A 144179-nucleotide genomic window follows, 5' to 3' on the forward strand; every position below is an offset into this window, starting at 1 on the left:
AAACGGGGCATAACTGAGTACAAAATACATTGTCTATGCAGAACTAATAATAATACAAGGAACAAATGTTGACCTCATGTTTCAGACACCACAGGGAAAAATACTGGTGTCAATAGTGTCCAATCGATATTGTTTCAATCACTGCACCAGGGGGGTAAAAACAAATCCATTATATTTGCTTACAGCACAGTTAATCAGGATCCAAAGAATAATCACTTTCAACCTAAAAAGCCACATCATCTGTGACTGCAAAGACACACAGATGCAACTTAAAGGCTAGTGCTTTTGAGATATTGGGTAATTCCAAGAAAAATTCAGGAAGACTATCTGATACACAGGAATTTGGTTCATTTACCCAGTGAAGACACAGCTCATGTTGACAAAAGCACTTGATCAAATTTTCTCCCAGATTGGTCAGCTGTAAAAATATAATATAAAAATATATACAAATGGACCCTTATTGCATGCATATTTTGCCTCTCCATGTAGAGTTTTGCAGGAGATACTGCTATTTTATTTCGTATTATGATTCTTTCCTACTCTAGAGCAATACATCAAAGTCAGCAAATCTTTGTATTTTAGATCTGCCCTAACCTTGAAGTGCTGGGGAGCATGGAGACGCTTCTTGATGTGCTCAGATGCAAGCCACATGTAGTCTGACCCCAGCTTAGATGTGCTGGCTCTTCAGCCCTTCAGTTGCCAAAATCAGGGTATGGGAGGGTGGCTCTCAACTGACATTGAAATGTCACGTAAATCTGTGCTGACAATTTCTGATGGGGTTTTGCTGTGCTGTATGGATCCAGGATGCTGCTGGCTGAAGCCTGGATGGGTGATGCTCAATGTGATGCTCATCTGAGAGATGCAGATTTTCTCTGCCACAAAGGCTGCTGGGTGAGGGGATCCCTGAGCAAGGGATTGGGCTGTGTTTTCCTTGTGTTTAGAGGGTCAAATGGTTGTTTGTCCATTAAAAATAAACAAGGATATACCAAAGAAATAGCTGACTCCAGGCAATTTCTTTCCATATCAGAAGCAGAAATTGCAAGGCTCAAGCAGCCAATAAGTGACATGCAACAGGACATGAAGCGTTAGGAGATCATTGTTTTTATGCTTTTTAAAAGTCTACATGTTCGAACTTACCTCAGTTATCAGAACATATCTGGGAGAGGGACTGGAGCAACCCAGTGATCTGCACTAACCGGAAGACCAGCTCCTGCGCAGCAACCTCATGACTTGGACCCATTCACTCAAATCAATCTGTTACATGAGGCACCAATATGTAATTGTTTCTTTTGGAATTTGCTCCTCACACTGTTTATAATGAAGATTACAGAAAGCATATTGTTTTAGCCAGGCCACAAGGAGTCCGAGATGCTTATTTTTATCATAGTCCTCCCTACAAGCTTGCAATTATTTTTGTTGGCAAAAAGTGATTTAAATTTTCTTTTTATTAAAAGAAGGAAAAAGCCTCTTGCACTTCACATTTTTACTTGCAAAATGTCAAAATCCCACTATTCTTTTCTACCTTCCTGCTACATGCTGAGTGTTTACAGTAAAGAACAGTTGCAGCATATCAGATTTCTGGGAGAAAGTGAACTGGAACACTGGGACAGAACCTGAGCATCCTGACACACTGAACCAGCCTCCCAAAAGGATGCGCTCCGTAGATCCTAAAATATAAAATAGCCAAATAGTGGACGAAAGACTACCAAACCAATGAACTATAGTGTCAAGCACTCTGTTTTAAAGCAAGGAGTTGCCCACACTGTGGTTCTTGACAAGGCATAGGTTTGAAATGACACTGAGCCCCTTCTGAGCAAAAGATTAAGTGAGACAGCAGATACAACACAGAACGCGTGAAGTGCCACAAGTTCCATGTGTCTCCAGATGCAGAAAAGTAACCTTGAGCTTCTTTCAGCTCTTGGACTGTGGTTTCCCCTTGTGTTTATAATCAATAGATTGAAAGGACATCTAAGCTTTAAAAAACTTCAGTACCCACCCTCAGTTGTGGTTGCACAATCCTGGGGGCAGGCTTTTACTGTAGGTGAAATAGCTTTGCTAGCTGTAACCCTCCCCCCTTTTCAAAACAGTACCAAGAATGAACTGTTCGCGGCAGTTGAATCTATGTAATGAATAATCTGGTAAGTTAAAATCTGTGTAATGAATAACGGCTGTAAGTATACACTCAGCAAAATTTCACATAAAGGCAAAGGGCTTCACCTTTTCAAAGGCAGAGGCAGTGGGAGAGTTGTCATGTTGAAAGCTGTCACAGGGTCAGATGTTTTTCCTATACTCTGCTAAGGCGGCTGAGTTGGGAGAAGCGAGAGTAGCTGAGAATTGTCTCTCTTTTAGACCTCATCCTGTGTGATTTAGAAGCAGAATTCATCTCTGCTAGGAGGCACATCAGTCATTTGCAGGCAATGTAGAAGCGCCTATGCAAGATTATCCATCTCATCCTTAAAGGAGTGTCTAAGAGGAACTGAGTTGTCCTCCCATGTGTTTACTTTCTCTGCTGATTACAGAGGGAGAGTGTGAGATTAGTTTGCGTTACACATGACACATTTAGATAGGCAAAATGAGGTTATCCAATCCTTGAGATACCTTCTGTGAAATACAGGGAGAGATAATCTGAGCACCTTTTATGAGACCATATATTATAGTGAGACCTAGCAGCTGGCTTATAAGAGGTGTGTGGAACACCTTTGTCTGCTCTGGCTTTAAAAGTCTGAGCATCCCACATGGGGAGAGCAGAGTGGAGCCAACTAGGTTCTGGTCTGCATGTCCACAGTGAAGAACCACACTGTGCCAGCCAAAGGGTGCCATCCTTCAGCATTTTTGCCAGATCCTGGGCTGTGGCTGGGATTGTGAGGCTGACCTCAGTGCAAATTAAAAACCAGGATCCGATTAGCCATGAGTTCCAAGTATTTCACCAAGCAACCAAGCACCTCTTTCATAAAATCTGAAGAACAAAGAAAAGCCTTGGTGATGATATTAATGCTTGTCTGTGCCTGAATCACTGCTGCCAAGAAAAAACAGAATCTGCTTGAATGAAGCTGACAGTAGTTGGACTGGTTTGCCTTTTTGCAGCAGGGAGGTGTGCAGATTTTATGTGTCTCTGCATGGAAACTGAACTTCACTCTCAAAACCCTCCAGCCTATTTCAGTTGTTCTTCTAAGTGCAATACTACCCACCATTCAGGAAAAAGCAGATGAGCTTCTGTTTATCGACCATGGGATAAGTCTCCATGTAGCTGTTATGGAGGTGCTGGAGTTGCACCATTAGCTCACACCTACATGTGCCTCCAGGTACCAACCTCATGTGCCCATCTGAGCTTGTGGCTGCTGCAAGGCCAAGTGTCAGATGGGACCTAGGTGAGAAGGGCTGCCTGTGGTGCAGTACATCCTGGGAGGGGTCTGTTAGGGAAATCTCCTGCCACATCACATTGAATGTGACTGGAATTAGGCTGCCGAGAGTCCTTCAGAAACATTTTAATGTGCCTCTTTCTTTCAGGGAGTGCAGAATTCTCTTCCCCTCCCACTCTCACTCTATGGCATTTGCAGAGATGCTTGAGATGAGGGGTTTGTTAGATGCCACCCTTGTGAAAAAGCACCCAACAGCGCATATAAGCTCAGTAAAGTTTAAAAAAGAGAAAAAATAGTAAGCCTTTAACTACACAAAAACAGAGTAAGACATTCCTGTGTCTTATCTAAGGTTGTAAATAAACAAGAACATTCTTAATACTTTTAACAAAGCGAAGCAATTTGAACAATGGTTGTTTGATTCTTTGTAATGTGGAATGCTTTAGGAGCTACTTCCAAGCATCATAAAAAATACTTGTTTGGGGGTTTTTTTGACAGTAGATTTAGGTTCCAGGTACATTTTGTGTTAATAGATAATTTGCTTAATTTAAAGTTTATTAAATATAGGATTCTCCAGTCCACTAACAAAACCAACCAACCAAACAACAAAAGGAGTAAAATTAAAACATGGTAAGAATCCAAATGGCAACATTAACATTAAAGATGGACAGGAACTGAAATCTTATACGTAGTAAGATTTATAGTAAAACTATAAGTATTTTAACTCCTTTTTTTAGATTCATGGTAGAACTATAGGTATTTTAACTCCTTTTTTTCAATAGAAAAACATTAGAGCAAATATCCTGAAATTTGAATTCCTTGATCTAAAATGATTGGAAAAGCCCTCATACCCCAGACACTGTGAAGAAAATTTGGATTCAGAATCATAGAGCCATTTAGGCTGTAAAAGGCTAACCCTTAACCTAACACTGCTGAGTCCACCACTAAATGATGTCTCTAAGTGTCACATCTAGATGTCTTTTAAATACCTCCAAGGATGGTGACTCAACCATTTCCCTGATGAACACCAACATAATCAGTACAGCTTTTTATAAGGAGTGGCCCTACTTTGATTTTGAGAAGGGCCTGATTTTCCCAGGATGAAAATGGTCTTTCCTGACACAAAAAATGGAGCAGCACCCTCTGGAGACTGAGCTGGTAGCCAGCATAGCTCCAAAACTGAGTGAATGTGGGGCATGGGTACCTGATTACCTGAGCAGGGCAGCTGAGTGCATGTGCAGAAGCTTGTCAGTAGACTGATTAACTGAGTGGTGCTCAAGGGTTATTGAGCATCCACAATTACAGAAGTCCTGGTTTCTATTTCTTGATTCTTTTTGCCAAAGGGTCATGCAAAAAATGTAGGTGAGGCATTTTGAGTGTATCCTTGAAGCAGTCTGATCCTAAAAGGACAGTATGGCAGAGATTACGGATAGAATTAACTGGCCAGGATGTGCAAAAACATTTGAGTGTCTGAGAGCTCCACAAAGATACAGGGAGTAAACAATCTGCATTGAAGGATGAGGATGACCCAAGGCTCCAATAAATGCCTGACAAGATTAGATTTTTCTTTCCTGAGGTCAGGCTCTTCGTTGTTCTGGCAAATGTATTTAACAATACTAACTTCTAAGTACGCTTGCCATGCAATGCAGCTAAGCCCAGGTCATCCTTTAATACTGTATTGTGAATGGATACCTCCTTGTTTGACCAGTGAGTAACCTCCCACCCCACCCCAAATAAGTGTGAAGTTTTCACCTCTGTGGCAAGAGCTTTTACTATTATTAGGACCTTAGAAATATTGCTTTTGTTGTGTATTTATGTATATGTGCAGGCAGAAGGGTGTGAGCAGGTATGTGGATATCCTCATGTATGTGCATGCAAGAAAACTCTGGTAAAATTAATTGCCTTGGCTCACAGACCCTTCTGGATCTGTTTACATTCCTGAGGCAAATTCCTTAATATATCTGTAGTTAAACTGTTCCACAGGCTCCAAATGCATGGCTTTGCTATGCTACCTTCCCTGCACAGGGATTCACTGAGAACATTTAGTGCCTGCTGAGAATAAATGTGCCCCTGACACAAACACAACAGCAACGTGTTAACACTCTCTGCTAATGCTACTTAATCCTGAGGATAATGTATTGGATTTTCTGCATATAATCTTAATATAGCATGGATAAGGGGAATTGTTTGGCTTGGAGAGTGTAGAGGTAGGCAGGAGGAGGAGGAGGGGAGGGAGTGGAAAGTGTTTAAATAGCTTCAGTAATGGCCTCAGGGCTGATAGAGGACTCCCACTCACATGAGAAGTTATGCTGAGTGTTTGAATTGAGCAAGATTTGGCCCAATGTGTCAGATAATTTGTAGTGTTATGCGCTGGACAGAGCTCGTTCAAGATAGCCTAAAGAAGCTGCTATAGTCTTACAGATGAGGGGGTGGGAGATTCCTTCCCCAGCCCTTGGGGCTGTATCAGTACCATTCCCAGTGGCCTTTCAAGGCCAAAATTATTAGCTGAAATACAAAGGTTTGGAAAACAGTAACCTGCCTTGCTCATGCACCACCAGTTTTCTCCCAGCAACCTGAATACTGACCTCCTTCCATATGGGTTTGCAAATCAGGACAGGGCAACCCCATGAGGACCATGTTGTCCTGTGGCCTCAGGTAACTGGAACGTGGACATTGAATGGCTGGTAGGTGTGCAGCACAGGGAAAAGGTGCTTATGTGTCCTACCACTACATGCCCTTGTAAAAATCCCATCTCTGGCTTTCTTGTAGCTCCCTTTAGACACTGGAAGCTGCTCTAAGGCATCTCCAGAGCCTTCTCTTCTCCAGCGGGAACAAGCCCAGCTCTCTCAGCCTGTCTCCATAGCAGATGTGCTTCAGTCCCCTGATCATCTTCATGGCCCTCCTCTAGACTCACTCCAACAGGTCCATGTCCTTCTTAAGCCGGAGGCCCCAGAGCTCAATGCAGTACTCCTTTTATCTTGAGTATTTATAAGGCTAAACACTTTCTTACTTGGTGTTGATTACTGCAGGGAGGGCTCTACAGTATCTCCCCACTCATCATTGTGTTCGTAGCTACAACTCAAAGTACCTGTGCCATAGGAATATGAGTTGACTGAGATGACGAATGAAACTGTGGAGGAGTGTCATGATTCAACCCCAGCCCACAGCTAAGCCACTTGCTCCCTGCAGCCCCAGCAGGATGCAGGAGAGAATCGGAAGAGTAGAAGTGAGAAAGATCATGGGTTGAGGTAAAGACAGTTTAATGGGATGGAAAAGGAAGCAAATAATAATAATGGCAATAATAATGATAGAAGAATTAGAACATACAGAACAATTGATGCACAATGCAATTGCTCACCACTCGCCAAATGATGCCGAGCCAGCTCACGAGCCGCAGCCCCTGGCTATTTTTCCCTCCCAAGTTCATACACTGAGCACGGTGTCATATGTTATGGAATTATATATGGAATATATGTTTCAGCCAGTTTGGCTCACTGTCCTGGCTGTTTCCTATTCCAGCTTCTTGTGCACCTCCAACCTCCTTGGTGGCAGGACATGAGAGGCTGAAAAGTCCTTAACTTAGTGTAAGAACTGCTCAGCAACAACTGAAATATCGATGTGTTATCAACATTACTCTCATTCTAAATGCAAAACACAGCACTGTGCCAGCTACTAGGTATCCCAGCCAAAACCAGGACAAGGAGACAGTGCTAACTGCAGCCTTGAACCTCCTCCTTTTGTGACCAATGTCTACTGAACTTGCCTTGCACATCTCCAAAATTAGAGCTGTTGTCTTGATACCAAGCAGGAGACAAACTAATACAAACTACTGTTCCTGCTACTGTTCAGGAGACACTGTTTGCTAGCACACTTGGATGCCCTTTCTTGCACGTGTTTATTCAGAGCAGTCATGTGCTTGAGCAAAGATCAGTGGTGATTCATGGTTTCTTCTTAAACCCCCCTGAAAATCAGTTACTGATTAAATTCTCATGATCACTTGGCATAGATTGCTGTGCTGAGGGAGCTCCCACTTGATGAGATTTGCCTGGGAATATGGCAAAGCTTGGTCAACAGCATCCTGCAGTTAAGCACTGCTTTACTGTACTTTGCTTTATGCTCAGCAGGTGTTTATGAGAGTTCAGAATGTAAACATGACATTCTGACTTCAAATAAGACCTATCCAGAAGTACGTGGTAACTATTCAGCCATTTGTGTTCATCTGCCATCCTGTCCCTTTGTCACTTTGAAACATCTTTATCTCTCCTTTACATTTTAATAGTGGCCATAATAGTAACCACCCAGATTATTGCCCAGAGGTATGTGCAAGGAGTATGTTGTTCAGTGCTGAAACAGACAGGGTTGTGCAACTACAACACTGAGACAGATGAACAAGACAGCAGAAAAATGAAGCTTTATGATGGAGTTAAAATGCCACAACTCAGCAGCAACTTGGACCTGTCACCCCAGGACCTGAGCTGGGAATGGATGAGGGAGGAAACAAGGTCAGATGGACTCCAATCTGAGCAAAAGCCAGGTTCACATCAATCAGTGTCCCTACCACAATGCAAATACCAGCCCACATCACTTACCCAACCAAACTGCTCAGCTGCACCGTTTCTGGGGCAGCACTGTCCCCAAGGGCTCCATTGTCTGACCAAAGATAACTTTCCTGAAGGACACTAGTGTTTTGAAACCTTAGACAGCCACTGCGTCTGCCCACTGCCCTTTGCTGAGAGGCCTGCTGGGAGCAGACACACATTTATTGAGACCTTGCAGGGCATTTCTCAGAAGCTGAAATGTCCTGTAACATGGTTCACCATTCTTTAAAGAATCTGCCTCAGGCTGACTCAGTTAAGGGGAAGTTTTACTTCCTCCATGTTATTTTTAACCAAAGACAATGCACATTATTATACCCTGTGCTGGCGCTGGTAAGTGTGAGTAGGAGAAAGCAAGTCACAAGTTTTACTTACTAGGCTGATTGTTTGGTTGTTTGACACCCTTAAAGCTGGAACAGCAAAGCTGCAGCCACAGCTAACTTTAAGGTTTTGCATTCCAGAAGGGGAGTTATCACTTGCACTAATGGCGGGTGGATGGGTCACCACTGAGTCCCTGAGGATTACTCTGTTTGCTTTGTTTCTCACAAAGGCATAGGATAAGGAAGATGCTTTTTGTTTTGAAGTGTGCCTCTGCCATTTGATTTTTCAGGTGTATTTTAGAGTTTAGAAAAATACAAAGATGGAAAGAAGGATGGAAGGACAGACAGAAAGCAAGACAGAAAGACAAGCAGAAAGAGAGAGAAGGATGGAAGGATGGATGAACACAAGGAAGGAAGGAAGGAAACAAAGAAGGAAGGAAGGAATTTAAAGAATTTTCGGAAGCAAACAAACTAGCTGAAGACTTCACACGAGGCCATGCTGCAGTGTTCACCGGAGTTTCTGTGGCTTCTAATGTCGGTGTCATTTCAGAAGTGATAGGCCATCCATGTAGGTCTTCAAATATGAGTGAGACAAACCGTACCAACCTGCGAAAGGGTTTGCAGTGTGTTTGCAGTTCAGAAGCACCTTTTGCCTTTTCCAGCTGTGTCAACTAACCTGATAAATGCCATTCCCTCTTGCAGTCCTTGTCTCACAGTCTAGTTTTGTTGTTCTAGCATCCTTTAAACACAGCTGCAGGGTTGATCTTCTCTGTTTACTGATCCCTGCCCTTTCCCGCCATCCTTCACCCTATCTTTATGCTCCTGCTAGGCAGGGCGAGCTGAGACAGGACCTTACCATGATACTAATGGCAGTCCCATCTCTGATGCTCTTCCAGCTCCACACCAATTGCCTGTTCGCTCATGCTTCCTCTACACTAACAGTCTGCAAAATGCTTCTCTTCCTCTTCCTTCTAACACAGTTTCTACCCAGAGGTCTCCCAGGCTGGAAAGTCTCTGCTAAAGTCTCAGTGATGAGTAAGTGGCTAAAATTCAGCAGGGGAAAAGGTCCCTGTATCTCAGGAGATCTGGGTCTCTTGATCTTTGAGAGCTGCTTCCTGCCCAGCTGCTGCACAAAGCAACCCCAGCTCCACCAAGCAACTCTGAATCGTGAAAGAAAATGCCATTTAGAACTTGGAATCCTCATTTTGTCATTGTAAAAGACCTTTTGATTTGATGTTTAAGGTGGTCTTTTCTCTTGGCACTTCTGTCTGAAATCACAGGTTCTTTCCTAAGGTAAACTTTAAATTCATTTGCATGTGCATTTTCTCATGAACAACGATTTCTCAGAGGTTTATCACTGGGCTGTAATCACAACACAGGACCTGAGGTCTGCAGCACGTACACAGTACATGCAGACTTCCCACAACATGCATACTCATATACACACACTCCTCTCTACCCCACCATTCCTCCCCCATATTTCTCCTATACACTACAAAGAAAGATATTATTGATGTTAATTTTTTATTAATTAACAAAATTTAATATTTAATGCCATGTCCTTGTGGGGATGGGACTAACCTTAATAAAACCTTGGTAGACTGCTTGTGTTAGGCTGGATTAGGAGTCTGTGCTACTGGACACATCCCACTCCTATGAGATTCATGGGGAGGCACTGCCCTCAGTAATATAGTACAAACAGAATCTTCCTGGCTGCTCTCAAAGAGTAGGACATCCCAGGTAAGGTATGAGAGGAGAGCATAGGCCAGTACCTTACAGATACCATGTCAGATAACACTGGAATCCTTTTCATATTTAAGCAAGACTAGACTCTGGGATAGGTTTGATCCACCCAACAAGTATTTCAGGCATGCATTTGGGATCCTTCAGGGAACAGCCCAGCCCTCAACAGGTGAGGCCCAATCTGGTTTTAATGGGTAAACACCTGAGACAGAGTCCCTGGGTGGGAGGTGATGGAGCCTGAAGAAAACATTGCACTGAAATGCAAAGAATTGGTCTTGGTGAATAAATTCTGTGAGGTCTGATAGAAAATTATATACCTGAAAGGAATCACAGAATGGTTTGTGTTGCACAGGACCTTAAGATCATCCAGTTCCAACCACCTGCCATGGGCAGGGACACCTTCCACTAGACCAGGTTGCTCCACGCCTTATCAAACCTGGCTTTGAACACTGCCAGGAATGGCACAGTCACAGCTTCTCTGGACAACCTCTGCGAGCACCTCAGCACCCTCACAGTAAAGAATTTCTTCCTTATATCCAATCTAAACTTCCCCTGTTTAAGTTTGAACCTGTTACCCCTTGTCCTGTCACTACAGTCCCTAATGAAGAGTCCCCTCCCAGCATCCTTATAGGCCCCCTTCAGATACTGGAAGGCTGCTTTTATGAGGTCTCCACGCAGCCTCCTCTTCTCCAGGCTGAACAGCCCCTATTTTCTCAGCCTGTCTTCATATGGGAGGTGCTCCAGGCCCCTAGGTTTTGAAATATCTTCTAGGAATTTATCTTTTTATTGTATATTTCACAAAAAGCTGGATGAGATACTACAGTCTTGCCTCGCTGCAGAGAACCAAATTCTCTTGAAGTCCCTTGAAGCTTTTTCAGGGAGGAGGTCAAAAAGCCAGGACTTGGTATCACGGCATCATTTCCAGTGCACTACACAGTGTCCAAAGAAATTACTTGCTCTGGCACAGCTGGCCTTGGTAGGATGCTCCGTGCTAAGAGAGATGGTAGGACGTGCCTGCAGGTGTTGGGTAGGACTGAGATCAGTTTGCCTTCTATCCCGAGAGCCTGCATAGAACACAAACCTATAGAGGAGGATGGAGAAGAAGGATTTCTTCTCCTGCTGACACAGGTTTCAGTTGCTTTGGGCAGAGCTCTTTAGGAGGGATGAAAGCAGCATGGCTGCCAGAATACTGGAGAGAAAGCCTGCTGTAGGCTACCTTTATTTGCTGGGTAATATCTACTGCAGGCAACTTGCAGCCTTCCTTACACTTAAGTTTAAACATCTCCTTGCCTGTCACTGAAATTCAATTTACAGGAACATTAATTAATCCTAGCTGGGACTCTCAGTGCAAATTGAGAGACTTGGGGCTATATTTTATATCTTTTATTCTCACAGAGTGTATTTACATTGCAAAAAGGTCAGGCTTCCAACAACTAATACTGGGGAAGCTTTGCATTTCTGAAGTGTTTGAATAGTGCTATTCTAGCCCATTTGGTTCAGGTTTTGTTTCCACAAAAATGACATAATCATCATAAATAGCGTTTATTGTATGGCATTGTTCATGCCATGGATTCATATGGTAATTCCCTGAAGCATCTGTTCCTCCATATTTATAGGTCCTTTAAAGGATCCCAGTCTACATGTATAGATCTTTGCACCCTAATATTTCCTGAATTCTGCCATAGATGAAGAGTTTATTTCTCATATGCATGTCAGTGAAATATAGAATATATTAAAGACACCTCAGCTAGATATCCTCTGGGTGATCTTCCAAACTCTGTCCTCTTAAAGGATTTCTTGGAGGATGGAATAGAAGGAAGATGTAAAGTACTATGTGAGGGGCTAGGTGGTATTAAGTCTGCAGCTGTCTTGGGAAAATCTGGCATCCAGAAGCAGTGTTGGCAATGATAACACAGAGCAACACTCTCCAGAACCTGGTTAAGTGCTTTTGCTCTCCAACAAACCTTTTTCAGGCATAATTTAGACTGGAACTACTTGCTTATTTGAAAGAAATCGGACTGCTGCATAGCAGTGGCAGTTATGACACCAGCTTTCAGTGCAACTTCCAATTTATAACCTTTGGTAGGGTTTGTCTGGTCAGGAAGTTGGTCTGAGCTGGGCCCTGCAGTGCTTTGGTGAAGAAACAAAAGGAAATAAACCACTTGGCAACCGATAAACTCCTCAGACGTCAGTCGTTAAAATGAAAGTTTTATGCCAATAACTGAATAATACAATTAGTTGTCCTGGGATTTACGGAATTTAGCTCTTCTTCGATGGAGTTGGTGCTGTAGTTATGTGTTCGGGCACAAGAGGAAACTTGGATTTCAACCAGCGACTGCTATTCAGTTTTAGATTGTCGTTTGTGAATTACAATAACATCCAGTCACTCAACCAATCTGGTCACAAGGCCAAGACTTCCCATCCCAACTCACACAGGAGCTCTGCTTTTCAGTGTAAAAGATATTTAGTGCAGGCCAGCAGGAGTGGTAACAACATGAGTTTCACCCAGAGAACATCTGTTTTCCTTTCAACGTGCAAAGAAATAGAGCTGGGGATGTGAGAACAGACACATCCTCTTTCTCCGTGTCTGGAGCATCAATAGTTTTGTTATAATCTGTTTGGAGAAGGAGCATATTCAAGAACAGGAGAAGTGAAGAAAGTATTTTCTTAGTACAGGGTATCACAACAGATGTGCCCCAACTCAGAGAGCCTCACTCATTCTGAAATCAAATATACACTGTATTACTAACTCTTCAGGCTCTTCAGAAATCCCTTATTTCTCTGCCATACTCTGTCTCCCTACTGCTAAAGCAAGGCCCTTCTCCTAATAATGATCCATCAAGAAGCACTGTTTTCATGGGAGTTTCATGTCTTCACTCACCAATATCTTCTTTCTGCTGTTCTCTGAAGATGGTGCCAAACAGAACCTTTCACCTTATTCGGTTTTGCTCGATTGTTTTTGTACCAAGTGATCGACTGTAATTCTTTGCTCTGAACCCACAGCAGGGATTTCCCGTTCAAATCCTGGGCAGGTCCAAGCTTAGCTTCTAATAGCAGAAGTGTTCAGCCCATTAAAGGCAAGCTTTTCTTTCGTTTTGGGGGATATTATAAAGAGCAGCAAAAAAAGGAGTCGGTACTCCTATGTCTATGAGTAAAGGATGATGCTCTGTTTGCTGCTGGCACCTGTACAATCCCTATATGACTAAAAGGCCTATATCCTGGTCCACACTCATTCCCTTAAGAAGATCATCACCTCTGTTCCCCTTTGGCATGTGCTCAGACAGATTTATTTCTCTTCTCACCTGAGACCTGCAGCCTTCAAGGAAGGGATTTTCAGAAGTGACTCAGAAGAGTTCATGACTTGAATAATCCTAACTCTCCTATGAGTTGCACCATGCTGTACTGGTGTATCAGTATATGTGTACTGCATAGATTAGGCATGGCTCTGGTATGAGGAAGCTGATGTGTAAATCAAATTTGTCATAGCCACCCTTGATGACAAAAGAGTCTCACCTTGCCCAGAGGAGCAAGATGAGTCATCAGATGTGATGACTTCACTCTACCCACACATGAGGCAGTGTTAAGCAGTCACATGTCTTTTCCTTGTGTGCTGGATGGTAGTTCGGAAGGTGAAATACCTGCCATGTGAGTTCAGGGGAGTACAGGGAGTTTTGAAACAGAAGAGAGAAGAAACTGAAGGAGATTCATAGGAACCACTTAGCAGGAGGAGGAAGAGATGAACATTGTTTTATCAAGACAAAGAACCAATATTAAAGAAGCTGAAAGGCACATGAGAATTCAGAGAACTGTCATGGAAAACATGACCTGAAGGCCCCAGTTTTTTATTTCCTTTGGGCTTCAGTTTGTGGTTTTCATCATAGAATCACAGAATCATAGACTCAGTCAGGTTGGAAAAGACCTTTAAGATCATCAAGTCCCACTTCTACCCCAGCACTGCCAAGACCACCACTAACCTATGTCACTGAGGGCCTCACCTACACGGTTTCTGAACACTTCCAGGGACAGTGATTCCACTACTGCCTCTGGCAGTCAATCAGTAAGCACCTTCAGGTCCTTTTCCATGAGCAGCTTTCCAACCACTCTTCCCCAAGCCTGTAGCGTTGCATGGGGTTGTTGTGACCCAAGTGCAGGACTCTGCACTTTGCCTTGTTGAACCTCATACAATTGACCTCAGCCCATCAATCCTGCCTGTCCACATCCCTCTGTGGATGCTTTCCGACCCCACAGCAGAGGAGGGTATCATACCTATATGTGAGGAGAAATGATGAATTTAGAAACCTAGTGTGACATTCCTGTGTGTTGGTGCGTGTGCATGTGTGTGTTGCATACACCCCTTGTACACCTCCCAGAATGGCAATGGTGATAAAAGCTGTACTGAACATACAGAGCAATTGGAGGGCTCCTCACCAGGCACAGGAGGTGGTGTATGTACAAATACTAAGATTATATTAGACCTTTACAGGTGTCTCTGGAGTCCAAGGCAAGGGTAATGCTGAATTGCTGCTGAGAATCCACTTAAAACTGAGGCCTGATGACGCCTTGGGTCTGCTGAGTGTCTGATCTGGGGAATAGGATAAGAAAAATGGGACCTAGAAATGCCCTTCAGGTGGTTATCAGGAGCAGCCACCTCCAGACTGCTGTTCTTGGACTTCTAGTCCTTGTAGGTGTAAATGCACAGTAGGGAATGACATTACCAGGAACTGGAAACTTGTTGCCTGATGGATCAGTTCTCCCCGTGTCTGGTTTCAGCTTTCCAGAAATAAAGCGATGAAAAGAAGCAAGCAGGAAGGTGCAGGCAAAGTTGAAGGTTAGCAGATTATAAACCTTGCTGGGTTTGGTAAGCTCCAGGCTGAGCTGTGCAGTGTTAGGAAGGTGAAGTGAAATTTTAACCCAGCCAAAAAGCCCAGCAGTGAATCAGCAAACAATTCCCTAAAATCATGTCCCTGCAAGCACGTCCAGCTGCAACGTCCCTGCAAGCACGTCCACCATGTCCCAGAGGGCTGGGTGATACCTTTTCCTGGGACACACACCTTTCATGTGATATTTCTGAGTTCAAGTGCTAAAAGAAGAACAATGCTGCCTGGCGTGCTCCAACCTGTGTGAGCTCTGAGCATCTCGTTGCCTCTGATGAACTCTTCTCTTTCATCCTCCCTCTTCCCTTTTTGTCTGTGTTTGTTAATTAACGTCTGTGGCCATAGAAGGTGCTTCTGCTCATATCCATTGACTACAGGTAGGGGTGTGATTTGTTGCCATGTGAACATGTCGATATGTTCCTGGAAGAGAATGCCTTTTCTTGAAATGCATATAAAAAGAGAACCTGTCTTCAGGCAAGGCAAGCTATGAATGAACACTTCCCAGGCACAGCAAGTTAGATATGTGCCCATAATACCTGATTCTGCCAGGAACACTGTTTATCGGAGGATTTCAGGATAGGTTATAGTGTGAGGACATCTATTCAGGAAAACTTGGTGGGAAATCAGTGGGAAGTTAAGACACAGGGAATTTACAGTCCTGACCCTTGGCTATTGCAGCTATCCAGCCATTCTCCACTGACAGCAATGCAGTCTGTATGTGCTTATCTCACCTGCAATCACTTGACTGAAGGTTCCCACCAGAAGTAATTACAATTAGTTCAGCAACTAAGCACAAAAGGTGAATTGGTTGCACAAGCGTTAGCTGAATGCAGATAGAAATGTACAAAGTTGTTACTAGCTTATCAGCCATCACTGAATAGGGCAACACGTTGGTGGTTCAACCACTGGCTTTTACCAGCCACCAGGTTGATGCTACACACTCATTGTCCGGGCACCCAGAAGGTCCCCACAGTTACAATCTGGAGTTTCTCTGTGCCCTTGGGCCAGGTTCTACCCTCACTGCTGGTCCTCTCATTTCCTCCTGCAGTTTTTAATATGGGAAAGGAGAATGAGTGATCAGTTCTCCACCATCCCTGCACAGAAGTGTAGCCTCCCCTTCCACATCCAAGCCCCGAGGATCGAACAAGCTGCAGCAGTACAAGAGTGGCTTGTGCACCATCACCCTCTCTTCAGATGCTCTATAGATTTCCTTGCATCAGTGTCTAGCTTGGACAAAGAGGACAGACCTGGGAGCCCCCACAGTAGCCAGCAGCAGCAGCCACTTGGGATGAGAACTGGACACCTGAACAATACCTTGGCAGAGAATATGGTATTTTATAGTGGAGCATTTTGCACCTGCAGAAAGCTGGTTCTCTTGATTGCCTGAAGCCTCATGGAAAATGCTGAAGAAAACTTTGCATCAAGGGATGACTTTAGCTTTCTTATGAAGCTTGTTTTTTAATAAGACCAAGATCTTCAGTCTGACCAATGACTTTGTATGGCTTTTGGGTGTTCAACAGGAAGCTTTTGGGTACTATGGAAGAGCAATCTATGCAAGAAGACCTTTAGCTTCTCATTGCGGTTACAGGTTATCTTGGCACAGTCTGTGGAGGCTGATTTCTGTTCATACTACAGAGCATAGACCTCTGCTTTATTGTTCTGTTCTCTGAGGCTGAGTTAGAATCATAGAATGGTTTGGGGTGGAAATGACCTTAAGATCATCCAGTTCCAACCCCCTGCCATGGGCAGGGACACCTCACACTAAACCATGTCACCCAAGGCTCTGTCCAACCTGGCCTTGAACACCGCCAGGGATGGAGCATTCACAACTTCCTTGGGCAACCCATTCCAGTGCCTCACCACCCTTACAGTAAAAAACTTCCTCCTTATATCCAATCTAAACTTCTTCTGTTTAAGTTTTAACCGTTTACCCCTTGTCCTATCACTACGGTCACTACCCCCAAGTTACTACCCTCCAGTTACCACCTTACCTCTGCCAAATGGAAAGTGGAAAATTGTTGACCCCTTTTTTTGGTGACATCTTTCTCTCTTGCTTAGTCCTTTCTTTTGCGTCCTTCACCTCACTGCATAGAACTAGCAGAGTTAAAGAATTGGTAACATAAAAACGTTGTTCCCTCTTGTCTTACTAGAGAGATGGGGCTTTGCAGGCAGCTTAATAAATAGCACTATGAACCTAGGGCTGGTTTTGCAATAGGTGGCTTTAATTTAGTCTGGAAAGAGAGGGGAATTTCAGAGTCAATGCTAGGAAACTAATAACATCATTGCCAGGTCAAGAGAGTTTCTTCTCTCAAAAGCAATGGTAAAATTTGCCCTGCAGAGCTCCACATTTGTTGTTTCTGGCTGTCTGTGGTCAGACTCTTTCAGTTTACAGGAAGAATGTGTCCATCAAGCCATTCTTCCTTTCCCAGTACCACTCCTTTAAACTCTGCCTGGGCTGTTGGCATCCAGCTGTGTGCTTTCAGGTTCAGCCAACATCACCAGGAGTAAAGACTGTAGAAGCATTGCTGCCCTTTCCTGGCCCTGGCTTTTACTTTGAGTGTGCTCAGGGCCATGTTCACAGCCTAATTCTCTGCTGGAGGTGATGTAGGTGAGTGGGGGCTCTGGGGCAAAGACAGCCCTAAGCAGGAGGATGGAAGTCAGTTACAGGGAGCAGATGTATCATTGGTGCTGGGCAAAGAGGACTTAAACCTGGCAAAGCATGTCCTTATCAGTAGTGAGAAGAGGGGATTATGAATATGCACAAAGCTTTGACACCGTGAACTTTTTGAACAGTTCCTTTAGGAGCTGTATTTTGAACACACAGAGAAAAGCAACCAAACACAGTGAGAACCCGTGGGGAGAAATGAAACACAAGAATCAGTGATAGGTGATAAGGGGCATCGAGAGATCAGTACATCGCTTGTACAGGAAGACTTGCTTAAAAAGATAACAATGCTTTATATTACCTTAATAACACACTTTTATAGCTGTCTAAAATCTGCATACTCAGCTGATTTACCATTGCAGTGCTCAAAGACCACATTGCTTCAGGTTATATGTGAACAGGCACAGTTGACTTGCCCACATTCACACATGTAGCCATGACAAAACTGGGAAAAACAGCCCTGAATCCTCCCCTATAGAAAGTACCTAATCCAAAATTCCCTCTACAACAAGATTTGTTCACCTCCTTGCTCCTCTCCCAGTAAATGGAAGCACTTGCACAGAGCAGAGGGAAGATGTATAGACCACAAAAGTTCCAGAGATCCAGTTTTTCCTGTAGTTCCATGTGAACAGGTGGGATGGAAAGGAAACAGGAGATGTTTAGAGAGCTTACAAAGGGTAAAGTTATACCAGGGTGCCATGGAGATGCATGCCTGCAGAACAGCACTGAAGCTGTGAACATGCCAGACTACGTGGTGGGAGGGACTGGTCTGTACTGAAGGGGTTGAATACTTTTTTCCTCTAGAAACACCTGAATTTTCCTCTCCATGTGTCAACGAATGTGGGCTACGGCTGCTTATATCAGAATGGCCACAAACAAAAAGTCCTAATCATTTGAGAGAACAAGTGTATTGAATCCCCTTCCTGGTAGTTACTCATTAGATGAAAGTAAAAAGCCAAACCCAGGCAGGTATTGAGAGGGAGGAATAAATAGTTAAACAAGCAGAATGATAAACATCTGAGTTACTTATTAACTTCTGCCTTTTGTAACCCCAGCAGTCCTTAAGTTGGTTTACTAGGAGATCAAAACACAGGGCCGTGCCAAAAAGTCCTCAACCTTTAATAACACATGGTACACTTCATCTTCATTGCAACACGTGTCCCTGGGCTGAGACAGTGAGGACAGCACTGCCCTCTACTGATGGGTTCTCTGCTCTTTCAATGCCTGCAACGTTAAGAGTACAGGTGAGTCAAAGAGAAATCCACGTAGGACAGGGTGGATCGAAATATCACCTCTTCTTTGGTGTGTCAACTGTCACAAGTTGAGAGAGAAGAGGAAGAATAATCGACTTGCTCTGTGTGCACATCCTCAAGCATCTGCTCCAGGATGTTCATTACAGATGGGATGCTGGAGCAGCTGAGCCTTTGATCTGACACTCCACGGACACACTTATGGTCTCACGGCAAAATCTGGGCTGGAAGGAAAAGGCGGGACTTAAAAGTTCCAGGAGCAATCACAGTGAAAGCAATGCAGCATGCTTGTCAGGGTGGAAAACAGGCTGATGCTCATCTGCTCATCACCCTTTTCTTAAAGGGTGATTTCAGATGTCTTCTTCCATCTGGTGTGGCTTGTTTGCTTTCCTGCACCCAGCTCCATCCAGTCTGGAATGTTCCCTCAAGCAATATCTCTCCCTTGCTGTCATTCTTGATGTTGTCACTTGGTTTAACTCAGAACATGCTGGTTGCCATCTGCAGGAAAGACTGAGAAGTAAGGTGGCAATAATCACTGCAATTGGGGGGGGGGGTTCAGCTGAGCTGCCCTAGAAGCTGGTTCTTCTTTATGATGGCTGACTGGAGCATCCTGAGGGATGTGAGAAGACTCCTGAAGATGTGTGTCCTTGGAGAGGGACAGAGCTGTCTGAAGAGGAACAGCTCTGCCCTGTGGTACACAGGAGGCTCTTCCTAAGTTCAATACCTGTGTTTTTAACTAATATAGCTTATGCGTAAGGAAAGTTGCTCTGGCAAGGAACTCAACCTTCAACACCCCAATCTTTGCTTCAGTCAGAGGAGATAAATATGCAGGAATGAGCAGAAGCACTCAGCACCATCAGTACAGATGGACGCAGGCTCACAGGAGGAACAGGGTGTCCAGTCCTGGTGGAGGCCTGGCAGACGGGGAGTCGATGGTAGACCACAATAAGCTAAGCCAAGGAAAGCCTAGCTGTGCCTCTGGGGATAAAGGCTGCCCTGTGAGTAGAGCCTGAAAGGATGCAAGTCTGGTTTGTGTTCTGTCTTCTTTCTGCTCAGCCTCTAATAATACCCCTAGTTGCTAAGCCAAAACCAACAATAGCCATATAAAAATACCAACTCTTGTTCATCACCATCAGCTGTCACAGAAGTCAAAAAATGTCCATTTGCTCGGACTGGCTTGTTCTGCTGCTTGACCTGCCTTTGCTATGCTCAGCTTTAGTGTTTTTCCTTAACAATTCCACAGTAAGGCTTTATTTTCCAGGCCCCAAACAAACAGCAGGGCGCACACTGAACAATAGGAGACTTTGGCAGCACACAGGTTCCTCCTCTGTGCCAGAAAAGCTTCTCTGATGGCCCTGAGTTCCTCTTTACCCCCCTCTGCCAGGGGCTGACATCAGGGAAAGAGAAAATACAATCGAATGCCATCAAAAGTAATGTCCTGTTTATTTTCCTGCTAACAGAATTATTTTCAGGACATCTCAGAAATGGGAGCAAGGGGAGGGGTGGGAAGATCAGAACAAGCACAAGTTTGGATTTCATTAGTTGTTAGCAGAGAAGAACCTAGAATCAGCACCAAAATGCAGGTCAGGGGCAGGATAAATGAAGCTGTATATACGTCACGTGTCCTTGTTTACCCTTGTGGGAGAAGACCATAAAGAGCTGGAGAGGTTTCTGTTCCAGAAGCAGGACAACGTGATCTGTTAAATATGTTTGTGACCATACTCCAGTTTAGTTATTGCTGTGTGGGACAGCCTCTCCAGAGCAGCACAAGCACCAGCATGGATTTGCTAGGGGAGTAAAAGGAGATTTGGGCTCCACACAAACAGTTGCTGCTGATGTTTGCTCTTGTGCAAAATGATGTGGTTGTGCAGCGGCACAGCCTCTTCCTTGCTCTTCCTAGGGTTAAATTAAAGAAAATGGGAGAGCCAGGCTGGCATTGCTTGGTTTCTGAAAGGGACAGGTCTTACTGCATCTCTTTTCACCTCTCCTCCTTCCCTACCCATAGTTGAAGCAGTGAAAATGAGGTGGCCTCTGTCCAGGCATGAGTGGAAATCAGAGGCCAAGTATGATGCTCCTTACCATGGGATCTCTGGACCACTTCTGCCCACTGCTGCACGGGTGATGTGCCTCTTCTGGTAACCACTGCAGGTTACGCTGTTCCCACTGCTCTAATTGCAACTCCCATCTCTGCAATTACAACTGCTGTAAGTGACGTGGATCAATAATGAACTGATGAACCGAAGCCTTTCCCGAGGCTACTGCATGGAGCAGGGGATGAGGAATGGAACAGGGGGCTTTCCAGCTTTCAGTTCACCGCCTCCTGTCTAGCCAAGGTCAGTAACAACCCAAAATTAAGTGGTGCAAAGGGCTGATTCAGCCAGGACCTCTCACTGGGCTTGCTGCCTGCTCCCCACTGAGCCCTATAGGTCTGCCAGGCTGTGCTGAACACACTGGAGATGATAGGGAAGGGAAGATATGGGGAGGGGATGGTTGACCTGTCACTGCCTCCTGATATCTGGCTGATATCAGCCTTCACTGGGTTTGGGGTCGTGGGTAGGATGGGGAATTGACCTTTCTCTCCCTTCCCCAGGCCAGTTCAGGGGTGTCTTACAACAGCTAAATGTGCTATAAAATGAACAGACAATTTTCCAAGAGAAGTAGTCCTCTCCATAGGTCAGAGTGAATGAAGCCATGAAACATAATTTCTATCCTTTAATACAGCATTGAGACCTACACTTCAACTAACCTTTTAACCCAGACAAGCTACTTATCTGTGAACTGTCAACTCCCTTCCCTTACCTCTTCCCATTTTGGTAGGGACTGCATTCATAGTATTTTTTTCTCTCTACAATTATTTTCCAGCATAAATCGCTTTCCATTGTTCCAGTCCAACCACCTAGTAGAAAAGCAAACATGCATGAGCCTTGATTTCCATCTCTCTTACTAGTAAAGGAGAAATGCAAGACCTGGTTTCTGAGCCAAAGCTAACAGTAGATGACCAACACCTGCTCCACACTAGGGAAGAACAGTGATGGTGATGAGAAAGAACATGGGGCAGGCTCTACCTGCCTGCCCTTTCCCATTGCCCAGGAGTACCTTGGTGGGATTTGAGTTTGAGCTGCCTCAGGTTGAGTCCATACTGATAAATAGAACAAAGCACAGGCTGAAACCTTGTCTCACAGTTGTGTCTTCTGCTTAGTTTCTTATGCATGCCTGGTTTTGGAGGCCATTCCCATGAAGCAACATGGGTCTAAGTACAGCCAGATGGGTGGATGTGAGCTATGCTGCCTCATAGCACCAACACCAGGGAAGGTCCATAGAATCATAGAATGGTTTGGATTGGAAAGGGCCTTAAGAGCATCTTCTTCCAACCCCCCCTACCATGGGCAGGGATGTCTCACACTAGACCATGTCACCCAATGCTCTGTCTAACCTGGCAATGAGTGCTCTTCAGTGGTTTGGACATCACCTTCAGCCCTAATCCAACCCCACTAAGGAAAACAGAAAGGTCTCCTAGTGGCTTCAGAAGCCTCTGTGTCATGTCCTAAACTGAATCCAGGCCAACACGGGATCAGGCCAACTTCACATAAGCAGCTTTGGAGTGATGTCAGTGGAGCTGTTGATACCAATTTCAATGCCATCACAGGGTGAGGGCTGCTTGAAAGCCACGTCTGCAGTCCAGCCAAGGTAAGGTTTAGAAATGTGGCCCAGACAATGGTTAATGACTGACCTATAAAGTACAAATAAACTACTGCAGTGTGAAATCTGTTAACCCCATGCTTAAAGCAGCCTGGTTGTAGATTTCCTCCACAGATAAGGATCCTTTCAAAAGGGAATGAGACTTCATAAATCATTAATCTTTCCCAAGGAAAATGTTCACTTTGCTCTAGTGCTTTTTGCTATATTTTAAAAGCAGGTACTTTCTACTTTTTTTCCCACTGCCAAAATTCTTCCTCAACTCCCAAAAATTTGGAAGGAGGGAACCAAAGATTGAGATAACATGTGGAAAAGAAATCAAGCCCAAAAGGTAGGTGGTCATTGGTGTGTAAATACGTGTATATGTCTGTATGTCTCACTTCTTATGTACATAAATGTTAGGTGTAAAATAATTTGGAAAATTATCTTGTAATAAGTGCCACTTCTTGATTATTCTTGGTAGCACAGTGGGCATCTTTTGTCTTGGCTACAGGGCAGATCAAAACTCTCTGGTCAAGGCCCAGACCCTTCTGTGCTAAGCACTAGACAGAGGTCTGACAAAAGGGTTGAATGGAAAAGATGCCAGACTATGGTATACCTAGAAATGCCATATGGCATTTCTATAAATCCAGATGCAGAAAGTGCAGTTCACAGAGAGAGAGTTCAGGTGATGCAAAAAAATGCCATTTTTTTCCCCTATTCCTTTTCTTCTGGGATGTGATGGAAAATCCTACTGACCGGTGCAAACTGCTTCAGCCTCTGGGAAGAGGAGCTGGCCGTCCACTGAGAACACGACCAAGTAATAACGTGCTGCCTTTATCTCTGCACTGAGCAGGTTTGCAGAGCTGATGGGTTTGGTTTGTTTAGGGGACTGGTTTAGGTGTGCTGTATGATTGCACAGGAGATGAGGGTCTGAAGGGCACTGCAAATAGTAAGCACTATTACTATGTGCACTATGTGCACTGCACATAGTAAGCAAATACCTGAAACACAAGAAACTGAAGCTGTTCGGTACCAGCTGTGAGGCCAACCTTTGCTGTTGTAAACGCAGTAATATTTCTGTCCTTCCTGCAAAATGCAACTTCTCCCAAAACATCTGGATGCCAGAGGCTCTTTGCTGATGGGTCCTAAGAAATCTCTGCCTTCTGTTCAGAGCTCTGCATGGTGGTTCAGTTCAGCAGGGCCGTTCCCTTCCTACAGGCTGCCCAGCCATAACCCCAGCATTGCAAATCAACAGGAAAACGCTGCAGAGCTGCAGTTCACCAGAGATTCCTAAGAGCTTTGGCTGAAAGAACTCTCTGAAGGTGTCTAATCCAAGTGGGAATCCCCAGCGCTGTCTCGGACCAGCCATGGCTTTGTCTAGCCAAGTCTTGATGTCATCCAAGGACAGAGGTCCCATTTCTTTTCTTGGCTGACCTTCCCACCCTCCTAGAGAGACAGACATTTTCCCTAATGGCCTGTCTGAACCTCCCCAGCTGCAATGCATGGCCATTGTTGCTTCTGCTGCCAGTTGATACTACTGAAATGAACTTGTCTCAGCCATCTTTACCTCTCCTTAACGCACGGGCAAGGATATAAAAGCCAGACAGTACTTCTCAGCATTTTTACACATTGCTTGCTCTTATTGTAGAAAGGAAGGCACAGGGTATACATGCAGACTAGGGATTAACTAGGACCAAGCCATGTCCTGGTTTCAGTCCATAGTCCAGTCCCTGGCACTGTTTTAACTCATGGCTTCTGATCTCCTCCCAGAGAATGCTCATGCTCAGCATGAGCCAAGGACTGTTCCCAAAAGACAGTATAGATGAAGCCATCCAGTATCTTTAAGCCACAGAGGTTTAGCTGTACAAGCATACTCCATGACACATCCATGCCCTTGGTCACAGGAGTAGGACTTGACCTATTTTATCACATCCTATTTTGATGTGTATATATGTACATATATAAACATCTCCCAAAACATGCCTACTCTTCAGTGCCAGCTGCCACCTCATCCTTTGCACTCTCCAGCGTACCCTTCATGCCACCTCTGGGGACACAGCATAAACATCCAGGTTTGTGTCATAGGAATCCCACTCTGATGGTGCTGATGCAGTATTCCCACATTATTTCACATAATGTATGTAAGGTTTAGTAATAATTATCTTTTAGGTCACAGAGACAGTACTTGGAGCATACAACAGATGCCAGGTTAGGTGACAAGCAGCACAAATGTGGTCAGTCTGCTGGGAAGAACTAGTCCACAGCAGTGTGAGTGAGACCACCTCCAGTATGAGGTGTATGACTAGTGGTGATGTAGCTACAGGAATGAATAGCAGGTTATTCATGGAAGGATGTCCAGAACTGATGAGCTGAGCCTCAGTGTGCTTTCCATTACCATGAAGGAAGAATTGGACAAACAGCTCAGCATCTTTCAAATGCAGGCCAGCATGGCCACCATAATCATCCTAGCTGCCCCTGAATGCAGGTGAGCCAGGGCAGGTTTATTCTTAAGGAAGTATACACTCAAGAAGGAAAGTCCATTTACAAACCTCAGGGTATTCTTTCCCTGCCTGCCCTGTGATTTTCCCACTCATGGGTTATGAGTAAGGACAAGCTACCACACCACTGAAAACAACTGAAAGCTGAGGAAAGCAATAGCACCTAGAGCATCGGCTAGCCAGGCTGGTGCATTTCCCTCTGGGCTGCAATCCTGCATCACCTGTAGTCAGGAGATAGCAGTCACTGGGCTCAGTGAAGGACATCACACCCATCTCAGAGAGGGGAAAAGAAGAGCAAATAAAACCTCTTCAGCTTGAAATGAGTGGAAATGGAAGCATTTCCCTCAGTTATATGCTTTAGTGGTGGCAGTCCCGGGGTAATGGTTGGAATTGATGATTTTAAAGGTCTTTTCCAACCTAGTTGATTCTATGATTCTATGATTCATTCAGCAGAAGAGGTGAAGTAGACCAATTGTTAACTGTAGTGATACCTCAATATTTGAAACTTGGGCACCTAATGAAGTATTTGGATAGGAAATTTAAAACTGAGTGCAGTAGCTGGTCAAATAGCACAACTTTAAACAGTGGAGCCACAGGCCCTGGGGAGGGCCCAGCGTCACCATGGAGGTACCTCTTTCCTATGCGGGATGAGTGTGCTGCACTCTGACAGTCTCTTTTATTGGCCTTTTGGGCTTGGCACAAGCATCTCCTCCCATGAGCTGTGTGGGAGGCAGCTCTGCATCCATTTGGGGGAGTGATGGGGGATGTCATCATGCCCCAGCCAGAGCCCCAGGAGTGCCTGAGATGGATGTAGTTCCCTCTGCAGTGAACAGGTAATGGGCTTGGTGTGGCCACCCAGCAGGGCCTGAATCAGGCACCAGGACCCCAGCATCCCTGCTCAGCACTTTACCAAGTGGTACCCACTGATCCCCATGGGATGCTTGCCTGTGCCTTGGCTCTGGGGCATGGCCAAGGCATGAGCGTATGCACTGCTGGCAGTCAGCAGTCAGATAGGCTTTCTGCTCTCATTAAACCCAGCTAATTAATTTGCAGCATTGATTGCTTTCTACAATATATCTGCCCCTCATTTAACATTTGGGTACCACAACTGAGAGCAGATAAATCTGAAGCTATACAAGTTGATTATATTGGTAGCATAACATGTAAGTCCTGTTAGAAACAACCGAATTGCCTTTATGGTCCACAAAGGACATTCTGATCTGCTATAACTGAAGCTTTTTACATCCACAAGTAAAAAGATTCCAGCATTAGTGCAGAGCCAGAAGTCCCAAATGTTTGTACCTGGTTGGGAAATTAAGTTTTAAAGTTTCAAAATAATTGTTTTGTTTTCTTTGTTTGTTTTATATTTTTTCAAATACAAGCATTGTGAAAGAGTCAGTACAAGAGAAAACACACACATAGCTGGGACCCTTGTCCCTTCTAAAGCAGGTAAGGAAAACTGCACAGATAGCAGCACTGATGTAAATCCTCAGGGTGTGAAGCCTTGCAGGACTTCTCCCGTCTCGTGCTCCCCGTCACTTTCATGGCCAGTGGGCTCCTGCATTTAGATCTCATCCAGAGGCTAAAATAGATAGATTTAGCAAATAAATTCCAAGCCTTATAGTTGTGAAGATTGCAATGTCAAGAGGGAAGAAGATCTAACCTGTGATGTACACACAGTGCTATAAGACAGCTGTATGCTCCTGAAGCCACTGAATAACTCATGGGAACAGGAAAACAGCACGCTCTAGTGGGGAAATTATTAATATCTATTAGCAAACAAATCACTGCACTGAGTACGCCATGTGAAAACAGCTGTTGCTTTGTGTCTCTATCCGTGTTTATTCTCCCATCCTTATGCATCTCCAGTCACTTGTTGCCCCACGAGCCCATTAGCCTAGGGAGTGAGCTAGTACCTCCAAGGCTGTCCCATCTACTGTTAAACAACTTGGTCCAGTATCTCTTTCAGAAACCTTTCTCTCTGGCTTGCTGAGCTCATTTGGCATATTGTATGTTCACCCATGCCAGCGTGGCAGGGTACAGGGAGGACACTTGGGTCAGTGACAGCAATGGCGAGGTGCCACGTCAGAACATGAACTGAAGGGCTCCTTTCCTCTCTCCCTTTCTTTACTACCCAGTGGAAAACTCCCATCTCCATTAGCAATGAGAACTCATTATTGATGAAACGGATACACTAATCAGCCATTAGTTGTAACCATTAATGAAAAAACTAATGAGGTGCTGAGATCCCCAGCACTGACTGAAATGAGTTAATCACATCTCGCTGCTAAGAGACCCATTAATTTGCGTGCATGCTGATGTTTCCCATTCCTTTGCTTATTATAGGAAATAAAAACATTGTTCCAGCTTCATTTACTTGCATCTGCTGGATCTCTCTGCTCAGCTGTGAAGCCATGTAGCTGTGGGCCAGACTTGCAACTGGTGACAAGCAGTTAAGCTCCCTTGGCCTCCAAGAAGCCCCATAGAGGGAAGTGTCACTGGTGGAATGGCACAAACACCATGGGAAGCAAACATCATGCACACAACCACATAAAACAGTGATTTCTTATTGCCCCTGGCTGCTGGTTTAAAGTATTATTCCAGCTCCTACAATAGCAAGAATTGAAGTGCCTCCGATGCACCTCATTCCTTCTGAAGCAGGCCTTTCACTTTGGATCATGGCATTCCTACTAGTGGTGAACAGTAATCTCACCTGGTTCCAGCATGTTATCTGTGGGATGGACGAGTAATTGGGAGTAATAGTAACTGACATAGCTTGGTGTAAATTTGAGCTAAAGGTTTATCTCAGTCTGCTCTTAGACTTCTGGAAAGGCCTTAGCACCCCTTGAATCCATAGACTTGTTTAAGTCTATTTTAGTCTGGATGGAGTGGAGTTAACTTTCTTCATAGCAGCCCATATGGTGCTGTGTTTGGGATTGGTGGTAAAACACTGTGTTATCCAACACCAGAGTTTTGGCTGTTGCTGACAGCATTTGCGGTGTGAAGACCTTCTCTGTGCCTCACTCTGCCCATCCCAGCAACTCACCTGGGCTAAACAAGAGGTTGGGAGGGGACACAGCCAGGACAACTGACCCAAATTGCTCAGAGGGTTATTCCATCCCATATAACATCAACCTTGGCAATAAGATGGGATGGAGGGAGAAGGAGTCTTTCCAAGGTGAATGATGCTCAGACACTGGCCAAGCATTGGTCTGCTGGTGGGAGGTAGAGAGCAATTGATTGGCTTTACATAACTTGTTTTTTCTTCTTCTTTCACTGATTAAACTCTAGCTTGACCCATGAGTTTTCTTGCTTTTGCTCTTCCTGTTCTCTCCCCCATCCCACAGAGGGGAGAAGGGGAAGCGAGCAAGTGGCTGTGTGGGTGCTTGGCTGCAGGCCAGGGCTAAATCACAACCATATGTGCTCCTCAAAGCATCACCAGCCTAACTCACTCCTGGCTCACCTACTTTGATGGACTAAACACATGGTTAAAATGTTGTTTTTTCCCCCAAAGTTTTCTAGAAGCTCTATTGCCGTTATTTCTAGTTAGCTTGTCTTGACTTTTACTTCTATTTAGTTCTATTTCCTTACCTACCTATTCAAATCAAATCCTCAAACAACAGAGCCTGTCAGCTTGCAGGACTTCTCTCCACAACCAGCTCTTCAGTGTTCCCAGTGATGAACCATCATCTGCCTGTGTCTCCACTACTGCAGGCAGAAGCTTGGTGCCTCATCAGTGTCTTGGGGAACTTGCTCACACATACCCACCCTCTGACATCTGAACATAAGGATGTGTTATACAAAGTCCTCCAACACTCAAAGAAGAAATAGGAGTGGAAATCACTTTTTCCACTGTTTTCTACCACTCAGGCATGGTCGCAGGCTGAACACAGAATGTGGCTCCAAACTGGACGTGCTTCAAAGCACAGCTCAAGTGTGGCCAGTCCATTCAAACACCCAGCCTCAGGCTGCAGGTTTCGGCTGAGGCAGCGACGTGCAGCTTCCCTGGATGATGACCGATTTTTGGGACCGATCCCAGGAAGGCAAGGAGGGAAACACAAAATTCCACATGGGACGAAATACTGTAAGGCGTTTTGGAGGTTTGGTTGGGCATCTTTGGAGGATGCCTTTGTAGGCTTGGTTTGGACATCCTTGGAGGATGCCTTTGTAGGCTTGGTTTGGACATCCTTGGAGGATGCCTTTGTAGGCTTGGTTTGGACATCCTTGGAGGATGCCTTTGTAGGCTTGGTTTGGACATTGTTGGAGGATGCCTTTGTAGGCTTGGTTTGGACATCCTTGGAGGATGCCTTTGTAGGCTTGGTTTGGACATCCTTGGAGGATGCCTTTGTAGGCTTGGTTTGGACATCCTTGGAGGATGCCTTTGTAGGCTTGGTTTGGACATCCTTGGAGGAACATGACGGAGCTGCAGCACTAGTGGCATAGGACAGGATGCTTTTCTTACTGATTTAATGTCTCTGTGGACAGGGAGATGGCTTGTAGTTGCTGTGTAACTCTGGAGTCTGATTATGTGGGAAAAGCAACTATTCTGGGAGATGTCCTGTCTTAGTAGGAGTGTTAATGTCACAGACACAGACACATTCCCATATGGATATGTTTATATTCTGCCAGACAAAGGTTACCTTAGAAACTAAGGAGTAAAGCAACACAGTGAATTTCCTATATGAGAAAATTAAACTGAAAGCACTGAGCTTTACTTCTGCATAAAAGTACCTAACCTTGGAGAACTTTTCACATTTTATTTCACATTGCCTGGAGATAACAAGAGGTAATGAGATCTGCTCCCTGAAAGTCTGCAGGAAAGACAAGTGAAAACAGAGATTTTTAAAGGTGGCAAGGGACTCCCTTGCCTTTGCATTCATTGGATTTAATTACTATCCTGAATGTGAGCCGTCAAAGGAACCTATGCCATGAACTGAAGCCATATTGTTCCCCTGTGGGTACTTTGTTTCTTCGTTTGATGGTATAAGCAAAGTCTTTTGTCCAACTCCTGGTCGGTCCATCTGTCTGAATATTGCTGTTGTCACTGCATGTCTTAGTGGTCTCAGGGGGTCTTCAGATGGTAATTTTATGCAAATTACTTTTCTGATGAAAGCATTGCAGACCTGGAAGCTGCATTTCAGAGCACTCCTTGTGTGTAGACATGAAACAAAATGCAAAGTCTAAGAGCAAGCTGTTCCCTTTATATACACTTCCTTTTGCTTTGCTAAGGATGACAGAGAAGAGAAGGCTGGGTGGAGACCTCAGCAGCCTTTCAGTATCTGAAGGGGGCCTACAAGAATGCTGGAGATGAACTCTTCATTAGGGACTGTAGTGATAGGACAAAGGGTGATGGGCTCAAACTTAAACAGGGGAAGTTCAGGTTAGATATAAGGAAGAAGTTCTTTACTTGAGGGTGGTGAGGCTCTGGAATGGGTTGCCCAAAGAAGAGGTAAAATCTCCATCCCTGGCAGTGTTCAAGGCCAAGCTGGACAGAGCCTTGGGTGACATGGTCTAGTGTGAGATGTCCCTGCCCATGGCAAGGGATTGGAACTGGATGATCTTAAGGTCCTTTCCAACCCTACGTATTTTATGATTCTATGAAATTCTTTGCACCTCCTCTCCACAGTGGCAAGTAAGAAGGTACAGAGCCACTGTGAAAGTCCAGTTCAATAGCCACCTCAGGTTAATACTCCTGCTTTCTCTGTTTGGAACAACCCTGTGACCAGACTGGTTATGAAAGCTCTGGGCAGAAGCTAGGCTTTGGGACCTGGAATGACTGGGATAGCTTCTCAGACTTCTCTGCTTCTACTTTCCATTCATTTAGACTAGATATAAGGAGGAAGTTCTTTACTGTGAGGGTGGTAAGGCACTGGAATGGGTTGCCCAGGGAAGCTGTGAATGCTCCATCCCTGGCGGTGTTCAAGGCCAGGTTGGATGAGGCCTTGGGTGCCATGGTTTAGTGTGAGATGTCCCTGCCCATGGCAGGGGGGTTGGAACTGGATGATCTTAAGGTCCTTTACAACCCTAACTATTCTATGATTCTATGATTTTCAACAAGTGTGATGCTGGCTGGGCTGTATCCATTAATGGTGCTTAATATCTCACTGATGCAACATGTTTAGAGCCTGAGTTTAAAAGCAATGTGTGAAGCAGCTCCTGAGAACTTCGTCCTCTGAAGGCCCCTCTGGAAAGCAGCTCTTACGCTCTTACTGTGACCATCAGACCATTGCCTTACCTGAACAGGAGCTTCCTGAGCTCCTGAGCTCCTTACTGTGACCATTACACCATTGCCTGTATCTGAACAGGAGCTTCCCTGCAATGACTCCTGGAGTTTCTACTGCTTATCAGCCAGGTTTGTCACATTTCAACGGCCAACTTGCATCAATGCTAGGCCATCTATGTGACTCATGCGCTTAATGAATGGAAATAGAACACAAGAACAGCTTATGACACCCACAAGAAATAGCTAAGGTAGCATGTCCCCATGTAAAGCCATCATCATGCAGATGAGGTGGTGTGTCATGCTAAAGTGATACCTGATCAAAGATGTCCATCTCCTAGATGGATTCTTTTAATGGACAGCCTAGGCCATTCATGACTAAAGTGCTCGTGTGATAATAGCAGCTAAATTAGGCACTTGAAATAGGGACCTTGGGTGGATTCTCAGCATCTCTCCTATAAAGGGAGCCAGGTCTGTCAAGAGAACAGTGAGTTGACTCTCTTCTCAAGTTATGGCTTTTTGAGTCTGCCCTGGTTTCCCTTATACATATCACCTAAATAGAGCATGATCCGTCAGGAGACCACACATGTATAAAGCTTAAGTGTTTTCTCCAGAGAGTCCTAGAGCTGACATAAACTGAGCAGTGTAATGCCCCTGACCACAAGCTTTCCAGCAGGCTGAAGCATTCTGATGTGACTGAAAAGTTCATTACACTGTTATGTGACAGAGGAGGTCCTAGGAGCTCAAGTGAGTATTGTGGGAAGAAGTGTGCACAAACACCTTTGTTTTGATTACAATAAAAAATTTATTTTGATTCATATCATACTGAAATATGAAATAAATAAAAAGTCAAAGAATGATTGAATGAGACTCCCCATCATTGGAGAAAAAGAATTTCTTATCATAATCGATTGTGTAGTCAAAGAAAAATAGGAAGAAAATCTGGTCATGGGAGAAAAAAAGTGCTCAAGAGATTTGGCTTTGGTAAAAAACGTAACACATATTCCAGGAGTGCTTCAGAAACTTCGCAGTGGTGGCAAATACAGTACAAGAGTTTGAAACCTTGACACATTGCTAAATGTTTTCCATTGTAGTTCTCTTCGACAAAATAAACCCAAGAATTTTCCATCAGGAACAGAGTCTTCCACAGTGGCAGTGGGAATTAAGTCTTCCCTCAGCATCATCTGTTGGAATCGCCTTATTCTGAAGGCATTTGAAAGAGCAGCAAAACTGTGGAGGAACCGAGACAAATATCTGACAGAACAGTCAGTTGCCTAAGGGACTCTAGAGAATGTTCCTCTGGAATAGAAATGTGATGGCACCGACTATCCCTCATCCTGCAGCTGGAGAGGTCCACTCTCTGCTCTCCACATGCTCTGAAAAATGGGCATCAGTGGTATACAGCTACTGCTTGCTCTTGGCAAGAGAATTAGATGGGAATTGCAGCTTCTTCCATGATGAAGACACTAAATCTACCCATGATCGTACAAGCCATGATGTTTTATATGTGCTGTCAGAGGGAGAATATTCAGGGAAAACTGGAAATTTAATTTTGGACAGCAAAAGGAAACTTTCAGAACAACAAAGGCTAGAAAACAGCTGCTTATTTTACCACTGTCTTTGATCCCAAACTGTTACCTGTGATAAAAAAATCCAAATTCAATAGGATATGGGTACCAAACCACCATGAGAGATACCATTGGGATCTTCCATGGAGCCTTTTTCCTCTTATAGTTGCTTTGCTTGTATTACTGTGACATCTCACCAGAAGCACATTGATTAACAACAACTTAAACAGTGGGAATGCTTAAATCAAACAAACAAACATGGTTCAGGTAGAAATGTTTCACCCTTTCACAAAGGACATGTAGAAGACAGTAAGCCCATTAAGTTTGCTGCATCTGTGACATGCAGGTGAGTTCTGCTGGCCACCATACTGGGAAATGGCTTCTTGAGATGAGGATCATGAACTGGTCTCAGCACAAAGATGTGAAAATCCTGCCCTTTCCATATTGCAAAACTGAAGGGTTGTGTGTGTTTACAGCAAAGGAAACCCAGTTCTCTGTGCAGATGTCTGGCACCCTCGGCTCGTTATACATTGCGAGTCTAGTAATACTCATGTGGGTAAAGCAGCTCATGTTGGCAAGTAGTGCCCAAACCAGGGATATTCCAACTGACCATGTCATTGTGCCATGAATTCCTGCCTTGGAGGGGACCTCACTGCTAACAACTGGCATGGGAAAACAAGGGGATAAATCTTGGCCTGAAGCACATCATTGGCCGAAGGGCTGTGCTTTCGCTGAGCTCAAATACTTATCTGCTTGGTCATGCTGCCTCAACCGATAAATGAAAGAGAAGACATTTAGATCATGATTTCCAAATTGCCACAAACCCCAGTCACTGTAATACATTAAAAATGAAATATGCCATTTTATTCCAAGCCTGATTGAAAGTCCCTTGAAGTCTGTGGCAAGAACTCCCCTGGCTTCACCAGAGGTGAAAATGGATCAATAATCCATGAATCCTGTTTTTCATGATATCAAGAAGGATAAAAACCTGTTCTCCCTTCTTCACTACCTGAACTCTGTTCTTGGATTCGTACTTTATCTGTCCTTGAGGATTAAAAGTGTTGATTCCAGTGAAAATCAGGAGATACAAAATCTCTGCTGGTGGTTCCCTCCTCTCACTGCCTACAGGTACTGACATTAATACACTCCTTTCTCCAGAGATGCACATGATTTTGAAGCCTGGCTTACACTGTAGGATCAGCTTGTGTAGACTGTGTCCTTGTAGATGCTGCTACAGGGCAAAAGATACCTGGTGTATTAGTAGCTGATATCCCAACCCATGATATTTCTTCCACTTCAAATAGAGACTTTGTAAAGAGATATTACTTTCTAGAATTGTAAAAAAATAAGAAGAAAAAGTTTCCTTGGAACTTTTTGGATATATTCCTGTAAAAAAGGCAAAAGCTACCTTTAAAAATGAGTCTCATTTGTGTTTGCTCAAACACGACATAGGAGCTGTCGCTATTGGTTTTGACTACAAAAGTATACCACATGGAGGCTACACTTTGGTTAATTCCACCCCCCCTTATAAAAAAGTTTAAATTAGGGTCTCTCATCTTAAAAAAAGAAAATCACATCTGTTGCACAACTCGAAAAGGCACATATAAATGACTGAAAGAAAAAAGTCCACATTCCAACCTTCAATCGATTAAATAAAAATGAGCATTCCAGAGTATTTTCCACCAAATAAAAAAGAAATAAAGATTATATATAACCAAACAAGACAAACAAGTGGCTAAAAAGCCCATTTTTTTGCTGGAGTTTCCGGTATTGTTTTCTGTCTCATTATGGCTGTATAAGAAGCAACATTAAATAATATATGATCGGGCATGATTTGATCCATATTTATAAACACTATCAATGCAGAATGAGGCAATGGTTGAAATATTTACTACTCCAGGCAACTTCATCATATTTTTTCCTTAACACAGCATGAAACCAGAAGTAGTAACAGCAAACAGCAGAAACAGTTCAAAAAGAACATCAACAGCAGAAGTGAATTCATTTCTTTGAGGTAATCCTTACTATGATGTTCACAGCTGCCCTAGCAGGTCTCAAGTCCCAGAAGTCGTTTTCACTCTTCTTCAAGGATCTCCTGCCTTACTCGAGGAAAGAATGGACACACAACCAGCAGCTCCTGTGCCCTGGTTTCCCCTAATTGCAAAAGGCAGATCTTTCATCAGCCATTCAGGGATCAAGCTGCAGAGCCTAAGCAGAGATTCATTTATTCCCACAACTGATTGGTAGTTCCCAGCTATCTGTAGATAGGAGATCATGTGCAGCGTGAAAGCCAGTCCTCGGCCGGGCTCCCTGCAGTGAGCACTGCAGCAGTGAGATGCTCCGAATCCACCGCAGATTCACGCGTTCAAACCTGGTTGGAGCCCACATCATCTTCACCGAGCCTTGTTCTGCTGCATGTTGGAAATTGCAGCCCCCACTTCTCCCCGTGGCCAGGGTCATCTGCCCTTGAAAAAACTTATTTTTTCAATGGAGGCGAGAGTCAAAGTTAAATTGAACTCAAAATCCCCATCATGGACACCCGTCTTCCGGAAAGCCCCAGCTGAGGCGTTGTTTTCCCAGTAGTGATGCCAGTGTCCTTTGCTGTCTGCTCCAAAACCATACACATTTACCTAGGAAGTAAGAGGGAACTAGTGTTAGCCTGGGAAGCAATTGGTTTTCATCTGGAATGTTGAAGAAACTCTCTTGATTCTCAGTTTATCTATAGGACCAGGGTGGTGTGCCAAGCAATTCTGCTGCATGAGACGATGCAACCACAGAATAATGGCTCAAGGCCTACTCAAGGGACATTTCATCCTGAACTCGGACAGAAAAGGAAATTTCTATCTGTGAGTATTTGTTTAGCAATATAAAAAACACACTCCTGTCCCCTGAGTATGATGATTGACCTCAGGAGGTCAAAACAAAACATCATAATCCATCACCATCATTTGAGCATACATGCATGTTACTGAGGACTCTGCATCTGTTCAAGGAAGCGAAGGGCAGAGAAGATGGAGGGAGGGAAATAAAGGCTGAGTGAAGGGCAAGGGCATGTTCCTGGCACTTTAGTGTGAAATGTCCTGAGTTTTTGTCTATATATCCAAACACAGCCAGACTTTACCTCATCGCATACATGAAGTGCAAACACTAAAGACAGAAGGCCCGTGGACGGGTATCTTCCATGATGCTCGAGCCAGTTTTCATAGACATATTTCATAAAAGCTGGATTATAAACCAGGATCTAGGTGAAATTGGAGAGAAAGACTCATAAATAAATACCCTGGGAAAATAACAATGGTAGTATATCATCCCTAAAGGACATTGGGGTAGGGGAGTGCGGAAGAAAGGAGTAATAGTTATTCCTTGAGGGCAGGTGAAAGGGAAAAATAAAGTCCCATACTTAAAATGCATTCAAGAATACTTCCCATGTGCAATTACACACGGGAAATATGAATGAGCATGAATATTGAATTACACATGAATATTCCTTCCTTGGTCTTGATACTCTACCTGCCTACACCAGTGTAAATCCTGGGTGATTCCTACTGAAACCAATGGGTATGAAACGGAAAAAATAAGATGAAAATTAGGCATTTATCAATTCCTGCAGCATCCTATTGTAATGCAGGTGAGCTCTAGGGAGCTGGAGGCCTGAGCAAGGCAAGTGTAAGATGCCATACCAGATTTAATAGAATCATAGAATCATTTAGGTTGGAAAAGACCCTTAAGATCATTGAGTCCAACTATAACTTGGGTGGAAACGTAGGAGCAACTGCATCTTCTGCACAATATGTCAAATATGTCTTGGTACCTCTGTAGATACAGATCTAAGGAAACCAGGGGTCAGGTGTAAACTTTCAGGTTGTATAGCAGCATTTTTCCTGTTTTCCAAACACGCTGTTTTTCCACACATAAATTGCACTTGGTTATCCCCTGGGGAAATGATGAGATCAACTAATGAACAGAGAGCACTTAAGATCAGACCTGAGTGCACAATAAAATAAATCCAAGGACTGGTGGGAGCCCTTGGTTTCGACCCCCTTCCCTGAATGAGGCAAAGAGAGAAGGTTCTCTCCATGCTGCGTTTGTAATTAAAGTGATGGCTTTCAACGCCATCTCGTTAGCTGCAAGGCTTTTCCTTTTACAGAGTCAGAGGTTAATTGCTGATGCTGTATCTGTGTGTAATCGCTTCTCACAGGGTGTTCTGCATTACATAGTGTGGGAAGAAATACAAGGTTCTCATCTCCCTGCTCAGGAAGCTGCTGCATATCACCAGCCATACCCTGGGCTGGTGCTACTTGACCGTGACATGAGTTCAACAACCTGCCACAGTGCATCTCACACATGTTTTGCAGAGGTTACTGTGTTTCTCACAACAGCTAGGGATGTGCTAAGTGATTATTTAATGTCCTCTATAGGTCCACTGTTTGAAGCACAGGAATATGAACTGATACTGGTTAAAAGTCTCATTTGAAGCCTTTGGCAAAACCTGGCCTCCTGAATGGAGAACGTGTGCTTTAATCTGTAATTTCAATACTCTGGGGCTAATGACATACTCTGTCAGCCCTTGAGATATTAGGAGCCTGAGCTCCTTAGAAAATCAGCCTCTTCAAAGGCTGTGAGAATGAGATTTGTATTTTGCTGGAAGGTCTATGGAAGAAGAAGTGTTTTTCCTCTCCCTACATAGTCTGTCTTGGTTATGTCCTTAAATCATGCAGCTACAACAAAAGCCTTTGCTTGGGGGCTAATGGTCCAACATGATCATTCTGCCTCATGGGAAATCCTGCCTCCAACAGTAGGACATGTCTATTAAACCACAGCATAGTTTGGCACTGGGTCAGTATCCATGACATGGACTCTCTTCCGACTGCTGTAGTGTGGGCACAAGCTTTTTCCATCTTTCTTCAGCCTTCTCAGAGAAGTGAAATCCCCTCACTGATTACTTCTACATATCTACACGATGAAATTAAATGGGTCAGAAGTGTTTTGTTAGCCTTGAGGGAAGCGGCACGGCACAGATCATGTCCACATCGCTCAATTCTATCCCTGTGCAAAACAGGGAATATTCCCTGATCTATGCTGCTTGAACATTGCCTGGGAGAGTATTAATTCACCCGGGACAAAACCAGCATGGCCTTGGTCTAAGCAGTCTCCAACCTGTTTAACTCCGTACATGTAGTTATTACAAATGTGGGCTATGAGCCTTCCTCAAGAGCCATTGATACCACCATGAATTCTCTCTCCACTGACTTGAAAACACGGAACTTTGTTCAGAGTTCACTTTGCTTCTTGTTATAAAGAACTAGACAAGGAGTGTGAAACACCCTTAGTTTAGTCAAATTGCTTAAAAACTCCTCCAAAGGCTCTCTACTCATTAGTATATGAGCTCAAAGTGCCATTACATGAAGTGGGAACTGAGCAAATACTGAGGAAGGTGAGCACTGTTGGCCAGCAGTGCACCTTAAATGTCTTTGAGCAGTCCTAGAGGAAGCAATGCTACCTTCGGAACAGTGGTAATGCAACAGCATAGTCAGAGCATCAGTTTCTTTCCAACCTCAGTTATTTAGTGGTTGATCTATGGCCTGGATGCCACACAGGAGCTAAACCTTTAGCTTAGCTGAGCCTTGTAATGTGTGTGGATTTTGGCTGCAGTTTTTATGAGTGTCAAAGGGGTTCGTTGTATTCTTGCAATGTCCCAAAGAGGCAAAAGACCTACAAGTGGATTAGCAGAACAAAACCATAAAGCAGCATTGCTCACCTTTTCTTTTTTGACTTTGATTTTCCGTGGAACTGGAACATATGTACTGTTAAAAGAAAACACAAACACAAACCACCAAGATTAGTAAGAGCCCAACGTATTAATATCTTTATGCATTTCCAAAGAAAGAAAGAATATTCTTCATGCACAGCAATAAACTCAACTTATTTGAAGGTAACAAATACAAGAAGTTGTTGGAAAATGAGGCTGCAATTAATAAATGCAGCATGAGACCTGAGCTGTTGCTGAAGCAGGTTTATAGGAAGCCATTCCATTTTTAAATATTCAAGTGAATTATTGACAGGAGGGCATCAAAGATTTAGTTGCAACATACTGTAAAATCAATACTACTTAAAACCATGACTTCTAACTCTTGGATCACAACTTACACTTTACACTTTGATGAACAGAAGGGTTTTGCATTTGATTTCATGGCAGAAAAGCCTTTTCCCAGCAGGGGGAGACTTTTCCCCTCCTAATACCTGTAGCTCTTACATGATTTTCAGAGTAGGTGGTAGCAGAGCTCCTAATTTCTGTGGTTATGTGCAAGTCCGGCATTGCCAGTACACAGCCCCTCACCAGCAAGCTATTCCCTTTCTCCCCATGAGGACGCTGAAGGCTTTGTGCAGTTCCCAGCATAAAACTCCCAAGTCATACCTTGTGACTGGGTTGAAATCACAAGTCATGTCTTGGAAACAAAAAAAGTCTTTTCTTCCTCATATCATGCCCCGTGCATGCTGGCATTGCAGAGCTCATCACGAGTGCTGGAAAAAGAGAATCTCCCTGAATCTGTTTCAAGTGAAAATGTTCTGGTGAACTGGCCTTGTCATTGGAGTATATCTCAAAATATACTCTACATACTCTGTAGATGAGCTGTAGTAAGTTGCCAAAGCCTTCCATGAGTTCAGCCTAAATGTTTTCACTTGATTTTTTTAACAGCAAGGTAACTGTCATTAAGGTTTTATTTCTCTTTCAACCATGGACTATCAGCATTTTGAAACATTAGCCTAAGTCTTCCCAAACCAGTGGTGACCTGGCAATGTCCTCATCTGCTTAGGTACTTCTGAGCATCCCTGGCCTGCAATTGCTGCTCTGGGCTGGATGCAGTTTTAGAGGTGATGGGTGGGTTCCAGCTCTCCAGAGATGTGGCACAAGATGCTAATGGGGAAGACACTCATGCAGACTTCTTGATCTGCTCTAAGCAAATCTCCCTTGCATTTGCTTCCCACACCTGACCTTGATTAGCAAAGTCAGTAGGCTTGGTGATCCCACATCCTTATTGTAGTTATGAAGACAAAAAAAATGCTTCTTTGCTGGTAAAATCTCCTCATTACTATATAAATAAACAGCCTATCTTTTCTAAAAAGGTGATGTGAAGCAAACATTGGGTTCATATTTCATGGTCATCTGGCTAGGTACAATAGACAGTACTTGGACACAGCACTGATCCAACCAGGAGACTATTCCAGCTCTTGCCAGATGATGTTAGTCACTTTAATCATGGGGTATTTAATTTTCCAGAAGCAATATCCAAGTCCTGCTGTCACTTGGCTGGAGAATTTCATACAACCACACAGAAAGTAGTGGCACACTGGTTAAGACCAGTGGAGACCTGTGTAAAACCTGGGCTACATAGCAGCCAGGGAGTCAGTGACCCAGTAAGTACCACAGGAGCAGGGAAAAGACTGAAGCTTGTGATGAAGGTGGCTACAGGTGGGAAACATGGAAAGCACTTTGCAAGGCTCTAGTAAAGTCTGCCATCATTACTGGCCACTTTGTACAGGAGATTTACTGTTTTACCCAAGTGGAAGATGTAGAACATTCTAAAGAATACCCAAATTGCTCTTTTCCAAATCAAGCAGAGATACGTGGAACGTTTTTCACTGAGGAGATTCCTGAAAGACTTGCAGAAGGCAAGTTGAAGCAACTGCACTAAATATGACTGATGAGGGCCTGAAGGTTTTCTGTCCCAAGAGGTTTTTCTTGGTCTTTTCTAAGATAATGCTCAGTCTTAGAGAGCCACTTTGAAATGGGACATCCATCACTCAAATGGGACAGGCCTGAGAGAATCATTCAGCTACCAATTCAATCTCCTATTAAAGCTATCTGCAGTCTGGCTTTCATTTTGAACTGTAAAAATTGCTTGAATGATAATACTACTGGGAGGAGAATATGATTAATTCACAGGTTTTGAGTCTTAGGAAATTATTACTTCATTTGAATGGGATACAGAAAATCAAACATTGTGTAAAAGTCTAACCGATACAGGATGCTTATCTTGCTTATCTTGGGATAACTTAGGTTCTTCTTAACCTAACCTCACTCAGTTGATACTATGCAGCCTCTGCACAGGGCATAATGTCCACGGAGGTTGGGGTAAGGAGGTATTTCTTCTTTTCTAAAATACTGTATTTCAGATGGTTTTTATTTTTATTTCATGCCTTCTCCCCTTTGAAAATGGGCAATCAACAATTTCCTTATATACTGTATCTGACATTGTGTGCTTAATGTGTGTTCACAGGTTTCTTCTGCTAGCTTCAAATCATGTTACGTTTACTGTTATGATTTGTGTGTTTATGGTTTTCTGGTTTTATTATTCCAACGTATACCAGCCTATTCATTATGTAATTTCCTTGCCTTGAATATGGTATTTCTTTCATACGGTCAAATACTCACGCACTAATGGATACCAGATGCTTACCAAGCGCATGTATACAATCAAATTATAAATATATAATACATCCTGTAGTTTATTAAGCAAAGATGTTTTTCCTTTCCTGTGATGACTGCCTTGTGGTCAACCAGCTATATCTTCCTGACAGGCTAAGGTCTCACGCAACTTGCAGTGTAGACCTCAGGTTGCAGGAAGCACCCAGACCTTTCTCCTGGGACAGGGACAGGCAGCAGACCTGCTTGGAAGATGTGTGCCCGTGTAGGACACCCTCTACCCGACACAGGTATAGGTAGCAGCAGGTAGCCGAGCTGTAGCAGACAGTGAGGAGAATGCGGAGCATCAGGGAGGCTGAGAAGGAGCTCTATAGCTGGTTCTAAGTGCAGTCTGCAGTGGACCCATGGCCAAACAGATAAGAACCCCCCCACCAGCACACAAAGAAGTGTGTGTGAGGAGCAATAATGCAGAAGAAATGATGCTTGCAACGGCAAGGACCTGCAGGGGGAAGAGCCTTCCTCCAGAGCCCAGAGTGCCCTTGCAGAACCATTTCACTGCTCTGCAGACTGAAGAGGAAAGGTCTGTCACATCAAGAGCGACACTGGATATTGTTTTAGCCAGTTTTCTGAGTGGGCTTAGTTTTCTACAAGTTACAAGTGGATCCTGAAGATGGATGTTTTTCAAGACAGCTTATGACTGTATGTGCTAAGTGGCAAAAAAAAAAGGTAAGAAACCAATAAACCAGATTTGTTACAAGTTAAGAGAATAAGAACTAAAAAGAATCTGAAACACAAATGCAAAGAGAGAGAAGAATAAAAGAAGTAAAATTCCATTTGTTGTCCCATCAAAAAGTTTCCCTTAGAAATGTGAAGCAGGTCTTGTTCTCAGTCAACAGGGACTTACTTCCACAAGTTTTTAATCTTCTGAGACTCTGAAATTGGGAAAAAAGTTGAAATGTCTTGAAGTAGCTCTCTCTGGAATAAAGTAATGTGATCTGATGTGTAGCAGGGTGCCACCGAGCAATCCCGCAAGACTGTGGCTTTACATCCAACAGATAACCTCGTACACAGTACAAATGTCACGTTATTTCATTCTCTAGATTAGGAAAAGCCAGCTTACAGGAAGGGAGGGAATCTGCTAACAGGCGTTCAGAAGAAACATGCATTTTGTTCACATTATGTGCTGCCATAAAATGTATTAATGATGAACAGATGAACATTTACTTCTGAAAGCACTCATAAAGAAATAGAAAATAAATACCAATGTGGCCCATTACTGCCAGGTAGAACATGTGAATTTAAAGCTAAGACACACAAAACAACAGTCTCCTCTGCATGTCTCTCAATCACGTTCCATCAGGAAAGACAGAACAAATTTCTTTGCCTCAAATAGTGCACCATAACATTAAGCTGTTCCTAGAAAGCAAGTGTTCAGGACTAAACTCTGACCTTAGAGGGTCTGTAAAGCTCCCCTAGGCCTTATTAGAAGCAGGGATTTGCCCAGCGTTATCTCCTAGAGCAACACAAGGTGCTCCCACCCCTTCTGCCTGCCCTTACTCACAAGTTGATGGTGCCTGTGGTGAGAGCGGTGACAACCCAGTGCAGGTCCAGCGTTTTGAAGGGGATCAGGATCATGCTCACGTTTTCTGCCAGCTCTTTGTAGCTCTCAGGGTAAACGAAGTGGTGCGTGGTCTTGCTCCCAACATCCGATTCATAGCCAGCCGTGGGGGCACGGTTCATTCTGCAGCCCAAAAGTAAGAAGGGAAGAGAGTGAAGAAGCGGGACAGGAATTAGGTACAAACATGTGCGAATCTTCCCCAGATAATTTGCCTGAGAAAGGCAGGAATGTGCTCCCATAGCTAAGCAAAGTGCTGTATGCAGGCTCTTCAGACAGCCTTGACAGGGTGTAGGGGTCTTCAGTGACCATCACCCACGTGGATAAATTAACAGTAAACGAAAGCTCAGCTGTAGTGTGGTTTTCCTTGGACTGAATGGGAGTGTCTACCAAGCAGGCATATCTCTGAGCACTCCCCTGTGTTCCCTTTACAGTCAGCAGAGAGCTGATCAAAAAAGTGGTGACCATGAGAACTCATCTCCTTTCATCCTAAAGCTGCAGCCTCCAGTAGATAGGAAAAACATTGTCCTGAAGTCTATCAGCTTGCCTTTTTGCAGCTTCATCCCCTCCCCAATCTGGATGGGTGTATTTAGATGTCTAGGGTCAAGGTAACAAACCATGTAATGTGAAATGAGGAGCAGCAAATACTCATTATGGTTCTCCCATTAAAATGCACCAAAGCCACAGTGACAAATCCAGGACCTGCTGCTGACACTTCATCTACTCAAATCTTACTTTGTAGTACGTCCTCCAACTTCAATTCATCTACTTGGGGTGATTCTACATACATGCAGTGTGCTTTAGGTAACCCTAGGGTCACTGCATGGATATCTGCCCAGGACCCACCAGGGCTCAGTCAAAATGAATTGGCCGAACAGGGATATCTCATATTGGGTGTATCAGGGAAGAGTGTGTGTTTCTGAACTCAGGGCTGCAGAAATATCTCTATGCTTGTGTACACTTCTGAAAGCAAATCTGGGGACACATCAGCAGTTCCTTTCCCGATGCATTAGCTCCAGACAGGTAGAGATTTGCATGTTTCTCTGGGGCAGTGTAATGCAAATCAGAGATCTCTGACTAACCTTGCATGAATTCATGGTGCTGTTTAACACCATGGAGTAACCCCCAAGCTGGCTCAAACCAGAATGAGTTTCCCTGCAGCCCAGTGGGGTCTTCTGCAGAGACATTAGCACAAATCCTGACAGAAGTGCAGGGAGGACAAGGAAGATGTAGCTGACAAGGTGATGAGGAGCATCATACATTGCCAGACAACATGCAGATCTGGTCACTGATAATGGGAGAGGTAAAATATGATTACCAAATCTAAGCCAGGCTGTGTTATTGCAGTGTTCCCTCACATGAATTAGTTAAGTTTCTTCTAACTTCCACAAAAAGAATTACTAGCATAGGCAGAATAGCCTACCAGACTGCATGGACTTGTTATTGAGTTAGCCTCTTCCCTGTCAACTACCCACATTGTATTGTGTAGAAATACTAGTAAAGCAGGAGACATACTATGTTTTATCTTGAGATTAGTCAGTCTAAGGTTTACAATATGGGGTTTGCTTTCCATCAGGACAAAGCCAAGGGTGGCATCTAGGTCATCTTACTCACAACCTGCCCTCGGGTCTATGTACCTTTCCCACCAACTTCGGTAGATCTGCCTGCTTGACATGGTCTAAGGCACTGCTCACATCCAGTCTCAGCAGGAAAGAACGAGCTGGAACTTCTTTCTCTAATGAAAGTAGATAGTTAAAAAGGAGTGGGCTGGAACACAGTGTGTGGAAGGTAAGGTGTCCCTTCAGACTCGCTGGCTCTTCTCAGTGCTTGGCTTTATTGCCAGAGCATGTGGAAGTGAATATCAGGTCAGCAGAGATTTTGTCTGTTGGTTTAGCACACACAGGGGTCGCTTTCTCTGCACTAATTTCCACAGTGAATCCTAAAACCCTGTACCATCCCTTCAGATCTGGCTTGATATATCCAAAACTGGCAGCTTCAATTCCAAGTCACAGAGAGTTTCTCCCTTTCCAGGGATGTACAGCTATGGAAAGAACAAAGCCTTAGAGCAGAGATACCAAGCCTGTTACTCTTTAGTTACTACTTAAAAATATAGCTTTTTGAGTCTAGCAAAGCCTTTTCTGCATGAAACTGGAAACATAGGTCAGGTAAGATAAGAAAGTCTGCGTAGAAAAGGGGCTGCCTCCATAGCAAGAGTTAAGCATAAATGCCCCTCAGCTGCCTCACATTTGCAACCTGCAGGACTAATATCAAGGGCTCTTCACTTCCCTTCACAGACCCAAAGACCAGGTTGGCTGCCTCTGCCTTCAGCAGGTTCTTTGGTAGAGGACAAGGCATGCAACTGATGGAAGCAGATCCCGAAATGATTACTGTGAACATTTAAATGTCATCAGAAGACTCTACAATGCATCCAAGCCACATTGGAAGCCAAGTGGTGTAAGGTGGCCTAACAGTTCAAATAGTGTTATCTGCTGCTGCTTCACTCTTGATATCAATGCACAGCATTCTACTAAAGATTATGTTATTTCCCAGAGTATTTTCAATAGCAATAGCTCCCTTCCAGGCCTTTTGACCTGTACTGCATCGCTCCCCAAATTGCGCTGTATTCATAGCTGTGGTGTGAAAGCTGGACAACGCAGTGGAGATGAACTTAGCCCACACATCTTGGCTGTCCTCTGGGTGATTAGCTCTGTTCACCTAGCTCCTGCTTGTACTTCAGTGGGACAAAATAGCCAGCCTCCACTGCTTGGAAAAGAAGAGGTGACACAACCCTTCACAAAGTAACTGCAGCCAACCAGTTTTCTCCTGTCCACTGCACAGTGACTTTGTCTTTCTTTGCCAACATTGTCTGAGAATGAACCAGTGCGAGAGGTCCAATCTGGTACAATCAATAAGTATGTAAAAGAGCCCTTGTGAGTACCATCTGCAGTAACTTTCACTATATATTTTATGATTTTTTTCAACATAGGCAGTTATGGAGAGTGCAGAACAAGCTACAACATCTATTCATTGTTCTTTTGCAAGCTAAAACATGATGTTGTATCTCCAACACACATAGTTTACATCCGGGGAACTTAGATTGGACCTAAGTACCAGATTTCACTAGATAGCCCCTGAAGTCTCATTTGCTCACTTGTCCCCCAAATCACCAGTGATTCTTAAACAAAAGCCATGTGGAGCCGGGGTGGTGCCTACTCACCTGAGCACAAAGTCATGGGAGTCAATTTCTTGGCCATACTGTGACTGCCGCAGGTTCCCAGAGTTGCCCACGACAGCGCATCGCCTGCATGTGAAAGTGCCTCGCTCCTGCAGCGGGTCCCCATCCCCAGGAATGATCCCAAACAATTCCTTGAGGGTAGCATTAATATTCTTTGGAGTTTTCTCTCCTTGCAGCTTCTGTTGGGAATTAAAATCACTCCAGGTTACTAATACAGCTTTTCTGTGAGCAAGATGTAGCTTCAAATGTCTGCCCAAAGACCATTCTCACATCTACCTGCAGATACTGTCTCCTGTGTTCAGCTGGGAGCTGAAGTGTTAAAAAAAACCCAAAGCCCAACAGAAAAGTGGAAAATCCCTTCTCATTAACTTTTTAAACTTGGTTCCTCTTTTTCCCTCCTTCTCCTTTGATCCCTACACCTCCCCAATCTCTTTCTAGCCATGGTGGTAGAGATAATGAGTTCTCTCCAAGGCTGACCTCAGCAGAATAAATGTTAGTCTGGTGTCTATAAGCCTAATTCCACTTTGGGCCAGATATCTTTTATTAGGACAGGTATAAGGTTTCTTTTAACCCTCCTAGGAAGAACTGAAGAGTTTCATTGAACCTGATGGAGCACAGACACCCCTTCCTCAAATTTTGGCATATGCCAGAAGTGGAATTGGGATATCATATTGCTGCTGCTCTGTACTGTGGAGAAAGCAGCTGCTAGTGAATAGGAAATTATGGCAGAGTTAGCCCTGAGGGTTGGAGATGTAAAATCATCCCAAAAATGCATCCAGGATGAAGAAAACCACCCGGACCTTGGTCATTGTGCCTGTTGCCATGGAGGGAAACTCTTTTGTAAGCAGCTCTGTGATGCATGGTGGAAACAATGGCTAGGTCAGGAAGGTGTAGGCAAGGTGCAGGGCAGGTGATGGTCACACACTCCCTTTCTGGGGCTCTGCTCTCTGAGGGCTACTACAGAGGTTGGGAGTGCTGGCAGAGAGCATTGCCCACCCCTGTGGTTCCCACAAAGGGAGAACAGCTCCTAACACAAAACCTGCCAAAAGGCTCTGCCCTTGCTCTGCCAGCCCAGGGCAAGGAGAGGCAGGGAGGGAGAGAGGAGAAACACCTTTTCCCACGACTCCCAGCAAGGGCCTGGGGTAATTTGGCTTTAGTTTCCGATGCGCTTCCCTCAGCGGCACCAGGAACTGTTAATTTTTCCTGCTCTCTCTCTCACAAGCAAACACAAACAGCTGTATTGCTGTAATTTTTGTTTAAATCCCTGCTGTCTCTTTGCAGAACTATATAAAGCAGCCTTATTTGCACTGAATTCAACAACAGGTCTGCGAAGCTCTGAGCTACAAGGCAACATTGGGGCTGAGAACTTGAAATAAAGAAGACAAAGAATGTTGCATACACAGACTTCATCTTCCTGCTAATCCTTGCTAGCCTATATACTCATGTATGGACTGCACAAGATGATTGGGATGCAAAGTAATCAGGATGCCCAATCCATTGTTATGGCCATGCTATGGAGTCCTTAGAAAGAATTTCTCTGGAGAGACCTTGTGACAGTATTCCAACACCTAAAGGAGGCCTGCAAGAAATCTGGACAGGGAATTTTGACAAGGGCATATAGTGATAGGACAAGAGGGAATGGCTTCAAGCTGACAGAGGGGATTTAGATTAGATATTCGGAAGAAGTTCTTTACTGTGAGGGTGCTGAGGCACTGGCACAGGTTGCCCACAGAAGCTGTGGCTGCCCCATCCCTGGCAGTGTTCAAGGCCAGGTTGGATGGGGCTTGGAGCAACCTGCTCTAGTGGAAGGTGTCCCTGCCCACGGCAGGGGGTTGGAACTGGATGAGGTTTAAGGTCCCTTTTAACCTAAACCATTCTGTGATTATCACCACATTACTACACATGTGATTATTCATTTACCTAAAATCTTGTGCATTGATTACGAATCAAATCCAACCTGATTTTACGCTGAATATATAAAAAACACTTAATGTTAGAAAGTCTGCAGCCTTCAAAATAAAGTGGAGACTTCATAGATGTCACGGAGCATAGTATCAGGTGGATAATGTAGAAAAATCTGACCTTTTTTTAAATAGGAACTTATTTTGAGTTATTTGAACACGTGGGCAAACTCTGCCTCTGTAAAGGTGATCTGACTTTCTACTGCCTTTAAGAAATAAAAGGGAAAACAACCAAACATGTACCGAAGTATTAAGAGCATAGTTATTCTGCAGGTGGAAAAAGGGGGGACGGACTCACACACAAACAAAAGAACCAAACCAAAACCAAACCACCCAAAACCTTATTCTTGAACCGATTTTCTCTGAGAAAATTCAGATGAAGAAGGTAATTTTCAGAAAATCCTAAGTACTCGAGCCCCCTTTTTAAGTTAAATTGACTTTTGAGCCAGAATGATAGCATCAGGAATGGAAAGGATATGGCGTATTGACATGTTTAATGCATTAAAATGACAAGAAACGTTATAATGGATAGATACTCCATTTACACAGAACAGAGATCTGCCTTTTCTTTCTGTTATGCTGCTGTCAGTCTATAGTAACCGTGTAGCAACCAAGTTAAAACATGGGCACCAACACTAGCCTGAAAGCAGGACACCATCATCCTGTTGATTGTACACAACTTCCATAGCAAAGAGAATTATTACAGAGATTCCCTCAATGATTTCAAACAGGATGATGCCCTGTGCACTGTCGTGACCTTACTGCACTGTGCCCTTACTGCACAATAAGACATCTGTCCTTAACTCAGGAACGGAACAGACGCGCTCTGTTTTAATTTCCTCAATGATTATCTGATTGGACCACACCTTTCAGGCTTCATCTCCAGTCAGCACTGGTTCTAATCTTCAGTCTTTGACATCTCACCAAAACAAGAGCAGAGCAGACAATGAAGCTAGCTAACCCCAAGGCAAATACAGCTTTTAGAAGTACAGACTTACTGTGTGTCAGCTCCTTATTGCACAATGTTTACTTGACTTCCCGAAAAAGACCATCTTAACAGCATCACAATTACAAGCCAACTATAGTTCACTTTCCCACACCAAATTTTTGTCCTTTTTTGGAGTAATGTTGTCCATTTCTTTACTTTTTAACAAGCTCCCACCAGTCTGGCCTTTGCCATAAATCAACTAAAGCACTGGGTGAAAGTCTGTCCATGCTGAGCAAGGCAGAGCCACAGCAGTGCCACATGGCTCTTCTGGAACGCCATCCTCCCACCAAGTGCTTTAGATGTGTACCAGGGATATGTGTATGGATACAGCTGCTACGAGAGGGCTTAAATACACTGAAATACCTGAACCCTGTGTCCTCAGTGAAGTGGCTGCTCTTCTCAGAAACCTGTGCAAACAACAGCCATGTCTAAAGATGCGGTTTAACCTCTTGCTCGAATACAAAAGGTAGCTTAACCCGCCTTGTGTCCACATATAAAATACCATTAGATCACTTAACAACCCAGCTGCCCTCCATAAAATATTTGTCTGCCTCTTGGGAGTCAACTCTTCACCTTAGTCTGTTAAAAACTGTAATTCAAAGTCCAGATTGAGAAATTTCATAGAACCATAGAACCACAGAATGGTTTGGAGTGGAAAGGACCTTAAAGCTCATCCAGTTCCAACCACCTGCCATGGGCAGAGACACCCTCCACTAGACCAGGCTGCTCCAAGCCCCATCCATCCTGGCCTTGAACACTGCAAGTGATGGCGCATCCACAGCTTCACTGGGCAACCTGTGCCAGTGCCTCAGCACCCTCATAGTTAAGAATTTTATCCGAATATTTAATCTAAATCTTCCCTCTTTCAGCTTAAGTCCATTGCTCTTTGTCCTATCCTTACATGCCCTTGTCAAAAGTCCCTCTCCAGCTTTATTCTAGATCGTTTTAGGTACTGGTAAGCTGAACCCAGAACCTTTGAATTAGAAGTTATTATTAAATTAGAAGTGTCTTAATCATCTTCACAGGCAAACTACCCTGTCCTCCCAGCCTCACAATCTCCCCACTTCACATAGTGAAGTACCCTGTAAGTGTATGCGCTTCCTTTCTTTACCCATGAATGACTTTCCAAAGAATAGCCTGTTGCTCATTCTCTCATTCCTGTGTGCACACCTCCAATAAGGGGACTTTGAAGCTTTTATAAACTTTCCCGAACTCGCTGGTACCATCACATTAGAATCATAGAATCATAGAAGAGTTAGGGTTGGAAAGGACCTTAAGATCATCCAGTTCCAATCCCCCTGCCATGGGCAGGGACACCCCACACTAAACCATGTCACCCAAGGCCTCATCCAACCTGGCCTTGAACACCGCCAAGGACGGAGCATTCACAATTTCCCTGGGCAACCCATTCCAGTGCCTCACCACCCTCACAGTAAAGAATTTCTTCCTTAGATCCAATCTAAACTTCCCCTGTTTCAGTTTGAACCCATTACCTCTTGTCCTGTCACTACAGTCCCTGATGAAGAGTCCCTCCTCAGCATCCTTGTAGGCCCCCTTCAGATACTGGAAGGCTGCTCTGAGGTCTCCACGCAGCCTTCTCTTCTCCAGGCTGAACAGCCCCAACTTTCTCAGCCTGTCTCCATACGGGAGGTGCTCCAGTCCCCTGATCATCCTCGTGGCCCTTCTCTGGACTTGTTCCAACAGTTCCATGTCCTTTTTACATTGAGGACACCAGAACTGCACACAATACTCCAAGTGAGGTCTCACGAGAGCAGAGTAGAGGGGCAGGATCACCTCCTTTGACCTGCTGGTCACGCTCCTCTTGATGCAGCCCAGGATGCGGTTGCTTTCTGGGCTGTGAGCGCACACTGAAGCCGGCTCATGTTCATTTTCTCATCGACCAGTACCCCCAAGTCCTTCTCTGCAGGGCTGCTCTGAATCTCTTCTCTGCCCAACCTGTAGCTGTGCCTGGGATTGCTCCAACATTGCCAGTGATTGCCAAGAAGCAATACTCAAAACTCGGATAAGAGGATGCAAAGGGTGTGAATTCAGCCAAGACTGCTCAGAGCTAATTGCTTGGAGTGGTGAGTACACAGCTATAGTCAGGGGAGCCTCAGAGGAAATCTCTCCTGGTACCTGTGCATCCTGCATCTATGGACAAGTTTGGCAGTGTACTAAATACACCTTCAAAATCCCAATTTATGAACAGGTAGAAAATATCCTGCTTAACCTGTAATCATTGGTGTGATGTGGATGCAGATGTCTATTATATTATATTATATTATATTATATTGTATTATAATTATTAATTAATATTAATAATTAATTATTAATAATTAAACATTATATTATATATGAATAAATAATAATTAGTTAATAATTACTTGTTAATAATTATATTATTAATTATAATATAATAATATAAATTATATTATATTATATTATAGACAGATGTCCACTTTTGTAGTGGACAAGCAGGTATAACTTTGGGTCCTGCAGCTCTGTGAGCACACAGCCAGGCAGCCTGGCGAATTTGGTGTAGCAATACTGTTTTTCTTGTGCCTTTTCTATTTCTTTTAACTGTTTTTAAATGATAAAGAGGGAATAAAGCCCCATGAGAATCTCTTTTACATAGCTACTAATTGCCTCGCTGCAGCAGTTCGGAGGCATTAATACTGATGCAGCGCTTCGCAGCTATAAGGCATTGAACAAAGATTAATCCTAGCAACAGCCTGGTGGGGCAAATCCAGGTAATCTCCATTTTGCAGATGGAAGGAGAGGTTAAAAGGAAACCATCAATTTTAAACATGCCTCCTTGGTCTGGAAAATATGGCATTATTATTGTCATATTTAATGTCCTGCAATTACTATGCATCAAACAGATTAAACGGAAGGATATAGAGGCTTTCAAGAGTTTGGGGTTTGTTTAATCATGTGTCTGTCAAAAAATATGTATTCTCAAATATGAATGTAATGTGCATACTTTATGTAAATATCCTACAATGATATGCATATGCCAAATTGTATGAGTTCTGACTTCCATGGCTCATAGGTCACCTCCATGCCACTCTAAGGACCAAAGACCCTTCCTCTACCAGCTCTGTGTGCCTTTGTTTCTGGTTGCAGGATGTCTGCAGCTCTGCAGAGCACACTGCAGTGCTTAGAGGGTCCCATGAGTCTGGATCACCTCCAGATCCATCTGTCCTCATAGGCCCAAGGCTGGTGTAAATGCCCTGCTTGCACCCTAGCAGTACAACACCAGGTAGGACTGGGCATGTAGCAGGCTCTGGGACTAGTGCCTGGGACCTGGGCTGGATTTGGTACCACCTTCTGCTACCTTCAGTGTGCTGAGCCCTGTGTATTCCTTTCAAAGTGTGACAGAGAGCGTCCCAGTTTTAAAGACTTCTGGCGATCCAAGAAGTTGGGCAGATTTCCTACAAAGAGCATTCAAAATGCATGACTCAGGTGCCAGGTAGCTCTACTGCTGTCCTAAAAATCAGTGTAGCACATGTATTTGTAATGCCCTCTTTGTTTGCCATACGGTTTACAAGTCTTTTAAGCTGTATATTGCACTTTTTCTTACAAACACAATGAGTAAAAGCTAACATTTTGTTTTCAATAGGCTGATCACATGGCCCCATGAGCTGAGCTTTCTTCCTAAAAAAACCCAAAGCAAAATCCTCAAATATCATAAGACTCAAGATAAAAATTGTTGTAACGTTTATGAACAATGTGCTACAGATAAGATTGCCAGGGAACTGTGAGCCTGATTTTACTTATGAAAGCTTTAATCCATCAACCTCAACAGGCTTATTTTGGATTTAGAACATCAGGTTCTGATCTCATGTTTTTAATACCTTCTGACCACCAAAAACAATGCCAAAACCCCTGAGAATGAAACTAGAAAGCTATAAATAAGTGCTATGCTGTGTTAACGGCATAGTTTCTTTGTTTGCCCTCATTCCTTACATCCACAGCACTTGTGTCATGGAACAACAATGAAAAGCTTGCAGGTGAACCGGCTCAGGGAGGTGGGGATGATAACATAAACAGCAAGAAATGTGTCACATAACATAAGGTGTGACTTCCAAAGCCCTGAGACTTTCCCAGTTCCTGAGCATAAGATAAGGGAAGGCAGACACAAGAATAGACAGAAACAAGCAAGTAGAAGAGAAAAGAAAGAGAGAGAGGAGGAAGGAAGGAAAAGAAGGAAACGAAGCATCCTGGCAGCCATATGAAGAGATGTAAGCAAGTGAAACCACCCCATCCTTTAGCCCCAAATGTCACTTCACTTCAAACACTGGCTCTGAAATCAGTCCTCACTTTCCTACAAGTGGAGGGATACTAATGCTCCTTACTAATACTAATGTTCCTTATTCACATATAAAACAACAGGGTTAATGGGAAGGGAGGTCATCCTGAGCCTGGTGACAGACAGCTCTCTGGCAAGGACTCTGCCTGTGTTTAGTCCAAGCGTATCGCATGGGTCTCCCTGTGACAGGAAAGTCACAGCCTCATTGCAAACAGATCCAGTGCAGTCGCTGTCATCTCAGTTACAGCATAACAAAACCAGCACGCTGTCTGAAGTCAGTTCCTGAGAGCAAACACAGCCATTTCTCCCATGAAATGATGTTTAAGAAATCTCAGGTCTCCTCACGCCTCATCTTTTAAGTACAAATATAGTAAAAAGTCACAAATTACTGAGTTGGCAAAGCAAGCGAGAGTAACACATGGCCACGAGCAACGTTTCATTTAAGACCGGCTGAAATCTCAGTATCGCTTTGAAGACGAGCCTAAAAATGAACAATGAAAAAAGGAGTGCAAACAGGATGCACCTGGGAATTACTGTAGAAATGACACTGACTGTCTTTGAAAGGCTTACCCAAAGCAACATGCACATAGGAAACAGGCTGCAGTGAGGAGCTGGGTTTACCCAGAGGCATCTTTCAGAGGAGTCAGGGCACCTTCTCCATCTACCACAGACTAGGGCATGTATTTTCAGTAAGAAACTGACTGCCAATAGACAATGAAGTTTTGGGAGACACCAAAATATTTCACACAATCTGGCTGAAGATAAGTTCTGGCTGAAAAAAAATATGGTGGGAAAAGTATAGAAATCTCAGAAGTTTTATTTTTACCATCTAAGAAAAAAAGTGCTTTGATTTTGTGTTCTGAAGTGGTGCATTTCCTTTGAACTTGACCTGAATTCAAAAAAATAATTGAAAGCAATAAAAATAGGGTCCGACAGCCCTGAAAATTAAATGAAAAGCTTTTACTTGGGGGTGGGGAGAGAAAAGAAAATACTTTTGGCAGTTCTGAAAGTCACTATTTTTTAGTTCAGCTGAAAAAGAAACAACCCTCCCCCAAAAAAATCTGTTTCTGGTTGAGCTGAAGTGAGGTATTTGTGCCTTTCTGGTTTTTTCAGACTCACTACAAGGAGAATTAGAAATTCAAAGTTCTGTACTAGGAGTCCAAAGTTTGTTCTTCCTTTTTAATTTCTTTTAAGAGAGGATGCATTCAAACCTCATGTTTAAAACTGAGTGAGGTCTGAGTGCAGAATGCAGTGTGGTTTTGCCCAGGGGTGATGCGCTAGCCCTTGGGGACAGAGCAGAGGCACCATGCCCACCAGCACAGCCTCTGCACCGATGACAGGATTTAGGCTTGACTATCCCATCCTGTCCCCAGCACATCCTCAACGTGCTGAGTGCTCCCCATTTCTGCATTCAGAGGCACTATCAGGAGGCATTTCACAGCCAGCCTGAACACTCACGGTGTTCATGAACATCCTCATCCTCTGGAACTGGAGTATCACCTCATCCCCCAAAACTGCCAACTGCTAGATCAGCTCAGGTCCCTGGTAAAACCTCACCTCAGGGCAAGTGGAACTAGGACCTGAGCTTGCCATCTTCCCTTCTCATGGCTCCAGCGAAGCCCAGCTAAGATCTCATGGAATCATAGAATCAACTAGGTTGGGAAAGACCTTTAAGATCATCAGTCCAACCATTAGCTCAGGACTGCCAAGACCACCACTAAACCATGTCAAGTAAGGGCTTCATCTGCATAGTTTCTGAACACAGGAAAGGTGGGGACCAGAAGGAAAGGTGTCTGGGGCTGCAAGGAAAAACGCAAATGATGGGAAATCTGAGTCATGGTCAAGGAGATGGTGAAAGGATAACGCCTGGAGTATGTGAGACTCATAGCAAAAAGGAAGGTTTAATTTTAAAATGAGGGTATCATTTATGCAACAGATAAAGCTGTTGTTTAGTGGCATCTCTTTTTCTCTTCTGTAAATGCAACAGCCAGCAGAGTGAGAAGTGATCAGATACAGCCTCATTCCCACAGCACTCAACACCTCCTCCAAACCTAAATGCCCTCACTGCAAAAGCAGGTGACTGCGGAGGGGGTTCCCCAAAGTGCCTGGAAAGGGCTGAAAGCCCCAAATTCGGTTGCTGTGCTCATCGCTGGCTGTTGTGTGTTCAAAGAAGAGCACAGGGACACTGTTTTTCCAGAAGAAGGAGAAAGCAAGTCATAATGAAACTGTGATTTCAGTGGGGTCACTGCAGCCAAAACCTATGTGTTAGCAGCTCAGCAGCGCAGGCCATAAGGAATGAATTTAATCAATGTCTTGTTTCAAGAGGAAATAAAAGGGGCTTTGATTAGGCAAAACGTCGGGATACACCTTCTTCCCTTGTGTGCCTTTTGAAGAAGGTATCCACTAGCTGTCATGATACTCATTGGACCACCCTGCTCAAGGATAAGCTAGAGCTGCTCCTTCCCAGTGACCCGTGGCTACCCTGCAATAAACAGGGACATCTTCAACTAGATCAGGTTGCCCAGAACCACATCCAGCCTGGCCTTGAATGGCTCCAGGGATGGGGCATTCATCACCTCTCTCGGTAACTTGTGCCAGTATTTTACCAACCTCACTGTAAAGAATTTCTTCCTCACATCCAGCCTGAATCTTAGTTCTTTCAGTTTAAAAACTAAAAGAACTCTCTTTTAGTTTAAAACCATCACCCCTCGTCCTATCACAACAGGCCCTGCTAAAAAGTCTCTCCCCATCTTTCTTACAAGCCCATTTTATGTACTGAAAGGCTGCAATAAGGTGTCCCCAGAGCCTTCTCTTCCCCAGGCTGAATAATCCCAACTCTCAGCTTTTACTCATAGAAGAGGTGCTCCATCCTTCTGATCATGTTTGTGGCTCTCCTCTGGACCCTCTCCAACAGGTCCACGTCTTTACTATCCTGAGGACTCCAGCTGGATGTGGTACTCCACATCTTATGATAGGGAGAGCCCCAACAGAATTACACACTTCATGAGCTTGCTTTGCTACCTCGATGGATGGCAAAAGCCCTTTTTACCATCTGAAGACACACAGGGTGGCTTACAAAGTCCGGTCTTTCCAAGGGAAGGGAGAAAAAGGCAATATTAACATTTGCAAATTCTGGATTCACCGCCTAACTCTGCCAAGGACTTTTCTGTCTTTGAGCAAGTGAACATGTTTAGCCTACAAGCTAAACAGCAGCACAAACACCCACATTCTTCCACCTCTGCTTCCTTGTCAGCTTGAGATGGCAAAAGCTTTTGGCAGGAACCAGCTCTCACGATCTGCTCAGCATTGCTCGAAGCCTGACACCACAACCATCGCACAAACACCGGGCTGCATCCACACCTCCCACTTACCAGCCACCACCTGTAGCTGTCTTCTGGGATCAAGGCATTTTGTGAGGTCAGGAAAGGTTGCATAGTTGAATTAAATCTCTGATCGAACCAGAGGGAATGTCCCAGCTCTGAGATGCACGTGCGACAGCTGCAGGGTCTCTTGGGGTACTTGAAGAGCTTCTGGACTTGCTCTGAAAACTGCATGATGAGATGCCTCGGGTCCCACGTGTTGGTGGTCACCTGGTGTGTGTAGTTCAGCAGAAACGATGTTACCGTGATGAGCAGAAAGGCGAAGGTAAACACTTTCACGTTCTTCCTCCTTACGACGACCATCTTTCCCACTCAGGTTCTGCTGTCAAGCACAATGTAGGGTCCAGCGTAAGGCAAAAAGGAAAGGATGCTGCAGGCACCTGCTGGTTACCACCCCAGGCTTAGGCTGAACATACACACTCCATCCGTATGGGAAGAAGCTACATTTCTCCCAAAATAGGCTTCAAAAAGGCAAAGCTGGGTATTTCCTTTCACCTCCTCACAGTGATTCCAAGTCTCTTCCACTGCTGATAGTTCCTCCTTATAAACGTTCAACAAAGATGGACCCTTGTCCTTCCACGTTCCAGAAGATTTAGAGGAGAGCAATATCAGCATTAGAATTTAGGTTTTCTGTGTGGGAGCAAGCCATAAATTAAAGCAAGCAGACTGCAGAAAGACAAGGGTGGTTATTTATTTTGTATCTCAGAAGTTAGCTCACGAAGGATGGGATCAGATCATCCAGGGATGTACATTCCAGCAGGAAGACGCGCTTTGATGTCCATATAAGCCATGGAGAGCAGTTTGCAGCCTGGAGACACACACAGAAAAAAAAGACAGAAAAACTATTGTCAGAATATTTTATTTTGCATTCCTCCCAACTTAATTCCTCTGCTTTTCTCTGCCCATCCCAAAACTTGCCATCAGCCCAGAGAGCCCTTGACACAGCAGCACCGGCTGTGATTTCTGCTGCGGTATTTGCATATTGAGAAGTTTCAGGGTGATCTTTCCAAAAGGGCAGAGAATAGACCTGTGGACACTGAGTCCCTTTTTATTGAACGAGCCTCGTCGCTCTGGCTGTATCTGAATTACAGTTTGAGCAATGACTCACCTCCTCCCCTTACACTGACCTTAAGAGCCGCAAGATACGCAGCAAAGTATTCATAACTCAAAGCAGCTGAACAAAAAGCACTCGTCAAAGAAGGAGGAGCAGGACTGGGAGGAAGAAGAATTCGTTCCTCTCTCTTCCTCCCCACAACCAGCTTAATTTCTTAAGCAATGGGGCTGAACTCGTGATTCAAAGAAACCTTGTATGTGCTGGGAGGGACAGGGGAAATCAAAGTATAAATGGCCTTTGTTTCACATGGATTATTGCTATTTTTCCTGCCACGGAAGGGTAGGTGAGGGCAGCCGGTGATCGTAGAGAGTTCCCATGGGATCCTGAGCCAGGCAGAGAGGCAGGAAGATGCTTTGCCTCAATGACTCAGGGGACACAGAGGGACCCGGAGCTGCTCTCTGCTCCCCCCTTGGTGTCCCCTGCCTGGCAGCAGTGATTTAAACGAGTTTTTAAAGTCAAAAAGTGGATTACTTCCTCCCACGATGCCATTGTTTTGTGGGAAGAAAAACATGCTGTGGTTTTTCAAAGTTCGGATGTTTGCAAAAAGCCCCCAAAGTGCCATTGGTTAAACAACACTCTTCTGGTTAAAAAAAAAAAAGAAGGAAAGCATCACAGAAGCATCTGTGTCAGAACACATGTAGTTTATGAACAAGCAAAAAGCCCAGCACCAGTCTCCTTCACTGCACAGCTGCAGGCTTCAGACCAGCAAACAAACAGCAAAACTATAACTGTGTTTGTTAAAACCCATCATTCCAACCCATTCTGTGCGCCACATTGATGCAGGACCCAAATCCAATGCTTATGCAGACATGGAGAAGTGCATCTGGTGGCAACGGCTCTGGGCTGGGTACAACATCCCTAGCTTTGCTGCTGGCTTTTCTCCTGAGGATCTGCAAGGCCAAATGGGGTTTGTCAGGGTGTCCTGGAAACAGCACAGGCCTGGTTTGTAGAAGCAGCATGTAAATATTTACTGAGTCCCATAAAACCAAATCCAAAGGCAGGAGCCTCAGACAATGGTCTTAAGCCTTTGCTCTACTTCATGTTTCCCATCCGCAGCACGTGATGGGTAGTGTGTGCTGTTCAATTAGCGGCTGTTTGCCAAATGCCTTGAGATTTCTTTTAAGTCTGGCCCCTACAAATGCATTTACAGGAGCTCAAGGTCTGACAAGTGGGTCCGGCTGGACAACAAAAGGCTTTATTAACCCTGGCTGCTTGGGATCACCTGCACCAGCGAATTAAACAGCACCAGGGAACAATCCTGTCCTCACTTTAGCTTTTCAGAAGGAAGTTTTGGGGCTAACCAGAAAGCTTCCAACCTGCTTAATTTGGGAATCACAACCCAAAAGGTGGTGGGGATGCTGTTACTGTGTCTTGGAGAGGTAGAAAGGGAGCTTAAGAGCACAGTCCCCATGCACGGCCCTGTCCACTCCAGCTGGAGAGCAGCCCCAAACACATTTGTTTTACTAATCTAGACGTTGTTGTTACTCTAAACAAACCCACAGCCTCCAACCCTACCAAAACAATGCCAAATGCAAGGAGCAGATTGATTCTCCCTTTATGGAGCAGATAATTCAAGAGCTGTGATGCTGGCAGGTGGAACCCCTACTGCTGTTAATGCTGGCTAAGTCAGTATTTGTAAACACAGCTCCTGCTCTTCTGTTATTAAGTGGAGGAGAGAGAGGGGATTGTCCAGCCTTTCCTGGAAAAGCCTATAAAATGGAGCATTGTTCATTAAAACAACAGTTCTGGCTTCCGAAACAAACACTTATCTCACCATTTGTTTGTACTGGTTATCTTTTTGCAACTGAACTAAGGTTAAACTTATTTAGAATTGGGAAAAAAACCAACCAACCAAAGCAAACTCCAAACAAACCCATGTTTATTCAGCAGACTGCAGTGTCTCCAAACTCCTAATCATCCTGCCCTTTATAGCACGTGATGGGAAGGTGAGAAACCAGAACAACTCCCAAGGCCCTTTTCTAGTGTGGAAATAAACACCGGATACTCTATTTTAGTGCTTGCTGCTTACAGTTTCCTATGAATGCCCGTGTTTCCTATGGATACTCATGATAGAAAAAAAGAATACATATATATATAACCTGACAGAAAGGTTCTGGGGACTATAAATGTGATTTAGGGCCTGAAGAGAAGGAAGGCTGAAATGAATGGAAAATGCTTTCATCAAGTTCACTGTGATTTGGATCAGGACCATTCTTTTCCCTCCTTAAAACACACACTGGATCCAACCCAGACATCAGTACTTGCACTCGCCCCAGCATCTCGCACTGCATCTCAGACCATCCCTGTGTCTCCCTCTGCTCACATATATACATAAATCTTCACAAAAGGGATTCCATAGGATTCGCCAATGGGGAGTGGGAAGGGCAGGGATGATGACAAAGCAGCAGCTGGTGTAGGAAACCAGGCAGGGCTGCCGACTCTAACTGCCAAGAAACTTTCACCTCCTGATACTATTTACGATAGTTAATTTAAGTCATTATACATGAGCAGTGTGATACGAACCAGGGTCCTCATCAACACACCTCCGCGTGACCTTGGCATTGGTACAGCTCTGAACAGGCTATTTTGGCCTCACACCCAGAAAGTATTTCTGGGGACCTCACATACGGAGACTTAAATTACGTGCCCAGCTCTCATCCCAGCTATGGTCCCCTGAAAGTTAAACAGAGTTAAAGTACAGTGTGCAGCGGCTCTGTGCCTCCAGCCTAGGCAAGCAGCAGATTAAGCTACCTTAAGTGATTGTGTGCTTAAGGTGTTATTTGTGGTCTGGATTTCCCCTGCTACCTTCCCACCTCTCCTCCTTCCTACATATACCCTTGTCTCCATGTCCGACACCCCTGTACACTACAGGATAACTAACTTATGTCAGGGTTAATAATAATAAACATAATAATTAATAATAATAAACATAATTTATGTTGCCGGTGGCATGCAGTGCAGGGAAAATGTGAAATGGCAGTGACCCAGGCAAGAGCAGAGAGGGGCAGGTTCAGAAGATGGAGCACGTTCCTCCAGTATCTGTCCTGAGCATAAGAGTGGGTCCAGTGTGATTAAAGGGAAGCAGAGCTTAATCTTTTATATTATAAAATATACCAGGATCAACCCACTGGGTTCTCACATTTTAGAAAGAAGGAACAGAAAGAGCTTTTTTTTTTTTTTCTTTTTCTTTTTTTTTCCTTTTTTTTTCTCCAGGGTAGATCTTTATTTTTGTTGTGAACTCACAATCTGAAGAATGTCCCTGGTCCCTTGCCAATTTGGCAATTAACAGACAAGAATAAAACCCCATCAGTTCAATGGACTAACATAAAGCAATCCTTAACACCTTCAGGAAATATCTTTTGACAAATCCACCTACAAATGCAGTGAATTCTCACCGCACTTGTTCTGTTATGTGATAAAAGCAAAGCTGATCTGCACACCCACAAAGGAGCACAGAAAGACAACGGCAGGAGGGGCAGCCTAAATAATACCCTGTCCCAAAGGCTCGAAGGCCCATCCCAGGAGCCATCAGCCCATCAAAGTCTGCATCAGCCCAAAGGAGCACAATGGCACAAACATAGCTGGGAACCTGAAATAAGGACTCAGAAGAAATGACATCCTGTCTGGGTCCCTCCCAGGGCCAGTCCAGGACAGCCTCAGCCCCTGTGTCCAGACATGAAGCCCACCTGGATGCACAGCACCAGAGCATGTTTGAGACTGAGGGTAGTTGCTGCCTGCGCAAAAGGGACATGTTATAGGGTACAGGGGAAAAGCATTTGGGGATTGCACAAGATCTGTGTGGTCAGTCACACAATATTAGCAGAATGATTTATTTCTTGATTTTTATTTTTTGAAGAGATAGGTTTTAAATGAAAAAAAAAGATGTGGAAAATAATAATGAAAACAAAGTAAGAAAAGAAATCACTGCACTCCCTCTCATCCCCCCAAGTTGTAAATATCCCTCTACACTAAGGTATAGTTTGACCCCTTTTTGATGCCTACTTTGCCAGCACTACTTCAGGGAGATCTCTGTTAGCTCACATTAGATGCTGACAGTTCAGGATCCAGCTTTTGCCTTCTAGCCAGTAACTCACATTAAATCCCCAGCGTGAAACACACTTCACTAGTTTGAAGTTGCCAGCATTATCCAGACACAGCATGTTGGGCAGAACAGCACAGAGGCAACAGGGAACAGCATCCCTGTACAGAGGTATTTCCAGCTTTCCGTTCACTGCCTGAATAGTCCAGAGGTCTCAAAGTCCTTTAGACAAAAACCCCACATACCAACCCTTCCCTGATGGAAGCTGGGAAGGCTGCAGCTCTCTCATGACTGATGGCGGCCATCACATAACCCTTCTATGATCCACAGTATTTTACAGCTGGAAACAGTATACTGCAAGGAATTGAGATTTGCTGGAATTCAACTTCAAGAAGTGCTGTGCTAAAAGGTCTTGGCAGCAGAACTGTGAGTGCCCATTTTTCAGAAGCACAGCTCAGATCCCGCTCCCCTTGCAAAACCTCCAAAGATGAATTAGTTTCCCAGCTAAGGCACTCACAGCTATGCTGTTATAAAGCCTTTTGGCAACACAAACAGTACAGCCTCAAGCATCCTTCCTGCTGTTTTGTGACTTTCCATCCGCACTCCTCGTAACTACTTGAGCAACCCTCGGTCTGAAAGCCCTGGCCTTGGAGAGGACAGAAGGTTAAATGTTGCTTTACTACATCCACAGAGGCCCAGAGTAGTCTCAGAAGATGTCATCCTGGGGCAGCAAAAAGCCTGTCCCTGCAAAGATACACATAAATTTCCGCCCCAGGTCTGTGCTTAAAGGAACAATGGAGGGGACTGTTTCACTCCAAACCACAGGCTTGTCTGCCCTGCCCTGGCTCATCGCTGCCTGCCTCCCACTGCCCGGAGCTGGCTGACATTTCAGAAACACTTCATTGGTCTGACACCTTGCCAGAGACCTCTGAGCATGAGACTTCTGCTACGTGAGATAGACTGTGCAATTATAAGACAGCCTGGCAACCCGTCAGAGTTAAACATAGGGCAGAAACGTGAATCACACTTAACCAGATGATGCTGGGAGCCCGTGCAAGACCTCTGTTCCACCTCCTCCAGCTCCAGGAGATCAGTCTTACCAAGCATAGAAGGCTGCATGAGGGCTGGACACACAAGAGGATGCAGCCCGTGCCCCAGCACAACCCCTGTGACTTCAGTCTGTTCGTGGTGTGACTTCTCACATGGTCCTGGCACCATGGCACTGGCAGGCAAAGGTTAGCCCCATCCTCAGACACAAAAAGCCACCACAGCATGCAATGTTGGAAAAGCACCAGCTGCCACATGACTTTCCCCTTTTCCATCCATAACTTAATTAAAATGGAACTATGTTTTGTTCCTTGGAGCTAACTGGTTCCTCTCTTCTGCACATCATTAAATGCTCAAAGGGATGACATAGGTGCTGCTGTCCCATGTACCCACAGCCACACAAAAGCAGCCCCAAGTCTCACCAGTCATTTAATCAGGGAGAAAATGATCTGTAACTCTTCTACCCCAACCCTGATCATCTAAATCCGACTGCCACTGTCAGACGGGGTCACAGCACTGAAGTCAGGCAAGACAGTTGGTGCATCAGTCTTTGATTTATTAAAATGCTCACGCCAAGCAAATCCAACTCATCAAGCAAACAAAACCATTCAGGGACATTTAAGCCATGAGAAAAAGTAGCTTTAGACAAATCTGAAGACAGCAACTCCTCCATGTTCCTTGGATTTGTAGCCAGCTATTAGTCTGTGTTTCATCCATCACAGTGAAGAAAAGAAAAACTGGAGGTGGTTTATGGAGCATAAATGCAGGACGTTTTAGGTGCCAGCATCTGAAATGAAATCATTACCTACTTGCATCTTATCAGTGAGCAGGCTTGGGCTGGCCAGGTACACAGGAGTTCTCCTTGGTACTCTAACACAGCCTGCCCTGCCCACATGCGTAACAGGTCCGTGCAGCCAGGGTAAGCAAACAGCATTTTATATAATATGTGTGTAAGATTAACAGAACCTTGGGTGGTGAATTTGCATTCTGTTGCCTCAAAATAAATCTTTGTCTTGGCAGACATTAACACACACGTTGCTGAACGTTCTGGAAGTGAAAACTCCCTCACAGTGCCTGAGGAAAGGGCTTTCTGGCTCAGAAAGGGTCATGAACCTGCCCGTATCCTTGAGTGCTGAGAGCTGCTGTCCCTGCCTCCTTCCACCATGACGAAGATGTTTTGTCCTTCACTGCCTCCTCCTCCCTCCCATACCAAGAGTCAACTCCTGTAAGGGTGTTTGGCCTAGAGCAAATATTGTTTTTATCCTGCCTGTGTTGAGCAACTTGAGCTCTAAATCACATTTTAACCCATCAATGCTATGCAGCTCCACCCCTGCTTTGCAGAGGATGAGTTGGGGAGGGTACCAGTAATACCCTAGGGCCTGTAGTGATAGGACAAGGGTTACTGGTTTTAAATTAAAAGAAGTTACATTCAGACTAGATATAGATAAGAAATTCTTTACTGTGAGGGTGGTGAAACACTGGAACAGGTTGCCCAGACAGGTGGAAGGTGCTCCATCCCTGGAAATATTCACGACCAGGTAGGATGGGACTCTGAGCAAACTTATCTAGTTGAAGATATCCCTGCTTATCACAGTGGGGTTCGGCTAAATGACCTGTAAAGGTCTCTTCCAACGCAAACTATTTATGATCCTTTGATCAGAGGGCTGGAGCACCTCTCCTATGAAGACAGGCTGAGAGAGTTGGGGTTCTTCAGCCTGGAGAAGAGAAGACTCAAGGGTGACCTTATAACAGTCTTCCAATACCTAAAGGAGATCTACAAGAAATCTGGAGAGGGACCTTTTACAAGGGCATGTAGTGACAGGACAAGGGGAAATGGGTTTAATCTGCCAGAGGGGAGATTGAAATGAGGTCTTAGGCAGAAGTTCTTCTCTGTGAGGGTGGTGGGCACAGGTTGCCCAGGGAAGCTGTGGCTGCCCCATCCCTGGCAGTGTTCAAGGCCAGGTTGGACAGGGCTTGGAGCAACCTGGTCTAGTGGAAGGTGTCCCTGCCCATGACAGGGGGTTGGAACTGAATGAGCTTTAAGGTCCCTTCCAATCCAAACCATTCTGTGATTCTATGATTGTATGAATAAAAAATGCTGATGCTGCAAATTCATTCCAGGATCCCAATCAAACTGCCACTTCTTTGATAAATGCTGTGCTCTCTACTACCGTATCTTCATAGAGCTGTTCTTCAGCTTTGAGAAAAGCAAAAGGAGGCTTGGGGTGAAAGACAAGGCTGCAGGGGGGCCCAGCTCCCTCCCCTGGTGGCAGCAGCTATGCAACTATGACATTCACCTATCACTGGGAAACAAACGGATGACTGGCTGTAGAGATAAACTCAGGGTCAAATTCTTTCCAACAGGACCTATAATGTAAATAAGTAACAGTTTATGCAATAACCCTTTGTTACTGCAGCCAGGCTTGGTATCCTGTCAGACTCGTTAAAAAGTCCTGCTGATAATGTACCAAAACGTGCCAGTCTGAACTTCTCCAGGTCATTACGTGCCAAGGGAGTGCCCAGGCACATCTGCAGACCATGAAGCAACCACCCTTTGCAAACTGGTCTGTTGGTGTCTTCTTCATGGGATAAACCGGGGGAGGCCGGTGAAAAGGATGGTGAATTCAAACTTAACGGGCAGCTCCATGCGGACCTGTTTGTGGTCCATTCCTTTGGCTCAACTCTCAGACCAAGCATTTTCAGGACAAAACAGGAGCCGCAGAATGAGAGCATTGTCCATCCAAGCCATGAACAGCAGTGATTACAGCTGAGAGGGTGGAGGCTGCCAGGTTTTACCAGGGATGTGCTGAAAACCAGCAGTAGGAAACTAAGCTGCTGGCAGTAACATCTTCCACAGCCTCTCTTGCCAAGTGATTTTGGAGGTGCGCTACATCTTTGCACACAGTCTATTGTCAAGAAATGGCACCTCTGCTTCTCTGGTGGTACTTCAATTTCATTCATATATTCCAAACCCCCTTCCCCACACACTGTTGTTTTAAATAGCAAATATATTCCTATAAGCTCTTAAAAAGATATTATTTTCCTTCTTCATCCTGTAGTCTGCAATGATGGACAGATACACAGGTTTAACGCGCTGGGCTACTGTGGGAGCTTTTCTGTGGTAGGTCAACATCCATGAATGGGTCGGGATAGGACTTTTTGTGTTGTCTTTATATATAGGCTGGAACACTGAGAGTCTAAAGCTGGGGCAATGAAAACAATAACTACTGCGAAAATCCTAAGCTAAAATGCACTCACTAAAATTCATTCACTCTATCTCTGTGAATAGCTCTACTTTGAAGAGTTGCTTAAAAACATGAAGGAGAAACTGGACACATAAAAACTGCTGTTTGATTCCTGTTGACAACCTTTGATGGCACAGAGTCCACGGTGAACAGAGTGCCTTTGTAATCCCTCGACCTTCCCATGCCCTTAGGTTATCTGTAGGCTGGGATCAAAGCTCTGCTACCCAGTCCTTGGGAAAAAGGAGCTATCAAAGGGGTTTCCAGGCACCTATGTGTGTTTGCACCTAGCTCAGTGTTTAGATGGTTCATGATAGGTCAACTGTAGAGCTGGCAAGGAGATTTTCAAGCACAGTTTACTTTATGGGGTTTTTGTGATCAGAATGTCAAAATTGAATCAGAAGATACAATTATTTTCTACTTTGATTTTCCGTTTCAAGCAACTTTCAAATAAGAAGCATCTCTGACATTTAAATGCAAAATTCTAGTTTTCATTTTGCAAAAAAACCTCCTAGAAAATGGCTATTTATGGTAATTACAAGAAAGCAAGACAATGAGCAGTTCAAACTAAACTACAATTGTAAAGAGCTTTATTTTTCACTCCTGCTAGGAGAAAGGTGAAAAAAAATATCACTTCTTCTTTTAGGTTTTACCTTCATATTGGGCTATGTTTCTTTTAAAGTCTTGCCAATTCTCCAGAGACAATAAGGTAATCCAAATACAGAAAGACAAATAAAGGATGGCAACAGCAGTAGTAGAAATAGATGCAAGCTTGAAGTATTGTAGAAGAGAATTCCTGTGCGTGCATTAGTTTCAGTTTTATAGGATTACAGGTGAGGACACAGGATTATATGAGATTGTAGAACACTCGGAACGAAAGGTGGGAGGTGTTCTGACCCTGGCTGGACACTGGGTACGCACCATAGCTGCTCTGCCACTGCCCTCCTCAACTCAACAAGGGAAAGAAAATACATTGAAAGGCTCATGGGTCAAGATAAGGGCAGGGAGAGATCATTCAGCAATCACCATCATGAGCAAAACAGATGTGACTTGGGGAAATTAGTTTAATTTATTAGAAACCGAATCAGACTGGATAATCAGAAATAAAAACTTAATCCTAAACCACCTTTCCCTTCTTTCTGGGCTTAACTTCTCTCCTGATCTTCTCTACATCCTCCCCTTCAGTGGCACAGGGTAATGGGGGTTGTGGTCAGTTCATCACATATTGTCTCTGCTGCTCCTTCCTCCTCATAGGGAGAACTCCTCACGCTCTTCCCCTGCTCCATCGTGGGTCCTTTCCACAGGCTCAGCCCTTCAGGAACAGGCTGCTCCAGTGTGGGTCCCTTCCATGGGGCACATCCTTCAGGAACAGGCTGCTCCCGTGTGGGTCCCTTCCTCTGGGCACTGCCACTGTTGTTCACTGGCTTGGCCATGGTATGCTGGTTTCAGCTGGGACAGAGTTAATTTTCTTCCTAGTATTTGGCACATTGTTGTGCTTTGAATTTAGGAGCGTAATGTTGGTAACACACCAATGTTTCAGTTGTTGCTGAGCAATGCTTACACTAAGTCAAGGACTTTTCAGCTTTTCATGTCCTGCCAGCAAGGACGATTGAAAGGCACAAGAAGCTGGGAGGGGACACACCAGGACAGTGACCCACACTGGCCAAACACATATCCCACAATATATGCTGCTCTGCTGAACAGTGAAACTGAGGGAGTTGGCTGGGCAGTGGTGGCCCACTGGTTGGGGACTGCTGGGCACTGGTCAGCAAGTGGTAAGTAAATGCATTGCGCATCACTGGTTCTGTATATCCCTTTATCATTATTAGCTTTCCTTCCTTTTCTGTCATATTAAACTGTCTTTAACTCAACCCACAAGTTTTACCTTTATTCTAATTCTCTCCCCTGTGCCAATGGGGGGAAAGCGAGTGAAAGGCTGTTTGGTGTTTAGCTGCCTGCAGGGCTAAATCACACTTGGCTAGTGTGTCTAGTCCATCTTGGAGTTGACTGGCACTGGGCTTATCAGACGTAGGGGAAGCTTCTATCAGCTTCTCACAGAAGCCTTCCCCCAGCTACCAAAATGTTGCCACGCAAACCCAACAGGACGGAACTCAATCACATTGACAGCAGGCACTTTTCTAGGCTATCTATGGGTATGCAGCTCAAAAACATTCACCAATTTCTTGGTTAAAACTGCAGGGAAACATATGATTATCAATACAGTAGTTCACATGGAACTGTGGATTTCTGATGGAACACATGGAACTGTGATTTCTGATATTAGGAGAATGATTAGCACACTGCAGGGACCCTCATGGCATTATAATTCTAAACGCAGAGAAAGATTAGATGATAATGATAATATTGATGGCATTGTCAATAATCCCTAAAATCTCGGGAACATATTTCTGTGCTCATGTGAGCATCTCCGACTCTGCTGGGATTCCTGCCCTGAAGCAATACCAAGCAGCTGTTGGCAATGTGAGGTTGTTAACTGGAGTTCACACTGATGGGCTTCTCATTAAACCAACAGCGTTTCTCTTACAATCGATGACACCGACTGATACGGCTCTGCATTAAACATTTATTCATCAGACAGACTGAATCCACTCTGGAGAAGGTTTAATGACACCACAGGGATTTTCTCCTTCATTTACCTGGGATTTCTGTTTAGCCTTTCTGGTGCTACAAAGGTGTCAAACTGCCCGCAATTAAATTCAAAGGTGTTTTAGCATCTGTGCATAGTCTGGACCCAGCAGCTGGGGCAAGCTATGACAAGGAAAAATAATACTTAGTGTTTTCCATTTATTGTTCACACTTCTGAGAGTTTGGCAGCCACAGTAAGTTTATAATATCAATAATACATTAATAATATATCACAGATACAAGTAACACATTTGATAACTAATATACTGTGTTACAAGCCAGAATTACAAAGCCACAAGGCACCTACTTTGATTGATCACTTATACATCGCTAATAAGAGTACTTGACCTATTTGGATCCAAATGCACTGTGTGCTCTTGCTCCCAGCCCAGGTGTCACCCTGCCTCTGTGTGTACGGTGATGTTCCCATTCCAGCTTTTGTCCTACACCTACAAAGGTGTTGGCAGTCAAGAAAGAAATGAATGATTCAGACTGCCTTTTATCCAGAAGACTATCAGATCTTAGGTTGTCTCTAGTACCCAGAGGACAGAAGTAGCTGCCCAGAGCAGGCACTATGAGTATGGCCCTTTGGCACCCCATCAGTGGGAGTTTTGCTTTAGACTACGTGGTACCCTGGGTGCAGAAAAAACCCACAGCATTTCAGTGAGGAAGGTATTTTGTCTTTTTGTCTGGACTTTCAAAGTGTATTTGGAGAAAAAAAGATTAGCACACATCAGAGTGGCACAGAAAAGTCTTCTCATAATCCTGAATATGAAAATATGTCAAGAGCTGCATGCAAAATGGATTTGCATACATCAGAGCTGCACATACAGCCGTTGGACTGGGAATCCTGAAGTACATTAAAAATGTTAATACTGAGTTATGTGGATGCTGATAACTGAATGCTGGAGAAACACACGCAGACATGCACAAAACTATGGTATATTTTCCACTTGTCTTACTTAGATTGTTCAAACATGAAAAGAGAGACTGCTAAGGTAGCCAGCAATCTTTGAATATTTAAAGGCTTTCTGGTTCAAAGAGAAATTCAAACTATCACTCATCCATACAGGAATAAATACCAGAGGAAGGGTTTCATTTATTTAGTGCTAAAATTTTCAGTTCTAAAAAGTCATCAATACTATCAATCATCGATTTTGTAAAATCAGGAGTTTTAACACAAGCAAGCAGTGATCAATTCGATATTACTTTGGTCCTGCACTCTGCGGTGCTGCCAACCACATCTTACCTAGTATACCAGGCCATAGAAAGCCAGATGCTGGAAACATCAATCTGGATTTACTCTTACGTATGATGAAGAGTGGAACAGCGAAGGTCACTGTTCTTAGGCTCTGATTATCAAACCAAGATGGGAAAGCCCACACTGCTTACTTTTCCCGAACAATAATTCCCAACATCTGCCCAGTTGGTGGTACATTAGAAACTAAGAACTTTTAATCCTGCATCAATGAAAGATTAACACCAGCCCTACATGGGCTGTTTGGTGCTGGTCACAAACCACATCTTCAGCCTTGGGGTCACTATCCTTAAGTGACCATAACAGCACTGTGGCAGCACAAAACCCCACAGAGCAGCAATATCTAAAGCTCAATTCTGTTTTCTGGTTCAAGGTCACCTCTCCCTTTCAACACTGAGAATGGGATCCCACATTTATTGCAATATCCTTTCTCTATCTGAAACATCCCTCCAGTTTTGGTGGGACAGGGAAGCTTTTTCTTTCTGTTGCAAGCTTTTGTGCATACTAGTATTGCAGTGAATGCAGGACAAAGAAAAGTTTCATGATAACTTTGAAAACAGGGCTTACACAAATATCACCACTTACTCTAGCAATAAAGCTCCTGGCAAGTTTTAATGGGCACAGTGTTAAAGGCTAACAGTCCCCACTGACTGCAGGCAGCAGAGCCTTAGGGCTTTGGGGTTTCTTTTAAATGAGCCACCAATTTGTGTCAAAAAGTTTGCTTTGTAAGTGGAAACTCCAGGATTTTTATTTGTGATTTGCCCTTATTAAGTCATTTCACCTTTAATCAAAACCTCTCAAGGATTTGCCAGGAACTGTACACTAAGAAACTCTTTAAAACACACAGTTGCCCTTGGCTTTAAACTGGGTAAGGTGAGTTTGTAATCGCTTTTATTACATCCCTCTTTCCTAAAAAAAAAAACCCCATGAAGTGAATGCTGAAATATAATGACTGCATCCAAAGGGAAGTCATTACAAATACAGCTTAAATATTCCCAGAGGAGAACTGACCTATGACTTCTTATGGAGGAGCTGTTGCGTCAGCTGAAGGGCATCGTTGTTTTTAAGATGCTCTAAAAGGGGAACGTTGAACAGAACATGGTAGTTGTTGTTGCTGGGGTGTTTGTATCCTTAGGAAAAGATGGTGGAAACCAGGGCATCCTGTGCCTCAACAGACTGATGGATCACTCCTAGGTCTTTGTTTAGAAGATCCAAGTTCCCTGTGGCTGGCGTTGCTGCTGCAGAGATGTTTCCAAACTTGCAGCTGAGGTAAATGGTTCTCATTTTACAGCCTCCTGTATTTCTCACTTCTGAATTTCATTGACCCTGCTCTGATTTACGTGCATGGCAGATTTGGTGCATCACTGATTTGTATAAGAAACAGTGAGGGAAGTGTGGGAGAGAGATGGCAACAGGGCTCACAGTGACAGCAAATGGCATACGGAAGGAAAAAGACTTTGCCTGAGATTTGCAAATACATACAGTCATCTCTGTTCACAGAGCTACTGTCTGCCAGAAAGGAAGCCAAGGAGACGAGTGCTGCTAATCTCAGGCAGCCATCCGGTGAGGTGCAGCTCCTGCCTGACACCCGAAACAGAGGTGGTTTGGCTTTAGTTCTGGACATTCGTTCATAGTTGGGTGAGGTGCTGAGAGGTTTCCTCCCATGCAAAGAAGGCATCAACCAGTTACACGTGACTGTTTTAATATGTTTGTCTAACTCTGTCTGAAAACAGCCTGTAAAGGAAATTCTCCTGCCTCGCCGAGTGATTTAAAACCATCCCTTGCTTAGAAAACAGCTAAAAAAAGCCCTTCCCCAAACTCTCTTTTAATTAACAGTGTTAAAGAAAGAAATTGAAGCAAGACCAGCATTCAGATATAGCACTATGCTGTGAACCTTTCAGCCCTGAATCAAAGCCAGACTCTGGATAACGCCTCAGAGCATCGCCTTGTAGCGTCTGTGAGCATCCACGTGCTGCTGAAGCTGCACTCTGGCTTGCACAGCCATGTAGGGGTACAAGAATCATAGAATCATGCAACATAGAATCATTTAGGTTGGAAAAGACCTTTAAGATCATTGATTCCAACCATTAACCTAACACTGCAAGTCCACCACTAAACCATGTCCCTAAGTGCCGCATCTATGCATCTTTTAAATACCTCCAGGTGACTCAATCCTGGGCAGCCTGTTCCAATGCTTGACAATCCTTTCAAGGAAGAAATTGTTCCTAATATCCAATCTAAACCTCCCCTGGGCAACTTGAGGCCATTTACTCCTATTCTATTGCTTGTTACTTGGGAGAAGAGACCGACCCCACATCACTACAACCTCCTTTCAGGTAGTTGTAGACAGCAATAAGGTTCCCCCTGAGCCTTCTCCAGGTTGAACAATCACAGAAATAATGCCCCCCACCTTCCAGATACACATGGCCTGGGAAACAGCTTCAGCCTGTGATCCCATCCCTCATTTACAGGCCATGATGCTATGCTGGGAATGATAGGGAAAGTCCTGGGATGCATTGGGCCAGGTGGGGAGGAGAACATAGGCTGAGCAGACTGCACACAGCCACATACATGTAGCTCAGAGGGACAGCAGGGGCTACGCTTTACCTAAGGAGATTAGTTTTGCTGTTTTGTACATATCCAAATGGTTAAAGCATTTCCGTAACTTTCCTTTGTCCTCACCTTTTCACCCCAAGGTAGAGGAAGAAAGAGGAGAAGGTACTAGGAAAGAGGATTTGCATGGATTAGCTGGGGGCAGGAAGCGTGTGGGAACAGGTTTACTGCCCTGCTGACAGGGCTTACAGCTGGAATTAACCCTTATATGAGTCATGTTGCTGTATGCAGGGAGGTAGGGGGCATGCAAGGATCTATACACTGTTCAAAATCCTGCTGGTCCAAACCAACCCAACCTCCCACTGTGATAAAACTCTTTTCTATAGCAGGAGCTGAAACAAATGAGAGGGATATTGACCCTCTTCCTCCCCATGGCTTGTATTAGGATCACAGCATAATTTGGGTTGGAAGGGACCTTCAAAGCTCATTTAGTCCAACCCCCCTGCAAAGAGCAGGGACAATCTTCAAGTAGATGAGGTTGCACAGAGCCCCATCCTACCTGGCCTTGAGTGTTTCCAGGAATGGGGCATCTAGCAACCTGTTCCAGTGTTTCACCACTCTCACAGTGAAGAATTGCTTCCTTATATCTAGCCTGAATCTAACCTCTTATAGTTTAAAACCATTATTCCTTGTCCTATCACTACAGGCCCTAGGGGGTTACTGGCGCTCTCTCCAACTCATCCTTTGCAAAGGGCTGGAGCTGCATAGCATTGATGGGGAAAACGTGATTTTCAGCTCAAGTTGCTCAACACAGGCAGGATAAAACCAGCTTTACACAAACAATGGGGGTGAGCTCCACATTTAGTGGCCGGGCTCCATAGCATCATCACAGCAGACAAAGGGAACTAAGAAGTTTCTGCAGCCCCATCAGTGCTACTGGGGAGGAATAAAACCCCTTTGCTACCCAGATGCCCGTCAGCAACATTCCCTTATATGCAGGTGAGGTTCCTGCAGGCAATACCTGCCCCAAGCCCAGAAAACATGGCTTTGTGAGAGTGCACATGGCCTGCAATGTCCTCCTGTCCCCAGGCTATCTAGCCCTGATGTGTAAAGTTGGCTTGACAGATATCGCGCATTGCTTCAAATTGGCTAGACATCTTTAAATGACTGTAGAAATACCAAGCTAATTAAGAAATGAAGACAGAGCTGTCTTCCTGATGAGCAAGCAAAAGAAATCAAAGACACCAATAGTCCCAGACAGTCAAGAATTAAAACAGAATTAAGAAAAATACAATAAATCCCTGGCAATGCCAGACCTGAAGTGACAAAATCCGGGTGGTGTTTGAGGCTGCACGGTGACAAACAAAGCACACAGTGCTTTCATTTGGGCTCTAAGTTCCCACAGATACTGAGCATCCGCCCCTTACTGGTTTCCACAATTTCAGCCACCCATCACCCCCATGAAGCCAGAGCAAAATCCCTCAGGATTGCTGTTCCTCAAAGTGAGAAACCCCCAATTTACCCCTGTTTTCAGCAACATCCCGCTTTGGCTGTCAGCATCGTTTGTCACACTCATACACAGACATCGCACACCCCCAAAGACAGGGCTTCAATATCACTTTTGAAGCGCATTGGGAAGGTGTCACCGAACAGAACTTATCATCACCGCTGTTGTCACCTCCTGACCCACTGAGGCTGGTTTGCTGTGGGAGGATTAACCTGGGAGCAAACCAAGAGGAGAAGGCGGCACACAAGGAGCCGGTTCAAGCCCCGGGACAACTCTTTACCACAAGCCTTTTTTACTGTAATCCCTTCAAATACCACCGTGCACAAGGCACGCAGCTGCCAGCTCTGCTTTATAGATGGAGAAGGGGTAACCGAGCCTGCGGCCATCCATCTTTATCACCCTTACAGAGCTTGAGGCAGAGATGCAACATCCATCCCCTGCTCCTGACTCCATTCCTTGCCTTTCCCACTGCATTCAGCATTTCAAAGGTAACTCATTCAAGCTGGGACAATAACAGAAATGTTGCTTTGCCTTTTGCAGCCCTCTTCACACCTCTTTTCCAGGGCTGTGTTTCAGCCTCCAAGCAGTTGTTAGGCAGCTGTCCCTGGCAGGGGTAAGAATTAGTTTAAGATGAAGCTGGCTGCTGTTCCCATAGATCTCTGCCAAGTCTCTATGTGCTCCTTGCCTGATGCTCAACCAGAGCAGCCGTTCGGGGTGGGTGCTTTGTGCCTGCAGGAGGAGGAGGGGGTTATTAGGCAGCCTTGTAACAGATTGGGTTCTGGACAAGGGAAAAGCTTGCTGGCGCAGTAGTCAGCTGTCAGGGACATCACCCGTGACATGACAAGAGGCAGTGAGAGCCTAAAACAGACTGGGGGAGAGAAAGGCAAAGTCCTTCAATGCCATCTGTTTAAAGGCAAGGAGGGAGAGAGGAGGGGGCAACGCATGTGGAACTCTTTATGATACAGTAAACCACAGACAGAGCGAGCACTACCAGCTGCGTCAGTGCCTGCAAAGGGCTGCAGGGCCCCCCGGCAGCAGCAGTGCTGGTTTGCCTGGCACCAGCCACCAGTTACCTGCTGCTTCTACCTGCACCTTGGAGACCTGCACCTTGTTATTGTCACCCACCTTGTTATTGTCACCTATCCTATTCAGGATCATTTTTTGAGTGTGACGGGGTACATATTATCAATTCAAGGTTTTTATTTGTTTGTTTTCTAGCTATGCCTCTCCATGCGCGCATGCAAGCCTAGATTTCACATATTGCCTTGCTCTAGGGCAAAGAAGCCACATAGAATAATAGAATTGTTTGGGTTGGAAAAGACCTTAAGATCATCCAGTTCCAACCTCCTGCCATGGGCAGGGACACCTCACGCTAAACCATGTCACGCAAGGCTCTGTCCAGCCTGGCCTTGAACACTGCCAGGGATGGAGCATTTACTACTTCTATGAGCAGCCTGTGCCAATGCCTCACCACCCTCACAGTAAAGGCATCTACTCAGATTTGCACAACGTCATGGTCACTGAGGTTGCAGAGATGTAAATACGGTGCTTAGTGTGACATTATCCACAGGTTCCTCATGCAGACAGTGGTGTTCCTGCAGAGGGCAATACAAGTCACCTAGGGATGATGGAGCAGGTGAACAGAGGTGGATAAGCTCTTGGGTTGCTCCCCACAAACAGCTTGGACGAGAGCTAGGACACACACCTCGATCCCACCCTTTCAACTCATACTTGTAGCCTCGAAGTTAAATGCATTCACTGAGCAACCATGGCACTGGGGCTTGCTCCCTTCATTGGCAATGTGGGGAGCCTTGATGCAGTGGTTTAACCCTGGCGGGACACCAAGTGCCCACCAAAGCTGCTCTGTCACTGCCCTCCTCAGCTCAACAGGGGAAAGAAAATATAGTGAAAGGCTCATGGCTTGAGGCAAGGACAGGGAGAGATCACGCACCAGTTACTGTCACAGGCAAAACAGACTTGACATGGGGAAATCAGTTTAATTTATTGCCAATCAAATCAGAGTAGAGAAATGAGAAATAAAAACTAAATCCTAACCTCACCCTCTCCCTTCTTCCAGGGCTCCACTCCTGATTTCCTCTACCTTTTTCCAGCAGCACAGGGGACAGGGAATGGGCATTGTGGTCAGTTCATCCCAATCGTGTCTGTCTCTCCTTCCTCCTCAGGGGAGGCCTCCTCACCCTCTTCCCCTGCTCCAGCATGGATCCCTCCTGCAGGAGACAGTCCTCCATGAACTGCTCCAACGTGAATCCTTCCACACGGTGCAGTACTTCAGGAACAGACTGCTCCAGTGCAGGCTCCACTCTCCATGGGGTCACAGGTCCTGCCAGGAGCCTGCTCCAGCAAGGGCTTCCCACTTAAATACGTTACCCCAGAGGCGCTACCACCATCACTGATGGGCTCAGCCTCAGCCAGCAGCGGATCCGTCCTGGAGCCGGCTGGTGTTGGCTCTATCAGACATGGGGGATGCTTCTGGCAGCTTCTCACAGAAGGTCCCCTGCTACCAAAGCCTTGCCACACAAACCCAATACACTCACCCTCTCACTTACTGAGCTCCTAATGTGGACACGAAAATGAAGCGCCTAAGAAGAGGCAAAGTGAATAACTCGGAGTGCAGCAGAAGGATACATTAGCTGACAACAACCACAGAGATTTTTTTCACTGCTGGACCTGTCAGTGTATTTTGAGCCTGCTCCAAGTTCACATGAAGCCAGCTGAGCCTTCCAAATGATTTCCACCAGCTGCTTTTATCTAAAGTCCCTGTCTGAAAAATTCAGGATTAATTTTAAGATTGTCTCTGTTTATAACAGCGAACATTAAGTGCAGGTCATCTCCTATATATAACAGAATAGGGACAAACAAATACAACGCAACATAATGGGTACAGGCACTTTCTCTCTAGATCTACTCCGTTCCCTTCAATGAGAACTCCAGAAGCAGGTCCTGCAAGAAGCATCTTGCTCTAGCTAGAGCAAGGGCCCTGTGAAGGACTCTTGATGTGCCCTGTCAGACCGGGTTCAAAGCACAAAGCCAACAGAAAAGCTTCTAAAAACATGTGCCAGCATCTTTCATCAATTCCCAAGCTGCAAAGAGGAATCAAAGTTAGAACACTAAATTCTGAGTTCTGCCCTTCACCACATTTCCCTTTATGAGAGAAAAAAAACCCAAGCCTGTAATCATCAGTATAATTGCTGACTTGGATTTGAAAGCAGAAAAAAAGTGGTAGGTCCATCTTTTAATTATTAACATAACTAAGCTTATTGCATAATACCTGCTTGCTTTTGGAAAGCAGCCCTGTCTACCTGTCCCAACAGCACATTACTGAGTTGGCAAGAGCAGGAGCTTCTGAGTGAATAAGAAAAGTTCTTCAGATCAAGCTCTCTTGCCAAAAGTTTCATCTCGGAAGGCTGGGTCACCAATAACACAACGTTTTGAAGGAGAAAGTCCCCTTGTTACAGTCCCCTTCACTGTAGCTTCCATTCCATCTGGCTGCGTGTGATGCTTGCAGTTTATTTATCCCACAAATGATTACAAAGAACATTTTAGTAGAGAGGATTCCTCTGCCAGATCACATACTCGGAGTGCTGAGATGACACATCTCCTCCCACCTGTCTTTGATCAAGACAAAACCTGTTGCTTGAAACCTGGGCTTAGACTCTCAGACAATGGTCCACTATGGCTGTGATCCTGTGTCCTGTGCTGCTTCATGGAGCTGGAAGCTTGATCCTGGACCATGCAGAGGAAGAATCCCTCTAGAATACCCTGATTGGGCTTGGCATCCCTTTCATCCTTCCACTACCAACAGATCTGCAACACTGAGGACTTCTTGCAGCGTTTGGATGGCTTCTCTCTGCTGTTCGGTGCTGATTGTCAATAACTAGATAGACTGTTGGTATAGTCTGAGCAGCCAGTCCCACTGTGCCTGTCATCCAGTGTTTATAATCCTTAGTTAAAGTCTCATAAAACACCCAACTGCTGGTCTTGCAATGATAAATCAGCATTTCAGAATTTACTCTTGCTTCCATGCAGTGCTATCAATCACATCCAATATATATTTTATACTGCTTCCTTTCGACTTAACCTTAACACTGTACAAAGCATAGTGTGGGGGGTTGAGAACACCACCAGCGTGTATCTGAATACGAACAACTACAGTTGAGTTTAGGGGGTTGTGCTGGATCTGTATCTCTGAGTGGAGTTCTCAAGCTTTTATGAAGACAACAAAGCCCCTGCTCCTTGCCTGGTGATGCCTTAGCCCTCCTGTGTCATAAAACTGATAGAAAGAAAAAGACCAAACACATTAACCTTTCTGACTCTGCTTAGTCTAGTTTTCTCCTAGCAAGGGAGAGTCAACACTGCATGAATACATTAGCACAACAAATAAGGCACTAGTTGGCACTTCAAGTGGCTCCTAAGATCTCTTCACAGCGGTGCAATATGCTGTCAGCACGACAAGCCAGGCACCACATGCCTTTATTTCTCATTCACTGAAGAGATACTGGGCTCATTGAAGGCTTTGCCCAAAGGCAAGAGAGGTCACAGCCCCTCCTCAGGCAAGTGCTGCTCCAAGATGTCCTTTTCCTGTGCTCTGAAAAACATTTCTAGTTCATAAATTTATGGTGTAGGTTCAAATGTCTCCCAGTAGCTCTTCCAGCTACAAATATGGTTTCACCCTTCAGATGCTGCACTGGCAGCAAAATCAAAGCTTCACCACTGCCCAGCCATTCCAGTTTGGAAACAGTATTTTTGGCTAAGATTTCTCCAATCAACTTAATTCCCACTAGTCAATCACGATGGTCTGCTCACATGAAGGCAGCACTCTTCATGCTTTGTCTACAGAGAAGCAATCCCATGATTTTGGTGCTCTAGCGAGCTTTCCCTCAAAGGTACATTTCTCTGCGTGAATCATTTAGACAGGACTGTTCTCCCTTTTGACTTGCTATTTAACTGTCTAGGAGACAGCATTTAAATGCAAGAAGGCAAAACAATAGTATTGACTGTCCGTTGTCCGGGTTTATTTAATTCTGTAAAGCAAACAGCTTGTGTGAAATGCACTCCAGGTAATAAAATCGTATTGCACATTTGCTTATAAGAGGGTCACCAGGGAAAGCAAATGCGCCTGTACTCAGCAATAAATATTTGATTCTGTGTTGCACAGCAATTATTCAAAATGAGAGAGACTATTGGATCCAAGACTGCTGCCCTTTAGGACTCAGCCTGTCAAGTCACATTGCTCTGTACTTTTTATCCAAGTGGATTTCATCTCCACACTATTATTGCTGGGTGATATTCAGGTCTTTAAGTCCAAGTTGCACCGAGCTTGAAAAACAACATTTGACTACCTGCCTGCCCTTTCTTTGTTAAAGGGAGAATTGCTTTCTTATGATTATTTTCAGTTATCAATATGCCATAGCATATTAAAGGAGTAAAATTTAAAACACGCAGATGCTTTTTTCTGAGAGGACAGAGAAAGACTGAGATTTCAATTTAATCACCCCTAAAATTGCTTCTTCCTTAGCTTTAAAAATGCCACAGCTTTAGTCATCACGAGGAGGTTATGATCCTATCGTATATTTACTTTCTCTGGTTTTTGTACAGACTTATAAAAATAGCAGATTCCTGACAAATTTCCAGTCGTCTGAAATTTAACAAGGATTCATTAATATATCTTACACATACATCCCTCTATATCCTCAACATTTATTACCTATCTAGCCTGCACTTGATAGACTTTTATATAATGCTCAGCCTAGAGAAATGTAACGAAATTCCACAGAGCTTAAGCGCATGCAGAGATGTGTGCCATTTCCCCTTAAAGTAAGATTTAATCAATGCAGTGCCACCTCAACCCTGGCCAGATGATCAGTCAAAGCTGCTCTGAGTAATATCTTGGGAAGTCTGAGCCTACAGACAATTACAGACCACTTAATCACAAAATTTAATCAAGATAATAATTAGGCGCTGCATCCTGTTTAATGCACGAGGATGTGAGCCTTCCAGCTCCTGCTGCCAGATCGGAACTGAACACAGGAATAGGGGGAAGAATCAGCAAAGTCAACAGACTATATCCTTGATGACAGAAGGAAAACTGAACGCGAACAGCTTGCCAAATCCTTCAGAAGCACTCCAGCACTTTGTGCCAGTCGAAACCCCAACCCTACAGGATTCTTTCATAGATCTATTTCTTCAGAAGACCAACTTAATACCTTTTATTTGACCAGGCTTGAGAGATAAAGCCCAGGGTCCTGGCACAGTCACTGCTTTACTGATGCTTAGCAAGCACTTTTTGCTCAGATAAACCTCGCCCGGCACAGTGGACAGGAAAGGAAAAGCTCTATTAAGTGACTTTTTCAAGGTCAAAATGAATACTACAAATCTGCCAGCCATCTCAGCCACTGTACTACGCTGCCACGGTTGGGTCAGCCTTGTAGGGCAAGCAAAGAGATACAAGACTCTAGGTAATGAATTGTTTGAGGTACCACATATTTACTGTAAGCTAAGCAAAGTCACTTCCTGGGATAGATGCTATTAAGAGGATTTTTCCTTATTTTCCTCTAACTTCAAAGTGCTGCATCAGGCTCCTTGTTAGAGCCTAGTGGCATCCACCCGTCACTGAGCTGGAGAAAACAGCAGCAGCAGCAGCAACGCGTCTGTAAGCATTAAAAAGCCCAGAAACATGAAGGCTTCGAAGAAAGAGCAGAGGGGTGTAGAAAACAGACTCGATGACCCAGCTTCCAGTTCCAAATTCTACAAACCCCCTGCGGTGAAAATAGGATGAAAAGTAGATTTATCTTCCCCTCCCCACCCCCTCCGGCTTTAAACCAGTGGAGATACTGGCTAATATTTAAAGTGAGTAGCTTCTCATAGTGGGCCACAGAAAACCAACTCTACAGACTGATAGGGTAGTGAAATCCTTTCTTTACACATATAAGACCTTAACAAAGAAAGAAAGAAAGGGAAAAGAAGTAGAGCTGAATGATGGTAACATTTCAATCTTCAGAGCCACTGTTAGCTACAATGAATCTCTTTTGTAAATTCAGCGTCTTGAGCTGCAAATACTTATCAAGAGTGTTATTATCAGTGATTGTGAGCCTGCGAACAAGAATTCCCACTGTATTTTAATGGCTGCTGGCCATATCCATCAGAAAGGGGACTCTAACAGACATACAGTTATCGTTGTTCAATTTTTAATGAATATATGGCATTCCCATTCATTATTTAAGCGACATTCCGATGTAGTTTCAGTCAAAGCTGCCTCTTCATAAATGTTATTAGCTACAAATGCGCCTTTAGTAAAATATTACACTGTGCTAAAATAAAGCGTTGTACTGATAATCAAAGGAAAATGAATGGAAGGAACTAAAATCCACAGCGATGCAGTCTGAACCCATTCACTCAAAAACCTCTTTGATTTTAACAGGCAATTTCTCAGAGCCCAGCACAGGCATGCAGAGTCAAGCACACACCAAGACACAAGAAACACCTTCTCCAAACTCCTGAGGCTCACACACAGGCTGCTACCGGATTATCTGAGTCGAAGCAGGCCTATCTGTGGTCAGCTTGTCCACAACTCAATTACACTGTCTGCACATCCAATATACATGCCCCTCTGGGCAGTTTTACATTCATTATCCAACAGTTTGCACCACGTACTTTGGAAAACACTGTATATATTAGTGTTTGGGCTGCTGAATGTGGTTCAGTGCGGTTCAAGCTCTGCTTTTCTCATGGGTGCTTGTATATTTTGATAAACTTGTGTGCTGAGGTATCTCAAATTAAGCACTCAAATGAAACATCCTAAATCTCACCAGGTTGCAAATGCTGGGCCCAGCCTGCTCACTATCCAAGCCAGGAAGCAGCTATTTGTTTCCTCTAAATTAATCCCAGCTCAGCAAGACACTTAGGCACACATCTAACTTTATAAAGACAGAGTGGGTTTCCCACTCGCTTAAATAATGCAGATGCAAATGCTCTGTTGAATCAGGTTTATAAAAATCCAATAGCAGTCAGTAATAAATACTGTGACCTACAAGAGCTGCTCCATAGCCAGGAGGTTGGAGCACTCTGCTGGGATCTGTAATGCAGTGTCCTCACTACCAGCCATGGGATTATCCCCACTTCCCTGCATCCTGCTCTATTCCGCAGGCTGAGAGCCACTCACAGTCCTCCTCCTCGCTCTGTCTGGGAATGTGTCTTTATATAGAAGGTATCCATTATACAAGATTTATCTTGGGTTTCCCTGCCCTCTTCTTCTAACTGTGCATCTGAGATGAAAATACTGTCAGTGCCGAGGCTGGGTGTCTGGGACAGGAGGGGCAGAAGCAGGGATAGTTTATTTGCTAGAGCAGCAGGCTTTCCTTGTGCAACAACTCTGTATTACATTGGGTTTATTTCTACCAGGATAAAAGAGCAAACCCACACTTCATTGGAGTTGTGAACCTGTCCCCACCAACAGTATACGTGGAGCATGCCAAAGACAAAGGTGAAACTGCGCCCTGCCAAACCTGGCCAGCTCTGATAGACTCTGTGCCAGGAAAGGGGCAGAGACTGATAGGACGCCTAAGTGCAAACCTGCGTATCTAACACCTTCTGGTTAGCAGCTCTCTTCCCACAGTAGAACCTAGACTCTGCAGGGACTCTGTCTTAAAGGAAAAAAAGACAATAACAATAATAAAGATAATAATGTGCCCAGAGGTAATAATAATAATAGCAGTAATGATGATAACAATAATAATGTTCCTAGAGTTACCTGGTGGTAGTCATGGTAGTACTTGTAGTAACAGTAATGATAATAATAATGTTCCCAGAGGTACCTGGGGTGATGTCCCTGCACAATGCATCTTGGCAGGAGTGAGTATTTGACATCTATCTTACGGCTGCACACAACAGGCACCTGAACATTAGGCATTCCCTTCTGCTTGTGTTTCCTTGGGGTCTCCACATTGTATGTGTTGTGCCCAACACATGTGGACAAGACAGGCTTTTGCAGAGAAGTCAGCCACAAGCACCAGGTTTTTTTCCTTCCCACCACTGAGTGCACTGATCAGGATCTCACCTGCAGAACTAATAATCTATGCCCTGAAAGAAGATATCCAGTGCTGCTTGGGTTTTATTTGGAGCGGAGCAGAAGCTTGGGAGGTACTTTTGGGTGAAGTACGCTCAAGATGAAAGATCTGGAGCACAAGAAAGGTATCCTCCATGTAGCTTTGAATAAGGCCTTCAAAAAGGCATGACTTCATGCACATAGAGGTCCTGTGGAGGATCTGGCCCTGACTGATATACAATATTGTCGTGGTTTAAGCCCAGGCCGTAAATTAGAACCACGCAGTCTACTTCCCCCCCCCAACACCTTTCTTCCCTCTGCTCCTGGAGGGATGAGGAGGAGAATCGAAAGAATGCAACTCCCACGGGTTGAGATAAGTGATACTTAGTGACTAAAGGAAAAGAAAACAAGCAAAACAATCCCCTAACATTAGCCATTTTGATAGCTTTAGGAGATGGACCATCAGCATCAAGAAAGATAGGGACATGGAGAGTTGCTCTAGAGCTGACTGCAGTTTTCTTAGAGCAAATCTGGACTTTTGCAGCCAGTTTTGGTGCATACTCATCCTAAAGAAACACATCAATTTCTCCATGCGCATATAATGCGACTTTTCCTACACTTTGGGTAAGCCCTTCACAGATACCCACCGTGTGATCCTGAAGGTCTGACTTCATAAAGAAGTTGCAGTGGGAGGTGGTTATCCTCCAGCCTGGTTGGAATCTGTCACTGCTGTCATTTTAAAAGGCGATTGTGAGAAGGCATCTCATCCAGGCTGAAAGAAACAGCATCTCCATCTTAAAACTCCTTCTGTGCCGCAGGATTATTTCCATGGAGTCACAGGTAAGAAGCACCCTCTCCACCTATGCTCTCCAGCAGTTAAGATGCTCTCCAAAACTTACATTTATATTTCTCAGTGCCTTTGTTAGATTTAGAAAGCAAAATTAAAGCATTATTAGGGGCTAAAGGGTCAGGTACATACTCAGCCAACTAGCTGGCAATAACTCCACATGGAACAGAAAGATTCCATAACAAACTTTTTTAATGAGAAGGATGGCCAAAAGCCAAGCAGACATTGTAGAGGATACCTCATTAAAGAAATTGATAACCCTAAGTCAGGTCAATCTGTTTAAGTAACTCAATGGCTTCAGTCAGATAGGAATAGATCTGTTTAATTTGCCTTCAGAAAAGCAGCAGCACAGTGGGAGCGGAGGAGGAGATCTCAGAGAGCCTTAAGCTTTCCATAAAAGTTGGTAATCAGGGGAAGTTGCATCTGTGGTTTACTCACTTGGAAGAGAGACATCTCACACACAGCAAGCTGAAACACAGTTGTAGGCAGTGAGAGCAACCACACACAAGGAGTGGATCTGCACTCGGCAGCATGTGCTAATACCGTGGGATCTTCCCTGCACAGCCACAGCCTGCATGGGGAACATGGGGCTGACCAAAAGAGCCAATCAGGCAAATGGCAAAACACTAAATATAAGGCATGAGCCAGAACCTGATTTCTTTTTACAGCTTTGCAGCACTTTGGCAAGCTTCAGCAGGGAAAAGCAAGATGATTTGTCCCTGCCCATGGCCGGGCGATTGGAACTAGATGATCTTAAGGTCCTTTCCAACCCAAACCAATCTGTGATTTTCTGCTGGAACAAAAAGCTCAGAATATGGTTCTTGTTTGGAAAGTCAAGCCCAGGGGCCCCAAATGGGAAAATAAGTTCTTGCAGTTTGAAAAGACCATGCTGTGAACTAAACAGCACTGCTTGGCCTCCACCAGGATTTCCGCTCTGCTTTCACTCACCCATGCTGACAGCAGGGTTATCACTTCAGGATTTCCATGATGCTGAGCACAGCACAGCAACCAGTGTGCTGCGCATCCAGGCTGCAAACTGCCAGCAGCCCAAACAGCATCTTGCTCATGACTGCTCCTTACAGGACACCATATCAGCAGTAATTAGCAAACTGCTGCTAAGCTCAGACCTCTCATTTGCAGGTATCCGGCTCACAACACGGGTATGACTATGGGGCTTATTTCATCACTGAGCAGACAAATAACGCCTTTAAGTAATTGCATGGTTTCGTAATAGGTAAATAAGGACTTTGCTTCAAAAAAATTAAAAATAAACCTGGTGCTGGTTTTGTTACCAGCAGATCTCAGCAGTAACCCAATAAGAGGTTTTGTCATGCTTGGACTTAATTTACCTTTTAGAGATGACGTATAATAAACTATCATAATGATAAAGAGCCAGACAGGGTAAATTGAGTCCCTATCAGCCAGGCTTCAAGCAAACCTTAAGCTTTATTATGTATGAGTGTACACAGTAATGAATAAGTACATCTCTCACAGGCTTTTGTTCCTTACAGGCACACTTTGAGAGATTTGGTGCGTGTCAGCAGCCCCAACCATTAAATACCTTTCAGTTGGACCTCAGAAATCATAAGGTTTTGAATTCTTTGAATAGACCTTCTGGTCTCAGCACTGGAATCACACCTCAAAGCTTCTCCAGCTAATAAGAAAGTTAGGGAGACTCCCACATTTCTACCGAACCTGAAAAGGAGGCGTAGTGAAACACCATTAAGATAACCATAATAACATCTTTAATCTTATCAACACAGCAATAATCCACAAGACTAAAATTGGCAGCTACAATCTCAAGTGAAACCCATTTGTCCAGAACAGAGTACTGGAAAAGTACTGGGAAAGGGCATGACATCCCAATTGAAGGCTCTCCTGATTTTCCCAAAAGGGGCCCTGTTAGGTACATGCTTAACCAGGGATGTGAGGATCACAGCGATCGTGGCCACCTCTTACTGCACCAAAATCACCTGCCTCATGGGCATCACATGGGATCACAGAATGGTTTGAGTTGGAAGGGACCTTACAGCTCTATTCAGTTCCAACCCCTTGCCACGGGCAGGGACACCTTCCATTAGACCACGTTGCTCAAAGCCTCATCCAATCTGGCCTTGAACACATAACAAGGACCTCCAATACCCTACCACGTACACAAATGTCCCCTTTGGGATGAAAGGAGACCAACCCAGGAGCTACACAGGTTGGGGATGAGGATATTTCAGCCAGGATTTTGGTTACATGATTACTATGGGCCATTAAGCTGTTCTCCTCTGGCTGGATTTGTTGTTGACTCAACAAAGGAAAGCGCAGAGGGCTGAGTACCTGCCAAGCCTGTGCAGAGCCATTGTGCCAAATAGGAAAGAAAAAAAGCCAGTAAAAAATCAGAAGGAAGCCACAGACACTTGTTTTTCCTTACACCTGCAAAACCAAAGCTAACTTCCCTTTTCTCTCAATGGAAAACCTGAAAATGCAGAACCTTGGGAGAAAACTACCCCCCATGCTGTGCATACATAGTGAATGTTTAACAATCCCATCCCAAACTTCACTACCTGAAGTCCAGCATACGTTGATTCACCTTCTCCTAGGAACTTGCACTTGTTCTTATATGGAAAATGAATGATAAAGCAATGAGAAAGGGGAAAAATCAAACCTGATGAATGCCCACGTTCCCAAGACAGCCAGCTCCGAGCAGGTGGACACAGCAGGAATCACTTGCGTCTCAGGAGCAGCGAGAGATGCGTGATCTGGATCTGCAGAGAGCTTGGGTTAGTCAAATGAATATTTCAGGGCATTTTGCCAGAATGAAGCAGAATGAAACAGAGATAATCCGCTGAAAGAATGCCCCATACAGCAGGGGAACAGACAGATGCTTCCTGTGCATGAGATTTCAGGGTAGCATAAGATCCGTATCAGGACACATGTTCAGCTTGGTCAGCAGCAGCAGATCAGAGGGGCAAAATAAAGGTAAAAATAACACGGAATACGAAAATGCAAGCGCAGAACTACAGCTCAAGTGCTTTGTGTTGGGAAGTTCCCCGAGGTCTGGCATTGAGAAACAGCAGCAGGCAGAGCACTTGAAGAACCACCCCAATGCAAAGCTGCATGCAGGCAGAGAGTAACCTGGAGGACTGTGCAAACCCAGGTATTCCTGAAAGGCTCAGTACAAACCTTGGAAATAAGGAAAGCATCACTGGGAAGCAGACTTGGCATTCCCAGCAAGCTGAAATGCAACTTTTGGTTTGAAAGCTACCAAAACCAACCCCAGCCTGCTAACATGCTATACAGCAGAGGTCTGTTTTGTTTGTCTTTCTGGAAGCATCTGTATTTTGAAAGCCTAAGGATCATCCATCACGGTCATTTCAGACCTCAAAAGTACTGCCCGCAACTTAGGTTTGCTTTGTTGGGTTTTTTTTTAAGTAGTTCCTTAAATGCCTCAAATTAGGTAATTAAGTAAATAGTGTCGCTAGCAGACTTCTGGCTTCCTGTGGTCAGACTTTCCAGTTACATCATGCGCTCTTCAGCAACATCGTTCCTTGCCTTCAAGTGTTTCAGTGTCTCAGAGGATTTTAGATCACATCGTATCTAAGGCTATAGCTGTCCATTGAGTCACACATACTCAAAACATGATGAGTTGAACACACAGAGACACACAGAGAGAAGTGCCGTGCCGCAGAGGTGTGATGTAGAATCACAATCCAGAATCATCTGAACAAGGAGCATGTTTTCACATCCCACAGCTGCATTTGCAAGGCAGCGGTCACAGAATCATAGAACAGTCCTTTCAATTTTCTACAGAATGAGCAATAGAATCACAGAATCATAATTTGGGTTGGAGTGGACCTTTACAGGTCATCTATTACAACCTTCCTGCAATGGGCAGGGACATCTTGAAGTAGATCAGGATACCCAGACCCACATCCTGCTTTATTCTTTCACATATTTAGTTATTAGCAGAGAACAGAAATGATGTTTCTGTACTAAAGAAAATTAATTTTTACATCCTTTCATCCATTTGTGAGAAAAGCCAACAAAAGCACTCTTTTCACAATGACAGTGAACATGTGTGAGGGCAATGGGCTGTCAAATTCAAGACAAACGTGTTATAATACCAACGGTAACTTGCATACACAGCAGAGCTATTCTAGTGAAAAAGAGTCCATGAATCCGCTGCTATAAAACACCAGATAAAAGGATCTGAACAGTGTGAGCAAAGAGGAATTGCCACAGAAATTATAACTGATGAGGAGAAGTTCCATCACCAGCAGTTGGGGCTTCAAAAGACCACCAGAAAGTTGTAAAAGGCTCTTTAAGATATGAAAAGACATTCTCCTCCGCAGCCCTTTGGAGACAGCAGTACAACCCAGAGCATACAGAAGGTTCAACATCTGGCATATCAAGAACCCTGCTTTTCTGGGTTACTCAAAACTGTAGCACAGAGGCAAGTTTCAAGGTCAAATAGACTTTGACAAAGCAGCAACACCTCACTGGAACTTCAATCATAGAACAGTTTGGGTTGGAATGGACCTTCAAAGCTCATCCAGTCCAACCCCCTGCAATGAGCAGGGACATCTTCAACCATTTCAGGTTAATCGTGTCTGCCCTTTGGCATTGGGCTCACAGCATCCTTTCAAGCAGGGGACAAGGCCAAGTATTAAATACTTGAGGCAGTTGTTTTCTCACTTGGAAAACAAGCACTTTGGGGTTCAGTCACTGCATGTGCAAGTGCCTGGGTCTGGGTCAGTCTGGACCTCTCATCCATGAGAGGGTGTGCAGGGGGAAGACACCAGCTGGGTTAGTTTTCAGCATGAGTGATTGTTTGGGGGTTGATTCAGGAATCCGAATCCTGGGGTTGCAGGGCAGCTCTGAGTCAATCAGGCCAGTAATACATTTTTGTCTTCCCACAGAAAGAAGAGCAGATCCTGTTAATTTTGAACCATAAAGAAGCTTCTCCCTCTCTTTCACACTCATCTACAAATGACAACACCTATCTGCTGGATGTTTTTTCAGCAGATTATCACCAAAACATGTATTTTTTTTTTCCTTTTTTTTTTGTTTTATGGGTTAAGAGAAGCTTTCGGGCACAGCTCTCACTGACTTTCAGTGAGGTGCATAGAACCCAGTGCTGCTTGGGCTCTGAAAGCCTCTCATCAGCTTACCTGATGGACAGAGCCTCAAGGCCTCAGCTCTCCACAGAAGAAAACCACAAAACCACTATTAGCTCCCTTGGATTAGATGCCCCAGCTTCTACCCTCTGGCACTTGCAGCCCTAACAAAGAGGTTAATGGGATGTCACTCCTAGCCATGCTTCGACAAGACCTTAAGTTACACCTCAATGCCTGAGCAAGCCACCAAGGCTTCTTTAACTGTCAACAGGGATGAAGTCCCACCTCCACAGCCTCTTTTTTTCGATGTTTTCTCTAAAATGAGACAAATCACATGCCAGAGTACCTATTTGTCTTTGTGACCTACAAAAAGAGGACAGATATCCAGCTCTGACAGCAGTGCGTGCATTGCAGATGCTTGCGCTCAGTCAGATACATCCCACACTGCTCTCCTGCACCCTAAGCAAATTCCCGACACAGAAAAATGCTCCCAGCTCCAGAATTGCTTACTGCCTCCCCATGCCCGTCCTCCACATACTCTCATTTCATAAGGTGAACAGTTTGTTTCCAATTAAAAGAAACCAAAGTATTCTTCAAAGCAAATGAAGCCACAATTCCCTTGGCGATGCCAGAGAACACCCTTCTGCAAGGTGATTTTTAAATCATGGGGTCTCAGCAATGCATTATTCCCAGGATCAATCCTGCCAATAGCTCTGTCAGCCAGCACCACCGATGATGCACAAGCCTGGCCAATGAGCCACACATGAAACCTGCAGAGAGACACAGAAACCAAGCCCTACCCTCAGCACCGAAAGGCAAGGCTTGTTGCCAAACATAAGCACGATTTTCCTTCATATATTAGTCATGCCACATGTTTTTGCTCCCACTGTACTTCCTAAGGAAATGAGTCCCAGAAGCCAGGCTTTTTTCCTTGTGGTTTGTTTTCCCAGCTCCTCTGAGCACTGACTCCATTTGATGGCTCTCCCTCACCCCTTTTGTCCTCACTGCCAACTCAGGACACCCAGAAGTACAGTGTTCTCAGTGCTTCCTCACCTGAAAAGCCACAGAAATGAATAATACAGACATGCCTGAGAACAAAATGTAGCGGAGCTGCCATGGTTGGGAAGCCCTGAGAACTCAAAACCCCCTTCCCCAGCACAAGCACAATTTCCACACCTCCATACCCCTTCTGAGTGCTGCAACCAAGAGGAGACAGAGACAATGCTGCTCCAGGTTTCATCCTACTAGAGAAGAAGAGTGTTGTGGCAGCAGCCCCCTTCACTCTTCATGTCAAGTGATGTATGAGAATAACATCTGTCTGGTAGGTACCAGAATAATAGCAGTCCATGTGGCACCTCAGGTTACAGAGATGCCTGGGCAGCAGCAATTCCTTTGTGCACAAGGTTTTCTGCTTGAAAAGATGACACCTCTGCAGCTACTTTGGGCCTGGCAGCCCTCCAAACTATGATCCCCTGGGGCACTACTGTGCACGTGCAATGATTCATTCCCATACCCACGCATCCTTCACTGTTCAAGGGTCATCATGGCTGGACATCCAAGGACGTTCCACCTCTTTACCAAGCAGGGCTACCAAATCCTGCTGAGGGACATCTACTCTCAGCACACTGCCAACCAGATGCTGGTTACAACAAGTTGCAACCGTGTCTACTACCTATCATAGAATGGTTTGGGTTGGAAGGGACCTTAAAGCTCACCCAGTTCCAACCCACTGCCATGGGCAGGGACACCTTCCACTAGACCAGGTTGCTCCAAATGCTGTCCAGCCTGGCCTTGAACACTGCCAGGGATGGGGCAGCCACAGCTTCTTTGGGCACCCTGTACCAGCACCTCACCACCTCCACAGTAGATGAGCCACATTCATTCTTATCATCTAGCATATGAAGGGTTTAAAGGTTGTGGAAAACAAAAGCCATTTAGTTAAGACTCATATGGAGAGAGTTCAGATATCATAAACTACCTGTCCAGCAAAAGGAAGGATCCTTTCTTTTATAAACTGGTATATTTAGGATCAGGTAAACATTAAACGCTCATTTCCCCATCCAAAACAGTGGAGTATCTACGAATATTACTTAGGCATATCTTACCATCTCATCAGTCCTGTTTGCACAACATGGGATATGATATGGAGAACCCTTAAAGGAAGAAAAAAAGAGCCCATAAGTGCTATTTATCCTACTGAAGTCTCTTTATACTGCAGATTCAAAGGTTCCCCATACATCCTCATCACTTTAAACTTCTGGTGTCTGTGACTTCCCCACAGAATAAGCCCTCTGCCTTTCATCTCTTTAGCGGTAGATGCCTAAGGAGTGCCAATACTTCAAGTACACTGTGCAGGCCCATTCAGCTCTGATCCAAAAGTTTTTAGTGTGACAGCCCATTTATAAAGCATAGAAAAGAAATATTAATTAAAACCAGACAAGCTGTGAAAGAGGTGCAAAGTAGCAGCTACAGTCTAGAGCAAAACCACACCAAAGTGGAGTTCCCAGCTGTTCTACTGCAGAGAAACGAAACCGTGTCTTCAATCCAGTGTCCTATCCAAAGTCTATCCCCGTTTGCTCATGTTAAAAATGAGCAGTCTCTATTTACCTAATCTCTATCAACAGGACCCCCCCAAAGGCTGGGATCGGAGATAATATAACAGACTTTTGTTGGAACAAAGATAAAGTAAATGTTATCTTGTTTCCCTGAAACTGTAGGCCAGTGCTCAGCCTGTGATTATATAGTAGTTAGGAATAAGCTCAGATCAATATTGTCACTGAAACCCATCTTTTCAAAGCAGTGCCTATAGCAGCACTGCAGGTAGAGGGGCCAGCTGTTAACAGATGTTGGGAAGTTCTTGCGCTTGCATCAACAGAATGTGTTACAGATGTATTCTGGATATTTCTTAAAAGACAAGTCAGTCAGGAATGGTTTTCCTTCACCATGGATGGGTTGATAGACAGTTGTGTGTGTGTATCTATCTTTATACAGATATATCTCCAGGTGCATATATATCTCCAGGTGCATGTGTGAGTATATATATATATATATACACACAGATATATATATATATATAATATATATATTTCCAGGTGTGCATATATATACACACACACACATACACAGACACATCTCCTCCAAGAGGTACCTTGTGTAGGGAAAATGTGGACTCAGCTTGCCCAAATGCTCCATCTAAACCCGCTTCTATTTTTCTTTCCCATACACTGAAAGGTAAGAGAGGTGCTCCCATTTTTTCTCGTTGTAATTTGGGACCTCGCAGTGTAGACCTTGCTAGTTTTTATTATTCCCACACGTGGCGCAGTTCCTTTCGCATTGTTATTCACTGACATATTGTCACTGCAGGGGATAAAGGAAGGAGAAGGCAGAGCAATGACACGAAACACAAGGTTTTAACCTGAAGTTTATTCCTTTTTGGCTGTCTGAGGCTGCTTGAAGCATGAATCCAGTTCTGCTGTTTAAAACAGGAATTACCCAAGTGACTCACCTCTTGCTGAGAGAGGGAGCACTGGCTTGTTCATCACATGCCAGTGTTCCACTTGTCTGTGCTTACAGCGAGAACCTGATTCCTGCAATTTATTCCTAGGTCTGCCATGGACTGCATTTGGGAAATCACAATAAAACCTGGAAAACTTGACAATTTTAAACTGCTGCTTCCCTTCCCAACAGACCCTCACCGTGCAGACTTGAGTTCAAATACTGAGGCTGAGACTTGTGCTTACACTGTAAGTCTCATTCACATAGTCATTAGCAGCACTAAATTGGAGGAGAATCTGCTACGAAATTTAGTCATCTGGTACCATGAAAAAAGTGCTGGCATGGTTGTTTGATGTTCTGAGAGGGGCTGGTACTCCAAACCTGGAGATACCAGAGCTTTTCAAGTCCTGCTCATTATTTACTTTGCAAGGACAAAGGAAACAGTAAGGGCTTTAATCTGTAAATAATCTTTCCTTCGGGGATCTGGGAACAATCTACAGGACAGAATGTTTCCTCCATGAAATGTTTCATTAAAGTGCTGCTCACTTAATAACAAGTTTCGGGAGAGAGAAAAAAAATAAAAAGGAAAAGAAAATAAGTGATGGATTTCTATGCAAAGCCACAATTCCTGCACCTCTTTGCTGCTGTTGTGCTACAAGCAGCTTGCTTGAGTTTCAGGAGATTTGGCTTTGCATAAGAATGTTTCACAGAACAAGAGGCGGGGAAAAGATACTTAAACCCAAGGGAAAAATTAAGAGGGAAAATGCAAGATCAGGTGGCCAGATGAGAAGTTAAAAGCTCCAACACCTTGATCTTGGAACGTCTACTTACATGCAGACTGTGCCCCTCTCCTAAAAGTACATCCCCCCCTTGGTGCACAGATATTCAACCTCAGATCAAAGCATTCTCAAGGATTCTTTTTCTTTCAGCCACTTTCAGTCACTTCCTCCACTCATCCTCACTCTTTCCTACACCCCTTGATACATCGGATACAGGGCAGCACATTGGATTTGAGTTTTAGTGCTGTACATCACCACGATTGATCAGATTTCAGCAAAAAGACTGTGTAATGATGATTTCAGAAAGAGGGAGGAATCATTTTTGTGTGATATTGCAAATCAATCTTCATTTTAGAGTAATTAATTCCAGCAGCTATGAGACTGGAAACACAGATGCTACCGCTTCAGGTACCCAGTACTGCCCAGGTACCCTGCAGCAGTGCAAGCTACAGGCTTTGCAACTAAGACATTTATGATGGGACTCTTCTGTCCAGTAATCACTAGTGAGACAGTACAGGTTGCCAAAAGAGGTGGTAGGTGCCCCATCTCTGGAGACATTCAAGGCCAGGTGGGATGAGGCTCTGAGCAACCTGGTGTAGTTGAAGATGCCCCTGCTCATTGCAGAGGGGTTGGACTAGACCTGTAAAGGTCCCTTCCAATCCAAACCATTCTAAGGTTCTTCTACCCCCAAGTTCAGAGGCAGAGGACTATGACTGCAGCTTACAGGAGCATCAGATACAAGAACAGCTCCTAAGGGAGCCCCACTGCTTGTCCAGGGAACATGGGGTGAAATCCTGGCCACAGCAAATTTGGTAAAAGCAACAGACAGAGGAAGAAAGTCAATAGTCTGATTTGCAGTGGCTGGTTATATTAAGGATGTTGGAAAATGCATTGATGATCCTAGCTAATAATTAAGAGCATCAAACTAAAACTTCAGGCCAAATCATGTTCCCATTTTAGTTCATTTAGATCTGCGAAAATGAACTGAATCACTCAAGATCTTTGTTGACGTAATAAAGCTGGTCATTTTGGCATTGCAGTCCACGGGTACTCACTACAGAAGCTAAACCACAGGCTTGCTCCAGATGGCTTGTCTCTACAACACAGCATATATCCAAGGCACTTCATAAACTAATCACCTACTGATCATATCCCTTCAATTAAAAATTACTCAATATTTCCAAGTGCTGGCAGTCCTTTTAGAAATACCAGAAAATTATGAAGTGCTTGGCCAATAATACCCAGCTTTTCCTACATTACAGAAATGTCAGCTAAACAACATTAACCAGTTTGGTAACCAGTTTATATCTGGCACATGGCGTATTTGGAAGCTTCTCTACCTCTACATGTGTTGTGGCCACAGCCTTAGTGGGACCTGCTGAAAGCAGAGATGAATAGGGAAAAAATGTCTTTTACCCTACAGTGGAGGTACAGATGGAGAGAACTTTTAGAGCAATTTGATTCAATCAAATGGCAAAAGCTGCAAAGGAAGCTCCAGCATCACTCCTTTGTGATGATGTGGGCCTAGGTTGATGAACACATTGCTGCACAAGAGAGGACGCAGAAGGGGAAAGCTTTGTTGAACAGTGCAGGGTTAACCAGGAGCTTTCATTCCCCCACTAAATCACACATTTCCTTACTTGGCTGTGCCACTTATTCTGATTTATATCAGGTGAATATAGAAAAGTAGAGAGGTGTGGACCTGAGATGATGGGTTTTTTTTGTGGAAAACAGAAAAATACAGAGAGCTCAGTGCATGGCTTTCTGAGTTCCTTCTACAAGGTAAACACACAAAACCAACTGGGGGTTTTATTCTTAATATAAACTCCTCAGAGCATAGCTCACCAGCTATTTCAGTTTGAATCAATGAAGTCTCTTCTCCAAGAATGCAGTCATTAGCTTCTCCAGTCTCTACTGAAAGACAGGCAGGGTTTACATTACTCATGGCTAACAACTTGGGGTAACTAGCAATAAAGCTAAATTACACCTTTGATGAAGTAGCACACTTCCTTACTCATTGTAAAGAAAATTAAGTGTATTCTCCAGTCAAATGGCTGTGCATGTCAAATTTAGTTCAATATACTTAACGCTGTAGCGATGCTTTCAGCCAGGAAAAGGTGGCCGAGCTTCACAGCAGGAGCACGTTTGCATGGGATAACTGAACCAGTGTGAGCAAAATCTTCCTGTACTGCTCCTTTTTGACAGCAATTCACTGTTTTTTCACTGTGCTGGGTGAACTGTGGGCTGTAGGAATCCCACGGTCCACAAACACAGGACACCCTGTGGTCCTCTAAACAACCTTGCGCACACCTTGTCATTTCCCTTTGGGACTACACCTTGCTTGTCTGCTGGGACAGCTATCTACAATCTCTTCCCAAAGACCGTAATTAAGATATTTGATTCAGTCACTCATGTCGCCCATGCTTTTAGTGTTTATAAGTATTAACAACCCCAATTGCTATATAGCTATGTAACTACTACTGTAGTTAAAAGCTTGGAGCATCTCAAATAGCCATGGCAAAGAGACAGCTATTGGAAGATCAAAGCAGATAACAGAATTCAAGGATAAAATATTCAAAGGGAATAAAGCAGGCCATCACATGAGGCCACTCATCTTCCTCCCTGACATTACATGGCTGCTTTTAGGTAGTTCAAACACTGTGAAAGTGTGTCACTACACCAAAACTGTGCTTTGCAGCAATGACAAATGTGACTTGAGAATATGCATATGCAACATACATATATGCGTATGTATGCAAAACAACATATATAACATACCTTTAGAGCAGCCCTAGGAAAAGGTGTATTCAGCTTTCAGTTTACTATGTTATACAGACAAGTACGATATAAACACAGCCTTAAAAATGAATATGTAGACAATCAAAATATAAACAAAAAAGTGCATTAATTTGGGGCTATAAAGGAGTTGGCCATCACGGTGCTTCCCCATCCCAAACCTGTACATTTGCCTTTGGTACTTCTCAGTGAACACCAGCTGAACTTGTGCTAATAAAGATGGATTTTCTTCACAGCAAATAGATAAGCCATAGCCTTTCTTCCAGAAACCCCAGCATTTTCAGCTAACAACTCCCCCCTGTTCTAGGTTGCAGACCTTTTCTTACAGATGCCACTCCTAACTAGAGGCCTGGTGTATCGGCTTATTTTCACTTCACTGCTAGCAACTGGAGTCACTGCAAGTCATTAAAGAGACTTGTCTGGCTGAATAGCTTCCAGAATTGCAATGAAGCAGTTATCCGATATCCTCAGCAGAAAGGTGCTATGCAAATAAAGAGCACTGTATTTTATCAGAGGGTCCTCTGATTACTATCTCTTATTAGCCCAACAGAGGTAAATGGATTCTAGCCCGAGTTTTTGCAATAGTTTCCTGGATAGAAAGTCTTCAGTTTAAAATAAACCCTGCTAAACAAGCTATAGTCCACTTAGCTTGACAAATTTAAACAAACTGTGGGAAGCCAAGCTTCTTTTTTCATATTTACAGGTCAACTGCCTTGAGACAATGTCTGAAGTACAGACTTTCAGGGCCAGATTCTGACTTCATTCAGCATAGCGTAAATCAGGAATAATCCCTTTAGAGATTAGTAGGAGCGAGATCTGATTCAGGCTCTCAGAATTAAGCACAAACCATGTGCTTGCTGGGTTTATTCTAATTCTGCTAAGCACAAAGCAATTCTCCTTCAGCACGTCCCTCTTACTCTGTCTAAAGCTCCCTGAGCTGAGAAGCACAGGAAGCGCTACTGATAACACCCAACAGAAAATGTTTGTTATTGCAAAATACTTCTGCTTGCAAAGTTATTTAACAAGGCTTGCAATTAAACAAAACAAAAGCAAACAAAACACAAATGAACAAAAATCACCAGAACAACCAACCCTTCAAATTACACACGCAAAGTTGTGTTTAGAGATCCCTCCAGACCCCCAAAACATGAAGCGAACTACATCAACCATCTTTTACAAGAAACCAACACATTTAATTACTCTGATTTACAGCATCTGTCTCTAGTTCTGGGTATAAATCAAAGGAAAACATAAACAGAGCTTTTGCCAGATGCATTGCATACATTCTTAGGAAGCATCCCAACAGGAATTCCAGCATTGTTACAAAGGAATGCAATGTCATCTTAAAGTCACTGTGTCCTTCCCCTGCCACCATCTCCTTCGAAAGTACAGGCAATAAAAAGACAAACACGCCATTGAGTCCCTTGCTTATTTTTAGGTAAGATCAAAAAACAAGTCACCACACTGACCAAACTGTGCATCACTGTGCAACTATACCAAAAGGAAAGAGATTTTCCATTCATCTTACTTATGGTACATCCCTGATAACATACCAGTTTGCATGTGCACCTAAACAATCCTGCTGAAAGAGGCTAAGACATAAGTCTCCATCCTATTTAGATCAAGACACAATTCTCACAAGTGACGGGGAACTATGAAGTTACCCACTGAGTATAGCATGAGCCTGCAGTAAATACTATTCTATAATATATTATTATATAATTATATTATATATATATTATATATAATATATATAATACATATATTATATAATATAATATATTCTATAATAAATACTATTACTATATTTGATGTGGAGTAGTTTAGTCTCTCTGCTGTGATGCTTGTACTGTTCATGCCTCCCAAAATAGCCTTCTGAGCAGACTGAAGGACACCTTTAATTCTACACGCTAGCTGCACTACTTTGTTCTGCACAGCTTTAACTCTTCCAATACCCAGTTGCTCTGCAGGTTCCCACTGCATGCCCTGAAGATCACTCATCAGGGCATGAAATCTTTTACCATGTACTGTTGACAAGGATCCTGCGGCCTCTGAGGAAGAAAAAAGCCTTGTAACAATCTGATGTTCCAAGAATTCTGGGCAGGAAGCTGAAATTCAATGGGAGCTATAAGTGGACTGCCAAAGGCAGTCAGACCTATGAGAGCATTTCCTTTGGGAAGGGGAAGCTAAGTTTGTAACGAAGAAAACTTCATTTACCTTCAGCTGGACTTTGGGACAGAGATGACCAATGGCTCTGTTAAAAGTACTCTGCTATGCCGATTGAAGAGTCCCATTTGCTTTGGGTAAGAAAACCATCACCCACAAGCCTGTTCATACAAGTGCAGCGTGTTTTAAAGATTATGAGAAGGCACAAGCTTTGTAAGTCTCATTAAGCGGATGACAGCTTCAGCAGTTGATTCGAACACACGTGCTGAGCAACATGCCTGCGCTGACTCAGAAGGAAGCATGCTGCCCACTCTATCTCTGCGAGGTATTTCGGGCTTGACTTCAACAGTCTCCAGGTAGTGAGCGGATCAAGCCCTAATGAGCTCATTAGATATGACAAGCCTATACTCAAGGTTACCGTGCACGACCCTGTTCTCTCTTGGAGAAAGGTGAAACCGTCACACAGCATTTGTTACTGATGAAAGACAGGATTAAACCAAAACCACAGCACCTGGTACAAGATGCAGAAACACCTTAATTTCCTTGGAAGTCAATACTGTGGGTGCCAGCCAAAGCAACGCTGCCATGTACCTGCTCAAGATAGCAATCAGCTCACAAGAGAGTATGGCAGCTGGAAGGGGAGACCTGAAAGATTGGTTCTGACAGCTATAAAAGCAGGAGGGTTTTTAATATTCAGATAAGTGTCAGTGGCTAAATAACAGAATTTCTGCCTCTAAAAGCTACACTTGTCAAATGAAACCTGATTAGATACAGAAGTAAAAAAGGTATCCAGGTTTTGACAAATTCAGAACAGTTCACTTTGTAGAGGAGGAGGAGGACTGTGAAGGAGATGCTTTTCAAGATGAGCAAGTCTCTCCTGGTTCTATCCTCAATGTGCCCCTTGGGCATCAGTGGCAGAATGCCACATCTCACAGTTCAAGTGAGGAAGATGCCAGCAGCGCAGGAGCAAGTGGGACCAGTTTGAACAGCACCAAGTTTCACCCTGCAGAAGAGGTGTCTTTCTTCAGAGAGCTGGGTTACATGCCAACCTAGTAATCCCACCTTCAGTGTGCGCATCTCTGCCAAGCAAGCCTGGAACTCCCATAGGAAGCACAGCGGGTTGCCTTGAGCTCTCTTGTTCCACCTCCAGTCTGTTCCATGAGAAGCAGTGCTCAAAAGGCCAGGTTGGACAGAGCCTTGAGCAACATGGTCTAGTGTGAGGTGTCCCTGCCCACGGCAGGGGATGGGAACTGGATGATCTTAAGGTCGTTTCCTACCCAAACCATTCCATGATTCTAAGTTCCTCGCTGAGGACACACACAGATACTTTCTGCATCCGTGTATCACAGACAGTAGGTTTCCATGCAAGACACTAAAGGTGTAAAAGTTGTCCCGGCAGGCAACAGCCGGATGCATAATACTGCTTTCCAAGTTCAGAGACGTGCCAAAAGAGTGGTTAGTGGCTCTGAGAACAACCTCAGGGAAGAGCTGCACCTTGACGAAATGCCATTTTCCAAAATGAAGCTGTGCTGGGGGTTTTTCTTCATAACACACAGAGAATCTCCAAGTTTGTGTGTGGTAAAACAAATCAGAGAAATGGTATTTTGAGCAGAGCTTCTTTAGGAATTCACACACACACACAAAGAAGAGAAGTTGGATGTGTGGGTCCCTGTCAGCCCGCCAGAGGAGGATCTGACCGCTTTCTGCTGCATTAACATTTAACTCGTGGTCAGGCCTGTTCCCACAGGACAACTGTTCTTTCTTCCAAAAGAACAACTTGAAATGGGGCAAACTTCTCAGGATTGTTTGTTGATTAGCATGATGACAGTCCCCACAGAGAGAACTGGGGTATTTTAAGCCACAGAGACAAAGGGCCACTATCTAAACTGGGGTGGGCGAAGCTCTTCTCCAAGAAACAATAGAGGCAGTGAGCACTTCTGGCTCAATCTGGTCAAACTTTAGCTTTACATAGCGTGATTCACTCAGAGCTTTTACAGGTAAAGAAAAAGTGTGTGAGCTCCTTTTAAGCTGGCAGAAAGAAAGCACAACAAATGAGTTCCTTTCCTACGCCACCAGCAGGTCAGATGGCAGCATGGGAACCAAGCAGCCTTTTCTCCTGGTGCTCTGTAAAGCAGACACCCCGCTCCAAACGAGCTGGGGTGATCATAATGATCATAACCTATCGATTCTTCTCCTTCCAAACCTTCAGTTTTTCCCCTCTTACATAAATAAAAATCCCAAAATGACTTGCAGTTACATAGCAACATGCTCTGCAAACACACTTAACTCAGTATTGACAGGAGACTCTCACCTTGCAGAGAGGCAACTTACTCTCAACTCCCTCGTTTCATTGCTACTAGCAAGCGTTTTAGCCACTTCTGCAATTACTGTATCTGTATTGTATTTTCCAACAGCCTTGTATTTTTACAACAGCAAGCATCCAACTCTTTCTCCTCACAAACACTTACATAGCTGCTCGAGGCTTGTTTGAAGTACTGGCTATTTTACAGGGCAGTTACACTGCTTTTGGAGGAGCCCAGGTAGGGCACAAATCAGTGTCTTAACTGGGTATTCACACCCAGCTCTTGTTGGTGTAACTTAACTGTCTGAAGGCACTGGAACAGGCTGGATAAGGGAATAGTGATTGACATAATCTATCTGGACTTGTGCAAAGCATGTGACACTGTCCCACATGACATCCTTGTCTCTAAGCTGGAGAGACAAGGATTTGATGAATGGAACACTCAGTGGATAAGGATCTGGCTGTATGGACACGCTCAAAGAGTTATGGACAACAGTTCGATGTCTGAAATCAGTGACAAGTTACATTTGTTAGGGGTTGGTATCAGACTGAAGCTGTTTAACGTCTTTGTTGGTGACATGGACAGCAGGATTGATGCACCCTCAGCAAGTCGGCTGATGACATCAAGCTGTGTGGTGTGGTTGACACAATGGAGGGAAGGGATGTCATCCAGAGGGACCTGGAAAGGCTCAAGATATGGGACAATGCCAACTTCATGAAGTTCAATAAGGCCGACTGCAAGGTCCTGAATATGGGTCAGGGCAATGACAAGCACGAATACAGGCTGTGCTGAGTCCAGATTGAGACCAACCCTAAGGATACTCAGGAGCGTTGGTCCACAAGAAACAAAACATATCTCTGTATGGGAGAAGGATGTTTCTCACTGGTGTAAATAATTCGCAAGGTGTAATGGGTTAAAAATTAAACAGGGGAAGTTTAGATTGGATATAAGCAAGAAATTCTTCCCTGTGAGGGTGGTGAGGCACCGGAATGGGTTGCCCAGGGAAGTTGTGAATGCTCCATCCTTGGCGGTGTTCAAGGCCAGGTTGGACAGAGCCTTGGGTGACATGGTTTAGTGTGAGGTGTCCCTGCCCACAGCAGGGGGGTTGGAACTCAATGATCTTAAGGTCCTTTCCAACCCTAACTATTCTGTGATTCTATGATTCTGATTTACCAGCTGACACATAGTCCTAAAGTAATTTTGAGCTTGCATATCTGACTTACTCAGATGGTCACTTAGCAGTTCTATAATATAAACATGACAGGCTGTGATGCAGTGAGGCAAGATTACCTCAGAAAGGGACAAAGGTATCTCTGCTGCACTTTGCTTTATCCCATGAAATTTACAGCCATGTTTTGACCTGTATCAGTTACCTCAGACCAGTTTAAAAGGTTGCTGCTTCTCTTCCCCTTGTAAGCTTGATTGTACACAGGCTGTTTCTAATTCTCCTAATAAGCATTAAACTGAGAAGCAGGGAAGATCCTTTCTTTATTTGAAATCCACAGAATTGTCCCTGAAGAGAAAATCTGGGTGAACCTTCTGAAGAATAACAACTTCAATACAGAAAGAGTTTCAAAGACACAAGAAATAAAGACCCAAATTCATGTATAATATCAGTATTGCCATTGGCCAACATAAACTGTGTTGATGCAGGTCACATCAAATTCAGAGGAAGTTTCGGAAGGCAAACTTCCTCTCAGCTCTTTGAAAATGAGTAATTCTGATTATCTGGGAATTTGAAATGGAGCTGGAATTCAGTAAACCAAAGAGCAAGAATACCTCATTTGATCAAAAGCATCATTATCTTGACCTGCTGGTGTTTAATTCAGGCTTGCTTCTATTTTTTGGTGACAAAACTGAGAGAAAGTTTTGTTTCCATTGAATGGAAGCCGTTTAGCAGATATTTCATAGCAATGTCTATATAAGAATTATTAGCACAAAGCTAACCAAGCTGGCACTGAAAAGTTTCATCAGAGTACCTTGGAAGAGGGGCTGGCTATTGAAAATAATTCTTCTACTTAAGAACTGCTTCTAGGTGAAAACAAATAGCTTCTGGCTGCCCAGGTTACAGTCCTGTTCTCTGCCAGCATCATATTGCCTTTGAAAAGAAAAGAAAAAAGCAGGCTGCAAGGAAGAGACAAGGACAGGAAGGAACGAAATGTATCTCCTACTCACCGATTAATCTATCTACAGAGAGGTGGTGTTTCAGATGAGACACTGACAGTCCTAAGCTGCCTTCTGCAAAGTATAGAGTATGTAGAAAATACAGAATATGTAGAAAATTAGCTAAGTTTGGTATGAGAAAAGAAAAAAGTTAAACTCTACATGCAGCATCTGGCAGTGTTGAAACAAGACAAAAATTGCATCCTTATTCAGAGTTCTCAGTGCCGCGAAAAGCTCCACCAGGTGGTGGGATTAACAGCACTTGAAATATGCTGTGGAGCTGCATTTGTTCTTACTCCTTTGCTTTTAAAAGCACATTTCTGCTTCAGCACGCTTTTGAAGATACTTCTAACAAAAGCTCCTAACAAAAACGTATTACTACTATCATTTAACAGCAGTGTTTGCAATGTGCTTGGAATAAAAGATGCTGTTATAACCTAGAAGATGGGACTGCCATCTGCATGACCCTGATTTCCCCTCATATTACTCCCAGTTTTACATAAACAAAAAGCAAACTGATAAGCAGATACAAAGTCATATATAGAATTATGTTTAGCTTTAAAAGCTACCTTCCTCAACTGAGAGGCCATCACCAGTATTGAAATCATCAAGGTTGGAAGAAAAATCACAAACAAAGCTGCAAACTCTTTTCTGGCCAGGATGTGTGAAAAAACTCACTGCCTCTACCGCACAACCAGAGTGTGCACTAAGTGAGCGAGCCAAAAGAATAAGGAATCAGGTTTTTCTCTTCTTTTGCTCTTTCAGAGACTGTTCTCTTACATGCTATTAGCAGAAAGGTAAAATAAATGTATATTAGAAGTGCACTTTAAAAATCTAATGGTTACTGCAAAGCTGGTTTGGCAGGACCGCAGACTAAGACTTTGTTGAGGCACAGGATTTAAACCTGCTGCTGCTGCAATGTTACCCTACAGCAGCACCAAAATAGAGTAAATGAAGTGAGAAACTGGCAGAGGAACAGAGCACTAAGTTCACCATAGACCTCCACTGGGGCTTTGCTGTTTTCCAGGATAATCAAGAAAACAACTGCCTTTAACTAACAAACAAACCCACCTTTTTTTATTCACATCAACCATTCCCTCCTCTATCCCCGACCACCGCCTAAGCATGCGTTCAGATTAAAAACGGTTCAGGTTTCCAGATAAGCCCAGAAGGAAACCCCAAGCGCAGATGTGCCCTGCAGATAACCACCCCATCATTGACATGGGCAGGAAAGAGGATCCAGGGCCAACCCCAACTTCTCCTAATGTGTGGGCAGCTCTGTGAAGGCATTACAAACCATGGGCTGAGCACCACTGGCTTTGGATTGAAATGTAAACATTTAGAAGGGGTGAACAGAATCGCCACATAAGACATGGGATGGCATGGGACACAATGGATGCAGCGATCCAAGTATTTCCAAGCAGATGCTTCACACAGTGTCGTCCCTCCAGCTAAAGCCATGTAAATAATACACAGGAGGAGTGTGCTACTAATTGAGTATCTCCTGAGCTGCCAAGGAAGACTCCAGTTAGACGTGACTCTTCATTTCAACTTACAATACTGAAGAGCACCAACGTAAATGAACTCATGAGGACAGGATCAAAGCAGAATTGAAACTTTTTCACATCCTTGAATCTCCTGTCCCTTTTTCCACACCGAAATTTAATTTCCTTTTCAAAGAGAGCTTCTGGAGCTTATGAAAATTGACCCAAAAGATTACAAGGGCTTTGTCACCCTTCCAATCTCTCGGAAAGATCCATAATTAGGGAGGTTTTTTCCTTTAACATGTGTGCCCTGCAGGCAAATATATAATTCAGACTTACAATTATATGAATAAGTTATCTCAACGTACTGGATACACACGAGCCCAACTGTTACAAAGAGTTGAAATACCTCTTGTGTCTCAAAGGAGCAAATATGCACCAAGGCACTTCTACCGGTTTGTTTTCATTTATGCCAAGACTAAACACCATCACGGCAAAGACTTGGGGTGTACGTTTGCCACAGAGATAAATATACCACATGCAATAAAAACACAGCTAAAAACCAAACTGCTGACCTCAGAGAGTAGTTATTTATACTCCACTTGAAATTAATTCTGCAAGCAGAGATGTGCGAATGGGTACCTAAGACAGCAAGTCTGCTCTTTTCTCTATAACGGAGTAATGCTGGCTCTTCCCTCCCTCGGAGCACAGCCTGCTCAAGGGGGTAAAAGCCCAAACATAACCACGAAACCCAGGGTGCAGGACCCGGCCAGGCTGGTCCCTCTTGCCGCTCCCCGCTTCTCAGCGCCCACCCTGTAGCACAGCGGGGCAGGACTGGTCCTCAGGGGATGCCACGGGACCGGTCCCACAGCCACCGCTGCGCCCCAACCCCGAGCGCTCGGTGTTGTGCGGGTATCGCCTCCCTCCGGAGCTCTCTCGGCCCCCCTCCACCGGGGAAATCCCGGCTGCATGGAGCGAAGGCTCCCCGCTCCGGAGTGCCGGGGCACCCGCCGGAGGATGCTGCGAGCTCCGCCAGCGCCGCCGCTGTTAAATAACAATAATGATTTAGGAAAAGCCCAACAACTTCAGAGCCGAATGAGGAGCTGGAAGGCAGGGGGCGGCTCCTGCCGCGCCTTCTGCAGCGGGGGGGAGCGGGAGGACTTCCAGGTAAGCAGGGAGGAAGAAGGAGAAGGAGGGCAAGGGGGGCCCGGCAGTACTCACAGCGGAGCGTGGGGAGCCAGCAGGGCACCAAGCCCCATGGCCAGAGAAGGGCGGGCGGGTGGTCGGTCGGTCGCTGCTACTGCTGCTGCCGCTGCTGCCGCCGTAGCTGCTGCCTCGCTGTCTGCCTGCGCTGCCCGCGGAGCCTCTCCAGGCGCCCCGTCCCTCCCCTTCCCTCCGCGGCGGGGCTTCCTGCCGCTCATATAGCGCGCCCTCAGCCACGTGGACGGAGCCGGGGGCTCCGCCGGCTCCTCCTCGGAGCCGGGCAGGGCGGTACTGGGGCGGTCGCACCCCTTCATTCACTCCCGTTTCTTCTCCATCCCTTCCCGATCCACCCCATTCCCTTTCCGTTCCCACTCCATCTCCTCCCGTTCCACCCGCCAGGCTGCGCGACCGCGAGCCCGAGCATCTACCCTGGGAGCTTCGCAGGGATAAATCCGGGCTTCGAGGTGAGCTCCGTGGAGGGTTACCACCCAGGAACACCGGTCTTCTCTCCACCCCGAAGTCCCCTTAGCTGATAATGGACTTTGTGGATGCTGAAGGTGATCGCAGGAGGGAAAGTGGAAAGAAATTGCATGCTTCTCAGAGGAGAAAACATATGGTGCATCATTAATCATAATAAAAAATAGCACATAATCGATAATACCTTATTTTGGTCCAGCATCAGACATTAAGGTGACTATAAACCACTGTAGGATTAAAAAGAACACAGCATCATTAAGGAATCCCCCAGACAGAAACATTCCACTGATGAAGTGTCTGCTAAAACTATTTAACAACATAATGCTGGCTTTTTTAGTGTCGATGTGTAAAGACTGAAGCCGAGACAAGAAGTGGGAAGGTTATAACACCTCCAGAAAGGCAAATGATCTCTCTGGTCTTCTCTGCCGCCGGCAGTGTAACATGCACAGTGAACATCCACAGCACGTGTCTGAAGGGAGAACCTATTCCTGAGCTCTGACAAACATGTTCCTTAACGCTGGACAGCCACTGTGTAACTCCCTTTGTGAAGCGGATGAGTCTATAGGCTATTAATTTACTTACTGAAACTGCCCACGTTGCTGGTTTATTTCATCCATGACAACATACTTCCACTGGAAACTGTAATGTGCTACGTAGGAGCTGTAAGTTGTCAATCATCACTGAGCCTGTTTCCATAGAGTTATATTAGTAAAAGCTTAAGTGTGAATTCAGGCCAGTGGCACAGCGTGTGCAGACATTTGCATCCGGGTGCAAGTGCCTGGGACAGGCTGAGCTTTGTGCTTAGGAGCGTGAGCCCACACAAATCTTCAAGGGGCTCCCCCGTCACTAAATCCTACCCCTGGATACCACAGAGCAACATAGCGTTGTACCCTTCATAAACAGGGCTTGGAAGGGATTTAATCTAAAGTAATGAGGGTAAAAAAAACCCCAAACCCTAGTCTTCTTGTGTAAGGAATATATCAACACAAGGAGGTAGTGTGTGAAGGAAACAGTGCATTAAATAGCTCTTCACTGCTTTTTCCCAGGAGCTGCTTGCCACTTTGCTGGAGGTGGGATAAGGCTTTTGAGAAGCTCCAATCTGATCACCTGTGGCAGTTTCTGCAACCTTTTTGACTTGATACTTGCGTACCTTCAGGCAAATACGTTGAATTTCCTGCTTCATTTCCTTCCTGGTGATTGTGGGTGAGTGGGGCTCTTTATGGAAATATCGCTCACCAGCCAAGGCTGTACATCAGGTTTGGAGATCTCTCTCAAGCTCTTCTGAGATGATGGAGGGAGTGAGAGGATGATGTGGGCTTGGAAGAATATTGCATGAAATCAAGAGTGCTTGGGGAAGGGAGGGTCTGAGCAATCTGCATTTCGCTGCCTGTTGTGCCACACATGCTCTGGCCACGAGTTTAACCAAGAAAAAGAATGATCCTAGTAGAACAGGTGATATTTCATTGTACTGTACATAAAGCAGTACCTGCAGTCAGGAGTGTCCTGATTGATAGTTAACCAAGATGACACTGGCACAGGTCACCCACAGAAGCTGTGCCTGCCCCATCCCTGGCAGTGTTCAAGGCCAGGTTGGACAGCATTTGGAGCAACCTGGTCTAGTGGAAGGTGTCCCTGCCCATGGCAGGGGTTGGAACTAGATGAGCTTTAAGGTCCCTTCCAAACCATTCTGATTCTATGACTGAGGAAATGTTGCAGGGGATAATATGAATTTTTCTCTGCATTTTCAGCCCTATTTCTCTGGAGCACACAAGGGGTAAGTTATGGTGCACCCTTCCAGCCTGGGTTACAAGTTGCAAGGAGAAGGTATGGAAACAAGCTCTGCAGTGGCTGGTTTCTGTCAGAAAAGCTCTCCTTTCTGCAGAGCAAGGCAGAAGAGGAGGGTGCTTGCCTCAGGGGTGCCTCAGGAGGCATGACACAGTGATGTAGATGGAGCACAAGGATGTGCAGAGCACAGAGGGGTTCCTCAGGTCTCTGCTAGTGCCTGGCTGAGCCAAGAGCAGAGAACAAGACCAAATCCTCCTGAAACAGCAAGCATGGAACCTATTTCTCTTTGTTATGTTGGTGTTACACTCAATTAACCCCCTTGGATGCTCTCAGCTTCACTGATGCACCCCAATGAACCTGCGGGTAACAAGTGCTCTCCACTAATGCCTTAGCAATTACAGCAGGGTCCAATCCGGAGGGCTGGATCCACTCCCCTTTATACTGTATCATTTCCCTAGCAAGTGTCATTTAGATGTTTTGGGGAAAGAATCCAGGATTTGTGTCACAGACAGTATTTCCTCAATAGCTCAGTGAATATGAAGTAGTTTGAACTAACCATGCAAATCTCGCTTGTCTTCTTATGTGGAGAAATTATATATATTCTAAACTCTGGGCCAGGGCTTTCAGCTGCTGATAGGGGATAACTATGCAGACATCAAAGGAGCTATATCCACTTTCACCAAGTGGGGATCCAGCCCTTTATTCATATTTTAACATTCAGAAGCTGTGCCTAGGTAAAGCATTTTTTTCTCTATGTTTTTAAGTAGCCAGTGTTCAATTTTATAGCTCTTCCCACAGTGGCAGGATTGTTTCTCAGTAGTCAATGTTTAAAGGTCCTTCAAGGCTGAAGGAATTAAGAATGAATAATTTAAAGCTGGTCTGCGATGCGCACTTTTTTTAACGTATGTTTTACAGGCCACATAGAACTACTTTTTTTGTCTTGTCAGTAGATATTTTACAAACATGCTGTGCTGGAACAAAAACCCTTTCTTATTTAAGACTCAGATTTGAGCCCTCCTATGCATGGGCACAGTGGCATGCTGGAGTCTACAAGCCATAACAAGGAAATCATTATCACCAGCACTGATCAGAAAAAGACAAGAAATGAAGCAATTTCACCGTTATTTCCTCTTACACACGTGGGTAAACCAGAAGTGCAGAACTATGGCTCTCCAATCTCAGAAAGCCTCATCCCATGGTAGACACAGAGGAACTGCAGTTTGTTTAACCTAAAGCTGCAGAAGGGCTAGTCCCAGGTGGTGCTGGAGAAGGAGGCATGAGACATGTTGGCTTTTTGGCTAGCCTTCAAGGTTGTCTGGGCTATTGTTTTGTCAGCATCCTGTTACCTTCCTAAACAAGGTAGCGCTAAGAACGCCAGCTTAGTCACTCTTGACAGTTTTAGTAAGCAATAATAATTGCTGGTAAATGATTCACTAATGATTCACCTTTTATGGATTTAATTTCTTATCCCTTCCTAAATCCTTGCAACAGCAAAGGAAAAAGGCACTTACTCTGCGGATGCTCAAAATCAGCCCATATTACAGCCTTATGGACTGGTTTCCACACTCCTCATTGTTTCCCTGAATTGTCCAGTGTTTCATTTCTATTTTATTGTTACTCCAGATTTGCAATTAGAAAGAAATCATTTTGATCATTTTAAAAGCATTTTGGGCCCAAAACCAACTTCAAGTACTTCAGCAAGACGTAAGGATAGACACTGCACTGGTTGAGCGCAGATTTGGGCTTGTGTTTGCTCTCCCGTCATTTGCTTTTCCTTCAGTAGGTAATCTGTCATCTTTCGAATAAGCCAATTGCCATTGTGTCTAGGCCAAGAGGAAGTTAAAATAGAAAATCAGCATTTGGTGTGTACATGGTTGCCAAGAAGCCATTTCTTCTCGTCTGTGTAAATAAATAGTCATTCAGAAATGATTGGCTTGCTCTAAGAGATGTGCTAAGTGCTGCCACGGCACCATGGAAAGAAAAAGAAGAGGACCCAGGAGTGTGGCCAGCTAGTGCTCCATCCCCAGCTTCTCCCACTAGTTCTGTCAAAGGGGACCATTCTTTGAACAGGCCAAGATGTCATTGGGTAAATACTGTCTCAGTTAACATAGCAGGGGTGATTAGTGACCTGCCTGGTTGTGTCCCCAGTCCAGGACCAAGCTCCATACGGTCAGATCCCTTTAAAAAGTGACTTACTGGTCAATCTGTATATTCCTAAGTGACCTGGCTGGTTGTGTCCCCAGTCCAGGACCAAGCTCCATACAGTCAGATCCCTTTATGAGGCAAAGTGACTTACTGGTCAATCTGTATATTCCTAAGTAGCCAATCATTCATGTTTATTATGTATTGTACAGAGACACACCTAGTGATTGGCATGAGTAGCTGTGGGAGAGACTAAATACTTCCAACAAAACTTCATGAATGTGAAACTAACAATGCTGACCACAGACTCTACACAATTTGGTTCTTCTCACTGGTGAGAGGGACAGATGGCCTACATATACCTTATCTCCACTGAAGACATAAAAGGTGTTCTGTATTTGAGTTTGTCAGAGGCACTGCCTTTATTTTACCTAACTTCCTACAGTTTATACACAGTGAGTACAAGCTTTATAATGCTCTCTGATGGCAATGGACTTTGCCATGACTGATAGACAGTTTTATTTTGTCCAATTGGGGTGGTTTTTGCTTTTTGGGTTTTTTCTACTGCAAACAACACCCTGCACTTCTGACAGATGTCACAGAACTGCGATAGTCTCTGAATCAAAGCCTAAAGGCAACTAGGACAAGCTCAAGTTTAAAATGGGCTTTTTAGGTCACATCTTTAACTTCCGCACTTCACAGAAGCAGACTCTGGCACTGAGGTGAGTTAAAAGCAAAGAGAAAAAAACCAAAAAAGCATCCAACATCCTTCCCTGCTCTCGGAGTTCAAATGGCAAGGAGCTGTAACAGCTTAGTGGTACTGGCATATGGCTGGTGCTGTCAGCATCTGCTTCGCAGCACTCAGCTGCAGGACCACATCTGAGATAGTTTTGACATCAGAGCGGGATTTCTTTTGGGCCAAACTGTTACACAGAGACAGTTTTTCACCTTCTAGAACTCATTAGTGCTGTACACAGGAGCACCAGCCGTTGGTGAAGGTTGTGATACGGCACAACCTGCTCTCAATAAATATTTGAGCAAGCCAGAAAAACCTTCCAGTATTGTAGCTCGTCAGAACACACAGCAAACACCACAAGCTTGATTTGCAGAGATATTCAACAGATCTGGAGCTCAAGCAAACTCAATAAAAAACAATCCAAGCTATGAAATATTTCTTTGCTGTTACACTCTTAGATAAATGTATTTTTTGCTATGAGGACAATATAAAACCCGAGAGGAATAATAAACACTAAATAAGAATAAAACACTGTGAGGATATTCAAATAGATAAAACTATAGTACCTCTGTCAGGATACAGGAAGTTAGATTCATGTAGGAACATTCATCAACCATCAATAATTTACTGCAGAACAAGTGGCATAAGCAGGATAAAAGTAAGTAGCTATATAGCAAAGAGAGGCAGGTATGGTATGCTTTTTAGACGTTTCATACGCACGTAGCATATTCAGTCTCCCCAGCATACATTCATGGCAGCTCAGGCATCACCTATGAAAAGTCACAACAGTAAAATTCACCTGAGTTTACCTTCATGCATCTTGATCTCATAGAGCCTTGGGGACCATCTATTCCCAGCTGCTTAGGCTGAAAATTCTCAGCTTTTCCCAACGTTGTGGTTTAGCTCCAGCCAGCCACCAAGCCCCACACAGCCACTCACTTATTTTCCCCCAGTGGAATGGGGGGAGAAAATCAGAAGGGTAGAAGTGAGAAAACCTGTGGGTTGAGATAAGGGCAGTTTAAGTAAAGCAAAAGCTGCACACACAAGCAGAGCAAAATAAGGAATTCATTCACCACTTCCCATCAGCAGGAAGGTGTTCAGCCATCTCCAGGGAAGCAGGGCTCCGTCACACGTAGCAGCGACTTGGGAACACAAACAGTTTTACTCCGGACATACTCCCTTTCCTTCTTCTTCCCCAGCTTTTCATGCTGACCATGATGTCACACAGTACAGAATATCCCTTGGGTCAGTTGGGGTCAGCTGTCCTGACGCTGTCGCCTCCCAACTCCTTGTGCACCCCCAGCCTACTCGCTGGTGGGTTTAGAAGCAGAAAAGGCCTTGGCTCTGTGTAAGCACTGCTCAGCAATAACAAAACCATGAGTTATCAGTTCTGCTTTGGTCACAAATCCAAAACACAGCCCTACACTAGCTACTATGAAGAAAATTAACTCAATCCCAGCCAAACCCAGCACATTCTCCACTTCTTATTCCGTACTGTTGACATCGTGCTCAAGTCCCACACTATCCAATACAACCTCATTAACAACTACTTACCATCTTTCCCATCCTTTGATTTAACACACAGATAACATTCTCTTTGTCTGTGGACCACCCCTGTGAAATGTCTGAAATGCAATGCCCACAAAATGTCCATTGAGTTCACTTTGTGCATGACTTTGGGTTCCAACTGTTATGGTGGTCACTCAGAACAGAAGAGGTGATGTGTTGCATGGAGTTATTGAGCATCAAAGCCAACTCAGGTTGGGTCAGTCCTGCAGTTGCACTGCTTCTTGTCCCCCATTGGTTCAAGGTGGTTCCTGCTATAGCAATTCCTATAACATGCAACTCAAATAACAGGTTACAACAGTTTAAAGATATTTTCCGTTACAGTCTCTACCCCTGCTCCCTTTGGGCCAGGTTATAGGGTTCTACATTGCAATGAACTCTTCCCATTGCTCCTAGCGTGGCTAGCAATAGGGGATTCCTGCTACAGTAATTCCCATAACTTGCAGCTCAAATCCTGGGTTACAACAATTTAAAGCTATTTCCATTACAATCTCCAGTCCTGCTACCTTTGGACCAGGCCATAGGGTTTAACATAACCCCTGCCCTTGCTCCTGCTCTGACGTGGACTTATCCACAGACTGCAGTTCCTTAGGGGTGTACCTGCTCCGTTGTGGGCTTACCCATGTCCACATGCTTTGATGTGCTCCAGCACAACCTCATGCACAGCCACAGATGCTTGAATGTGTGACTTCTCCCTTGTGGAGATGTCTTTGGGCCACAGTCCCGCCAGAGCTACATCTGCTGTGGCACAGACATAACCACAGCCACAGATGCTTCAAGACGTACCTGCTCTGGTGTGGACACATTCACAGCCACGGATGCTTCAGGGTGTCCTGGACTCATCCACAGGTCACAGTCCCTTTGACTCCAGCTCACACTGAGTTCCAGTCTATCCGGTCCAGCAGCACAGGAGCAGCAGCGATGGCCCGGCCATCTGCCAGCACAGGCGCATCACCACTGCTGTTATCAGAACATTCCCAGCAGAGAGGATGACAACCAGCACAGCAGTGCAGTGAGCTCTGAAAGCAAAAAGCAGCCACTAACGAGCACTAGTCTTTAATGTAGAGTAAGGCAAGTAAAGCAAGCCCCATGGCAAGCACAGGAGCCTGTTGATTAATACAGAAACAGCAAAATCAGCTATAAATTTGATCTAGCACATTGCAATAAAATCTGTTGTTATCTCAAACACTTTGAGCCCCATGTTTCAAACCAAAAAGGACTGTTGTGCCTTAACCCCAACTGGCAACCAAGCCCCATGCAGCTGCTCATGAGATGGGGAAGAGAATCAGAAGGGTAAAAGGGAGAAAGGCAGGTGTTCAGCCCTCCCTAGGAAAGCAGGGCTCCATCACTTTTTACCTGGGAAGACAAATGCTACCACTCTGAATGTCTTCTTCCCTCCTTCTTCTTCCCCCAGCTCTATGTGATGCCATATGGTGTGAAATACCCCTTGGGTCAGTTGGGGTCCTGACTGTCCCCTCACAGCTCCTTGTGCACCCCAGCCTACTCACTGGTGGGGTGAGTAGTTGAAAAGGCCTTGTCTCTCTCTAAGCACTGCTTGGCAGTAAGGAAAACATCCCTGTGTTATCAAATGTTTCCAGCACAAATCCAAAACACAGCCTCACAGCAGCTACTCTGAAGAAAATTAACTCTGTCCTAGCCAAAAGCAGCACACTGGAGCAAAGACGTGAAATTGTGTGCATTGTGCATGGTGAAGTTATGAGCATCATTAATTTCATTTCATTTCAGCTATCCCCCAGGAGAGTCAGGGAAAAAACAGAAGGTGAAATTAGACTTAGAAAATAAACATTGTTGATTAGGTTGAAGTGTCTATTAAGCTTGTGTTTGAGCTTCCAGCCCACAAGGAGGATGGCAAGCAAAGCCTGTTAAAGACACGTTTTGACAAGAACGCACTTTTCCGTGGCTTGAACAAAATAAATATAGTAATGCAGAAGAACCTTTTCAAAGTCAGGCTTATGTGCTTGTCTGATCAGCACTGTTTCATCTCTTCTGAATGTCACAGAGGCACACAAGCTGCACCAGTGAGCAGTTCTCAAGATAAATGCTTTTCCTCAAGGGACAGCTTGCACATACCAAGGGCTGTACACGCTGCGTTAAGTTAAACACACTAACAAAACGCTACTTGCATGTGGAAGTCATCCCCTGGGAAACTTATGAGTAAACCAAGGAACCACACCTGGCAGATGTTAGTCACACAGCTTAATTTAGTATGGAAAGGCATTTATGTTTAATGGTAGAAAAGAAATACAATAAGTTAGATAGGGTAGAAAAGAGTCTTTTATCTCCTGATATATAGGTTAAAATAACATTTTGCCATCCTTTCCAACTGGTGGGACACACGCAAGGATAAATGGTGTGGGCAGAATCCCTCCAAGGAGAAATGGTGAGTGCGTGTTCTGGGATAAGGCTGAAGATCTGTTGCTAACCCACAACTTGGAGCTTCATGTAGGACAGAGCATCTGAGATGTTACCTTGGAAAAAAATAGGTCTAGAAATAGATTTCTCAGATGTAGATTGGAAAATACTTAAGTTGCATCATTTCTGTGTGCAAAAGCTAGAGAATCCTTCGCTAAAGCAGCACTAAGTCAGCTGGAATGGCTATTTTAGGCCTGGTATTAAGACATCAGTGATTAGAGAAGACTTTGTCATCAACAGAAAGTTTTTGGAGTAACTGATCATGATTTTTTTTCCACTGATGCTCCAGGGTAAGGCAAACAAAAACAAGACTACAAAGACTACAAACAAGAGTTCCCTGATTGCAGAGCTGGGTAAGCTTAAGAATTGCTTTAATGATTAGAGATGAGAGGTGGACAAAAGATTTTGAAGACTTGAACATGGTCTTTCTGTACAACAGATAGGTGCTACATTCTGAACATAACCTACATCTGAGAAATTGGGTGGAAAAATGAAGTGATTTAGAAAGCCAGAGAAGAGCTAATCTAAGCATAATAGAATGTGATTTCTTAAAGTAAATTTAAAAGAAAGAATGAAGTTAAGATCCGGAGGTAAATACAAAATAGGATGAAAAGCAAACCTGTGTTTACCAGAGAGAGATTAAACAAGATTAATTTGTAAATTGATTTGAGACCAGAAGCAATTCTCAGGAAAAGACTAATGTAGTAGGGTGTGCTTACCTGGTGTTTGATGAAGCAGGTGAAATGGTGCTGCTCAGATAACTGTCTGTTTTCTTGGAAGCTAAAGGTGGAATGAGACTGCTGGTCCAAAGTCCATGTCTGCTGAGCATAATCTATTAGAAGTTACAAACAGAGCATTTGGTGCTTTATGTAATAGTGGATTCAAAATAGCTTTTACAGAAGATATGGGAATGTTCGCACTTTTTCCAGTCTCCAACCATCTCATTGGATGTACTGGTGCTGAAGTGCTCACCTTCACCACTGCAGCAGCTCAACTGTTCTGCAAGGTTCTGCATGCAGCCAGGGTGCAGAAACAGGTCTCTCTCCAAGCATGGAGCATGTCCAGTGTAGTTTAAAATGCTGTATAGCACTTCTCCGTGCTATCACAGAGGCAGAAGGGTGTCTTGTCACCCAAGTCAAGCTCAAAGATAAGCCCATCACTCAGGAAGAGGAGGTATCCAGCTAAAACACAGCTCTTGGATGCATAGGAAGAGTTACCTGGGCTGGGAGGTTACCTGCTTCACAGCTGGAAAATAGGTAGCAGGTTTGAGGGAGTTGTCACTTTAGACCAAGGTAAGGGAGGTGAGCCTCACCCCTAGGAATGAATAAACCCATCTGCCTTAAGATAAGAACTCTTTACTTGCTTCCAGTGAAGGAGGGGAAAGATTGTGGTGTACAAGATCACTCAGCTGCCAACAGGATGAAGCCATGAAATGGGCAAATGAGATTTGCTCAGCCTTGCAAAATGAAAGCTGCAGGAGAATCCGATTGTTGTTGATTGATTGGGAAGTGAATGTCAGGGAAGGGGGGAATATATAGCAGCTGAAGGAGGAATGAGTATCAGCTGCAGGTGGATATATTCAGGCTGTAAATTAAAATACTGTTACTATCATACAAGAAGACAAAAAGAGGCAAGAAAGCCTCCAGAGGAGAAGGGAAACTGAATTCTCCAAAGTTTACATGTGGGACTTGATGCATTCCTGTGGAATATTTTATGCAGTTTCCTGTACAAGAAAACAACCTACCTTAATGAATCAGACCTATACCTCATTGTATAAGGAAATGTAGCTTGATGTTGCATATGCTGAAAGATATCCATCGCTAGCTGGTGGCACCACTCATATTGTACTAAAAGTAAGAGACAAAAAACAGCCTAGTCCCAGCAAAAACCACCATCTGAGACCCTTTCCTAACCTCTCTGAAGGGCAAAGGGATGCCTGGTTTGCTCCTACGAGAGTGCTGAGGTTATGATCAACCCAAAGAAGGCTGAAAATAGAGAGCTGCTTATCGTGGAAAGTGCTGTTGAGATCATAGAATCATAGAATGGTTTGGTTTGGAAAGGACCTTAAGATCATCTAATTCCAACCCTGCTCTGCTATTATTTATATGTTCACACAAACAGTCATGAACTATGCAAAGTTAAAGTTTCCCAAAGATAAATAGTTCCAAAAGGTTTGCCAGAAGGTAGCTGGTACAGCACAGTAGTGTTTCCACAGTATAGCATGAGCTACTGTTCCATTTCCTCTGTTACAGATAGTTTGTGTCATCAAATGCACTTTTTCTCCTTTTCCTTACTTACATTATACTTTGAGCAGTTTGAGAAGTCAAATTAAGTTTTGATCAAGATACAGGGGAAAAAAAACCCAGCTGTGATTCAGGTTGACGTTCCAGTTTCATAACTGTTAATTAAATAGGATGTGTTTCAAAGTAAGCTTCATGAATACGTACAAGGTTGAGATGCCTTTGCAATTGTCCCAGTCTTCCACTATTTCTTCTAGAAGACATTTTCCCTTGGTTGAGAACTCTCCCACATGGGATGCCTGAGCACTGAAACTTGATCTATTGATAAGTTCAGACGCAAGAGCTCCATCCTCAGCTAGTATAAGTCAGCTTTTTGGCGCTTTCCATAGATCTATGATGATTTGTATCATCCAGGGATCTACCTGCACCTTTTATTCTGTAGAACACTCATTATGTCTTTCCTTTTGCTTACCATTCATATAATTAAAAGTTCCATCTAACTCTATGTAAAGTATATATCATAACAGCGTAGAAGCTGAAAATGTACAGTTGACCACTGGGCTGTTACATACCCTTTTTTCCCCTGGTATCTTCATAGACCTTCTCAGTGATATACCCTGCCTCTCTTTACTTCAGAAATACACCCACCGTAGAGAATATAAAATGCTGTTTCTCTGTTGCTCCACTTCCCTTCTCTTTATTGTATTAAAGCCTGTGTATTGTCTTTATTAGATGATATCTATGTCATTTACATGTCATTATCTCTACAGTCACCATCAAGGGTCAAGGATCTATTTAGTATGATCACACTGGCTTATACTCCAGCCACTCCTCCCTGAAGAGCAGTTGCAGTAGGAGCTGAAATACCATCCTTACAGGATGCTTTTATGTCTCTGAGCACTGCAAAACTGTTTCTTGTTTTACACCAAGGAAAATGAGCAAAGTAGGAAGCAATATGTATAAGGACACAAAAACAGAGCACAATGCATACACCACCTCCCAGCTGCCCTCATGATGCATTAACTGCTTCACAATGGAGTCAGAAGAGCTGGTTGGCAGCAATTCATAAAAGGCAGTAGAATACATTCTACTGAGCTCTCTAAGATCTGAATTGAACCTGAAATGCAAAAAACATTTCTCTCTATCTCAGAAACTAGAAGGTTATGGACATTGATACCACCTGAAAAGGGCTAAAGAAACTCAAACCTTCTTATCTCCATTTGTCACTTGAAAGAGGCATAAGACTGAAGAACTGTTGCTTCCTGGGGCAGCAGCTCAAAAGTCTTGACCTGTTTTGCTTACAAAACTATTCTTATCTGTGCAGACCATCCTTGCAATCATTCCCATAACTATATAGCATGTAGTTACGTTAAAAAAAGACTAGCTCTCTTTTTAGCAAATAAAACAACCTGCTGTATTTTTATCTATTTATTTATTTCCTCTGCAAAACAGAGAATGTGGACTTTTAGGTATAGAAAAGTATATGAAAGCTTTAAAATAAATTTAATATGAGGATCTTCCCCAAGATCTGGACAAATAGCCTGAGCTAATGTGTGGAGCAACACAGCCCACAGGGGTTTATTCAGTTAACCCTTATAAGTGGAACAAGGAGCATTTGTCTGAAAGATACCAAAGGCTCGCAGAAGCCAAGAAGCCACCACTTCTCTACTCTTTGGCAATAGTTTGTCTCACTTATTGCACAAAACCCCTCACTTTGTATTTTCCTTACATGTATCACAGTATCACAGTATCACAGTATGTTAGAGATTGGAAGGGACCTAAAAAGATCATCTAGTCCAATCCCCCTGCCGGAGCTTCAGCCTATAGCTGTTAATTTTTGCTTCTCTCTGCTGGATAACAATGCCCATTGGAAACAAAATTGTCTTCATTTGAAGGTCCTCCATGGCATAATCAAGTTAGCACTGTGATCTGCTTGGGATTAATTAAATAAATTGAGTTTTTCCAATCTCTCATGTGGGATATATCTGACCAGATGTGAACTTCTACCCAACAGATGGCTATACAGCAGTAGTCACCATCTCTTTGGAGTCAGCACAGAGAAATGAGCCCTTCCAGGGGGAAGTTCATCTCCATGTGTATGCTTAAACCAGAGTAGACAAATGTCCCTTTCAGCTTGCCTATTTCTGTCTAGCAACAATTAAGGAAGCCTGTGCTGACTGGCTTTTATGTCACTGCTTGCATTATAGACCTCTGAATCTTACTCTTCGACTAAGTCATTTTCACAGCTTTGAATCATTTTCTTGCCTTTCTTCTCTACATATCACACTGATAAGACTTTGCAACATCTCCAGCAGATGCATGATACTAACACCTAAATATGAGAAGGCCTCACTTTAAGTACTGGGAGAGAACATTATGGCAGTTCACTGAAAATCTGGCTAGGGAGATATGGCTGGATTTCAATATGTATGCTGTCCACAGCCTCTACTTTCTATCGATTGTACCTTGTTAATGAGATGCATGTGGCACTGATGAGGAAACACCTTACAATTATGGTCCCGCTGGAAAAAGACCAGATGATGTCACTGTTAATCTTGATATTTTTGTTCCATGTCTGTTCTCCATTTTTCTGACACCAACAACCCCTGCAGCATCACAGACTTCAGCTCCTTCCATCCATCTTGGTTTCCAGCATTAGCCATTGAGCTGTGTCTAATCATACCAGGCTCAGCCACTAGCCCAGCCAGACAGCTGCCAGATGTTTTATTTTTAAACAAATACTTACATCTGTTGAGTAATAAAGCAGAGAGAAATGAACCCATTCTTGATGTCTTTTTTTTTTTTCCTCTGCCACTTGAAGACGAGCTACGAATTACACAAACTCTGCAACAAAAGATAAAGGATTCATGCATCTGGGCAGGTCCCCTTTCATTTATATAAAGCGTACTTAAATGTTGGTTTATTAGGTCCAAAGGAAAGACCTTATCCCTGTTTAGGAGTGGCTGGTTGTAAAGCTCTCATGTGATAAATATAATCGGTATAATATATTTATATATTTCTTCATCAATAACTAAGGAGATAGAACAAGAGGTGATGGGTTCAAACTTAAACAGGGGAAGTTCAGGTTAGATATAAGAAAGAAGTTCTTTACTGTGAGGGTGCTGAGGCACTGGAATGGGTTGCCCAAAGAAGTGGTAAATGCTGCATCCCTGGCAGTGTTCAAGGCCAGGCTGAGCACAGCCTTGGGCAATCTGGTCTGCTGTGAGGTGTCCCTGCCCATGGCAGGGGGGTTGGAACTGGATGATCTTAAGGTCCTTTCCAACCTAAAGCATTCTATGATTCTATGCTTACTCATCTGGGTAGCAGGCATGGCTGAGTAGGAATGTGCATGTCTTTCTGGCTGGGAGAAATTAGTTTTGCCATTAGAGTCCTGCTGTTCCCTTTGGGGGTCTTCTGCCACAAACTGTAGCAACAGGCAGGCATGCCCTAATAACCCCTCTCTTCTGTCTTGCCCACTCTCCCTCCATCCCTGTCTTCTTCACTGCACCACATTTACTAGCTGTGATTGCAGACACTTTCAGAAAAATACACTTTTGGACAAGTGTTGCCACTTTTTCTCACCTGTGGCTGTGCCCCCACAGATGTACAGGCTGTGTTAGAGAGCCAAGTTTCAGCCTACACTTGCTGTATCATCTCACATCAACCTCATCTTTACCTATAACCTGGTCCAGTAAGGATCATGAAGGCAGATTGTACTGGCTGTTCATGATGTTCCCTTCTCACATGCTCATACCATGGCTTTCTTTTAGGGAAAGCAAGAATAAACTGTGGTAGAGAAGAGATTCCTCCAAGAAATTTATTCTTATCGTTAAATTTTGCTGCACACTATTGCAGTCAGTGAGCCAAGACGATTCAGGTGAGACCACAAAATGCCCCTACAGCTCTCTCCACGTTAGTCTGTAAGTGATTTATATCCATTTAGTTTTAGTTGTTAGTAATCACTGTTAAGTTAAATCAATATAATGTGGGATTCCATTGATTTGAGAAGGTTCGCACAATGGGTTTAAATAATCATTTTCAAAGTGTTTCATACGTTTAGTTAAAAAAAGGACACAAAAACCAGTTTGAGAGCTACAAATAAACCAAGTATTTTCAGTGGTGGTTCATTGCAGGGGTAGTAAAGACTAGGCAAAACTGAAACCCTTGTGGGATAAATGTGGAAGTGCTGGAGACATGAAATAGTTCTGTAAGAATTCAAACTATGTCTGGTATTTTGAAACTAATCTTTACTTAGCTAATATAATCCTGCATTAGAAAGAAAGAAAGAAAGAAAATGGAGGGCTTTAATTTCTTCCCTTATTTTCCTGCTATTTATATCAGAGGATTGTTATAATCATCTATTCACAACATCACACAAACAACCCTGTGACAATTGGAATAATGTTTCCTGGAGGATTAGGGGAATGTGTAGAAAGAATCATTGCTTCATGTGGGGACAATCAAACACCCATTGCAGGCATCTTTGTTCATTAATTTCTTTGTGCTGGTACCTTGATTTGTTTCGCAAATTTAACAAAGAAGGGTATGAAGCCACTAAAAAATCTAAAATTACAATGGAACCATATGGAAATATTAAGTTTAGAAAGTCTAAGCACTTAAACCAACTGTTCAGGGTATTTTCCCCTTAATGTGCTTACATAAATCACATTAGTTTTTATGAGAGTTATTTTTCAAATTTATAGACTTTTTTTCAGATGGATCTTCATCTCCCAAGGTAGCATATGCAGAGCCTGAGTGTGCCTCTGCAAGTTAAAGACTATGGAGCTTAAACTGTAACTCTGACGCTGGATTTGAGGATGTCATTGCATCCACCGGTTACTCCAGGACTTTTGGAATAAATAGTGTAATCATATAATACTTTTTTAGCTTTTAGTTTCTAACGCTCAGCTTTAGAAAGCTGAATTGTCATTTCTGAATACCCAACATTCACGTTACTGATGTAACAGGCAGAATTTGTGCAGCAGTTTTAGAACTGGTCTGTGCTGTCTTCATCTATAACAAAATCCGGAAAGAAATCACTGCCACTATTTGAGTGAACAGGTCACAAAACTGTCTATGTTGGGCTTCTCATCAATCTTTCACAAAAATCCCCCATTCCTGGAAATAGATGATTTGGGGGTGTTGTGGTTTAACCCTGGTAGGCAGCTCAGCCCCTCACAGTGGGATGGGTAGAGAATCAGAAGGGTAAAAGTGAGAAGACTTGTGGCTTGAGATGAAGGCAGTTTAATAGGTAAAGCGAATGTTAAATGCCCAAGAAAAACAAAACAAGGAATTTGTTCACCATTTCCTATTGCAGACAGGTGTTCAGCCACCTCCAGGAATGCAGGGCTCCATCATGTGTAATGGTGATGTGGGAAGACAAACACCATCAATCCAAATGTCCCCCCTCCCTCATTCTTCCCTCTGCTCTTGTTGCTGAGCATGGATGGCATCTTATGGTCTGGAATATCCCTTAGGTCAGTTGGGGTCAGCTGTCCCGGCTGTGCCCCCTCCCAACACCTTGTGCACCCCCAGCCTGCTCACTGGTGAGGTGAGGAGCAGGAAAGACCTTGGCTCTGTGTAAGTGCTGCTCAGCAACAACTAAGACATCTCTGTGTTATCAACACTGTTTCCTCCACAAATCCAAAACACAGTGGTATACGAGCTACTAGGAAGAAAGTATCCCAGCAAAAGCCAGTACAGAGGAATATCTCATAATTTAGAAAAACAAAATGTCTGCTTTTATGAGTTATATTTATGTATTTAAATTTTGTAATTATCTAATAATACTTATATATAATGTAAATGTATATTAATTGTATTTTATTTATATAAGCTTTTTCTAGTTTTCATAAGCACGTGTACTGAATGTGCCCTGAAGGTTCAGAAAGCAGAAGACAAATCAGATTTTTCCAATATTTATTATAATATTGAATGCAGAGTTATCTTAACATTGATTTGGGCCTTTTTTTTTAGCTCACCCCTTTTGATTCTGGCATTGTTGTGAAAGTCAGTGAGACTGCCTTGAGTGTATTTGGCTACACTAAACCCAAGAGAAAAACCGACACACAGCAAAGCTTCCTTCCCATTCCTCTGCAAGACTGCCCCAACGCAGGTTGATTCCCAGCCCTTGCTACTATTTTGAAGCTATGTGTGCTGACTGATCACCCTGCGCAGTGCTGCAGAGCTCACATAGAGCAGGCAGTGCTCTGTGCCTGCCTATCACAGCACGTCGAGTGTCTAAGGAGAGACTTCAGATGCTTAGCTTCCAGTGGAGAAGCAGAAACCATGTCAGACAAAGCACAGAGTACCTCACAGATGCTGCCAGCCAAACCAGACTTTGTCTTGGAAATCACCTTAATCCACCCCTTTTGCACACACCCTGTGCAGGTATGGGTGTAGATTTTGGAGGCACCGCTCCAAAACCCTAACCCTAACCCTATGTACAATCCCATCTTCACCGTACTCAGTGATGACCAGTGTCTGGAAAGTGAATCTAAGCATATTTACAACATAAACAAGGTGAAAGGTGGTCACGACAAAGATAATGAGTAAGTGGGACAAATCAGGGATGTATGCTGCTAGCTAGACCTGCCCTTGGGACAGAGTCTGGATTCTGACTCATGTTACTCAGTGCTGAAAGTGTCTCTGAACACTGGTTATAACACTCCCTGGTGAGACTTGAAAGTTCTTCAGAAAAAGGAGAACAAAAGCTCACCAAAAGGTCAAAGTAGTCATGGGGAAGGTTTTGTTCCACCTTTGATACTGACAGTGACTCAGCAACTAGCAGCCCTGATAGGGTGCCATTAGCTGCTCCCCTTAGGGACCATGCTGTCTTCCTCTCTTCCTCCTCTGTTCCGGAGCATCCTCCTCTAGGAGGATTAACTCCTTAGGGCTGGGGTGCGTTGCATACTTGATGTCTTTTCTCTTGGCTAAGAGACTTCAACTAACAGCATAACTTCTGAACAAGTTCAAAGCCTATGATCTTCTCTTCCCAGGAACTAGGCTGATTTTTGTGCCAAGAGGTGGTTAGTCCTAGTTAGGACATGAGAGCAGTGGATTAAGAGGTTTATCCAGGCCAAAGCCAAGCTCACTTCTAACATCTTCCTCAGGGCAGTGGGACGTTATCCATCAGCTGACATCTTTATCCAAGGCTTAGAGTTTGAGTTGTCTCTGTGCCATTCTAAAAAGGTGCTTGCTTAGCCATGAGCCATGGGCTTGATATGGGAAACATTGGTGAAACACTGGTGTACATTAGACAGTCACAGAACTATGCAAGAGTTCAGCGGTGATGACCCTCTTAATGCCAATATCACTCTTCTTTTTGCCCTACCTAATGCTTGCTACCAGCTACACTTTCACTGACCTGGGCTTCTCAGACCTTCTTGGTTTCTCAAGTGTCACAGCCCTATCAGCCTTGAGAAAGCTTTAGGACTGCTTGGATCTGGGTTTTGAATACTTTGCCTTCTAGCTGCAGCCTACTTCCTGCCCCTCAAAAAAGAGCATTTCCATTTAAGTTCAGGCTTTCATGGCTTTGAAGTGTTGTTAATAACCAAACCCTCACTTGTTTTCTTCTCTGACATGGGTGGCTTGGACTGGTCGGTGTGCATGAAGAGCCATAGTTACCTAATTCACTGTACTAGTGACATGAGCTGGCGCTTGTGCAACTCACTCTGAGACAATGTGGACATACAGAGATAAGGGGAGAAGCATTGCGTGGTTACACAGAATGGGGTTTTTTGCCCGGATGTCCAGTCTTCTGCTTATTATTTATTTTGGAGGAACATTTCTTTTCTGTTTGTTTCAGCTGCAACTCCTGATCTGCAGTGCTGGGAGCAGGGAAACACATCCTGAACCGGGCAGTTACCTGTATTACATTTCAGTGAGACAAAAGTCACTGCTGTGTACTAGAGAAAAGAGCAAATTCCTTTCCTGTTTCAATGCACCTGTACTGCCAAAAGGACTGCCCAGTGAGCTTTATAAAGCGTTGCTCAGATCTCATTCCCATCTCCTTCTTGGGTTCTTTTGCTGACACAGATTGGGAAGGGCTGTGCTGTGGCGTGAGGGCTGGAGATTTACAGCGCACAGTAACAGCATCAGGTTCCTTCAGCTTAAATGGCATTAAAATAAATGCTTTCATTGAAGGAAAAAACAAAACAAAGGATGGCAGGGGGTTGGAACTGGATGACCTTAAAGTCCTTTCCAACCCAAACCATTCTATGATTCTGTAAGCCTGTGTGAGGGAGCACAGCATCTTAATCACCTGGGTCTGTTCCATCCTGTGCAAGGGGAGGTTTCACAGGAATCAGTTCACTTCAAAATGCAGAGGTGTGACAGAGCTGAAGGCTCATATACATCAGTGTGAGTCCCAGTGGGGTTGTTGTTGCATGATCTCTGTGCTTTAGACTGGTTAAAACAGTCTGAGAATTCATCCTGAAGTTGCTGACTTGATGTTGCTGGAGAACTTGATGTGTTCCGTCTTTGCAGGCTTTCCACTTTCTTACCCTTGTCCCATCTTGAAGAAACACCTTCTAAACAGCTCAAGCCACTCATTGCTCTTCCTTCCCATAACCACAGATCAACATTTTGTCATCCTCACAGGTCTCCACAGAGAACTGTCTCTGTAACTCACAGACTCCTCTGCTCTCTGTACTGCATGTTGGAGAGGGCCTTAAGAGTTTTAGACTCATTGGGAATTGGAAGAACATCCAGTGATACAATCCTCCAGACATGAAGTCCTCAAATACAACCAAAAATTTCAGTTGTACTTTTCAAAGTTATTTAATACCTACAAATACAGAAAGAAAATGGGAATTTTAAGATCACCAGTGACTTAGACATCCAAATCCATTATAGAATCATAGAATCATTTAGGCTGGAAAAGACCACTAAGATCATCAAATCCAACTGTTAACCTAACACTGCCAAGTCCACCGCTACACATCTTTTAAATACCTCCGGGAATGGTGACTCAACCACTTCGCTGGGAAGCCTGTTCCAATGCCTGAGCACCCTTCTGGGAAAGAAATTGTTCCTAATATCCAGCCTCCTAATATCCACTCTCCTGGTGCAGCTTGAGGCTGTTTCCTCTTGTCCTATCACTTGTTACTTAGGAGAAGAGACCAACCCCACCTCTCTCCATCCTCCTTTGAGGTAGTCGTAGAGAGTGATAAGGTCTCCCCTGAGCCTTCTCCAGACTAAACACCCGCTTAGAATCATAGAATCATAGAATAGTTAGGGTTGGAAAAGACCTTACAATCATCTAGTTCCAACTCCCCTGCCATGGGCAGGGACACCCCACACTAAACCATGTCACCCAAGGCCTCATCCAACTTGGCCTTGAACACCGCCAAGGATGGAGCATTCACAACCTCCCTGGGCAACCCATTCCAGTGCCTCACCACCCTCTCAGGAAAGAATTTCCTCCGTATATACAATCTAAACTTCCCCTGTTTCAGTTTGAACCCGTTACCCCTTGTCCTGTCACTACAGTCCCTGATGAAGAGTCCCTCCCCAGCATCCTTGTAGGCCCCCTTCAGATACTGGAAGGCTGCTATGAGGTCTCCACGCAGCCTTCTCTTCTCCAGGCTGCACAGCCCCAACTTTCTCAGCCTGTCTCCATACGGGAGGTGCTCCAGTCCCCTGATCATCTTCATGGCCTCCTCTGGACTTGTTCCAACAGTTCCATGTCCTTTTTATGTTGAGGACACCAGAACTGCACACAGTGCTCCAAGTGAGGTCTCACGAGAGCAGAGTAGAGGGGCAGGATCACCTCCTTCGACCTGCTGGTCACGCTCCTCTTGATGCAGCCCAGCTGTTCCTCATCACACTTCCAAATCCTTTACCATCTTTGTTGCCTTTCTCTCAATGGAACTCAATGTCTTTCTTACAGTGAGGGGCCCAGAACTGAACACAGTAACACCAACAGCAACGGTGCAATGGGCCCCACCTCTCTTTCCTTCTCGCACCATGAAGCTGCGCACAGAGTAGTTTGGTAATGATAGAGTGCTTTTGCAAACAGCCTGCTGTGAAGCGATGCAATCCTGTCTGTGTAAGGCTCTACAGGTGTTCTCTAATCTCTGAGCAAAGTAAACATTTCTGTGCCACCCTAGCAGAGAGACCACCCATTTATAGTGTGTCAGAGCTCTGTCAGAACTGCTTTTTGTTCTTTTCCATAATATGCTACAGCATGGCTTTGTGAGCTGCACCAGGCAAGCAAATCTGCTGAGTGAGCCATCAGTGGACACAGAGATTTATTTCTGCAGAAAAGGTGGATAAAATTGCCAAGGCAACGTTCAGGTGTCTGAGGCTTCTGAGATTAGGAACAAGCAGCATGGTAAAGCCAGACACCATCAACAGCTGAGTGGGCAACTCACAGCAAATTATGGTTTTGATTAAGTTCACCCTTTTCCTAGCCTCAGATAAATCGTTAAAGCTCCTGGAAGTCCTCTACTTGGTTATGGTCATTACAAATTGAGCCCTTTGTGCAGAAGACCACTGTAAGTACTGATAGTTAAATCCCCTGAAGCCCTGGAAATAGAAGGTGTTCCAGCATCCAGGGTATTTCAGAGACTTTGAGGATCTTGTCACCTACTTCCACCTACTCTGAAGTCTTGCCTTTTGCAGTCAAGAGAATAACTCAGAAGTAGACCTATCTTCTGTGTTGAAGGCAGGCCAAATGAAAACAGCAATGAGACAGGGAGACATGGGTCATTTCTTCTTGTCCCCTATATGTACATGGAGCATAAAGACACCCAAACAAGTCCGTAGCTACAGAAGAGCAAATGTCTCTAAGCTATATTCACATACCCTGATCATCCAGCCATTCTTACGTGTTGGCTTGAAGTCTGGTTGTAGTCAGGAGCCAGCAGACTTCAGGCACAGCAAAAACCAGCTTACACATGAGTATGGATGTAGCCTAAGATAGTTAAGTAGCCCACATCACCATAGTAACTGCATGCTGTTGCATTAATTTCAGAGGAATAAATGAAGCTTGTAAGTCAAAGTTTATCTACACAGAGTAGTGCAATAACACATAAAGAAACTGCACCAGTTCTGAATGAGACCACCAGGTTTTCCTGTCTGGTTCATCCTGCTTTTCAGGATGGCTAATTACCTGGTTGGAAGACTTCATTAGCATTTTTACCCTGCTTTCAGTATCAGAGCTTGTGTGTGGCTTGAGTATATCTACACAGCACTGCACTGCGCCATACAAGACCAACCAGAACCATGGAAAAGCCTCTACAGTACTGGAGAGATTTTCAGAAACTGTGGTTCTGATAGCAGAATTTAGCAGGTTTCAGTATTCTCCTTTTTTCACTGGTGAGTTTTGCTTAACATTATTTTACATATTGGTAAATATAGGATGAATTGTTCTTTATGGGGAAAACGAGAAGTGCAGATGGGCTGGGATCCTCATTTCGCTGCTGTTGCCAAAAGCCCACCCTGTTTTCTTTAAAAAATAAACAAACATACCATGGACACACAAAGGTATGAAATTCTGGTGCATCAAAGATGACTTTAGGATAGCCTTGCTGGGAGGGGAGCAGGCAAGCACATGGCTTATTGGCCACTTTAACTGCCAAAATGCATCAGTTTTTGGCAGGATCTTGACTTCCCCTTTACTCAGACACTTGAAGAAGTGTTATAAAAAGGAGATTCTGACTAATGCAGGAACTTGGGTGTCAGAAGGAAGAAAAGGGAAGCATTAGAAAGAAGGAAGGATAAAATGAATGGAAGATCATGAGGCAGAGGGAACATCTGAGGGCACCGCTAGTGTCTGCAGAGACTGAATGAGGGTGTGGGATGAGAGGAACAACACAGCCAAGCCACAGGGCAAGAAACACAGGGATATTTTCATGGATCCTCAGCTGGGAAAGCAAAGTGAAGGATTGCACTTCCTGTTGCTGCCCCATTTGCATGGGGCTCAACAAACATCTGGCAATAATTTTACAGCAAACATGACACTTTTCAATCACATAGTGATGTTCCAGCTCAGAATCACTGCATAAGATGGCTGTTTTGTTAGCAAATTAACCCAAAAAGAGCTCAAATGAGAGTCAGAAGATAGCTAGACAACAAGTCCTGTTGTGTGCTGATTTCAGCATCTATGTGAGTTTTCCAGGAGCTCTGGGCTGAGTTGAGGCCACAGACAGATTCTTGCAGTGTCGATTGCTGCAGCCAATGTCATCTCTATAAATCAGCTATATCTCAATTGATTTCAGTGACAATCTGCTGGATTTATACCTGAAAGCAAGCACTGACCTTAAGCACATGGTCTGAATGGGGCACAGTGCTACTCAGCCAAAGCCATTTGGAGTTTTTCCAATGCCATTTGATTGGCATTAAGACTAGATTCATAATGAAAGAGTATATAATAGCCTGAGAATTGAATCAAATATATCTAACCTGGGTCAGATCCTCAGACAGGAATGTTGATGGATCTTAAGCCAGCTCGGTGCGGTTTTTAACCAAAAATAAGGACACGGCTCTTTAAATGTCACTGTGAAAGGCTCGTGTTCGATTCCATAATAATAACATTTTAATTTGAGCTTGTTCCTCAACAGCACACACATTGCTTGCTCATTAAAATTAATACGCTATTTTCTCTGGGAAGGACAGTGCCCCCACCTCTGTTTCAGTAAGAAGGCGACAAGAAAACAAGGGCGACATGGCAGTTCAGGAATGCCCAAAGCTCTTCCTCTCTTTAATGCAATGCAGAGAACAACTTTGCAAAGCTCCTTAGCTGGAGCAGCTCTCTCCCCTGGGCTTTCCAGTCTCTAATTTCTATGACCCTTTGAATCGAGTGTACACACAGCCCGTGAGTGATGCTTCTACACGGAGCAAGCTGCATTAATTTTTTATTCTCAACAACCACAGAACTAGAAAATTGCCTCCAGGATTGTGTGAAAGTTCATCCCTGGAAAGACGTCTGACTCTTGTGGCTGGATTTGGTCACAGATTAGGTTTGAGAAGGCAAGAAAGAAGTCCTTCCTTACACATTTCCTTTTATGAAGATAGGAGCTTTCTAAGATGCAGATGGAGGCAAAAGGAAGGGAAGATGTGCTATGAAATGCACAGATCAGACAGGCTCATGGCTGATGGATGCAGCTGCTTCTGCAGCTTGGGGTTTATAGCTGTGCTTTCCCTTTCCTTCTCTCCTTGGCCCTTCCTTCTGAGGCAGTGACACTGGGCTACCAGAGATGTCAAGCAGCTCTCATCTTTACCTGAAGGTGTTGTCATGTCAGTGGTGATGCTTGTTGTTAGGGAAAGCTGGACCCAGCAGCCCAATGGAATTGAGGTTAGGGCAGCTCCATACCCCATACCAGTAGCCAGGATGAGCATGTATTCCCTGCAGGCACACATACTCAAAGTACATATACACATCACACAAATACATACATATACTTCTGGCCACACAGATTGCAGACACTCAGAGCACTCACACAAACACAGAAAGCACCAACAGATTCATGCTGCTGCCCTATCTGTCTGAGCAGGACAATGGTCAGTTAGTGGGAATGTATGAATATATATGTGTAGTTTGGATCATTCTACCAGCTGGGCTCAGACACCCAGTCTGCCCAGTAGCTGCCCTGTGTCCTGGGTTCAGCAGTAGCGGTCATTTTTTCTCCTTCTTAGTAGCTGGTGCAGTGCTGTGGGTTTGATTTTCAGCCTGAGAACAACGATGATAACACCGACGTTTTTAGTTGCTGCTCAGTAATGTTTAGTCTGACCAAGGACTTTCTGAGTCTCATGCTCTGCCTGGGAGGAGGGGAAGCCAGGAGGAAGCAGAGACAGGACACCTGACCCAAACTAACCAAAGAGGTATTCCATACCACAGCACATTGTGCCCAGTATATAAACTGGGGGCAGCTACCCGGAAGGGCTAGATCACTGCTTGGTCGGGCTGGGTATCAGTCGGCGGGTGGTGAGCAGTTGTATTCCCTTCCCTTGTTATTTCCCTTATCATTATTATTATTGGTGGCAGCAGTAGTGATTTGTGTTATACCTTAGTTACTGGACTGTTCTTATCTCAATCCGTGTGAGTCACATTCTTTCAATTCTCCTCCCCATCCCTCTGGGGAGTGGGGGGAGGAAGTGGGGAGAGTGAGCGAGCAACTGCATGGCTCTGGGTTGCCGAATGGGCTTAAACCATGACACCCTGGATCCCAGTCTATCCAGTTGCTGGCACTTGGAAGTGCAAGCCCCCAAGTTCACAGTCCCAATTCAGTTGCTATTACAGACTCCATCACTCACACAGATAGCTGTCTGGGACTCCCCTGGTCTCTCTGAGTCTCCTTTGTTCTTGCCCTCTGAGATTCACTCTCCCCCTTGCCCCCAGGCCATGCCACCTATTCACTGACTGGCCCAGCTCAGTCTTCACTAGTGATCACAGACTCACCTCCACACTCACTCCAAACACACATTGCCCCCATGACTCCTGGTACCACTCCCGTTGCTGCACCCAGTGTCATGTTGTGTGCTCCCCTTCTACCTCTCCATCACCCAAGCAATAGGGTTTATATCAGGCTTAAAATGGCCTTTAACAAGAAGACAAAACAGAGGTATAGGGCACAGCCAGGCAAGCATACTGCCCAGCAAGCCGTTTACACTTGACCAGCCACTTGATACTTTTATCCCTCTATATTCCCATGCTTGTTGCTCCCCAGTTTTTGCTAATGGTTTCTTTTCCCTGCCTTTGGTTACTCCTCTAACCATCCCTTAATAAGCCTTGTGCAATCCAAAGATGCTCTTCTCCTGCATCCACAGTGTCGCACACTCCAGGCAGAGACCCTCCTTGGTCAGTGAGGAGACCTCCCCCAACCCATGGAGGCAAAACTCCTTTTGGACAGCCCTGGCAGGTTTTGGGGCATTACTTGTGTCTCTGACTGGGGTATTGGGGTTCCCCCACTTCCCGTTGGTCTCCTTTGTATGTGTGGAGATCAGCTTTTATCATGGAAAAATTATAAGGAGCAAGTGGAAGAGGGAATGGATAAGATGACCCTGCATGGTGGTTCTACATAGCTCAGGGGTCACCACAATGATAAAGCCAAGCTGAAGGACTTTATTCTGAACTGGGAAACAAAAAACCATGCTTGCATGCTTTATTAATTTTAAAATGCAGCATTAGGGCTTTAGGGAAGCGTCTGACTGTCCAAACCCATTCTTTCACTTGATCTTAAATGACAACAGCTTTCAAGTCCACCTTTACAGTGATGTGTTAGCACTGTTGCAAATGCACTGCCTCCCATCCTGCTTGCCAGTGTCACTGCTGTGAGATGAATGGAGAAAGTCATTCATGAAAAAAGATGGAATGAGAAACCCAGGAGTAATGAGGACACTGTGAGCAGAGCTGAGGGTTGGGGACTGGAGTATTGCTTCATCTAAAACTATTTTGGCATTGAGAGACTACGCTATCCTGTGACAACAAGCCAAAGTTAACACTTGGGTTCATTGACACACATTTTTCTCACTGAGTAATGCTTAGGGCAAATCTTTTCGGGATGTTTAGCTATTAAACTCACATTTTAAAAAGCAGTCTCTCAGTCCTCTTCATTGCGTAAGGAGAGATTTGGCCATCAGTAAAATCCTGCTTCATCTCATCCTTGTGGGACTCCTTTGCTAAACTCTGAGACAGGGGCAAGATAACAAGGAGCGGAAAAAGGGATCAGCAGCCTGCCGCGTCACGTGTTACTTTTCTCTCCAGTACATTTACTGTCCTCCAGCATCTTCTCCTATAAAGTGATACTAGAAAAATTGTAAAGATATGGTTACTAAGTTTTAATTAAAATAAACTCTTTCAGATATCTCCAATCTATGCACAGGATGGATTTAGCAATACAGTGTAAGGGTTCAACAGTGTTATACAACATAATAAACATAATTTTCAGGGTGATGTTCAGGTTAATCAACTCCAGCCTAATTGGATTTTGCTGCTGATCATTCCCCAATCACGATGTCAGGAATGACTCTGTCAATGTAAGTAAAATGGGTTTAAGGGAAGCCAGATATACTGCTGCCTGAAACTGAATGTCCTACTGCTTTGATATTATCAGATTTTAACTTCAAATCTCTGGCTGGTGATGCGCTGGAAGAGGCTCCTCAGTGTTTAGACAGTCAGATCTGACCAGCAGATGAGTTTCAGTCAGGTTCATTTGTGACCCTTGGGCAGTTCATCCTCCCAGGCTTCCTGGGGACATTGGGCTTCTGTGCTTCTGGCGGGCTCAGCCTGAAGTCAGGCAACATGAGAGAAATGAATGTCTCTTCTACAAGGTCACCCACTGGTTTGTTGGTTGGTGTTTTGTTTCGTTTCTTCCTAAGCTCCTAGCATTGGAATCTTGTCTTTTAATCTCCAGATTCCTCCATCCATCTCAGATAGCATAGACTCTATGACAATCCAATGTTTGTACGTATGACAATCCTTGAGAGTCTCAAGTTTTCCAGACTTTTAGGATAGACTTGGGAGTGATACCAAAATTCAATGCAAAGTCTTTAAGGATTTGGGACTGCTTGGGAGCTAACACTTGATTAAAGACCTTAGTACCTATCAGGAGCCCTGGGACCTCCTGTCCTTTCCAGACTCAAAGGTACCATGAGAGTTTACAGGTTAATGAAAGATTGCTGGAACAGATACATTTTCATGGATATTTCAAATCAGCATTTGCTAGCAAAACTCTGTTCTACGGACTGCGTCCTCTTTGTTCTCTTCTGGTTGTACTCAGCTTACCAAGCCTTATCTCTCTAAGTCTACATTGTGGTATACAAAGACCAAGGTTTCCAACACCTATGAAAATTAGGAAGTCTTCTAAGATTCCAGGAATCTCCTAGGAACAGTAGTGTCTTCAGGGTCTAATTTGAGATCTACTAGTTCTGTTTCCAATCTAAAGCTATCAGACAGACTTAAACGGCCATTGGGGACTACTTTTATTTCTAGCTCCCTACAAACAGTCCCTTAGATTGCTCAAAGCCAGCTTCACAGTAGTGTTTTGCCATCATCCCATGACTGCAAGACACAGACAGCCCAAGACCCTCCCTCTTTCCCTTATGTATGCTACTAACTGTGCTTGGGTTTTGTCTTTCTCTTTCATTCCTTTAACTTACTTGGTTTGTAAATGCTCATGGATTGTGGAAAGCACGGAATATAGAGGGAGCCCAGATTGGTTATTTAAAGTTAAAGATGAATTACTGAGGGCAAAAAACCCCAACTACTAGTTAGAATTCAGCTCTTCTTTGTTTACACTTTGGGGAACAACAAAAACAAACCAACAAAAAAAGAATCCCAAGGAAACTGCTGCTTTGGTGTCTGGATTCATTCAGGACAAAGGATCCATGTTGAACCATGAGTAAAAGGCAATTATTGTGCCCTTTAGCAAGTACCTGACACGCTTCCTTTTCTTGTGAGCTGAACAACACAGGAAAGTTATAGATTTGCTGTCGTATAAATATAGTTTGCACACAGTGATGAATTAAACAAGTGTAGGAGTGCTTGCACTTGGCCTCAAGGGAGAAGATGAAAGAAGCATCAATTCCTGGGTTTAATGCCCAAAATGAGAAAGACGGACAGACTACAGTCCTCCAGGGCAGGAGGATTGGTATTGACAGTTGCTTAGTATGGGATAAAGTGTGTGGTAGCACATGGTAGCATAACTCTAGGATTTTGGCCTTCTCCTCTTCCATGCTCCCCTGGAGGCTTATTCCACAATGTAGAGAATGCAGATTGTTTTCACATGACCAAGATTTCCAAGTCCCAAAGAGTACCCTTCTCCCAAGACAGTCCTGTCTCTCTCTTTCCTTTTCATTTCTAACATGTAAGAAAGAACACAGCCCTCTGTATTCCATTCTTTAGGACTTTTCCCAACCAAGTCTTTGGCAATATCTCACAACCATTTAAAAAATGCACATCATCACCCTTCTCCACTCACCCAGTGTATGATGCTCCATAGAATACACCAAGTAAGTGTCTTACTCAAAGCTGTACAGCAAGGTTGCAACACATAGATGCAGATCCCAACAAGCAGTAGGGCAGCTCCAGCGGTCCGTTCTTGGGATCTTCCTTCATCTGATTTGAAACTGTGTTAGGTTTTGTGATTAGAGGCTCATCTCCATACACACAGGGAACCCAGAGGCAGAAGGGCAATTGGGGGAGACATAAAATCCCAGTCAGAGACACAAGCCCCTGAGCTGGGCTGGGGTTATTCCAGGAGATCCTCACGGGCTAGAAGTAGCACCCTCCCCAGGGGAAACAGGAGCAGCTCCCCAGCTCAGTCCACAGGTCAGACAAGAATCACTGCCTGGGTATGGGACACATTACAGAATGCAGGGGAATGATGCACAAGACCTTGTATGGGATAGGTTAGGGAAGGAACCAAAGTCAGGGAAAGGGAGGGATCTGACTGGTTCGGGGAGCAACAAGTGGAGGAAAGAGGAAAATGGTGGGAAAAGGGGATGAATCGGCCAGAGCCGTGTAAACAGGTTGCCAGTTGGTGTGCTTGCGTGCAGGTCATGCTCCTGAGCAATGAGCCCAGGAGAAGAGATTTGTAGGGAGCTGTTAGGAAGGAGGTGGCCCAATTTTACCAGATCTTTCCTTTAATAGTTAATCACTTCAGCTCACACTTTTTTGTAGCACAGCAGAGCAAGCAAGGTGTTATTCCCACCCCAAAGCAGTGCTAATGACTGGTGAAGGCAGGAATGTATCTTACTTCTCTTTTTTAGGTTCTGTTGTGTGTTTGTAGGGGCACTGTCAACTGACCAGAGGCTGAGGAGTTCACATTCTGATTTTCTTGGAGCCAAATATGCTTCTGGAGCTAAAAGACTTGTTGAGAGCAACAAAACAAAGGGAATCCTTTGTATTAAGCCAGACTGATATAGACCCTAAACCAATTTCATTATATAAAGAACCTCCAGCCTTGAATAAACTTCAGTTGAGTTCTGAATTTGCTAGTTTAGAAGTCTGAAAGCTCCCAAAAGGACCTATTACTTATCATGAAATGCAAGTGCCCATAAACCAGCAAAACACCGGAATCCTGTTTGTGCTAATTATTTGGCAGATGATGACTGTTTTGTTACATTACATGCAAGGGTCTGGGTTATGATCCTGAAGAGCTGATAAATATAGCCAGCCAATGCTGAGAATTTCCTGTTGGCTATAATTTCTTTGTTTTAGAATGTTTGGCTTCACCCTGCATTAAAACTATGATTTCTGAACCTGGAAACCCTCCAGTCTTTTGCCCTCAAGCAGACTGATGTTCTTGACAGGTTCACAGCAAAGATCAACTGCAGTGGAAGGAAGCTTTGTGTGTTCAGGGTCACAGGGACACAGAGAAGACGCACTGGGCTGAGCCCTGCCTTGGGTTACTGTTCGTTTCTCCTCAAATGCCGGATGTTTTTAGTCCCTGGGCTCTGTTGACTGAAGCCCTGCACAGAAAGGCTTCCAACACATTTTGCTGTTATACATTGGGGACAGTTTGACTTACCAATGTGTATATTTTCTCTTTGGTTCATTTGTAAGTATTTGCAGTTCCTTTGGGATGCCGTCTTTTCTACTGCCCAAATCTCAGACATCGTTTCACATCAGACCTGTTTCTGAAACAGCCTTTGATTTGATCCCCTCTGCGTTCATGCATGGTTGAGTGACTCCTTGAACTGTACAGTTCAAGACAAAATATAATGCAATGAAAGAGAAGTATATTTTAGGCCTCTAAGCAGTTCTGTACCTCTCAAAATATCACCCTTCTCACTACAGTGATGTGTACGAGCCCCAGTGAAAGACAGTTATCTCACTGGCATTTACTTCCTGCGTTTCAAATCACAATGAGGATAAATCCTGCTTATGTAGGAAAAGGTCTTCTGCATCTGAGAAACAAAACGAGGTTATTTGATGATCAAAGCCTCCTCAATGAGCACATGTCCATCCTCACACTGGTGACTTTCCTCCTTGTGCTCACTAAGCTCCTCAAGGCAATTGAGACTCTCAGCTTTCACTGGAGTCTGCAGGGGATGAAAATGGTTTGACATTTGCTTGGTGTATTGCAGGATGAGGCCTCATTTCATGCTTGTGTATTAAAAGGTCTGAAAGTATTTGGTTTTGTATTAAGCTATGCTTTCCTCAAACAACTGGGAGCAGTATGCCTCCCTTAGGGTGGAAGTTTGTTCTGATGATAAACATAATGCTTTTCTGTAGCAGGTGGTCTTCTCAAAATATCACATTAAATTGATAACCTTCAAGGAAGCATTGTACTTCATGTGATGACTGCTTGGTATTTTACTATGACAGTGAAAGTTGTTTTGAGATCTCCTACTCTTCCATCTCCCATAGGACCTGCAAGGAGGTAGGTGGCACTCATGTGACACCTGCGCTGGTGGCTCAGGCAACTCTCCCACCAAATCCTGTGTTATTGGTGCCTTTGACAACCGTCCTGAGGCTCAGAAGGAGGCAAGCAAAATGAGTAGGCATGAGAAATGGAGATATCCGTATGGTCACTCTATGCATGTGTGGCTAAAATGATGCCTGCAAGCTGCTGCATCTTGGTAAGTATTTCTTTCAGAATAAGGAGCTGCTTTACTTTTGTGAGCTCTGAGTTCTTTTCACGGTCGTTACCCATTAAAGAGAAACCAGTGCTCCTGACTGAATGCTTTTAGAAGACCTTGCCTTCTCTGTTAAGACTAATTGAAACTGATGTAGATATGGGGATGTATATTTTCCTTTGGGGGTGGAAGACTGAGTTCTTTCATTAACCTAAATCTTGTCTACCAGGGAGTTTAATTAGGAAAAAAAATCATATGTAAGCTAATAAGGGCTTTTCCTAAGCCGTCTGAAATCAGTGGATGAGGCCCCATAACCCTTACCAGTTTCAGTGATTTGACCATATGCATCCACTGTTCTGAAGTTACAGACATTCCTGTTGCTCTGGTGCTGAAAGGTCTTAAATCAGGGGCAATGATAACATCGTCCTAGTTCTTAGATGGGCTTGGGACAGCACTGTGGTTTCTATCTTGCAGACTTACAGTCTTCTTGCCCATGTTTTTAATCACTATATAAATTCCCTGTTTCCTTGGTTATGTACGTGTCCCATGTGGCTCCTGCATAAGCATTTCAAAATAATCAAAATGCTTCCAGTCCTAAGTCCAATTTTATTACATTCTTCACAGTTTATTTTTAGAGTTAGCAGGATGGACAAATTTCACTTCTGCCTAAGCAGTGCATGGCCTTTAACTTTCCTTAAAAACAGGACTCTCCATCTGTGCGATCTTTATGAAGCAAAATGTCGTTCAATTAAATCTTATCTTCTGCTTACAGCTCTTGCCAGGGTTGCTTCCACCACTGTTTTGGACCTAGCTGATGCTACATGGACCGATTTCTAAGTGAAAAAAAGCATATGGACTGAAGGGAAACTTCCTCACTTGTTATTTAACTTGGAGTGCTACACTGCTCATAGTTACCAGTACTGGATCAGGGCAGGATTAAGCTACCCCAACCACAGTGTAATTTTACTACTATAGAATGCAAACTGTATGAGCTTCACAGTCAAGACTATCTTCCTGTTGGTATGGTATGAGAAGCAGGTAACTGCTACTGACTGTCTCCATGTCCTCCAGCAAGTTACTTAAACCTCTACTCTTCCCCATTTCCTTTTCAGTGTCTGTCTCTCATCCTGCCCTACAGTGCAGGGGAATTCATGCTTTGATACTGAAGTAATGAGCATTTTGGAAAACAAATATCTATATTTATACATATGTGCATATATGTGTAGCTTGTATCTCTGTTTATCTCTTCATAGTTCAGTCTATCTCCAGCCATCTTGTCTATAACATTTGGCTTATTTCAATATTGTTAGATTTCATACTAGGTACCAACAGAGCCCAAACCAAGTGTACGAATGCTTTCCTTCTTTCCTAGAATCATAGAACGATAGAATGGTTTGAGTTGGAAGGCACCTTAAAGATCATCTAGTTCCAACCCCCCTGCCATGAAAATACATTTCCAAAGACATTGATTAACTGCCTGAAAATAACACAGTGGACTTCTGTTCCTAGGGATGTAGTTGAGTCTTGGTGCAAGAATCTGGACAGCTAGTGACAGAATTTCATATCAAAGCTCCCCAAACCAAGTTTAATCTGTTCAATATGTATTATACTCCCTTTGAATCAAAGTTCAGTAACCTGTTCCTTTAATTAATGTTGTTATATACAAAGGAGAAGGAACACAGTAGGTTTTAAACCCATGGTATATGTCCAGGTCACTAGAAACAGTAGCTGAACTAGCCTAGGTATAGTTCTACCTGGGCACCTTAAAATAGACCCCAGAAATGTGCCCACGTTTACTACAAGAGAGATTTGCCTGCAGTACTGTCCCTTGTTGGAATTGCTATAGCAATTGTAGCAAAGCTTCTTGGAGGCAATTCTTGGCAGGTAAACCATTGTCATTCTTCGAAGGAGTAGATCCTGGATCACTCTCCACATTCTGGTGACATATCCTGCTATGCAGAGGGAGGGTATATAAATAGGAGTGCATGCATTGTATTCAAAGAAATTGATTGGTGCTCTGTACAAACTCAGTAAAGCAGCAGTAGATAAACTCCAGGACATGCAGCTATCTGGTGCTCTCACTGTGTCATGAGAACAGCAGGTGAACAACAGAACCCTAAGAAATGAAATAACCTTGTAAGTTATGAGCACTGACTCACTTCATCTTTAACCTCATGCATCTGGAGGTTTCAGAGGCTTTTAGCTGATAGGTAAACAAAGTTTTGCTTAATTGTCTTGAGCAAATCGAGATGAAGTAACGTCCTGAATTCCATGGATTCATTTTAGGGTAATAAGCCAGAATTCATTTTAGGGGTCTGTGATCAAGCTCCTTTCCTGACAATAAGATTAAAAGGGTGTCTGGGAGATCAGTGACAGTTGAATTACAGAGAAGAGAGAATATAGACATGCATTAAAGGACAACAGCAGTGACAAAGAGTCATTCACTGCTTACAGCCAACAGCTAGAGCAATACATGCACAAGGGCTTATTTAGGGAGCAATAGGTTGCTTCATTCAATAAGGCGATAATCTGCTTCTCTGTCTCCCCCTTGATGGATAAAGTTCCTGTCTGAAGGCAGAGTGGATTATTCTCTATGTGGAAATTGGATTATGGCTGAAGAAAACAGAGCACTCTGCTGTTACGGCTCATTACACGCAGGCTGAAACATCACCTTCCCACAGATCTGCTTGATTCCAGTGCTGGAGGCACATGCTGTGAGCGATGCCTACCAGCGCGGTTTAGGGTGCAGATGATAGCACTTGGCAATTCTTTTGCTGCTGTGGATGTGAAAGAAGAACCAGGATTTAGCAACTGCTCAGAGGAAACTCGTCTGATTTGGGTTTCATTAAACCCTCAGGGTTTGGGATTTTAACATTCAACTTCTTTACTAAAACAAATCCATTTGAGCCTCTTCTCTTCCTTCTTTCCATCCAGTTTTGTCTGAACAAGTCAGTTGATATAGCTAAACGTTATGACCACTAGATCTAGGTTGGTCCCTTGTGAGCCTTTGCCATTGCTCATGCACATTGACTGTGCTGAAGGCAAGGCTGGAGCAGCTGTCTTGTTACCAGCTCAGGGACCAGATTACTCAGACCTTCCTAAGATGTCTCCTCTCTGGGCTGAAGATGGATCCTGTTATAATCTTTGTGGCTTGCCTCCAGCTCACCTCCAAATGTATTGAAAAGCTGCCCTACAAGGAATGGTGTGAGAGTCTTGTATGGGAACAGCATGTTCTTCCTTTTCCTGTCCATTGACATTGGTGTGCTTGAAGGCGGTCTTTCCAACCCACTTAGCATTGAAGCAGCAGATGACATTTGGGTGATTTCAGTCGCATATGGCAAGTAAATTCAAACTATATGCCTGAAGGACCATAGGAAAAGCAGCATTCGATACTGAAGGAGAATATGTGACTGCTGCCATATGGCTCTTCTAAAAATGACTGGGCAGGAAAGGAGACAGAGGGACCACGCACAGCTGGGCAATAAGAGAGGACACATCCTTTGTATTAAGCCAGTGAAGTCTCTCAACTTTTATTTGGAGAGACTACTTCCCTCATATACCTTCCCTGAAGGTAAAATTTCCTCTAGTTCTTTCACTTCCCTTCCCTTCTCATTTTCTCTTTCAAAGATGTGTCTAGCAGCACAGGAAGCTGTTGATTTCTTTCCTTTCCAAAAGGAGTTAAAGAACAGTTTCACTAGTGAATCCTCACCAGTGGTAGACATAAATTAGATTTCTAGGAAGTAAAATTCTTGCTGTTTTATCCCTGAGGATGGTTGTTATTGCACATAGGGGCTGTGCAGCATTCAAAGACGGCTGCAGGGAATAAAGTGAAGGCAGAGAGACCCTTCCCCAAACCCGGGTCTCGGTGATCAATGTGCAGTGGTAGGCCTGTATCATCCATTTATCTTCCTGTGGCTTTTAAACCATCGAAGGCTGTAATTCACCATAGGTTCCATAATCCAATCTTTGCCTGCCCTGTCGTAACTTCTTATAAAATATAAGCCACCTTTTAGTCTAAATTTGTCAAGTGTGTGCTATAGGCATAGCTGAAGGTTGCAAGTAAGAAGTGATTTAGTAACACAGGATACTCAGCCTTTGTGGGATTAGCTTTGGGGAAGCATTCTTGAATGTAACCCTCATGTTTCATTGCATTTTTTTTTAAACCAGTTCTTAAATAAGCCACTGTTTGGATAAAGGATTTGCTTGTCAACTAATTATGTGTGCTCGCATCTGAGCCCTGAGATGAGTAATGTCATGTAATGTAATAACAACGGTGAGAATTATTTGTCACAGGGAAACGGCTAAGACCATAGCAAAGCCATGCTTTCTTCACCTGGATATTACCTGTGATTGCTCTGGCTTTGTTTTGTGATAGTGGCTCCATCTAACAGAAAAGGAAGACAGAGCATGTCTTGTGTGTTCTTCATTCCACTCAGGAAGCCATGTAAACATGGTTGGTTGTTCACCTGAGGTTCAGCATGCCCTTGGAGGGATCTGGGTGTGCTTTCAGGCCTTACAGTACACCTGATGGTGTGATCTAATAACCCTGTGATGAGGTTGAACTAATGCATTTTTGGATGAGTGGATGGCAGTCACGTGGACACAGATGAAGACATCAAGTGTGAGAACCCTGAATCCAGGTACTTTCATTCAAGTCTTGAAAATGTATACACGGACAATGATTTTCCCATTGAAGCAGGCCATCCTCACAGTGTGTTAACAAAACATTTCTGAGAAGCTCATCTGAACCGTAGACTTTGTGTACAACATATAATGAGGGGTTGATTGCTTTTCTGAATGTGGTACCGTGGGTAAACCCCCTGTTCGAAACCTAAGCCTTTAAAAGTCCCATGGCTGAGACCTTTCACAGTCACAACAGTGCATAGAGATTTCCTATATGGAAATGATTAACAATGAATGGTGAAAGGAAAAAATAAGAATTGCTTTACATATCTACTTTGATAATTAGTAGAAATACTAGCAAATCACAACCACCAGCAGTTCCGCCTATACCTGGATTCTTCTAACACTACCTACTCACATGCTTTACCAAAATAAGAAACACCTTAGCCTTTGCCTCACTATTTGTACAGTCCACAACACAGAAACAAGGTGCAGGGCTTTTTCTGACCTATCCTGACTATCTTCTGTCCTCAGTATGAGATACAACTCTTTTCATACCCAAGTTTGCAGGGCTACCAATGCCCCAATAGTCCAACACACAAAGCTTGGACTTCATTCTTAACAACACACAGAGGAGGCACTGGAGGCACTGCAAAGGATTATGAAACAGAAATATTAATTAAATTATAACCAGGCAGAAAGATTTATTGCACATAATTTCTGAAGCTAATTATGCCTCCTTTGAGGCCTGGGTGATGAAAAGTCTCCTGTGTTCATTCCCAAAGCACTATAAATCTGATGGTTCTGTAGTGTCCTCACCTAGAAAATGGTTGTAGCAGTGTGGGCTGCAGCATGCTGGATTCGTAGAAGCATAGAATGGTTTGGGTTGGAAAGAACCTTCAAAGCTCATCTTGAACAGCCCCCCTGCAATGAGCAGGGACATCTTCAACTAGATCAGGTTGCCCAGAACCACATCCAGCCCCACCTAGAAAGTCTTCAGGAATGGAGCATCCACCACCTCTCTGGGCAACCTGTGCCAATGTTTTACCACCCTCATTGTAAAGAATTTCTTCCTCATATTCATCCTGTATCTTGTCCTATTTCTACAGGCCCTGCTAAAGTCTTTCCCCATCTTTCTTATAGGCCCTATTGTCACTGTATGTTCAGGATGCTACGGATTCCACTTCAGATGTAAATGCTCTTCGTAACTGTAGCTGCAGAGAGATGGTTGGATGAAATCTGCAGTGTGACTCAGACATATCTTTCCAGGTACTTAAGATTTTTCATCTTGAAGCACCTGAATCTAAAATGATTGTAAATTTAAATTTCAAACTGCTTTATATGAATGAACTGTTGGAACAAGTCCAGAGGAGGCCACGAGGATGATCAGGGACTGGAGCACCTCCCGTATGAAGATAGGCTGAGAAAGTTGGGGCTGTTCAGCCTGGAGAAGAGAAGGCTGCGTGGAGACCTCAGAGCAGCCTTCCAGTATCTGAAGGGGACCTACAAGGATGCTGGGGAGGGACTCTTCATCAGGGACTGTAGTGACAGGACAAGGGGTAACGGGTTCAAACTTAAACAGGGGAAGTTTAGATTGGATCTAAGGAAGAAATTCTTTCCTGAGAGGGTGGTGAGGCACTGGAATGGGTTGCCCAGGGAGGTTGTGAATGCTCCATCCTTGGCGGTGTTCAAGGCCAGGTTGGATGAGGCCTTGGGTGACATGGTTTAGTGTGAGGTGTCCCTGCCCATGGCAGGGGGGTTGGAACTGGATGATCTTAAGGTCCTTTCCAACCCTAACTATTCTATGATTCTATGATTCTATATGTCAATCCCTTCACAGAAAAAAAGACAGGAATAATGAAAAGAATGTTTAATTACTATAATAAGTACAATACTAGATATATTTATTCCAGATGCACTTGGTAGCCTGAATAAATATAACAGACAGTAAGAAAATAAATGGCTGAGAAATTGTCATTGTCTGCAATTAGATTCATCAAATAAGTGAGGAAGGTCAAAGAATGGAAACTTAATGGCCAAGGTGTTTATGCAGGTAGGCAGTTCTGCTTTGTTGTTTTAACTGATCAGGGGTAGTGACTTGGAAATCAGTAGCTCGTTGTTGTCCCTTTATTTCTTCTTCCTTTAATTACCTCCTCCTTC

The 144179-nt window shown here is 44.1% G+C and overlaps 1 protein-coding gene across 2 annotated transcripts; it reads right to left on the reverse strand.

Annotated features, from left to right (window-relative positions):
* Window positions 1–34025: 34025 nt before the first annotated feature.
* On the reverse strand, window positions 34026–105644 carry ST3GAL1 (ST3 beta-galactoside alpha-2,3-sialyltransferase 1). Of its 2 annotated transcripts, XM_080610257.1 has the most exons (8): window positions 105510–105619; window positions 86651–86750; window positions 56675–57491; window positions 46025–46221; window positions 42754–42933; window positions 38526–38571; window positions 35889–36008; window positions 34026–35397 (listed from the first exon to the last, which is right to left on the reverse strand). In XM_080610257.1, the coding sequence occupies exons 3-8, from the start codon at window positions 56984–56986 to the stop codon at window positions 35224–35226; spliced, it is 1029 nt and encodes a 342-aa protein (XP_080466383.1). In that variant the 5' UTR covers window positions 56987–57491; window positions 86651–86750; window positions 105510–105619; the 3' UTR covers window positions 34026–35223. The 2 variants fall into 2 exon arrangements, with proteins under 2 accessions (XP_080466383.1, XP_080466384.1); XM_080610258.1 differs by lacking the exon at window positions 86651–86750 and having other exon boundaries at window positions 105510–105644.
* Between the last annotated feature and the right edge of the window lie 38535 nt (window positions 105645–144179).

Source organism: Psittacula echo (assembly GCF_963264785.1).
Source record: "Psittacula echo genome assembly, chromosome: 2".
Classification (NCBI taxonomy): Eukaryota; Metazoa; Chordata; class Aves; order Psittaciformes; family Psittacidae; genus Psittacula; species Psittacula echo.

Excerpts from the sequence above, each read along its gene's own strand:
- ST3GAL1 (XM_080610258.1), bottom strand. The coding sequence starts at position 56,986 with ATGGTCGTCGTAAGGAGGAAGAACGTGAAAGTGTTTACCTTCGCCTTT. Across the intron at positions 38,572-42,753 it reads ACCACAGGCACCATCAACTT|TACATATGTTCCAGTTCCAC; the intron begins GTGAGTAAGGGC and ends TTCTTTTAACAG. Across the intron at positions 36,009-38,525 it reads TCAAAGTCAAAAAAGAAAAG|ATCCTGGTTTATAATCCAGC; the intron begins GTGAGCAATGCT and ends AATTTCACCTAG.